Below are 126,021 nucleotides of genomic sequence, written 5' to 3'. Positions count from 1 at the left end.
GAGTGACTCAGCTACTCACAAGTCAACAGCGAGTGCAATTACTCACCTGGAGACATCCACAGCTTCCTCGGGAAAACTTTCAGGAAGCATCAAGATAGGGTTGGGGCCATTTTCCCTGACCTCACCACTTTCCTCAAAGTGTCCCAACAAATCTGCCGCAACAGCGACAGGTTTGGTTTCTCGACTCAGGAATACTACCTCCTAAAAGCGTTCATGCGCAAGGCGTAGAAGGAACTTACTTAAGTAACCCAGCCACCGGCAACTATCGTTAACACTGCCACCACCACACAACTACATGATGGCTTCAGCTATTAAGGTTGCTAGTCTGAACTGTAATAGCGCTCGCAGTGACAAGAGGTGGGACCAGACCTGCCGCTTTGTCAGGGAACACAAAACAGATGTGACTCTCCTCCAGGAAACTCACCTCGACGCCACTCTGGAGGCCCGATGCCAGCCTTTTCTAGGCGGCCGGGCCTTCTTCAGCCATGCCGAGGACAACCTCGCCGGTGAGGCGATTAGGCTCAGTTCGCGGTTTGCACCAGAGAATGTCTCCTTCAAAGAAATCGTCAAAGGTTACTTGATTTCTGTTGAATTCATCCTGAATAAATCCAGCCTCAGGTCTTTTAACGTTTACGCGCCGAGCAAGGCACCCGAGAGGAAGCTCTTCGGCGCGCTGCGGGACGCACTCACGACAGACGACATGGACGACGTGCTCACAGTCGTGGGGGGAGACTTCAACTGCATCCTCGAGCCAATTCTCAACCGTAACACCGCCGAACCTTACCCTGAATCCGCACGGCCATTAGCCGACCACGTGCGGAGACTGGATCTGCGTGACGTGTGGCAACTACAGCATCAAGCCCAGCGGCAGTACTCTTGGTGCCGCTACGGCTCTCAAGGCAGGATAAGCCTTGCCAGGCTCGACAAAATGTACGTCAACATCAGCAGCGTTAACCTGCTCATGGACAGTAAAATCGTACTCTCCAGGTTTTTTCCGATCAACACCTGGTCTCTGTGATGTTGTGAATTCCCAGAGAGGAGCAGAACAGCACCTACTGGAGACTCAACGTACAGATGCTTGATAACACCGACTTCAAAAAAACATTCAATGCCTTTTGGGCTCAGTGGCTGCCTGACAAAGGAAGCTTCAGCTCCCACCAGATATATTGGGACAAGACAAAGGCGCAGGTCAGGGCTCTCTGTCAGCAGTTCATGAGCCAGCACGCCGCCACCAAGAACAAGGTGGTACGCCAACTGCAGAACGAGCTGCGAGCACGAGAGGCAGAGCTGAGCTCATCCCATGGAACACAGCAGGGTGAGACGCTACTGGAGAAGCAGTGGCTTTTCAGGTCCATCACGGACGAGCAGGCACATCGTGCTTTTGCGTGCTAAAAGATGCAGCACTTGTCGCAGCTGGACTCTCCCTCTAAGTTTTTCTTCCGCTTAAACAAAGCACCGGCCAACACCACAAAAATTTCCAGTTTGCGAACCCCAGATGGACAAATAGCAACATCTGAGAGGGAGATCGCCAAGACCGCCAGGGATTTCGACTCACAACTTCACGCCGCCGTAACCATACATGACAGGGCTGTCCAGGAGCTACTGGACGGGGGCCCTACCTTAGGAGTCCCCGAGCGGGATTGTCTGGACAGCCCCGTCAGCCTGCAGGAGCTCCACACCGCTGTGAAAGGGCTCGCAGCTGGTAAAGCGCCGGGGATTGACGGCCTGCCGATTGAGTTTAATGCGGCCTTCTGGGATGAGCTTGGCCCTTCACTACTACAATTGTTGACGGAGAGCCTGCAGAAGGGTGAACTCCCACGGAGCTGCAGGAGAGCGGTGGTCTCCCTGCTACCCAAGAAGGGGGACCTGCGCCTCGTCGAGAATTGGCGACCCGTGTCCCTCTTGTTGCGCTGACTACAAAATCGTCTCCAAGGTGCTGGTAAACCATATCAAGACAGTGCTGGGTCCGCTGATCCTGCCGGAACAATCGTTTTGCATCCCCGGACGGTGCATATACGACAACATCGATACAGTCAGAGACATAATCTCCCTTGCAGAAGCGCACAACATGGACTAAAGCCTCTTCTTCTTGGATCAGGAGAAGGCCTTTGACACGAGTACTTAGACAAACTCCTAACGTCGCTCAGCTTCGACCATGCCTTCATCTCGCACGTTAAGCTCCTGTACAGGGACACATCCAGCCACTTAAAGATAAACCAGCGGCTCGGCGCCCCTTTCTCTGTGACGAGGGGGGTCAGACAGGGATGCCCCCTCTCGGGGCTGCTGTACAATTTGTCCATTGAGCCACTGCTACGCCACCTGAGACGAAATCTGTCTGGCCTCAAAGTCCCGGGACCTGAGAACGCGGTCGTCAAGCTCTCGGCTTACGTAGACGACATATGCGTCGTGCTCAATGACGCGCATGACGTCTCCGCGCTCTGCCAGGTGGTTGCAGTGTACGAGAGGGCCTCCTCCACCAGGGTCGACTGGGCCAAGTGCGAGGCCCTGTGTTTGGGGTCGCGAGGCGGCGTTCGCTCTGTGCTCCTCCTAGGACGAGTCCGTTGGGGGGACGACGGAGTCAAGTACCTGGGGGTTTACCTGGGAAAACCACACGTCGCTCTGAACAACTGGACCGAGCTGGCCGACACAATCGAGGCTAAATTACTGACATGGGCATGCCTCGTTCCGCAGGTGTCATTCAGGGGCCGAGTGCTCATCGCTAACACCCTGGCAGCCTCCGTGCTGTGGCACAAGACCAAGGCCCTCCAGCCTCCTGCTTGGCTACACACCAGAGTCAACTGCTCACTTGCGCACTTCGTCTGGCATGGGAAACAATGGCTCAGGCCGGTCATTCTCTGCCTGCCGGTGGGTGAGGGCGGCCAGGGTCTGGTGGACGTCGCCGCCAGGATCATGAGTTTCAGGCTCATGGCAGTCAGGCGGCTGCTGTACGACTGGGAGGAGCCTACCATGGAAGTCGCCAGCCCTCACCCTGCTGAGGAATGCAAGGGGGTGCCTGGGGTACGGAAAGGAGCTCTTCCTGATGGACCTGAGCCTGGTCGATGAGACGAGGCTGCCAGGTTATCACCAGAGCCTTTTGGACGCATGGCAAAGCTTCGAGTATAGCAGAACACGCGTGCCCTACGACCTCGCGCGGTTCCTGAATGAGCCCTTGTTCTTCAACGGCCTCTTCCAGGGGATCAGAGGAGAGAGGACCCTGACTCTACGCCTCACATCAGCAGGGCTGCGGACAGTCTTCCACCTCGTGCAGGCCCACCAGCCCAAGTGGAAGACCGCAGTTGAGATCGCAAGCACCGTGGGACTCCGCTCCATGCTCGCTTGGGAGAAGCTGCTGCGGAACGTGCTCAGCGCCATAAAGGATATGCGCCTGAAGCTGGAGGCGCCGGGGGATGGTGGCGGCCCACCCCCCCTTCCTTCTCCTTCCCGGAGGTGTGCTTCTCCTGCGCGCAGCCCCCTTGCCACAGCGACTCTCGCAAGCTACTGAAGCTCCTAGGCTGCAGGAACGTGCCCCTGAAGAGTGCCTTGAACACAGCGCTCTACACGTGCTGTGTCAAGGCGCTGCATTCCCGGGACCTGGCCGACCTACCGGACACAAAATGGAGAGACCATTTCTCTCCCCTCATTGCGGCAGCCCCTCAGTGGAAACAAATGTACAAGTCTCCTGTAGCCAAACGCTGCGGTGACCTCCAGTGGAGATTGGCACACTGCACGTTGCCATCGGCCGTGTGGCTCAGCCAAATCCCGCCAGTGGTAACAGACTTGTGCATTTCCTGCGGTGCCAGGGAGGATCTGCCCCACCAGTACTCACGCTGCCAGCGGCTGAAACCAATATTCCGCCTTTTGGGGGACATCTTCAGGAAACTGGGGGTGCCATTCTACAACAGCAGTTTCGTATATGGGGTGCCTTACCTGGCTAACAAGCGCCATGACCTCACCAACTTCACCTGTGCTCAGGCGACGATGGCGGTGTACAGAATGAGAAAAAAGATACTGAAAGGTGACACTGACGGCTGCTCTGTGCTTCCAGTGTTCAGGGGCCTGCTTAAGGCGCGGCTCAGTCTGGAGCACGCATACCACACACATGTTAGTGATGTGCACGTCTTCTTTGAACGCTGGGGAGCCGGAAAAGCCCTCTGTACCAGCGTGGACGGCACCCTCATGTTCAACTTTTGAAGCGCTCTCTCGTCACCATGGCGTGCGTAATGACCACCACCACCACGTGACTTTTCTTTCGTGTTGTGCGCGGTGCATTTAGCGCTACAGCGCGTGGATTTCATATGCTATTGCTGCTGGCGGCAATAAAGTTGTTTAAAAGTAAAAAGTCTCTCCTTCCAATATCTCCCTCTCACCATCCATTTCCCTCTACCTCTCTCTCACACACATGCGTGAAGGCTATGCGCAACACTTTGTAAGCAAGACCCCCCGCCCACATCGTATCCCAGGTGATGCGCATTGGAGAGACGTCGAATGGCATTCGACTTGAGAAATCAACGAAATTAATATAATCTAACTTGTACTACAGTACATCAGTGGTGCAGCAGAGGGCAGTCATCCTACGTCTACGCTCAAAGCCACCCCACAGCACCAACGCGCAGTGGGCCAGCGTGGTGAAGTATGGTCGAACGGAACGTGCGCCATATTAAGTAAATACAATTCAATTGTACGTGCTATAAAACTACGGTGATTATCTGGCGATGATGCTACTACATAGAGAATCATGTATGCATAGAGACCCATAGAGATGCATGTCGAATCATATATATATACATAGAGATGCATGGGGAATCAGAGACCCTTATAGATGCATGGAGAAAAACAGAGATAAATACAGACCCCCTATAGATGCATGGGGAATCACTGAACTAAACAATGTTTTATTGTAGATCTTTTACATTGAGCTATCGCAAATCATAGCAGCTAAACAAAATGGCTGATATCATCATCACATCGACATTTACAGCAGGAGCCAAATCAATCTAAACGCGTGATGTTGATGCTGAACGTGTAGGAGGAAAACCGGAGGACCCGGAGAAAAATTCACGCGACCACCACGGGGGAAGAGAGACGAAGGCTCCAAATAAAGAGCAGCAGGCATCGTCAGGCTCGGGATCGAACCACAAACTCCTGCATATCTGGAGAGGGAGATAACATCTCGCAGGGTCGGGATCGCACCCACGACCTCCTTCATACCTGGCGAGGTAGTTAACATCTCACAGGGTCGAGATCGAGCCCACGACCTCCTGCACACCAGGCGAGGTAGTTAACATTGCACAGCGTCGGGATCGAACCCACCACCTCATTCATACCAGGCGAGTTGCTTCTCCATCTCCTTGCCACCGTTGCGCCCAATTCAAATCACCGGATGGAGCGCGCGTGATTGCCTCCAGTCTCCCGCCAACATCTCCACGGTAACTGAACAGGATGCGCGATGACCTTCCCTCCCCCTCGCCTCTACCCTTCCATTCTAAGGGCGAACGCTCGTGTTGCGTTCGAAACGTGATTTATTTTATTTCTACCTACGTGAATTTACCAAAAGAACCAAAGAGTAAACATAGTTTATGTCAATGGATCACTATGCATCTATATCGGGCTCTATGGATATCTATGGTCTCTGTGTGTATCTATTGGTATCTGTGTCTCTTTGGGTCTCTAAGTGTATATATGGGTCTTTACGTGTATCTGTGGGTATCTGTATCTCTTTGGGTATATGTGTGTATCTTTGGGTCTCTGTGCATCTCTATGCATTTATAATATTTGGCTGCTATATATCTCGACGTGATGATAGACCACTTCATTGTACTTTTTTGTAACAGCCAGATCGCTTCTGTAAAAAAGCTATATAGCTCAACGGGCATTACCTGGTGAAAATTACAGTTGTTAAGTTTACAGTTGTTTAGTTTAGTGCAATAAACACTCATCAAGGAATTGTCTGAAAATATCTTAACATAAAATTTGAATGCAGAAGCCTCCTGAAAAGGAGTCGTACCACTCGGTGCGCCCTCTCCTGGATGAGTCGGTACGAGGTTATAATTTATTATTAGTGCCGAACACATTAATACTCTTGGGGCATATCACGGCCCCTCTGGAGGCTGCCTCTGTTCTAATTGCGCTAATTGTGCTCTGAAGATTTTTACTGGTTTTTCCTGGATGTTTCTGTTAGGAAACGTCACTTTAAGATGTTCTTTGTTATGAGTTGTTTGTTGCGGTTGCAGCCGAGTCAAGAGCCTCATGGCTCACAGGGCTATACCTAAAAAATGTAGCTGAAAAAAACTGAAATAAGCCGACAGAGCAGTCTCTCTGATCATCCTCGGGTGCCTTTATAACTCCCTCACCTGCCTCAGAAAGATTACGACAATTCGGATTCGGCATTTCAGTGTCCATTTTATTTAAACTAATGCGACGACGTTTCTGTTAGAAAAGGCTTTTAGAGATGGATTTCCATTTTATTCCTCCAGGATAATTCTCATTCTGATTCTAAACACGTTTCGATGCCCAGAGCCCTAACCCAGGATCTCGGTTGTTTCTCGTGTGATGCGTTGCTCCACTGTGTGTGTCTTTCTTCTGGCCGTGAACTTCACCGATATCACAGGGGTGGTTATCAATTAATCAAATTTACAGAGGTTTAAATTGCGCCAGTGCGTTTGTCTTCTTGCGTTTGCTTGCTTCACTTCTCTCTCTGTCACCCGAGGGGGACCCCAGCCGCTGCCCGCTTGTACTGCAGAGTTTGCGGTACATCTCACGGTTTGCTAATTGTTTGTTTACCCTTTTATCTGGCAACAAGACTGACACTTTTTTGTATACAAGGAGGCATGTTTGCATTGACCACAATACCTGCAGTCGGAAGGCGCACATCTGGGCGCGTCATCTGGTCCAACACTATGTGAGACTCGCCTCTAAAGAAAGCTGTCTCGGGTGTGGACCAATCCATTTCAAAGACAGTGTATACATTATTAGAGTTATGTTTTTTTGTTTGCATTCCGACTGTAGGTATTGTGGTCAATGCAAAAATGACTCCTTGTAAAAAAAAGGTGTCAGTTTTGTTGCCAGATCAAAGGGTAAAAACCCCATTATCATATTTTTCTATTGGCAAATGAGGTTCCAATGGTGTAAATATCTCACTGTTTATCACTCCCTCTTCAGCCACCAGGAGCTCAGGGAACATCTAGGCCAGTGGTTCTCATCCGGGGTTACCACGTAGCATTGTCCCGGGAGGGTATGTGAAGGTTACTTATATACGTGTCAAATTCTATCATATGTGAGAGTCATTGGTGAATAATCACGTATGTATCTGCCAATCTAAAATAACTACGCTAGCATTTAAATCGATATGGTAACCTAGAACGATTTAAAAATACCTTTCTAAACTCATCGATCATACACAATGCGGGTTTCCTCACAGTAATGGACCATTGGCTAAACTGGTGATGTTCATTCTTCGTAAAATGTATTTCTCAGAACCACGTTGGGTCAGGCAAGGGGGGTACAACTTTTCGGTTGAAACTAAGTTCAACAATTGGGGAAGGGTCACACAGTATTGTAGCAGCCAAATAAAAGGTTGAAAACCATTTACCTCTAGGCAACGTTGAAGAGTCACGACCAGTGCTCGCTTATTCATTCCCACTGACTCCCCAACACGATGGCACAATGAGTCCTAGATTACGACCCACTAACACTGCCGACCCCCCCCCCCCCCCGAGCTCCTCGTGTCTTAATGCACTGCCCCATCTGCCTTTGGCCCAATCACATACCTGTCAACCTCGTATCAGTACAGACCAATTCAGACGTTACAAAGTCCCATCACAAGACAGAAACACAAACAAATAGACAAAAATGCCAATATTGAAACGGCTGTATGCCATTTAGACCTGAAAACGCAATTTCCCTGTCCACGAATACATGGTAAACCGTATGCGTTGACAAGGTATGCAAAAGCATTAAAATAATGTATCATTTAAGTATGTCACAGATTCATTTTATCCTGTTACAGCACGTCTTTGTAGTTGCTGTTGCTGCCTCAAATTAATAAATAAAAATAAGAACATTCCTTTAATACCGTGCGAATATTTATCAAGCCGATGGGAGGATGGCGAGACAGTTGAATTTTCTGCCAAACGGCTAGAACGGTGGGCGGTAACTCCCGCATTGACCTCAATGTGGGGCACGAGATGGCCCCATTCAAACCTATGGGGAGCGCGAAACAGTCGGCTTTCCCGCGAAACGGCTTATAATGGTGGGCGCGCGCTCCCCATTTCAACCAATGGGGGCGCGAGACTCATCCTGGCCAACGGCTCTAACGGTCGGCGGCTAGGGGCGCGAGACAGTTCCCTGAAGACAACGGATTTTACGATGAATGCTGCTCATGTCGCGCGTACATACGAGTTATGCAAGTTCAACGTAGCCGCGCCTGCAACCTAGAACAGTGTGGTTCTTAATCTTTACTGCAGCATTGCACTGCTTTGATTCTCAATCGTAAATAAAAATGTACAATATTAGTAAATACAGATGGGGTTGATAAAACAAATTAGATGTTGTACTTACGCGCCCATGCCTAATGTGTGTTTTCATGATTTACCTTCGAAAAAAATCTGTCCATGTCTCGCTACCCCCAGAAAGGGCATCTCGCACCCCAGCGAGTGCGTGCACCGCAGGTTAAGAACAACGGCCCTAGAGGGTCGCGATTCAGCCCCTGGCTGAATGACTTAGCAGATGGTCACCTTCGCACATTTTCCGTCTCTCCACGTAACAAAACTAAACGATTTCTTAAACAACCTTCTGGGAGCGCCTACAGTAGTTAAGTAATTTGGTCGTTAAGCAAGTATAGGAAATTCACGCTAAAGGCTTTATTGATTGCAATTTCGAAAATTATCCCTTTTCACCCCAAAAAACATACTTTATAATATTTAAACAATAAATATGAATACATAAAGATACTAACAACATTATTTACACGGAATATGAAAATAAACACAGTTATTTGATGCATTGATTAATATTTACTGTACCTACAACAGCCTGTTGTTAATAGGGGAACATGTTGGGATCTATGGGGGCACTGCACTATTATAGACTATACCACTATAGAATACTATGCACTACACTATACACTACACATTGGGCTCTATAGAGGCCCGTCGTTAAATGATTCGTCGTTAACTAGGGTGGCTGTTAAGAGGGGCTTCTGCTGTATTTTCCTACAGAACTGAAGAATATGCGAAAACATTTCTTTAACCGATTTATAAATTCTTTATTCGCATTTACTTTTTACAAACTTCTAAATTCAACGTCAACGCCAGCAATTGTCAACACACATTCCGTCATCTCCAAGGTACATTTTGGGCAGAATTTCTGAAGAAAAAAATTGTCCTAGACGTTATGTAGTAGCGCTTTAGAGATTTCAATCCTTGGTTTGCGGGATTTCTAGGAGGCTATTCTTTACATTGGCCATCTACGGCCTATCCACTGATCGGCGAAATCATCATTAAGCTTAGCGTATGAACAGATAATGAAAAATGTGGTGGAGCTCGAAAAAACAAATGGTCAGCTTAGAATTAATGGCAAGATGGTTACGATATCTACAACACTCTTGGAGTGATTGTACTTTCAAAATAGTGACTTTTCAGACATCCTAAATTATCTACAATATATTCCTTTGAAGACTACGGTGTTGAACAAACCTGTTGAATTGCTTTTTATCATGGGATACCTTTGTTTTACAGAAACAAAGTATAATAAATAGGAATTAGGATGTTTTACCCTTTCTGGCAATAAAACACAAGTTGTGTTAAGATGGTCAAACACCAAATAGATACCCTTTGCAAGGAATAAAGTACTGTATTGACCACACAGTAATTGTGGTGAACATGCAAACAAGCATGCTCTGCTAATAATATATGCATCGTCTTACTGCCATAAAAGTTATCCCAATGATATAGCTGCTTACCCCGAGCTATAAATGTTCTGATAAGTGTGCAAATAAGCTCCTTGGACACATTCATTTTTGTACAAGTAGAGATTTATTTCTAACAATGTACTTAGAGTTCTATGTTACAAACCGCCACACTCCTAATTACTTTGGCTATCTTCAGAACCGCTGGATTGCACCAAGTGGGTTCTAAAACAGTCAGCCCCGCTGGTTTGCACCAAGTGGGTTCTCGAACAGTCAGACCCGGAGGGTTTCCACCTATTTGGTCACAGACATTTATCCCCGATGGTTTGCAACAAGTTGTTAACAAACAGGCAACCACGATGTTTCCTACTTAGTTGGTCACAAACAGTCAACCCCGATGGTTTCACCAAGTTGTTCACGAGCAGTCGGCCCCGATTGCGTCCACCTTGGTCGTCAATCAGTCCCCAAGAAAGTGCCCAGACTGCGCACCTCACTGCCCCTTATATACTCGCTCGGCCTCGCCCCTATCAGACAGTGTCCCTCCCCCACCACTCTACGACAACAAGTTGTGTCCTTTATTTAATAATGATTGCAGTGCCTTCCGGCCACCTGTTAACAATGATCTCAATCTTGATTTGAAGCTTTCGTGACTGCAGGAATCCATACTCTTTCGTTCTTTCGGTAAAGTCAGGTAGGTATAAAATACAAAAAATCACGACGTTTCGGGTGCAAAAAACAAGCGCCCGTCATCAGGTGGGAAAGCATGGTCTGCTGCTGAGGCAGATTGTTTTAAAAAGTTTTAAATGGGTGTAAGCCAAGGGTCATAAAGAAGTGGCCAAGTCTAGTGATGTTAATGTGGGAAATTAGCATGTAACTGTAAGATAGGAGAGTTGCCTCCTCGATGAGGGCACGGAAGTGAGAGATTAGCATGTTAATGTAAGAACGAAGAATGGTGCAATCCAAAGGCATCAGAGTGCAATCCAAAGGATATGTGAGCATGAGAGTGCAATCCTAAGGACATGTGAGCATGAGAGTGCAATCCAAAGGCATGAGAGTGCAATGCAAAGGACATGTGAGCATGAGAGATCTAAGAGAGATGCACCGAGAGAGAGAGAAAGACACACAGAGAGTCTGAAATAACAGCTGACATAGGCAGGTAGAATTGAAACATAACAGTCAGTTAAGACTTTACCTGGTTAATAACGTCCTTCCAATGATTTCTCAGTTTGTACCCATCTTCTCGGTTGAAGTTGTGTCTGTGTTTATATATATGGATGGCTTCATGAACAAATCTCTGAAGGTAGCCAGTAGGTTTGCAGAATTTCGTGTGAGCCCACAGCGTTAAAACAATGAGCAGCAACGGCAGAGGTATTGGTCCAACCGTGTTTCAGAACTGCCTTGTGTTCATGAACGCGGTCCGAGACATGTCATTTCGTTTCCCCAATGTAACTGCTGCCGCACCCACAACTCAGTTTGTAGACACCAGGATATTGCATTTCAGGAATCACATCCTTTACAGATGGGATTAAATCATGGATTTTGTGTTCTCTGTTGAAACGAACCTGGATCTTGTGTTTGTTTAAGATTTTGGAAATCTTTTTGGCAACCCCTATGTATGGTAAAGTGATGGTTTTGGTTGGATCCTCAGACGGTTGTCTCCGCATGATTGGGGAGACCGCTTTGCGGATTGGACGGTCCGAGTATCCGTTCATCCTGAGGGCTTGGTGTACGTGCTCCAACTCACTGGCTAGGTGGTGCTGGTTGGAGATGCAACGGGCCCTATGGTATAGTGTTTTGATGAGGGAATTCTTCTGGGCTGGATGGTGGTGGGAGTCAGGCTTTAGATCGGCATCCGTTTGGGTGGCTTTCCTTAGACCGAATGTCCTAATGAGCCATCAGGTCTCTTCTCGGTCAAACATCCAGGAATGGTAGCTTGCCATCCTTTTCCACTTACATGGTGAACTTTAACGAAATAACCAAAGAGTAATGCTCTCAACGCACGCCTTCCCGCACTGTCGCTGTACAGTCCCCTACACGTGCATTGTCTTTGTAGTGTTCGCCTTTTGGCGTTTTCTCTGGGCTGACACTGGTGGTGAGACTAGGCCATAAAGAAGGCTGCTGTCTCTGGCCAATCAGTTTCAAAGACAATGCCCACACAGTGAGGGAAAAAAGTATTTGATCCCCTGCTGATTTTGTACGTTTGCCCACTGACAAAGAATTGATCAGTCTATAATTTTAATGGTAGGTTTATTTGAACAGTGAGAGACAGAATAACAACAACAAAATCCAGAAAAATGCATATAAAAAATGTTATAAATTGATTTGCATTTTAATGAGGGAAATAAGTATTTGACCCCCTCTCAATCAGAAAAAATTCTGGCTCCTAGGTGTCTTTTATACAGGTAACGAGCTGAGATTAGGAGCACACTCTTAAAGGGAGTGCTCCTAATCTCAGCTTGTTACCTGTATCAAAGACACCTGTTCACATAAGCAATCAATCAATGAGATTCCAAACTCTCCACCATGGCCTTGACCAAAGAGCTATCCAAGCATGTCAGGGACAAGATTGTAGACCTATACTACAAGGCTGGAATCGACTACAAGACCATTGCCAAGCAGCTTGGTGAGAAGGTGACAACAGTTGGTGCGATTATTCGCAAATGGAAGAAACACAAAAGAACTGTCAATCTCCCTCGGCCTGGGGCTCCATGCAAGATCTCACCTCGTGGAGTTGCAATGATTATGAGCATGGTGAGGAATCAGCCCAGAACTACACGGGAGGATCTTGTCAATGATCTCAAAGTAGCTGGGACCATAGTCACCAAGAAAACAGTTGGTAACACACTACGCCGTGAAGGATTGAAATCCTGCAGCACCCGCAAGGTCCCTCTGCTCAAGAAAGCACATATACATGCCTGTCTGAAGTTTGCCAATGAACATCTGAATGATTCAGAGGACAACTGGGTGAAAGTGTTGTGGCCAGATGAGACCAAAATGGAGCTCTTTGGCATCAACTCAACTCGCCGTGTTTGGAGGAGGAGAAATGCTGCCTATGACCCCAACACCATCCCCACCGTCAAACATGGAGGTGGAAACATTATGCTTTGGGGGTGTTTTTCTGCTAAGGGGACAGGACAACTTCACCGCATCAAAGGGACGATGGACGGAGCCATGTACCGTCAAATCTTGGGTGAGAACCTCCTTCCCTCAGCCAGGGCATTGAAAATGGGTCGTGGATGGGTATTCCAGCATGACAATGACCCAAAACACACGGCCAAGGCAACAAAGGAGTGGCTCAAGAAGAAGCACATTAAGGTCCTGGAGTGGCCTAGCCAGTCTCCAGACCTTAATCCCATAGAAAATCTGTGGAGGGAGCTGAAGGTTCGAGTTGCCAAACGTCAGCCTCGAAACATTATTGACTTGGAGAAGATCTGCAAAGAGGAGTGGGACAAAATCCCTCCTGAGATGTGTGCAAACCTGGTGGCCAACTACAAGAAACGTCTGACCTCTGTGATTGCCAACAAGGGTTTTGCCACCAAGTACTAAGTCATGTTTTGCAGAGGGGTCAAATACTTATTTCCCTCATTAAAATGCAAATCAATTTATAAAATTTGTGACATGCGTTTTTCTGGATTTTGTTGTTGTTATTCTGTCTCTCACTGTTCAAATAAACCTACCATTAAAATGATAGACTGATTATTTCTTCGTCAATGGGCAAACGTTCAAAATCAGCAGGGGATCAAATACTTTTTTCCCTCACTGTATATAATAACCAGAGTGTTTGCATGTCCACCACAAGTACTGTGTGTGGTTAATGCAATGCTTGTTTCCTTGCAAAAGTATCTACTTCGTTTACACTATGAGATCTCTTTTACCAGTGGCAAAATATAATGGTAGGTTTTTACCCTTTTAACTGGTACAAAATTATCCTTATCAGAGTTTCTTCTTTTTGTTTGCTTTATTGACTACTTGTGTTGTGGTCATTGCAAACATGATGCCTTGAATAAAGGTGTCAGTTTTGTACCAGTTAAAAGGGTAAAAACCTACCATTACCATTATCTACTTCGTGTTTGAACATCTTTACACATCACATGTTGTTTTTCCACAAAGGGTAAAACAACCTATTTTTAATTGTCATACTTTTTTTTACTTTACCCAATCCTCAACGCTCATCTGAGAAGTAAATCACCTTCACCTCGACGTTGTAGACCAGCGGTTCTCACCCTCGTGTTGGTTGCTGTGTTAACCCCCTCCTTGTTGGATGTTGTCTCAACCGAGTCGTTAACTCCCCATTGCCTGGATACCGTCAAGCATGGTCCTGGGAAATAAATGTTACGAATATTGAACCTCGATATTTTAAACAAATTGTCCTTTTGGTATATGAGGTTGTAACCTAACTTGGCTAAGTAACTTCAAGCGAATTCTCAAAACAGATTCCAATGGTGCCGCTGTGCGTGTGATGGAATTATTTGTCCGGCTCGCTGCTTTACTCTAGGAAGCCCGCAGCATTGTTTGACGATTGATGAGTTTAGAGAGGTATCTTTGATATATCGTTCTGGGTCAGCGTACGGATTTACATTTTGATCGTAGTTATTTTAGACTGGCAGATTTGTCTCGGCCTCGCTGTGCGCTGCATTGCACCACTATCCGAGTAGATAACCTCGCATTCACTAAACCTTCAGAGCCAGGGTGAACATCCGACTCCAAACGTATTTAATGAATTGAACGAGGTAAAACTGATGGAAAAACACAGCACAAATACAGCATCTGTTAATACTTGGAAATATCAATACAATTGTAACGGGTTCCGGAGACACTTATAGAGATAACTTCTTTATTACAATCCAACACTCCAACAGTCCTGATACTCTGTTACAGCCTAGGTACACAGCCTAGGTGCACAGCCTAGACACACTACTCTGGCTACGCTCTGGAACTCGCCCTCACAAGGACGTAGAGCCAGGAGTTCCAAAGTCCCACCACTGGCCCTCACAGCGTCCCAGGGTCTTCACATGGCTGGTCTTGGGTCTTGGGTCTTGAGCTACAACTGGCCCTGATCGTCCAGGGAGCTCCCCTTTTATGCCTAGTCCCCAACGAGGGGTGGGGCCGTGTGCACCCCCAGATATCCCACAGAGCACACACAGCCCCCCCCCCCCCCCCGTTGGTGGCGCCAAGGGGCTTAAGCACCTGGGCCGCCCGGGAACCCAGCGCCTGGCGCCAAGAGGATTAAGCGTCTGGGCCGCCTGGGAACCCAGCGCCCGGCACCAAGGGGCCCAAGCTCCTGGGCCGCCCAGGGTCCCAGAGCCCCCCAGCAGCCCCTCCCCTCCCATGTCACTACACAATGAATGAACACTACAGCATCATAACATTGTCTTAGATAGATAACATGAAACTCAACAATAGAATAAGCTACTGTGTTAAATAAGGGCACATCGTGTAATCACCATACTGCAGCCTAAATGTACAGCACTACACATAACACTGAACTGTGAATGAGATATTTCGTCAACCTTGCTCTCAAGATCGCAATAAGGTTACATTGGTACAAGCCTGACTCGACTTATTAAATTACAAGTAACATCCACAATAAGGTAAGTGGCAGGCTTCGTTGTTAACTAGGCCTCATATTTATCATAACAATTTAATAGCATTATAAAGAAATTTACAGCATTATAACGGCCATTCTAACATAACATCATTCCCAGTATTATAAGAACATAAACGAACTTACAGACAATGCTTCTTAAAGTCCCACAATGAACAGTTGCACTTGTCTTCACTGAGACGTAATATGTGCCACCATTTTGTACTCTGTGTAATGGCCGATACCCTGCCGCATGGCTTAGAGGATTTCAAATCATAACTTCCTGGTCACGTGACCAAACTCAACAGGAAATTCCTGTGTACACACACCTTCACACCTGCCGTGAGGCAGAACAAAATTCATCATACACACAACGGGATTATTCACCAATGACTCTCACGTTATGATATCAATTCACACGCTTTTATAAATCACCTCACGTACGTGCACTCCGTGGGACATTGCCACGTGTATCACCCAGGGGTCCGCGTACCACCGGTTGAGAACCACTGCTGTAGGGTAGTGTAGTGTACAGTGTAGTGTATAGTGCAGTGTACAATGTAGTGTATAGTGTAGTGTATAGTGCAGTGTATAGTCGTGTAGTGTATGGTAGAGTAGAGCATAGTGTATCGTGCAGTGTACAGTGTAGTGTATAGTGGTCTATTGTAGAGTGGAGCATAGTGTATAGTGCAGTGTACAGTGTAATGTATAGTGTAGTGTATAGTGGTGTATTGCAGAGTAGAGCATAGTGTATAGTGCAGTGTATAGTAGTGTAGAGTGTAGTGTGTCATGTATTGTATAGTATAGTGTATAGTCTATAGTAGTGTATAGCGTAGTGTATAGTGTAGTATACAATGACTTTCATGTATAGTATAATTTCACACATTTATAAATCACGTCATGTGTACTCCCCAGTGGTCCCGAGGTTGAGAACCACCACTGCTGTAGTCGATACGAAACACGCATGGAGCGTGTCTCTAGCGCTGCATCGGTCTTTTGGGTTCGCTCTTCCACCAAGCTGCTTATGGATGATACCCTGATGCACAAATGGAACATTAAAAACCTCTCGGGCTGTAGTGGTGCGACTGTTGTCATCCAGAACGAGAGATCGTAGTACGAGGTGTAGCGACACAATGCCCCGATCCACAAATACGAAGCAGGAGATATCACAGCGATGATGATTCACTACTCCGCTACTCCTGATCACGGTTGTCTACTGCCTCGACCACCTGAATGTGACATTATAATTGTTGTCTCTGCCATCTACATCAGCCATATGACAAGAAGAACAGACTCATAGAGACCCACAGAAACTCAGAGACCCATAGAGACTCGTAGACCCATAGAGACTTAGAGACCCATAGAGCCTCACAGAGACTCAGCGACTCATAGAGACTCAAAGAGACTCAGAGCCACATAGAGACATACAGAGACTCAGAGACCCATAGCGACGGAGAGACTCAGATACCCATAGAGACTCACATAGACTCAGAGACCCATAGAGACTCAGATACCTATAGAGACTCACAGAGACTCAGAGATCCATAGAGACTCAGATACCTATAGAGACTCACATAGACTCAGAGACCCATAGAGACTCAGAGACCCATAGAGACTCAGATACCCATAGAGACTCACAGAGACTCAGAGACCATAGAAACTCACAGAGACTCAGAAACCCATAGAGACTCACAGAGACTCAGAGACCCATAGAGACTCACAGAGACTCAGAGACCCATAGCGACGGAGAGACTCAGATACCCATAAAGACTCATATAGACTCACAGACCCATAGAGACTCACAGAGACTCAAGACCCAGAGCCTCATGTAGACCCAGGTACAGAGAGACCCAAAGAGACCCATAGACACGCATAGACCCATAGACTAATAAAGACATCACAGCAATACACTCCCCTTGCTACTGATGACGGTTATTTGCTGGCTTGACCACCTGAAAGCGAAATTGTCGTCGTAATCTCTGCCATCGACAACAGCAGCCGTCCGGTAGACGATATGTTGCCACCCTGTGGCAAATGTCGAGACCCACCCACTCACTCTACGGTCACGAAGTATCACAATGTACTGTATATTTCAGTGCTTCACCTGTGTTACCACTGTACGTAGTATGTCAACAGTGACACAAAACTACAACTCACCTGGCCGCATTCCACGGTGACCATTTCCGCCAAGTAACATCCGTATATCGGCAGGCCAACAACGTGAATCGTTTCTTGACGTGAAATTTGATTATAATAGGCGCTTTCTGAAGACCCACGCACGATCACCGCCTACGATGTTCGCCAACGAGTGGTGAGAGAGACAGACAGACTCAAACACTCGTTCATACTCACCGACATACAGTCCCCAGTCTAACACACAGACATCCATACTCAAAAACCACACTTCTTACACAGCCGCTCTCAACCCCACACACACTCACCTACTCACTCACCCACTGTGAAATACACACACTCACCCACTCACTCGCCCACTCTCAAATACACACACTCCCCCACTCACTCAACCACTCTCAAATACACACACTCACCCACTCACTCACCCACCCCCAAATACACCCACTCACCCACTCACTCACCCACCCACAAATACTCACCCACTTTAAAATACAGACACACACTCACTCATATACCCCCAAATACACACACTCACCCACTCACTCACGCACCCCTAAATACACACACTCATCCACCCTCACATACACACACCCACCCCCAAATACACACAATCACCAACTTACTCACCCACTTTAAAATACAGACACCCACTCACTCAACTACCCCAAATACACACACTCACCCACTCACTCATCTACCCCACATACACACAAACACTCACTCACCCACCCCCAAATACACACACTCACCCACTCACTCACCCACCCTCACTTACACACACTCACCCACTCAATCTCTCACTCAAACAAACACGCACTGAATCCTACACACGCTCAAACACATACACACCGATCCACCCTCGTCCAGATCGAATCTCACGCACACACATTCATACTCACCCACACTCAATCACATCCGCACACACACAACACCCTCGCCCACCCAGTCTCACACAGACACTCAACATCTCACACACTCAAACACACCCCAGTCACGCAAATCCACACACACACACCGAACCGCTCTCTCATAATCCACACTGAACCTCTGTTACGTACTCGCACAGACGGTCAACACCGAGAGACGTGACGAGGAGCAGGAGAGCGTCATGACCCCGTGGACAGCGATGCCTCTTCTGCTTATACTTTTGGTGAGGGCCACCGCTCTTAACGGGCGCCACGGTGGCTAGGAGATGTTATCTACCTCGCCTCGTTTACAGGAGGTTTTGGGTTCGATCCCGACCTTGACAGTGCCTGCTGCTGTATATTTGTAGTTTGCGTGTCTCTCATCATCATCACCACGGTTGTTAGGAGATGTGAACTATCTCGCCTCGTATACAGGAGGTCGTGGTTTTGATCACGACCCTCACTACACCTTCTGTTGTATATTTGGAGTTTGTGTCTCTCTCTCTCCACCCGGGTGGTCGACTGGAATTTTCTCCAGGTTCTCTGTTTTTTCCTTTGCACATTTAGAATAAATAATCACACGTTTCGAGTATGTGGCTGCTGCTATACATTTGCACTCGATGATGATATCAGCCACTTAACCTAGCCACCGTAACTAAAGTATATGACGTGGCTTTGGAGACCGATGCGTGGCTGCCAATCTATCTGTCCCCCATTGGTTGCCCTTGCCGCTTGACTGTCTGAAGGCGTCTGCCTGTTTTAGACTTAAATTGTTTACAACGTTTACATAAACTGCGGTTAGATTGTTGTCCTTCCACCCAACCTCCGATTATTATGGTTTGCTACATACGATGCGAAAGACGTTCAATATGCATATATAGGTATAAAGCACGTATATAACAAACAAAACACTATGGTACCACAGTAACCCATGCCTTGTTATACACTCGACTAATTTGTTCGATAGATATATGCACCCACGACGGCAGCTTGGGGTGTCAAGATTGCTACGTGTTGCCTCCTAGCAGACCAGAGTGCCAAAGCAAACACACACACACACTGGCGCGTGTTACCTTGTGTAGACGAGTGGCAATGTTGGTTGGATATATAACACACTCTCGATTATCCGCTGTGCAGTTGATCTGATTTGCCGATTAACCACAAACCTGAGATTTTGCCGTGAATTAATAACTCATGGGGTTTTCCCTTAAGGCTTAATACAGGGTTAGATCGTGTAAATATATGTGTCGTTAAACCCACCACCACCCGACACAACCAACTTGTAAGGTTGGTCACGTAAATAGAACGGGCCAATTTGTTACTAGTGAAGTATTGGAAAATGACGGCAGGAAACTCCTTGACGGGAACACACTTCTTTTATTAAATCTTGACTTGTAACGATACAACGCGTGGCCTCTCTTCTTCACAATGCGGTCACCATACAACGGTACAACTCGTGACCTCTTCTCTCCGCCTTACGCTTTTCTTGACTCTCTTAGATTCTGTGCTGCTGGCTCTCTGTGCCTCGTGTAGACTCCGCGCCTCGGCTACACTCTTCTCTCGTCTCGTGTAGACTCCGCGCCTCGTGTAGACTTTGCATCTCTCTCTCTGGCTACACCGTATGCATACTCGGCTCGTGTAGACCTTTCTCTCTCTCTGGCTACACCGTATGCATACTCGGCTCGTGTAGACCTTTCTCTCTCTCTGGCTACACACTATACATCACTCAGCTCGCGTAGACCGTTCTCTCTCTCTGGCTACACACTATACATTACTCAGCTCGTGTAGACCGTTCTCTCTCTCTGGCTACACACTATACAGTACTCAGCTCGTGTAGACCGTTCTCTCTCTCTGGCTACACACTTATACCTTACTCTCCTCTACTCTCCATTACTCTCCATTACTCTCCTCTCCGGGCTCTATCTCTGCACCTTCGTCTTCATTCTTAGATGGTTCCACTTCTGCCCCCTGCTCCTCTGTGCATCACCTTATATACCTCTTCTTCCCGGGAGACGGAGCGGATGCGGACCTCAACGTCGGCACCGCTCCTCAGTTACCCAATCCCCACGCGCTATCTCTACGATCCGGTTCCGCTCAGCGCGTGTTTCCACTCCCCGACCAATCACACCGCGCTGCTACCCGATCACTCCCTCTGGGCGCGTCACCGGCACACAGCCAATCAGCAGCACTACCCCCACCCGCGCACTGACGCCTGCTCCTCCCCGTCAGCGCGCGTCACCACACACACACCCGTACATACGCGCTGGCACACGACGTATACACCCAGCGCGTATCACCACTACATCACCCCCTCCCACATAGCTTGCAGCCGGCCCGGCTGCTAACAACAACCAACCGCGACGATAAAACGACAACCAACAAAAAAAAACCCGTAACCCCCCGAGTGTGCCCCGTAACATAACAACAACAACAACAAGAATAACTATGTACAGATTGACAATGAACACGAAAAGTCAACAATAACACGATACGAGCAAATTCCAAAAAACGAACGCGCCCCACGTCCCTGCGACTACACGCAGTGACGAGGCGCTCCAACTGCCCCGACTCCTCACGAGGCAGGTCATGCAAAGTAGCACGACCTGGCGCGAGTCCGTCTGGCTGGTCCGTCGTATGGGGTGGGACACTGACGACCGTCCGGCGGTTCCGGCTGCTCCAGACGGCGCGGAACGGGCCTGAAAGGGCCGGCCCCGCCGCGGAGATCCGGCCGCCGGTGATCGGCAGCTGTCAGTTCCGAGACACCTGGGAGCAGATCAGGCGAAAATACGTGTGGATCAGGCAGAGACATTTCCCCCTCTGGGTCGCCGGTCACGTCACACGCCCGGCCATCACGACACAAGGGGAGGCCATATGGAGGCGAGAACGGTTTCAGTCGGGAGGGGTGAACGTACCAACGGCGCTTTCCCCACTTTATCTGAACGCACTGGGGCCGTGCAACGCGCACGACCTCCACGGGTCCCCTCCACGGTCTCAACAATTTAGGCGACGTAGCCAAGGGTGCCTGAGGGCAATGCAGCCAGGCCCTGTCACCTGGTTTCCATTCGTGCATGGACACCTTCCGTGCCCGCAACCGTTCATTAGCAATTTGGCGAGCCCGCGAATTAAGCCGTGCGGCCTCCCTCGCCTCTGTCAGCTTGTGAATATTAAACTTAATATGTTCTGCCAAATTAGAATTAGTTCGTGGAGCGGACAGGCCAAGTTGCGTTTCCATTGGCAGGTCAGCTTCCCGACCGTACATCAAATAGAATGGGGAAAACCCCGTAGCTGCATGGGGGGCCATTCTATACGCGGCAAGGACTCCCGGGACCTGCAGGTCCCAATCTACATGTGCCTCGCACACCTGCTGGCACAGCATGGAAGTCAAAGTTTTGTGGAGTCTCTCCACCAACCCGTCTGTCTGCGGGTGGTACGGGGAGGTACGCACCTTCTTGGTACCCAACAGATCGCACACCTCTTGCAACAATTTACTCGAAAAATTTTTACCTTGGTCGGTCAGCAGGCGTTCGGGAGCCCCCTTGTCCAGGACATAGCCCTGGACGAAGGCATCCGTCACAGCCGCTGCCGACTGGTTAGCGAGAGGCCACGCCATAGGCCATCGGGTAAAGTATTCGACCCCCACTAACAAATATTTATTCCCTCTCGGCGTGACTGGGAAGGGCCCCAAAATATCGAGTGCAACGAGCTCGTTGGTACGCGAGACCTGAATAGATTGCAGCGGTGGATTGGCTGCCACGGGCGGTGGTTTACGCCTGGCGCACTCAACGCACCCCTTCAGAATATGTACCACATCACTTTCCATTCCCGGCCAGTAATAGTCACGCTGAAGCAGGGCAAGCGTCTTGTTAACTCCCAAGTGCAAGAGGCGTTCGTGTGCCGCCAAGACAACCCTCCCCCTCACAGCGGAAGGCACCACGAGTGCGTTCCGCCAGGACAAACTGTCCCATCTCAATAACACGCCCTGCTCAAGTACATAGGAGCCGGTACGCTCCTGGTCCCCCTCGGGACCCCCAACCTTGCGGCGCAATGCTAGCAGCGAGCTGTCCGCCATCTGGAGGCGGCCCCATTCGCTGAGCGACAGCGAGAGCAGCGAGTCCCGACCCTGAGAGGCAGTGGAATCATCCACGATCGGTGCGCCCGCTGTCGCAGCCAGTGCCCCCATCTCCCCCGCAAGCGTCGGTTTACAGCGCGCCGATCCCGACAAACACGCGCATTCATCACAAGGCAACAACCGTGACAAGCAATCGGCATTTGTGTGTCGCAACCCCTTACGGTACGTAGTCGTAAACTGATAGTCCTGGAGGACTTCCAACCAACGCGACAACTGGCCCGAGGGCTGGGCGACCCTCAATGAATACTGTAGCGCCACGTGGTCCGTTCGGACTGTAAAGTGACGACCATAGAGATATGGCCTAAACTGCTGCACAAAAAAAACAATGGCAAGCAGCTCGCGACGGGTGACACAGTAGCGCTGCTCCGCCGGAGACAACACCCTACTACCGTAGGCGACAACTCTTTCGACACCCCCAACGACTTGGGATAGCACCCCCCCAATGCCCGTGTTGCTAGCATCCGTGTCCAGCAAAAAGGGACTGGCAAAATCGGGATAACACAAGGGTGGGGCACCCACCAAGGCGTCCCGGAGGGAGCGAAACGCGGCCTCCTCCTCCGGTCCCCATTTGAACTTCACTCCCTTCGCCGTTAGAGCGTGCAAGGGTTTTGCAATAGTGGCGAAGTGCTCAACGAACCGCCGATAATAAGAAGCAAACCCGATGAAACTACGCACGTCGGAAACGGACGTAGGTGTCGGCCACGAACCGACACAATCCGTCTTCGCGGGATCGGTGGAGATCCCCGAAGAATCGACAATGTGACCCAAGTATCTAACCGACCTACGAAGGAGGTGACATTTGGCCGGTTTAAATTTCAACTTAGCCGATCGCATTCGCAAGAACACCCCTCTCAATCGCCGGAGGTGTTCTTCAAACGTTTTACTGAAAACAATGACATCGTCCATATAAATCAAGCATGTATCCCACTGCAAGCCCGACAAAACCAGCTCCATAAGTCGCTGAAACGTCGCTGGAGAGGAGTGAAGTCCCATGGGTAACCGGTTAAACTGGAACAGCCCCCCTGGAGTCCGAAATGCTGTCTTAGGTTTCGACTCTTCGTCGAGCGGCAACTGCCAAAACCCCGATAACAAATCAAGAGTCGAAAAATATCGCGCACCAGACAATGCATCGAGGGACTCATCCATCCTGGGGAGCGGATACGCGTCAGCCACAGAGATCTTATTCAGGCGACGGAAATCAACGCAGAATCGCAGGGACCCGTCCTGCTTCTTAACCAGCACAATAGGCGCTCCCCACGGGCTAGAGGAGGGCGAAATAATATCGGCTTCTAGCATATCGTTAACAGCCGACTGAACATGTTCCTTCTCCACGGGACTCAGTCGGAAGGGATTTAGCCTGACCGGCGCCGCATCGCCCGTTTCAATGTGATGGTGCAACAAATCCGTGCACCCAATGTCATACTTATGTTTACTGAATACATCAGAGAATTCAATGAGCAACTCGCGCAGCGCACCCAACTGCGCCGCCGACAAATCGTCCGAGGCGGCACATAGCGAATGGACCCACTCAAGGTCTTCCTTTGGCTCAACGTTCCGCGCGGGGCTCGAGCCCACCTGCGCAACCAACCCATCATCCACAGGGACCTGCGCCGCGTGAGCCAGCACGGTGCCCTGCGGAATGACAGCTGGTCGCGACCCCGCGTTCAAAACCATCACAAACGGATCCCTGTCAGCCCGCACCAAAGTGTGAGCCACCGATAAATCAAGACCCCCGACAGCCTTGTTAGAAGGACCCAAAAGCATACTTTGTCCCGAAGCCTCCCTCACCCATGGTTTCCGCAACCGGAGGGGAATCAACATCTGTGAACCCGGGGGCACTTGCACTGTCTGCGTCACCACCGCTTGTATCGTAGCGCACGCCGTCCGAATGTCAGTAGGGCCCGTCAAAAATGAAATCCGGCGACCCGATGGCAGTTCAACGCATCGTTGATCGATAAGAATTTTAATAGGCATTTTAGCCAAAAAATCAGTGCCCAAAAGACACGGAACTGCCAAAGAAGACGAAACGAAAACGGGTCCCGACAATTTGATATCTCCAATGCAAATGGACGCCCTAACCTGACCGATAATGCCCAACGATCCCCCATTAGCGGCGTAAAATGGCACATCCACTGGAAGCAGCGGACGACATTGGACTGGAAGAATATTATAAATGAGGTCCGATATAATAGTTGCCGATGCCCCCGTGTCCACTAACACCCTAATCTCAACCCCATCAATAGATCCCGTAACAACGGACGAACCCGCCGAAGCAGCCACAATTCTATGCCCCAATTCCGCCCATTCAATGTCTCCCTGGTCCCGGCCGAACCCCCCTCGCCGAACCGAATCCCCGAACCTTAACCGGCCCTCCTCCGCCGCAACGCGGCGTCCCATGTGTGCCGAATAAACAGGCCGAGCGTGTGAGGTGCCGCGACTTGCCGGGGATTGTAGAGATGACTTGGGCTCTCGGTCGTCGTCCAGCCGAGCTCCCATGGCGCGCTGCCGCGGAGCGCGGCACCCGGACGCCACGTGGCCCCGGAGGCCGCAGTTATAGCACGTGACGAGGGTCGGAGTAGATCTTGGTTGCTCCGACTTTCGGCCCGATCGCAGAGGCGACCGGGCCCCCGGCCTCCAGTCCCCTGGTCGTCCCGTGGCGAACGCCTCCTCTCGTGGGCTGACGACTTGGGGTTCGGCGACCACCAAACCCGGGGCTGCAACGACAGCAGCGTTGCAACCAACGCCTTGCTTCCGTTGTAGGGCCTCGTGCGCTTGAATACTCGTGGCGACTCTCAAAGAAGAAATATCAATCTCGTCAGCTGTGTTGATAGGGACCCCCAGGTCCTGCGCCAACTTGAGCAGCTGCTCCAAAACCATCGCGTCTTGGCCCTCCTCGTCCATCCGAGGGAACGCAGCATCAGCAAGAGCCAGCAACGCCGTGCGATAGGCCAGCGCGGTCTCCGTGGCCGCTTTCCGTCTTGCGTAGAACTGATGGCGGCACGTAGAGAGAGGTCCGTAGACCCTGGCCAACAAACCCAGCGCATCCTTCAGCGTGGAGCGGTCCGACTTTCGTGCAGCCCTGAAGGCCGCGAGTGCATCGTCGTCCAGCATGGCGGGCAATGCCCGCAGCGCCGTAGCATCGGACCACGCTGACATCTCTTGATGCGCCAAAAACCTTCGCTGAAATTGGCCCCAGTCTCCGCCTTCCGCCTTGAAGGCTGACAACGTGGGCAGGCGCTGCTGAAAAATGAAGTCATCCGCCTCGTGGTTCCTCTCCGCCTCTCCGTCGGTGTGTAAGATGGCGGCTCCAGCAGCAGACGTAAAATGGCGGACCCCCTCGCGCGCTGATGACGTCGATGCGCGCGCTTGGGAACCCACCACCACGTGGCGCTCGCCGTTCCCGCCAAAAGTAGGCCCAGGCGCAATGGCGGGAATCCCCCATTCGTTTTGGCGGGAATCTGCGGGGCGACCTTGTAAAATGTCCCCCACCGTCCCCGCTCCTCCCGACGAGCTGATCTCCGCCAAGATGGACGCGGCGGCGAGCAGCAGCTCCGCCAGTCGGGAGTGCGCCTCACGAAGCCCGGCGTCGGTCCCCGGTCGCTCGGCCGGCGCCGTCGACGGATCCTGTAGCGTGGGCAAGTCCTCTTCCTCACCCCCCGCCACCAGCGGCCCCGAGTCGTCCAGGTTTTCCTCGCGGTCAATCCCGTGGGTCCTACGGGTCTTCCTTGTCTCCATGCTTGGAAGCCCGTTTCACTTCTGACGCCAGATGAAGTATTGGAAAATGACGGCAGGAAACTCCTTGACGGGAACACACTTCTTTTATTAAATCTTGACTTGTAACGATACAACGCGTGGCCTCTCTTCTTCACAATGCGGTCACCATACAACGGTACAACTCGTGACCTCTTCTCTCCGCCTTACGCTTCTCTTGACTCTCTTAGATTCTGTGCTGCTGGCTCTCTGTGCCTCGTGTAGACTCCGCGCCTCGACTACACTCTTCTCTCGTCTCGTGTAGACTCCGCGCCTCGTGTAGACTTTGCATCTCTCTCTCTGGCTACACCGTATGCATACTCGGCTCGTGTAGACCTTTCTCTCTCTCTGGCTACACCGTATGCATACTCGGCTCGTGTAGACCTTTCTCTCTCTCTGGCTACACACTATACATCACTCAGCTCGCGTAGACCGTTCTCTCTCTCTGGCTACACACTATACATTACTCAGCTCGTGTAGACCGTTCTCTCTCTCTGGCTACACACTATACAGTACTCAGCTCGTGTAGACCGTTCTCTCTCTCCGGCTACACACTTATACCTTACTCTCCTCTACTCTCCATTACTCTCCATTACTCTCCTCTCCGGGCTCTATCTCTGCACCTTCGTCTTCATTCTTAGATGGTTCCACTTCTGCCCCCTGCTCCTCTGTGCATCACCTTATATACCTCTTCTTCCCGGGAGACGGAGCGGATGCGGACCTCAACGTCGGCACCGCTCCTCAGTTACCCAATCCCCACGCGCTATCTCTACGATCCGGTTCCGCTCAGCGCGTGTTTCCACTCCCCGACCAATCACACCGCGCTGCTACCCGATCACTCCCTCTGGGCGCGTCACCGGCACACAGCCAATCAGCAGCACTACCCCCACCCGCGCACTGACGCCTGCTCCTCCCCGTCAGCGCGCGTCACCACACACACACCCGTACATACGCGCTGGCACACGACGTATACACCCAGCGCGTATCACCACTACACTAGTACGACACCACGGGTGTGTTGGAGAGCAAATCCAAAACATTTACAAACTCAGTACTAGTAATAGGTTTTTACCCTTTCAATTGGTACAAAAACTGACACCTTTATACAAGGCATCATGTTTGCAATAACCACAACACAAGCAGTCAAAATGCAAACAAAAAGAAACAACTCTGATGATGATAATATGCACTGTCCTTGAAGTTGATTGGTCCACACCCGAGACAGCTTTTCTTAGAGCCTAGTCTCCATTGGTGTTGGACCTGATGACGCCTTTTGGTGTTGGACCAGATGACGCCTTTTGGTTAGGAACCACTGGTGTAGTGTATAGTAGTGTGTGTGCTCCTAACCTGCCCTGATAATTATTTGGGCCACTGTGGGTCTTCATGGGTCTGGGTGTATGCGCGTCTGTCTGTATGTACGCACGTTTAACTTCTTTCACATAGTACGTAGCCAACCGTGCTAATGGGAGGTTCGTATATATTTTTTTAAAACAGTCGTAATCATCATCACAGAGGCTAACACAACAACATTGGTGTGGAAAACACGAGGTTATGAATGGCACGATACTCTGCCTCAAATTCTTAAGGAAACAGGCCTCATATCGCACATATCCATCTCACATCCGCCGTAACGCTCACTGGGTCGAAACCAGTCCAACCGACTTCTTTACACTTTACCACAAGCATGGGGTAAATGAGAATCTGGGTTTTCCCTAACCTTTATTTTTGTATCGCCGTCGACGGCGGTGTTATGTCCCTCCAGCGGTAAACGCATTCACCACCACGTTGCAGACGAACCGGGGTTCGATTTCCAGTGGCTGCCCCGATCGCGACTGCGTGTGTCACCAACCCTAATGTGTAATGGGCGTCCCGTGACGTCGTTCACAAGAGCAGGCCATTGTGTGCCAGCGTCACGGTCCGAATGTAGCCACAATTCGAAATTTACTTGCAAATGGAAGAAAAATAAAAATTCTGGTGACACTGAGACACGAGGACCACGATGCAGTTCTTCGGAAACTGCTGATGGTATTTTATTTGCGTAATGTGCACAAGGCGGAGTGATTTTACACGCTTTCTTTTAACTCACTCTGTCTGTTGTTGTCGTTGTTGTATCCTCAAATCTTGCAACTCAATTTTAACCCACTTCCCAATGTGGTATCGACTGCAAACTTGGTATACTTTTGTCATTCTGATGACAATACTCTATTCTATCATAAAAATACGTATTTTTAAACATTATTTTGTATATGTTATGTTTCGGCTTGGGTCTAATTGTCCACGCTCAACTGACGTTGGCTGTAATTGGCCACGGTCCCTTACGTTATGGCAAGCTTCGGGGCCACTTCCTGGAGTCGTGGAGTTCTGCCAATACTAGTACATTTCATAAAAGCATGTTTTAAAATGTTTTTAAAAAATATTACTTATTTGTACACGTTTCTGTATTATTGTTTGAAAGCCCTGGGTAAGTGTTGGGTGAGATGTGTATGTATATGTGTATGCTGGTCTTTCGCACCACCGTACGTAGCCAACCATGCTAATATGTGGGTCTCTATAGGTCTCTATAGGTGTCCCTATGGGTTAGGGTGTCTGTAAGTCTGTGTATGTACGTATGTGGAGCTTCTTTTGTACCATACGTAGCCAACCGTCCTAGCCTGTGGTTATTTGTGGGCGATGGAGGGTGGGCAGTGGTGGTGATATTGATGGACTGACTGATGCTGTTCAATCAGTTGAGAGCCCAATTCTATTAATTCAAGCCTTCGATTAATTGACGTCGTCCTTGTGTTTAACTAAGCCAGAGGACGTGAGACGAGTCCCTTTTGCGAATTGTTAGACTCGGTAGGACGGATATAATGTTTGTCTTCTCTCTCAACCCTGTGTGAAACCAACCCTCGCACTTGGTGAATAGCCAGTACAGTATGGCTGCTGCCGCAATAACAACACAATATTGCACAATACCTCAACTTCCTTATTGGAGCCAGTTAAAGTGATCACATTGCTGTCGCAGAGGCAACATTGGGGTTAGTGTGGATAGGGGTTAGTGAGAGGGGGGTAGTTCTGAGTGGATATGTAAACATTTCCTTGATGTGGCACGAATTTTCCAGAAATATTTTCACCTCGTTTATGTGGTGGAACAGTCAATTCCACGCTCGCTCTATGCAACAATGCCTGGCCACGCTCATAGGCACACCAAAAAAACCTCTAAAAATGTTCCCCTTGTTATGAGCACTTTAACAATGCAGTCGATCATGAATTATTCGGTGCGCTATTATCCAACATTACCTGGCGAAACCGCTCCCAATGAAAGTAACGAGTCCGGCTATCGGCACCGCGGGTGTGACAAAAAAACGTAGCTATGCTTTATTTCCGTGTAAAATAGTATATACACTACATTATACACTACATACAACTTAAACAATGAAAATACTGCACGTATGAACATTACCACATGCACCAGCTCCCGTAGGCAGTCGCCAGGAGTCACCGCGTCCGCGGGCGTCGTTGCTGGAACCTGTGTGGAGATCACTCGCTCGCCATTATTTCCATTGTCGTCGATATGTGTCGGGACCGCGTCGATGCCCTCGACGGTCGCACACATAACACGTCCGGGGAGGAGTGGCGGCTCCGTAGTGGGCCCCCTGCCCACTCCCTCTCCCCCCATTACGCCGCTGTCCACCCTCTGCTTCTAGTCGGGCTACCCTTCCAGATAGCCCTCCTACCGTGGCGCGTAGGTCCCCCTTCTCGGACCGGATGGTCTCAACGGAGGATTGCAGCTTGGTCATATTTCTATTCGCTTCCTCGCGTATATCTCCTATGCCGGTCTGTATCCCGGCTACCCACCCTGGGGTTGTCTCGCGGGGCCTCGGGGTTTCCCTTGCTCGTCCCTTTGTTGGGATGGCGAGCTCCTCCTCCTCTTCCTCGTCTGAGAGTAGGCTCGCCACGGCGCACTCCCGTCCCCGCCCTCGAAGCTGCGTGCGCTCACCGGAGAGCTTCTCGCATTTACGCGCGCGCTCGACAAGGGTGTTGCAGGGGAGGCGTGCACTGTCTACATTTGGCCGCCACCACGGGATGCGTGCCAAATATCGCTGGCCCTTCCCGGCGGCGAGGCCCTCAATTAATTTTGCCTCGTACTCCGGGTATGCGATCTGGGTCAGCGCGCGTAAGTCCTCGGTGTAATCTCGCAAATCCTCGCCGGGTTGGCGGCGGCGCACCTCTAAGGCCGCCTGCGCTTCCTCCTCATCATATGTGCCGAAGCGCAGTTTAAGCTGGCGCATTAATTCCCATCACTGAGTTTGTATGCTTGCGGGCAAAGCTTCCACAAAGTCGGCTGCCCGCCCATCCAAATGCATCTCCATCTGCTGCAACGCCTCCGCGTCTGTGCAGTCATTAACATTTTTAGCACCTCTGATGCTGCGGGCAAACGATTTCCATGACGGAATCCCCTTGCCCGTGAACGTGCATTTTATTTTAGCCTGGGTTGGGGCGCCTCTCTCCCTTGGAGGTGCGGGGGATCGTACCACCTCTGACAGCAAATTGTCGGGGTCGCTGGCCCCCGAGATCTCTCCCTGCTGTGTTCTGACTGCAGGGGTCCCACTGCTTCCCGACCCCTCGCTATTGTGCGGACCGCCGCTGCCGCCACTGGGCTCATCGCTCACGGGGCAGGGACTGTCGCCTGACGGTTCCCCTCCCTGGGTCGCCCCACCTCGGGTCCGCGAGAGAGGCATGGCTCGTCGCCGGCTCCCGTACGTCTGTTAACACGGCGTTGCCTCTCCTTCCATCAAACGCGACACCTCCCATCCCCCAGCCCCGCGCAGCACTCACACACTGTGAGCATACGTGCACACAGCACCGCGCGCGTTCCCACTCTCTCTCCTTCAATCAAACGCGACACCCCCCCTCACACAACCCCGCGCAGCACTCACACGCGGTGAGCGTACGTACACACAGCACCGCGCGCATTCACACTCTCGTCGAAACCACACGAGGCTACGATTAGTTATTAATGATTTATTATCGGCCGACTGCGATTCGCTTTTAAGTCAGTAAGGATCGACAAGGCAGGCCTACACTATCGCCCGAGGGTCTGTACCTGATTTATCTAGTTTGATGGACTCTAAGCAGTGTGGGTTTCCCTAGACTCAATCCCAACACATCTCTTCAGTTACTCACAGTTAGACGCTCCTGTCGGCTTGTCCTCGCAGCACGTCGACACGTCGCACGGACATTCGAGTGGCTGGACTCGGGAGTTGACGGCCCGGGAGCTGACTTGAGAAGAACCCCTCTATGCTTCCCTCACCCCTCTCTTTATCCTCCTCACCTCACAGGGGGTCCCGCTCCGCTGGCCAATTAAAGTGCTTCACCTGTCCCCTGGCTGGCTTCGGGCGGTTCGAATCTGGTTAGCGCGACGGATTACGTCGTCTCATCGATCAGTGGGCGCAGCCCCATTTTCCCGCTGTCCGTTTGTGGATTGCGGACCCCTGCCTGCCTTGTCATTACGTGTGTGTGGGGGTGCGTTTCAACCGTGGTGGCTGGACAGCCCTCGCCGTGACCATACAATCTCAACCCGGGGCACAGTGCCACGGTGCGAACCAGCATCGGGGGAGGTCGCCCAATTCCCTGGCCACAGGAAACCGTGAAGATTATCCCTATGAGGGCTTTCGGGTAAAAACCTGCCGGCCAGGAGACCTCCCCTCGGAGCTCTAGGTGGGAAAATGTGTGAGGGTGTGTTTATGTGGGGGGCGGTGAGGGGGAAGCGGGGTCGGCCCCTTCGCTTGGTGGTGGCGAGGTCGTAGATGGGGCGCCCGCTGAGCGGCTTCGCGGCGGCGGCATCACAAATACAGTAACGTTTTAAAGTAGGATGTTTATTTAATTAGCAGGTTTATATTAAGACGTTAAATTTCCCACACTAACAGCCACCTCGCTCGCTGAGCTCGACGTTGCTGCTCTGCGATCTTCCATTAACATGCTAATCTCTCACAGCAACATAGCCACCTCCGTGCCCTGAGTCGTGGAAGTCGCTCTCCGATCTTACATTAACATGCTAATCTCTCACAGTAACATAGCCATCTCCGCGCCCTCGTGGAGGCCGCTCTCCGATCTTACATTAACATGCTAATTTCTCACATTGACATCACTAGCCCTGCCCACTTCGTTTATGACCCTTGGGCTACACCCAAACAACGATGTTTCGATCGCAACACATCGAAACGTCGTTGTTTCTGTTTTATTTATTTTTTTATTTTTTTATTTTATCTATCTACGTGACTTTACTGAAATAACCAAAGAATATAAATGTAAAGCACTATAAAAATAGGCGCAATACCTGAAAATATAGCATCATGAAGAATGTGCAAATAAAAAATTATTTGGTGATTATTTGGCGTTTTTGAAAATCTGGCACCCCCTTTCTCCCCGAAGCCCCTGGATAATCGAAGATCTACCGTAGCTATTATTTTAACCTCTCACAAAGTGCTGGGTTGGGTCAACCTCTGATTTGGAATTGAACTTGCAAATTGGAAAATTGGTCCATCTAATGCCATCAGAATGTGACATTTTCCAACATACAAGGTGTGTGTGTCTGAAGACAATTCTCTGACCATTTTACCCGTGTTATTGAACACCAGGTATGGATTCGGGACAAAATACCAATGCGAACAAACGCGTCACAAAAACAACAGCGGCACAGCCTTTTTGAAAGCACCGGGACTGTCGCAGATACCAGAATCGCGACGTTTGGCGACGTCACCCTGAATCACTCCATTCTGTGTGAATTTTCTCTGCAGGTGTGTTGTGCACTGCAGGAGCAGTCTGCCGCCAAGGAGTGTGGAGATGGATTCTACAAAACACAAGAAGGAGTTTGCTGCCGGTTGTGCCCTGCAGGTAAAAGCAACACAAAGGCACGGAGACTCCCAACGACAAAGTGTAGTACCCGGGTGCTTCCTGTCCCCACCAAGTCACAGGCACTACTCCTGTAGAAAGGAACCCAACTGGGCCTTGCTTTTACTCCGTGACCTCATCATTTTCAGGATACAAAAAGTGATTCGATACTGAAGAAATTAGTTTTTAGTCAAGCAACTGTACTCTGAACAGAACTTAACACTGGATGATTGTCAGTGCAGAGCGCGTCTCTCTGAACCAACGTGTGGTCGCTGTGTGTTTGTAACAACTCCATTGCTTGCTTGCACTTCGTTGTCCTTCAGGGACGTTCAAGGTGAAGGACTGCATGGCTGATGGCAGGAAGGCTTTGTGTGACCTGTGCCCTAAGGACACTTTTAATGACAGAGTCAACCAGGAGGAGGAGTGCTCGTGGTGCAGCAGCTGTGGTTCAGGTAAGTGGCAGCACAGCAAGTAGGTTGCTGTCATATCTGCAATGTGTGTGACACTCATCTTTTATATGCATGATGGGTGTTCCTCTGGATACTCCCATTTTAACTGGCATGGAGAAAAGACAAAACTTGACGAGCAACTGACCAAAAGGTTATAAAAGAGAGACAAACCCACCTTGAACTAAATATTCCAATTGCCCAAATCATGATCTTGTCAAGAGACAACGAATGCCTGGGAACTCTCACACGCCACTGAAGATGACATCACCGAACCACATCTTAACTCCCATTAGTAGACTCCTTTATTCATGCCAGGGTTAGGCAATTGTATCCTAACAGACAAGTGGAAATTAAACTTGAAATGTGTAATTCTCAGAGCTCGAACTTTCCCAAATTAATTGAAAAATCTATTATAACACGATAGTTTTTTGGTGCCGCTACTTAACATCAACTCGGTATAATCACAGGCAGCTGAAATTCAGATTCAAATACAGGATATTACATGAATGTTGAAATTCGTTTGCACTATACATAGCCAACCATGCTCATCATAGATTGCACATTGTGTAGTGTATAATAATGTCTATGTTTGTTTAACGTTTTTTGCACCGATCGTAGCCAAACGTGCTATTCGGAGGTTGTGTATAGTGTAGTGTATAGTGTAGTGTATAGAGTAGTGTATAGTGTAGTATATAGTTGTGTGCATGTACGTATTCATAATATAGATTTTGGGGTTAGATCACGTGAATATAAACGTGTCGTTAAACCCGACCCCACCGAAACAGCCAATTCAAAAGGCTTGTCACGTAAACAAGACATACCAATTAGTTACGAGTTCAACACTGTGGTGTGTTGGAGAGTAATTCCACTACAACATTTTCAATTAGAGTAACGTGATGTTTCACCAGTAATTACAACCAGTATCATCAGGCAACAGTCAGAGTTGTGGAGAAATTCTCCTGTTTCGTTCTTAAATAGAGGGGAAAATGTGATGTCTTCACTTGTAAGCCAATCAGGTGTGAAGACCGGGGGAGGGGTTAATGTATGCATATCAACACATCTAATGCAATGGATAACCATTACCGGTTGGTTATTCATAGGGTAATCAACTTACATAGTGTACATGCACAATGCGCATGCGCAATGTATATAAATTATGCATGCACATTATGCATGTACACCATGCATGTGTAATGGGTTCTGGAGACACTTGTAGAGGCGACTCTTTATTATAACACACCACGCCAACAGTCCTGATACAGCCTAGGGACCCAGCCTACTTCTAGCGTGCCTGAACTGGCTACGCTCTCGGGTCCTCCGTCTATGATTTCCCTAGGGGAGGCTACCTGACCCGACCCAGCCAAGGTGCGGGTCCAGACCTCTGGCTTCCTCGGACCTCGCCCTTACAAGGGCGTTGGGCCGGGAGTCTCAGAGTCTCACCACTGGCCCGCACAGCATCCCGGCCCTTACAAGGACAGTGGGGCGAGTGGGTCCAGGGTCCTAAGCTGGCGGGTCTTGGTTCTTCGGTCGGCGACTGGCCCAGATCAGCTGGGGAGGTGCCCTTTTTTACCTCTTTGCCCATCGAGGGGTGGGGTTGCGTGGAATCCTGAGCCCCGAGCATTCCCCCCCCCCCCCCGTTGGAGCGCCGAGGGGCCTAGCTGTCTGGGATCCTGAGCCCCCAGCAGCCCCTCCCCTCTTTGGCTGGTACTGCAGCCCCTCCCCTGGCGGTACGAGGTACCCTTGCAGATGGGCCCCGTCTACCACTGCCGGTAAGTGCGGCCCATCTACGGTACTACACATGCACATCCTGCCATTTTTGAGTGCAAGAAATCGCAATATCTGTTATTGCTGCTCCCAGTGAATTATTTGTCTTTTGTCAAAGTGACACTTTTTTGCTGATTGCCTGTGTCGGGTGGTGGAGGGTTACGACACATTTATAAATACCGCGATCTAACCCAAAAACGTTGATTATGAATAATATTGGTCGCGAAAGCCTGCTACGTGTTAAACTGATTAAAATTGTATTATATAATTACAATAAACCCACTCCTCCGCCTCTGATCTCTACACCTGATGAGTTCACTGTGATGGCGTCATCTTGATCTATTTAAGAGCAGAAACAGGTGGTTTGCTTCACTATTCTGGCAAATCGCCCGATGATGCTGGTTGATGTAATTACCAGCGCCACGGCACGGTACTCAATTTGTAAATGTTGTGGATTTATTTGCCAACACACCGGTGGGCTGAAGTAGTAAACTACACTATCCACTACACTACACACTACTATACTAGAAACTAATTGGCGCGTTGTTTACATGACAATCCTTACTGGCTGTGTCGGGCAGTGGAGGGCTAAGATACATTTATACTTGCGCGATCTAACCAGAAAACCTTTATTATTAATACATGTTTAACTTCGTTCTCACCATACAAAACCAACTGTGCTAATTTGTGTGTCTCTGTGAGTCTGTATGGGTCTGGGTGTCTGTGGGTCTTTGTGCATGTATGTTTATTGAACTTTCGCACCATCTATAGCCAACCGTGCTAATCTGTGAGTCTCTGTGGGTCTGTATGGGTCTGGGTGTCTGTGGGTCTCTGTGTGTGTATGTTTGTTGAACTTTCGCACTGTACGTAGCCAACCATCTTCGTTGAGACTGATAAACTTTCTCATTGTAGGTGAGCAGGCAGTTGTTAACTGCTCCTTGGCACAGGACACGGTGTGTCGGTGCACGGAGGGGATGAAGAAGGACGGCGATTCGGGAATTTGCCTGCCTGAGGAGCCATGCCCATGTAAGCTGTTTTGTTTCTCTGCTGACAGAGACAGCCTGACAACTGAAACAGCTGAAGCTGTCTGCAGAAGAAGCACGAATTGAACATCAACCTTATGTCTATTGCAGGCTTCAGGGACTGCATGTATGGTCAAGCACAGCCACGTGTGATGTTATCATTTCACTACCCTGTGCAATACTGAACACCTAATATTTATTGTCCCTACACAGAAGTTTTAGGCAGGAGTCCCTTTGCATCCAAATCTGCACACTTGGTAGTAGTGCTTTTACTTCTCATTTCAGAGGTTTGTGGTTTCAGCCCAACGGATACCCTAGTTAATTTTACTGGTGCATTCAACAAAATTAAATGCGCCATCTGCTTCACGATGTATGATAGAGGTCTGGTAACCTTATTTTTAAATAGAAGGCCATGTGTTCTGGTATCACGGTTTAAATGTTAAAATTACCTGCAAAGTTCGTTCTTGGGGGAAGGCAAATAATCAAAAAAGATCGCCCCCAACTGTGAAACTGCTGCACATAATAATCTGTGAAAAAGCGCCTTCACGATATTGTTGTGCTAAACAAACTATAGAAATAATGCAAAGAGCAATGATTTTATGGTTTGATTTTGATTTGATAGAGGTTGTGTTAATGCAACTAACTGGATTCCCATGCATTGCAATACATCGAATAGACATGAAAAGTAGGCGTAGAGGGGACTGTTGTTGACAGCTTGTTGTTTTTTCTCCTTCATAAATTTTCAGACGCCACAAGAGTCGTGTTGGCAACAGTCCTCAGCATCGTCCTGACTGCGCTCCTGTTGCTCATAGTTTACTTAAAAATGAAACTGAACTGGTCGTCTTTTAAAAATATGTTTATGCGATCCGGTAAGTGGCAATGTTCCGTGCTTAGTCCAAAGATATCATTTTGGTATTGGGGATGAAATGATACATCTACCAAAATGTATTTTTACTCCCATTATACGTGAATTAAAATGTGCGGAGAAATCACGTCTCGGCACGAGCCGCCTCTGAATGCTCTCTGCAGACACCACTGCACATAATGATACAAATGAGCCGCATTCCTTTATAGAGCTTGGCTTCGGTGTCATTTGAAATTGTCCCTTGGAGAGTGTTGCTGCTGGTGACAGTCACCTCTGCCTGCCTCAACTCATCCAAAAATATTTCACACTCGAGTAAAGTCGTGTTGGACAGGACGCTCAATTGAAGTGTCGTCGTTACTTCTTGGGTGCTTACCGCTCATGTGACAAAGAGAGGAATTGGACAATTATCGAGGTCCCGAGGGGCATCGAGATAGGATTTGGACTGATTCAAAAACGACCGCAAAACTGTCTGTTTATGGTCTTGAGCCGCAGGTGATGACATTTTCATCTTGACAATGCAATTATGCATTTTTTAATTCCAGTTAAGGTCTATCCAATCTTAAACAATTTTTATTTTATTTATATAATGTAAATGCTCTCTTTCACTCTAATATCGCCATGTTTAGTATTCTGTGTCCAATTATAGAATAGTTTATCGTTTTGGACCTATAAGAAATTTATACAACCATATCAACTGTGCTATGAATTCATGATAAACTGATTCTATCGGATTTATTTCAGACACTACTCATACAAATAAGAAGCATGATGAAAATCTACCGCTTGTTTATAACGTGCAAAATGAACACAATGAGTCATATAGAGTTCAGGTAAACTCAACACACCATGGATGCATGATGACACTACTCTACATTGTTTCTGTGTGTAAGCGTGCATACCAGTACACTGAAAACTCCATCCCAGATCGACAGAAATAATTGTAACCGTGTCTTCTCCACACGCTACAGAGGACCAATGAGAGCAGCGAGACAATGCAACAGATACGAGAGAACAAAGATAATCTCAAGGCCTGAATCGGAGTGGATCCCTCGGCCTTCCTGGAGCATCTCAACGGCCTCAATTTGATTCCACGGCCTGTTCATCAAGCGGCCGTCGACAAGGGCGGAGAGGAGAGTGTGGAGCTCGTATTGGACCACTGCATCAGCCAGGGAGAGGCAGGCTGTGATAAACTGTGGGACGCCCTCTACTCTGTGAGGAAGCAATACGTGCAGCTGTGGAAGTGGATTCAGAAACACGGTACGACCCACGTAAACGCACCACAAAAAAACAACTACGGCTAAACAATTTTTATATTACCAGGTGCAAGGGCCCCCACTGAGCTATGTGTCTCTTTATTTGATAGCAGCTCAACGAAGTAGCTGAGATCATCACGTGGAAATGTATAGCCGCAGCCAAATACTCTAAACATGTGATGCTGATTCTACAGACTCACTCATAGAGACCCATACTTAGAGGCCTACAGAGATCCGGAGGCTAAAATAGAACCATAGAGACCCACAGAGACCCATACTCATCGAAACCCATTCTGAAACAAAACATTTTATTTTATTTTACCAGGTAAAGCCCAACTGAGCAATGTAGTAGCTCTCTTTCAGAATCGACCTGGCTATCACATGTGATAGATCAAGGAAGTGGCTTATCATCACGTGGAAGTGTATATAAGCAGTCAAATCCTCTTAATGTGGAGGGGGAAACCAGAGGATATGGAGAAAAATCCACACGACCACGGGGAGAGAGGCACCGCAAACTCCAAATATACAGCAGCAGGCATCAGGGTCGGGATCAAATCCACGACCTCCTGTATACAAGGCGAGGTAGTTAACATCTCGCCACCGCAGTTTCCCACCAGTATATTGATACTGAATGGATTTTATTAGAGTCAATGAGGGAAAAAATATGGATATGCATTGCTTTTGTAATGCTTTCTAACACGAGCTCGTCCTCGGGGGAAGTAATTAGCGACAATAACGCTACGTTTAAAGCCGCACAAGAATGACGCCCGCTGCGTGACTGAACAACAACACGTTACGCTTGAGAATGTTTGAGTACTGATATGAACTTAAATATGTTATATGTTGTGCCTTGATTCCAGAAGCACAATTGTAGCTGAATTAGATACAAAATTAAATCTTTGTTGAACGATACGTTTGAAATTCATTTGCACCTCTGTTGACTGCAGGCGAGGCATTGAGGGCCATTCGAGATAAGGAGTCGGATCTGAAGCTGTGGATTGCCAGAGACCCCAAGCATCTTCTGCTGCAGCTGATGAGCCGAGGACGAATCTCGAACGAGCTCTTCACTCAAGCCAAGGGCATCCGGGATGGCGCGGAGTGCGCGGAGCTGCTGCTCAAATACTTCATAGAGAGAGGGAACGACGACTGCCTCAAACTGCTGTTTGCTCTGCAAGCCGTGCAGGATCGTTATCCTGGAGTCAAGGAGTGGCTGGGAGGCCTTGGTAGCAAACAATCTTTGAGACACCTTCCACCTCTTTCATGTTAACCGGCCATCATCTCTTCCAGTGACATGTCTTGCCCAAGTGTAGCCGTTGTGAGCTCAGCTGTGATGAATCGCATGTATACGTTGTGCACTCTGCTAATTGCTGTGGGGAGCCAGGCGCATTTATTTAATTATTATAAGTGAAGGCAATGATGCACAGCAGCGTGTAGACTATTCAGGGTAGAGGGCACGCCTCCAATTCAGATTTGGGGTGGACTACGTGTTGCTGAGATTATACACTACATTTGCTCCATTGCAACATAAAAATGCAAAGTAAAATTAAAATTACATGAATGTAATATTAATGAATGTAATATTAATTAAGCGACTGACTGGAGCTCGGTTAATGTTAATTGACTGTTATTTGAGTGTTTGGTGGTGGTGATGAAGATGTTCACAATGAAGACTTTAATATTAAAGTTGATTTCAATATATAAAATACTTATCACAATTGGGTCTCGAGTATTAACACTGGTTCTCAATCCCATCAACAGAGGGACTGAGCTGAGGTGTTGTTGTGACGTGGAGCGTGATGAGGGGTGTTGGTGCATTGGGTTACGATCGCAGGCAACGCAAACGCCCCTCGGAAGAGACACTTTGAAATGTCGTTTCATAAACCTCTGGTGCTCATCTATTGTGGAGTCGCCCTCACTTCACAGGAAGACAGAAACACAACGCGGAGTCACAACTCATCATCGTTTCCGAACTTTATTATTGTTAGTTTAACACATAGTAGTCGTTTAGGGCATTCGCGACCAATATTTATCCACAATGGAGTTTTTTCTTTGGTGAGATTGCGTAAATATCAATGTGTCGTTAAACCCGTAGCTACAGGCTACGTGCTGCTTGGAGGTCTATTGTTAAGTGATACACGCCTATACAGATCACCATACCTGGATGGTGATTAGCTGTGAACAGCCAATAACTGGTATTGCGATTTTTGCACCCAAAAACGTCAGGATGTACATACAATAATAGATATCCGTAGTCATTTATGTGACTACACGAACCCCCCCCCCCCCGGTTCTCGCACCTGATTAGCTCACAAGTGATGACATCACAGTTATCCCTCCTCGATTTAATATAACTTCTCCACAACTCTTACGAATTGGCTTTGTCGGGTGGTGGCGGGTTGAACAACACACATTCATTTTTACGCGATCTAACCCAAAAACCTCTTATGGATAAAATATTCTAGAAGGCTAACATTATGTTCAGCTGTCCAACCTGCTCTCGTCCACTCCTGAAGGCTTATTCAGTGTGAACGGTGTCCCTTTTGTGGTGCCGCAGGCTTCCTCAGGAGACTCTCGAAGTGCCCCGTGGTTCTGAACAGCTACAGCGACGATTTCCTCCGGGACAAAATCCGCTTCCAGACGAGGGAGCTGCTAGCGGCACTGCGGGACGACCTGACGCCTCTGCTCTCCCAACTGCATATCAGGAACATACTCACCGACAACAGTGTGAGGGTATGTCGGCAAAGATAATCGTATTCACATTCATAATCATCATTTATCATCTCATAAATAGGTTTTTGGTATTCGGAGACCGAGGTCTCGAACTGTTATAGCCTCGCGTCAGTCTCTCTGCTGTCACCCCCTCGGTGTGGAACTTTCTGTCCCGTTGCACATCCTCAACATCAAATGCACTCTGATTTTTAAGCAACATCTAAAGGGTCAGGCTTTAGAGCAGCTGAGCTTGGCACCGTGCCTTTGAGATATTGACTTGTCTGCTAAATGTGGTGAGTTATAAATGTCATTGTTATTTGGCCAGTATATTGAATAATAATTTAATGTTAGAGTGCATTTTATTTTGCAGATGTAAAAAGGGATTAGAGTTCCACACCGAGGGGTGACAGCAGAGAACCAACGTGAGTCTGTTACAGTGTAGTGTATAGTGTAGTACATAGTAATGTAGTGTATAGTGGGGTGTATTGTATAGTAGTGCATAGTGTAGTGCTATAGTAGTGTATAGTAGTGTAGTGTATCGTGACGTCAGGCTGTAACAGTTCGAGACCTTTGGTGTCTGAAGAAGATTTGGAGCGACGATGCTGTGTAGAGTCCTACCATGAGCCTTCAGTGCAAGGCGAGAGTTGTGAGGCGAGGTGCAGTGGTGGGGAACCGGTGGTTAAGGGGTGATGACAAACGCAGGCGATTATTATAATTTGTCCTTGCTGGGGAAAGGGAGCCAATGAAGAGCACGGAGAGCAATGGCCGAGTCGAGTCGTGGGTTGGTGGACACCAAGGAAGACACGAGGAAGGTTGTTCTGTAACCTTGTAATTTGAAGACGTTGCTCGATGATGATTTGGATGGAACGACATTGCAGTAGTCGAGGTGAGGGCCGACCTATAACTGCAGGCGACGGTGTTGGCAATATTTATGGTAATGACTGGACGTGGGTGACGAAGAGTAGTTGACATGAATGTCCAGAGAAAAGGTGGAAGAATCCAGTGTGACAACGGTGAATTTGATGCGGTCCATAAGGGGAATGCTGGTGCCGGTGATCGTGATGTTGAGCGGAAATGAGGGTGACATGAGCCGCTGTCTGGTCCCAATGAGTGTGGCTTCAGATTTGGCTGCATTTAAAGAAAGATCATGCGACCAGAACCAGTGCTGCGAGGCTGTTGTGCACTCTGAGAGATTTTTAATTCATTGAGCATTAGTGGGATTCATTGGTGTATATAATACAATGTCATCAGCATAGGAGTGGTATTTATTTCCGAAACTATTAATAATTTGGCAGCATGGGGGGATGTGTAGACATCAAACAGTAGTGGCCCATGCACGGAGCCATGGGGTCCCTGCACGAGTCCTTTGTGATAGTGGATGTGGATTCACCTTTTTGAAGAGGTGGTTCTCTCTCAGCCACATAGGATGAGATTCATTTTAAGACTATTTCTCCAATTCCAAAGTCGGACTCAAGAAGACTGGTAAGCTGGTAAAATTAACAAATTCGAAAGGTGATCGAATGCCCAGACCAATGAGAGCCGCGATTGCAGCAGAGTCGACGATTAAATTGCAGTCTCCATGGAGTAAGTCGGACGGTCGGCAGATTGACAGGGACAGGCGTTTGGCGACAAGATAATCTGAGTCTTAATTTGAGCAAGAGTACGACTGTCACGAAAGCACTATGGATTGGCTTTCTAGGCTTTACAGAACATGTCCCATTTTGAGTCTACTGCAGAATTGGTTGACAGTGATAAATCAGAGTTATCAGCAATGAGTGCTATGTGTGTGTCTGATGTAATTCCTTTAGTGCTGGTTTTGTTTCCAACTTTTTAGGGGAATCCTGTGATCAATGTGGCCAGTATTCTGCAGGGGTAAGTCCCGAATAGCAAAATCAAATTTATCCAGAAGTGTTTGTTCATATTGGATCATCTTTACTCGAGTTATTGTAGCCACAGGCATTACAGATTGACGGAGCCAATTTTAAACTTTTGGTTGGGAGGCGTGAACAACAAATATGGGACCTTGTTGTACGTGTCTCACAATCACGCGCACCAAGTCAAACTTTTGTCATTAACGTTGCTTCACGGCTGAAACAACACAAACAGAGTGGTTCTGGAGTATTGTAGGCAAGTGGCTCTGAATAATCACCATCGCTATAGAAACGTCATTCCGCTATGAACGTCGCTTCTTGCGGTCATGTGTTCACCCGCAGGAAGTGAAAGAAATGCACGCTCGGCAAAGCAGCGAGAAGGCGACGCAGCACATGGTGGAGTTGGTGATGGCGAGGGGGCGACGCAGGGTCAAGCAATTCTGGGAGGCGCTGTGTGACCTCAGGGAAAGTTACCCAGACCTGGAGCACATCTTTGAGAAATTCTAATGGATGGAACCAGAAAGAGAGGAAGACCTAACAGAGAATGGCTTGACGACGACATCATAACGAGATTGGTGCCAGAAAGATGTGGCCACTACTTGAGCAGATTGACACTACAAGACAGAGAGAGGAAAGTGGAAACAACAAATCTTGATTTAAAGCTTTCGTGACGGCAGAAATTCATACTCTCTGGGTCTTTCGGTAAAGTCACGTAAATAGAATAATAATATTTTAATTTTATCTACGTGACGTTACCGAAAGACCCAGAGAGTATGGAAACAACAAATCATGAAATGTGGAGTGGACCACCTCCTACGACGGGGCTATCTGTCCATGGATCATGATGATGATGTATGAGTTGTGGTGCAGTGGTTATCGCACTACACTAACCATGGTGGCTAGGAGATGTTAACTCTTCCGCCTAGTATGCAGGCGGATGATGGTTCCATCCGGAACCTGACGATGCCTGCTGTTCTATATTTGTAGTTTCCCGTGTTGGATTTTTCTCCCAGTTCACGTTTATAATCAACGTCACGCATTATTTGGCTCCTGCTATAAATTTCCACGTGATAATATTAGCCTCTTCGTTGAGCTAACATTTGTGGTAGCCAGATTTCTTCTGAAAAAGAGCTACACAGCTCAGTGGGGCCTTACCTGGTAAAATAAAAATTAGTTTAGATTTTTTTTTATTGTTATCTACGATTGTTGCTGATAATTGTGAAGCAATGTGTTCAACTAAAAGTGAGATTTACCTTACATTATTTAGAGTGCCATGGCTATGGTACAATCGAGAAAGGTAATTATTTGCCACTAACAAACATTCATGACAGGAAATATTTTCTTCTGGAATATTTGTCTATGACCGTGCAGTGTTTGTGTGCATTGTGTTTGTTATTGTAACGTTCTGACCCTGTGCCCCTACTGGACATCTGGTGAGATGTTAACTACCTCGCCTTGTTTATAGGAGAACGTGGGTTTATTTCTGACCCTGACGATGCCTGCTGCTGTATATTTGGAGTTTGTGTGTCTCTCTCTCTCCATGGTGGTCGCGTTGATTTTTCTCCGGGTCCTCCGTTTTTAAGAAATAGTTTTATCTGTGAAAAGCAGCTGTATAGCACATCGGATTCCTTCTGCAGTATAAATATTCTAAATCTAGTCAGGTTATTGACAAGTCCTTTTCAATAACCAGCTGTTGCTGATACGTACAGCTAACTTGCGTTGTCGTATGCGGTACTGTACATTAATAAAATGTGATCACTTCCTATTGCCGGGTGCTCGTTATATCACCTCACACAATACAACGCAAATATCCCCCGTGTAGCCCATAACAGACTGTTGGGGCAAGTGTCTGTTAGTAATAGTGAGTAGCAGCACCTATGATGAAGGCTGTAATTTTGGCAAACGAGGGGTGGGTGGCCAGCACCCTACGCCCGACCGTCTTTGTCTCCCCAGTGGAGATGTTTACACACCCCACCAGGTACTCATTTGAGGCTGAGTCAACCTAGGGGAGGCCCAGGACCAGTTCAGATAACCGTCACTGGTGTTGGTGGCTGTGGATGGAGGAATCCAACTCTGGTCACCGGGTTCCTAGATACACACAGACACACACGAGGAGATGGTTTGTGACTCTGTCTCTCTACCCCCGTGTCTATCTGCGTTTCTCTAGTAACCCCCCTCTCTCCCCATCTCTCCCTCTTGTTCTCTCTCTCTCTCGCTGCATGCTGGGAAGAGGGTGTGTCTACCGGTGCTCATGGAGATTACATTACCTGGCAGTGAGGGCCTAGTTTCATGTATGCATCCTAGCCTCACCTGACATAGTTTTTTGCACTTTCCAGCGACCTATTCCAATCTCCGAGCACCATCGAGTGCTCATTTTCTATCCTCCACCTCTGTGAGTGCCTCCAACAACACATGGTCGTGCTGACTCCCACCTCTGCATCTCTTCTTCCTCTCAACACACTCGTTACTCGGCAAACCTGCGGCCTGCTCACAGCCATAGTTCCCACCACCGTTCCTCCCCCCTCTGTTACATACTTCCTATTCTTCTGCTTTACTGCAAACATTAAAATCGCTCGTCTTTCTCACTCTTCTCCTCTGCTCCTTTCTCGCCCTCTCCTTTCAGTACTGCTGCTTCCCTGCCCCCGCAGCACCCATCACGCCGCGGGATGCTCTTGACAACACCTTTTACTGCCCATGCTCTCTCCTGACGCCACCCTGTGCTCCCCCTACCCCACTATTTCTTTTCCATCCACCTCTTCTTGTCTTGTTCTCTCCTTTCATTTGTGCAGCTAACGTATATATTTAGGTAGTTTATTTATTAATAAAATGTATTTATTTATTTACAATTCCACACCACGCTACGCCGGAGTTTCCTCTCCTCAAATCCCCCAACATGGACTGTTCTGCTTCCCGCCACCTGAGAAAAAGGTGAACGACGTGATAAATGCCGCTGGATAGTGTGTGGGGAAGCGGAACGTCATCGCCGTGACTCCCATGAACCGCGGCTACGTGGTCCTCTTCACCAACGCACAGATGGTGGCGTGTGTCATCGCCACGGGGCTCACCTTCAGGGGGGAGATATTTGTGCAATGCACACCTCTCTCCTCCTCCGCGTGAGAAGTGCTCATCTCCAACGCCCCACCTTTCTTCAAAACTGCCGACCTACAACGAGACCTTGAGCGGTTCGGCAAAGTTGTGTCCCGCATCATTATGCTGCCGTTGCGCACACGGGACCCAGAAATGGCGCATGTCTTTTCGTTTAAGCGACAAACTTTTATAATTTTAAACGCTAACAACACAGAACTTAACGTGAACTTTAAGAACACGTCGGAAGGCTACGCCTACACCGTGTACGTGTCCACCACGTTGCCATGCTACTATGTGTGCGGTGGCTTCGGCCATGCCCGTGAAAATTGCACGGGCAAACCAAAAGGAAAAAAACGCACAGCCTGCAACAAACATCACGAAGCAGCAGCAGCAGCCGCCACAGCCTCAGCAGCGCAAGCAGAAGCAGCAGCTGCAGCAGCAGCTTGCGCAGCCGCAGCCCGAGCAGCAGCCACAGCAACCGCAGTCTCAGCAGCAGCCTCAGCAGCATCGGTAGCCAGCACTGCACGAGTGCCAGCTGTTGCAGCAGCAGGACGCTGACTCGGCGGCCGGTTGCGCAAAGCCGCCCACCGACGACGAGGATGGCGAGGGCTTCACCCTCGTCACCTCCCGCAAGCGCAGGGTAAAGCCTGCCCACGGTGGAGGAGGCCACGCGACCCCTAACCCTATGCGCATGGCCACCGCCGATCATGAGCCCGATCCAAAAGTCGCAGAGCAGGACGAGCAACGCCTCCCCGCGAGCGCCATCCCGGACGGCGTTGCGGGGGGTGAATATGAAGACATGCTCGATGGCGACTCGCCTGAGGACAGCACGGTGGAACAAGTGCCGCCAACATCCTCGCTGACACCGCCGCACGCTGCCTCAACATCCTCAGGGCAAGAGGAACCACCAGCCGGTGTGGCGCCTGACGGCGCCACACTGCAGGAAGGCGACGAAGGCCAGCTCACCTCACCTGAAGGGAGAGCAAAAGAACCTTCACTACCAGAGGGCAGCCACATTCTTCACCATTGGGCGCTGCCATCACCAAAGGCAAACGAGGTTTCTGCCGAGTCACAGTTTGACGAGCTGGAGGACTCGGACAATGAGGTGTCGGAGACTGAAGGAGAGGACAACGTGAGTGACTCAGCTACTCACAAGTCAACAGCGAGTGCAATTACTCACCTGGGGACATCCACAGCTTCCTCGGGAAAACTTTCAGGAAGCATCAAGATAGGGTTGGGGCCATTTTCCCTGACCTCACCACTTTCCTCAAAGTGTCCCAACAAATCTGCCGCAACAGCGACAGGTTTGGTTTCTCGACTCAGGAATACTACCTCCTAAAAGCGTTCATGCGCAAGGCGTAGAAGGAACTTACTTAAGTAACCCAGCCACCGGCAACTACCGTTAACACTGCCACCACCACACAACTACATGATGGCTTCAGCTATTAAGGTTGCTAGTCTGAACTGTAATAGCGCTCGCAGTGACAAGAGGTGGGACCAGATCTGCCGCTTTGTCAGGGAACACAAAACAGATGTGACTCTTCTCCAGGAAACTCACCTCGACGCCACTCTGGAGGCCCGATGCCAGCCTTTTCTAGGCGGCCGGGCCTTCTTCAGCCATGCCGAGGACAACCTCGCCAGCGAGGCGATTGTGCTCAGTTCGCGGTTTGCACCAGAGAATGTCTCCTTCAAAGAAATCGTCAAAGGTTACTTGATTTCTGTTGAATTCATCCTGAATAAATCCAGCCTCAGGTCTTTTAACGTTTACGCGCCGAGCAAGGCACCCGAGAGGAAGCTCTTCTTCGGCGCGCTGCGGGACGCACTCACGACAGACGACATGGACGACGTGCTCACCGTCGTGGGGGGAGACTTCAACTGCATCCTCGAGCCAGCTCTCAACCGTAACACCGCCGAACCTCACCCTGAATCCGCACGGCCATTAGCCGACCACGTGCGGAGACTGGATCTGCGTTACGTGTGGCAACTACAGCATCCAGCCCAGTGGCAGTACTCTTGGTGCCGCTACGGCTCTCAAGGCAGGATAAGCCTTGCCAGGCTCGACAAAATGTACGTCAACATCAGCAGCGTTAACCTGCTCATGGACAGTAAAATCGTACTCTCCAGGTTTTTCCGATCAACACCTGGTCTCTGTGCCGTTGTGAATTCCCAGAGAGGAGCAGAACAGCACCTACTGGAGACTCAACGTACAGATGCTTGATAACACTGACTTCAAAAAAACATTCAAGGCCTTTGGGCTCAGTGGCTGCCTGACAAAGGAAGCTTCAGCTCCCACCAGCTATATTGGGACAAGAGAAAGGCGCAGGTCAGGGCTCTCTGTCAGCAGTTCATGAGCCAGCACACCGCCGCCAAGAACAAGGTGGTACACCAACTGCAGAACGAGCTGCTAGCACGAGAGGCAGAGCTGAGCTCATCCCATGGCACACAGCAGGGTGAGACGTTACTGGAGAAGCAGTGGCTTTTCAGGTCCATCACGGACGAGCAGGCACATCGTGCTTTTGCGTGCTAAAAGATGCAGCACCTGTCGCAGCTGGACTCTCCCTCTAGATTTTTCTTCCGCTTAAACAAAGCACCGGCCAACACCACGAAAATGTCCAGTTTGCGAACCCCAGATGGACAAATAGCAACATCTGAGAGCGAGATCGCCAAGACCGCCAGGGATTTCGACTCACAACTTTTTGTCACTGAAACCATACATGACAGGGCTGTCCAGGAGCTACTGGATGGGGGCCCTACCTTAAGAGTCCCCAAGCGGGATCGTCTGGACAGCCCCGTCAGCCTGCAGGAGCTCCACACCGCTGTGAACGGGCTCACAGCTGGTAAAGCCCCGGAGATTGACGGCCTGCCGGTTGATTTTTATGCGGCCTTCTGGGATGAAGGCTGCCAGAATAGTCGTATTGCATCCCCGGATGGTCCATATACGACAACATCAATACATCAATACAGTCAGAGACATAATCTCCCTTGCAGAAGCGCACAACATGGACTAAGGCCTCTTCTTCTTGGATCAGGAGAAGGCCTTTGACACGAGTACTTAGACAAACTCCTAACGTCGCTCAGCTTCGACCAGGCCTTCATCTCGCATGCTAGGCTCCTGTACACGGGCACATCCAGCCTCTTGAAGATAAACCAGCGGCTCGGCGCCCCTTTCTCTGTGACGAGGGGGGTCAGACAGGGATGCCCCCTCTCGGGGTTGCTGTACAATCTGTCCATTGAGTCACTGCTACGCCACCTGAGACGAAATCTGTCTGGCCTCAAAGTCCCGGGACCTGAGAACGCGGTCGTCAAGCTCTCGGCTTACGTAGACGACATATGCGTCATGCTCAATGACGCGCATGACGTCTCCGCGCTCTGCCAGGCGGTTTCAGTGTATGAGAAGGCCTCCTCTGCCAGGGTCAACTGGGCCAAGTGCGAGGCCCTGTGTTTGGGGTCGCGAGGCGGCGTTCACTCTGTGCTCCTCCTAGGATGAGTTAGTTGGGGGGACGACGGAGTCAAGTACCTGGGGGTTTACCTGGGGAAACCACACGTCGCTGTGAACAACTGGACCGAGCTGGCCGACACAATCAAGGCTAAATTACTGACATGGGCATGCCTCGCTCCGCAGATGTCATTCAGGGGCCGAGTGCTCGTCGCTAATACCCTGGCAGCATCCGTGCTGTGGCACAAGACCAAGGCCCTCCAGCCTCCTGCTTGGCTACACACCACAGTCAACTGCTCACTCGCGCACTTCATCTGGCATGGGAAACACTGGCTCAGGCCGGGCGTTCTCTGCCTGCCGGTGGGCGAGGGCGGCCAGGGTCTGGTAGATGTCGCCACCAGGATCATGAGTTTCAGGCTCATTGCAGTCAGGCGGCTGCTGTACGACTGGGAGGAGCTACTCTGGAAGTCGTCAGCCCTCGCCCTGCTGAGGAATGCAGGGGGGTGCCTGGGGTATGGAAAGGAGCTCTTCCTGATGGACCTGAGCCTGGTCGACGACACGAGGCTGCCAGGTTATCACCAGAGCCTCTTGGACGCGTGGCAGAGCTTCGAGTAGAGCAGAACACGCGTGCCCTACGACCTCGCGCAGTTCCTGAATGAGCTCTTGTTCTTCAACGGCCTCTTCCAGGGGCTCAGAGGAGAGAGGACCCTGGCTCTACGCCTCACATCAGCAGGGCTGCGGATAGTCTACCACCTCGTGCAGGCCCACCAGCCCAAATGGAAGACCGCAGCTGAGATCGCCAGCACCGTGGAACTCCGCTCCATGCTCGCTGGGGAGAAGCTGCTGCGGGACGTGCTCAGCGCCATGAAGGAGATGCGCCTGAAGCTGGAGGCACCAGGGGATGGTGGCGGCCCTCCCCCCTTCCTTCTCCTTCCCGGAGGTGTGCTTCTCCTGCGCGCAGCCCCCTTACCACAGCGACTCTGGCAAGCTACTGAAGCTCCGAGGCTGCTGGAACGTGCCCCTGAAGAGTGCCCCGAACACAGCGCTCTAAACGTGCTGTGTCAAGGCGCTGCATTCCTGGGACCTGGCCGACCTACCGGACACAAAATGGAGAGACCATTTCTCTCCCCTCATTGCGGCAGCCCCTCAGTGGAAACAAATGTACAAGTCTCCCGTAGCCAAACGCTGCGGTAACCTCCAGTGGAGATTGCATTTCCTGTGGTACCAGATCTGCCCCACCAGTACATACGCTGCCAGCGGCTCAAACCAATGTTCTGCCTTTTGGGGCACATCTTCAGGAAACTGGGGGTGCCATTATAAAACAGCAGCTTCGTATATGGGGTGCCTTACCTGGTTAACAAGCGACATGACCTCGCCAACTTTACCTATGCTCAGGCGACGATGGCAGTGTGCAGAACAAGGAAAAAGATGCTGGAAGGTTACACTGACGGCTGCTCTGTGCTTCCAGTGTTCAGGGGCCTGCTTAAGGCACGGTTCCGGCTGGAGCACGCATACCACACACATGTCGGTGATGTGCACGTCTTCTTCGAATGCTGGGGAGCCGGAAAAGCCCTCTGTACCAGCGTGGACGGCACCCTCATGTTCACCTCGTCACCGTGGCGTGCGCTATGACCACTACCACCACCACGTGACTTTTCTTTCGTGTTGTGCGCGGTGACTTTTCAGACATCCTAAATTATCTACAATATATTCCCTTGAAGACTACGGTGTTGAACAAACCTGTTGAATTGCTTTTTATCATGGGATACCCTTTTTTACAGAAACAAAGTATTATAAATAAGAATTAGGATGTTTTACCCTTTTTGGCAATAAAACACACGTTGTGTTAAGATGGCAAACACCAAATAGATACCCTTTGCAAGGAATAAAGTACTGTATTGACCACACAGTAATTGTGGTGAACATGCAAACAAGCATGCTCTGCTAATAATATATGCATCGTCTTACTGCCATAAAAGTTATCCCAATGATATAGCTGCTTACCCCGAGCTATAAATGTTCTGATAAGTGTGCAAATAAGCTCCTTGGACACATCCATTTTTGAACAAGTAGAGATTTATTTCTAACAATGTACTTACAGTTCTATGTTACAACCGCCACACTCCTAATTACTTTGGCTATCTTCAGAACCGCTGGATTGCACCAAGTGGGTTCTCAAACAGTCAGCCCTGCTGGTTTGCACCAAGTGGGTTCTCGAACAGTGAGACCTGATGGTTTCCACCTATTTGGTCACAGACATTTATCCCCGATGGTTTTCAACAAGTTGTTAACAAACAGGCAACCACGATGTTTCCTACTTAGTTGGTCACAAACAGTCAACCCCGATGGTTTCACCAAGTTGTTCACGAGCAGTCGGCCCCGATTGCGTCCACCTTGGTCGTCAATCAGTCCCCAAGAAAGTGCCCAGACTGCGCAACTCACTGCCCCTTATATACTCGCTCGGCCTCGCCCCTATCAGTGTCCCTCCCCCACCACTCTACGACAACAAGTTGTGTCCTTTATTTAATAATGATTGCAGTGCCTTCCGGCCACCTGTTAACAATGATCTCAATCTTGATTTGAAGCTTTCGTGACTGCAGGAATCCATACTCTTTCGTTCTTTCGGTAAAGTCAGGTAGGTATAAAATACAAAAAATCACGACGTTTCGGGTGCAAAAAACAAGCGCCCGTCATCAGGTGGGAAAGCATGGTCTGCTGCTGAGGCAGATTGTTTTAAAAAGTTTGAAATGGGTGTAGGCCAACGGTCATAAAGAAGTAGCCAGGTCTAGTGATGTTAATGTGGGAAATTAGCAGAGGTGGGACAAAGTCATTGTTATGCAAGTCCAAGTCGAGTCGCAAGTCATCAAATTCATGACTCGAGTCTGACTCGAGTCCAAGTCACATGACTCGAGTCCACATCTCATAGGTGGGACAAAGTCATTGTTATGCAAGTCCAAGTCGAGTCGCAAGTCATCAAATTCATGACTCGAGTCTGACTCGAGTCCAAGTCACATGACTCGAGTCCACATCTCATAGGTGGGACAAAGTCATTGTTATGCAAGTCCAAGTCGAGTCGCAAGTCATCAAATTCATGACTCGAGTCTGACTCGAGTCCAAGTCACATGACTCGAGTCCACACCTCTGGTGTATAGTGTAATGTAGAGTAGTGTATTGTGTACTGTATAGCATAGTGTATGGTGTAGTATGCAATGACTTTCATGTATCATATAATTTCAAACATTTATAAATCACCTCACGTGTTCTCCCCAGAGGGTCCCCAGGTTGAGAACCACCACTGCTGTAATTGATACGGAACACGCAGGGTGCGTTTCTCTAGCGCTGTATCGGTCTCTTGGGTTTGCTCTTCCACCAAGCTGCTCATGGCCCACCCCTAAACCCGCATCATCGTCGCACCAGCACAAACCATGGCAGCAGCAGATGATTGTGCGGATGATACCTTAATGCACAAATGGAACATTAAAACACTCTCGGCCAGTAGTTGTGCGACTGTGGTCATCCATAACGAGAGATCGTAGTACGAGGTGTAGCGACGCAATGCCCTGATCCACAAATACTAAGCAGGAGACATCACAGCGATGACGATTCACAACTCCGCTACTCCTGATCACGGTTGTCTGCTTCCTCGACCACCTAAATGTCACATTATAATTGTTGTCTCTGCCATCTACATGATCCGTATGACAAGAAGAAGAGACTCATTGAGACCCATAGAGAATCATATATACATAGACACAGACAGAGACTCAGAGACCAATACAGACTCACAGAGACTCAGATACCCATAGAGATTCAGAGAATCCGAGGCCCATTGAGACTCACAGAGACACATATATTAATAGAGACTCAGAGACCCATAGAGACTCACAGAGACTCAGAGACCCATAGAGACTCACAGAGACTCATAGAAACTCAGATACCCATATAGATCCACAGAGACTCAGAGACCCATAGAGACTCACAGAAACACAGAGACCCATAGAGACTAAGAGAACTCAGAGACCCAGAGACTCACAGAGACCCATGAAGACTTACGGAAACTCAAGAGACCTATAGAGACCCACATAGAATCAGAGACCCATAGAAATTCAGAGACCCAGAGACCCATATAGATCAACAGATACTCATATTGATTCACACAGACTCCGAGACACATAGACTCACAAATTCTCAGAAACCCACTGACACTCAGAGACTCAGCTATCCATAGAGACTCACAGAGACTCAGAGACCAATGGAGACGCACAGAGACTCAGAGACTCATAGATGCTCACAGAGGCTCAAATATCCATAGAGATGCACAAAGACTCAGAGACTCACAGAGACTCAGAGACCCATAGAGACTCACAGAGACTCAGAGACCCATAGAGACTCACAGAGACTCATAGAAACTCAGAGACCCATAGAGATCCACAGAGACTCAGAGACCCATAGAGACTCAGAAACACAGAGACCCATAGAGACTAAGATAACTCAGAGACCCAGAGACTCACAGAGACCCATAAAGACTCACGGAAACTCAAGAGACCCAAAAGGACCCATATATAATCAGAGACCCAAAGAAATTCAGAGACTCAGAGACCCAAATAGATCCACAGATACTCATATTGATTCACACAGACTCCGAGACACATAGACTCACAAATACTCAGAAACCCACTGACACTCAGAGACTCAGCTATCCATAGAGACTCACAGAGACTCAGAGACCCATGGAGACTCACAGAGACTCAGATATCCATGGAAACTCACAGAAGTCCAGAGACCCATAGAAATTCAGAGGCTCAGAGACCCATATAGATCCACAGACACTCATATTGATTCACACAGACTCCGAGACACATAGAATCACATATACTCAGAGACCCACTGAGACTGAGACTCACATAGACCCAGAGAGACCCACAGAGACTCAGAGACCCATAGAGACTCACAGAGACTCAGTGACCCATAGAGACTCACGTAAATTCAGAGACCCATAGAGACTCACAGAGACTCAGAGACCCATAGAGACGCACAGAGACTCAGAGACCCATAGATGCTCACAAAGGCTCAAATATCCATATTGTTTCACACAGACTCCGAGACACATAAACTCACAGATACTCAGAGACCCACTGAGACTCAGAGACTCAGCTATCCATAGAGACTCACAGAGACTAAGAGACCCATGGAGACTCACAGAGACTCAGATATCGATAGAAACTCACAGAAATCCAGAGACCCATAGAAATTCAGAGACTCAGAAACCCATATAGATCCACAGATACTCATATTGATTCACACAGACTCAGTGACCCATAGAGACTCACAGAAATTCAGAGACCCATAGAAATTCAGAGACTCAGAGACCCATATAGATCCACAGATACTCATATTGATTCACACAGACTCCGAGACAGATAGACTCACAGATACTCAGATACCCACTGAGACCCAGAGACCCATTAGAGACTCACAGAAATTCAGAGACTCATAGAGACTCACAGAGACTCACTGACCCATAGAGACTCATATAGACTCACAGACCCATAGAGACTCACAGAGACTCAGAGACCCATAGAGACTCACAGAGACTCAGACCCTTAGAGACTCACAGAGACTCAAAAACCCATAGACACTCACAGAGACTCAGACACCCATAGAGACACAGAGACTCAGAAACCCATGTAAACCCGGGCACAGAGAGACTCAGAGATCTATGGACTCAAAGAGACCCAAAGACACGCATATACCCATAGACTAATAGAGACATCACAGCAATATACTCCTCTTGCTCCTGATCACGGTTATCTGCTGACTTGACCACTTGTATGCGAAATTGTCGTTGTAATCTCTGCCATCAACAACAGCAGCCGTACGGAAGAATATCTGTTGCCACCCTGTGGAAAATGTCGAGACCCACCCACTCACTCTACGGTCACTAAGCCTCACAATGTGTTGTGCCTTTCAGTGCCTCACCTTTGTCATCGCTGTATGTCGCATGTCAACAGTGACACGAAACTACAAATAACCTGGCCGCATTCCATGGTGACCAATTCTACGACATAACAAGAATGTTCTCCGTACTTTGGCAGGACAACGTGATTCGTTTCTTAGACGTAACATTCGTTCCAATCAGGCGCTTTGTGAAGACCCGCGAACGATCACAGCTGACGATGTTAGCCAAAGAGTGGTGAGAGAGACAGACAGACTCAGACACTCGTTCATACTCACCCACACACAGTCCCCAATCTCACACACACAGTCATTCTTACACAGACGCTCTCAAACGCACACACACTCACCCACTCACTCACCCACTGTGAATTACACACACTCACCCAATCACTCATCCAATCTCAAATACACACACTCATCCACTCACTCACTCATCCTCAAATACACATACTCACCCACTCACTCATCCACTCCCAAATACACACACTCACCTACTCACTCATCCACTCTCAAAAACACACATTCACCTACTCGCTCACCCACTCTCAAATACACACACTCACCCACTCACTCACCCACTCTCAAATACACACACTCACCCACTCACTCATCCACTCTCAAACACACACACTCACCCACTCATTCTCTCACGCAAACAAACCCACACTGAATCTTACACACGCTCAAACACATGCACACTCACCGATCCACACTCGTCCAGACTGAATCTAACACACACATTGATACTCACCCACCCATAATCACACCCGCACACACCCAGTCTCGCACAGACACTCAACATCTCACACTCAAACACACCCCACTCACACGAATCTACACACACACACAGATCCGCTCTGTCATCATCCACATCTACCTCTCTTACGTACTCGCACAGACGGTCAACACCGAGAGCCGTGACGAGGATCAGGAGAGCGTCATGACCCTGTGGACAGCGATGCGTCTTCTGCTTCTACTACTGGTAAGGATCACCGCTCGTAACCGGCGCCACGGTGGCTAGGATATGTTAATTATCTCGACAGTCGGAGAGAGACGGAGAAGCCGAGAGAGAGCGACAGTTGGAGTGAGACGGAGAATAGAGAGAGAGCGAGACAGGCGAAGCAGAGAGGAGAGTCGGGGAGAGAGACAGAGAGGGAGGGAACGGAGCGAGGCCAGCGGAGCGAGCGAGCAGAGAACGCGCTGAAGTCTTGGTTGTGGAATGTGAAGAGTTTTGTAATATAAAGTGACGACGGAAAAAAAAGAAGTTGTCTGCGTGAAGTTGAACACTACACATATTGGTACAAAGCACTATATAACAAACAAAACACTATGGTACCACAGTAACCCATGCCTTGTTATACACTCGACTAATTTGTTCGATAGATCTATGCACCCACGGCGGCAGCTTGAGGTGTCGAGATTGCTACGTGTTGCCTCCTGGCAGACCAGAGTACCAAGGCAAACACACACACACTGTCGCGTGTTACCTTGTGTAGACGAGTGGCTTGGATATACAGCACACTCTCGATTATCCGCTGTGCAGTTTATCTGATTTGCCGATTAACCACAAACCTGAGATTTTGACGTGAATTAATAACGCATGGGGGTTTCCCTTAAGGCTTAATACAGGGTTAGATCGCGTAAATATATAAATGTGTCGTTAAACCCACCACCACCCGATACAGCCAATTAGTAAGGTTAGTCACGTAAACAGAACGTGCCAATTCGTTACTAGTACGACACCACTGGTGTGTTGGAGAGCAAACCCAAAACATTTACAAACTCAGTACTCTTTATAGAGTGATGTAAAATGGCATACTTTTCAGTAGACTTATCTGTAGACTTATGAGACGTATCAGTAGACTCATTTGTAGCCTGGCACTTTCTAAAGTCATGAACAATGTTTTCTCTCTCTATCCTCATACCAAAATTTTGGTTAAGAAACGAGGGCGGGGGGAGCATTCTTGAACTGTCCACTCATCCGAAACTGTGTATGTTGGACTTATTTTACACCACCGTATGTAACCAACGGTGCTAATCTGTCAGTCTCTTTGGGTCTTTATGGGTGACTCTGTAGGTCTCTATGGTTCTGGGTGTCTGTGGGTCTCTTTGAATGTTGAACTTCTTTCGCACCGCCGTACGTAGCCAACCATCCTAGCCTGTGCTTATCTGTGGGTGGTGGAGGATGTATAGTGGTGGTGATGATATTGACGGACTGACTGATGCCATTCCATCAGTTGAGAGCCCAATTCTATTTATTCAACCCTTTGATTGACGTCATCCTTGTATTTAACCAAGCCAGATGACGTGAGAAGAGTCCCTTTTGCGAGTTCTTAGACTCGGTAGGACGGATAGAATAGATGTTTGTTTTTCTCTCTCAACCTTGTGTGAAAACCAACCCCCGCACTGGGTGAATAGCCAGTATGCTGCTGCAAAAAAAAAACACAATATTGCACAATACCTCAACTTCCTTATTGCAGCCTGTACATGTCATCACGATGCCGTCGCAGAGGTGACAATGGGATTAGTGTGGATTGGTTAGTGAGGTGGGGGTGGAGGTAGTTCTGAGTGGATATGTAAACATTGCCATGATGCGGCACGTTTTTTTCCTGAAATATTTTCACCTCGTTTTTGTGGAGGAACAGTCAATTCCACGCTCGCTCTCTCTATGCAACAATGACAGGCCACGCTCAGACCCACCAAAACAACCTCCCACAATGCCCCCCTTGTTATGAACACTTAAAACATGCAGTCGATCATCGATTATTCGGTGCGCGATTATCCAGCGGCTCACAAAAAATGTAATCATTTCTGCTATCCGTACTGCGTGTGTGAAAAAAACGTATCTACGCTTGATTTCCGTGTCATAGTATATACACTATATTATACACTACATACAACTTAAACAACGAAAATACTGCACGTATATACATTACCCCATGCAGAGTCTTCGAGATCGGTAGTGGCAAGTACAGTCCAGTAAATACAGTAACTTTTTAAAGTAGGATGTTTATTTCAGCCTTTTTGTATTTTTATTAATGCAAATTTATCATAGTAAACAAATGTAAAGCACCAAAAACATGCACAACACCTGAAAATATAGCGTCATGCAAGAATATGCAAATAAATAATGATTTGGTGATTATTCAGCGTTTTTGACAATTCGGCACCCCCTTCCATCCCAAAGCCACCGATTAATCGATGATCTACCGTAGTTTTTATTTTAACCTCTCGCAAAGTGCTAGTTTGGGTCCACCTCTGATTGGGAATTGAACTCGCAAATTGGAAAATGTGTCCATCAAAGGCCATCAGAATGTGCAATTTCCCAACATACAAGGTATGTGTGTTTGAAGACAATTATCTGACCAATTTACCCGAGTTAGTGAACACCAGGTATGGATTCGGGACAAAATACCAATACTCACAGACGCTTCATGAAAACAACAGCGGCACAGCCTTTCTGAAAGCACCGGGACTGTAGCAGCTACCAGAATCGCTACGTTGGTCGACGTCACCCTAAAACAGGACCCTGCGGGGTGGGCTGGTAGGAACGAATAACCAAAGAATATAAACATAATGTATTATTACACTTGTTTAGCCAGGAAAGCCCCACTGAGTCGAAAGGTTTTTCTAGGGTCCTGCCAAGTGTTTGCAGTAGGGGGCGATGTTGCTACACCTAATCGGACGATACGAAGGGAGAGTTTGAGGCCTAGTTCTAGGCTTTAGGCCGAGCTGTAGGCTTTAGGCCGCTGTGAGTTAATTTTTAATTTAAATGTTTTAATTATTTATGTAAAAGCTTTAAATGTAAATGTTTCTATTTAAAAACATCAGGGAATGTAACATTGTTAAACATTAACTCCCTTTCACACACGCGGGGGTACGATACGAAGGGAGAGTTTGAGGCCTAGTTCTAGGCTTTAGGCCTAGCTGTAGGCTTTAGGCCGCCGTGAGTTAATTTTTAATTTAAATGTTTTTATTATGTATGTAAAAGCTTTAAATTTAAGTTTTTCTATTTAAAAGCATCAGGGAATGTAACATTGTTAAACATTAACTCCCTTGCACACACGCGGGGGTACGATACGAAGGTAGAATTTGAGGCGTTGTTCGAGGCTTTAGGCCTAGCTGTAGGCTTTAGGCCACTGCGAGTTAAATTTTAATCTAAAAGTTTTAATTAAAAGCTATCTCAGGGAATTATAAGGGAATGTTACACTTGTTTAGCCAGGAAAGCGTCATTGAGTCTAAAGGTTTTTTTAGGGTCATGCCAAGTGTTTGCAGTATGGGGCGATGTTGCTACACGGACGGACGGACGATATAATCTATTATTTGGCTGGTTCACTTCGTTCTTACCAGTATCACTCCATTTTGTGTGGATCTTCTCTGCAGGTGTGTTGTGCACTGCAGGAGCCGTCTGTCACCAAGGAGTGTGAAGATGGATTCTACAAAACACCACGAGGAGTCTGCTGCGAGTTGTGCCCTGCAGGTAAAAGCAACACAGGCACGGAGACCCCCAATCCCTACACCTCTGTGGAACGACAAAGCGTGGTGACCGGGTGCTTGCTTTCCCCACCAAGTCACAGGCCCTACTCCTGTGGAAAGGAACCCAACTGGGCCTTGCGTTTACCCCGTGACCTCACCACTATCAGGATATAAAAAGTGATAGGATACTGAAGAAATTTGTTTTTAGTCGAGCTACTGTACTCTGAACAGAACTTAACACTGGTTTACTCTCAGTGCAGCCCACGTCTCTCTGAACCAACTTGTGGTCGCTGTGTGTTTCGAAAACGCCATTGCTTGCTCGCATTTTGTTGTCCTTCAGGGACGTTCAAGGTGAAGGACTGCATAGCTGATGGAAGGAGCGCTTTGTGTGACCTGTGCCCTAAGGGCACTTTTATGGACAGACACAACCAGGAGGGGATGTGCTCGTGGTGCAGCATCTGTGGTTCAGGTAAGTGGCAACACAGCAAGTAGGTTGCTGTCATATCTGCATTGTGTGTGATATTTATATATTGTATGCGGAACCGTGTTCCTCTGGATACTCCCATTTTTACCGGCATGAAGCAAAGAAAAAACTTGATAAGCAACTGACCAAAACATTCAAAAAAGAGACAATCCCACCTCAAACTAAATATTCAAATTGTCCAAATCATGATCTTGTCAAGAGGCAACGAATGCCTGGGAACTCTCACACGCCACCGAAGATGACATCACCGAACCACATCTTAACTCCCATTAGAAGGCTTATTTATTTATGCTAGGGTTAGTCAATTGTGTCCTTTTAACAGACAAGCGAAATGAAACTTGAAATGTGTAATTCTCAGAGCTCGAAATTTTCCGAAATTAATTAAAAAATCTATTGTAACACAATGGTTTTTGGTACAGCTACTTAACATCAACTCGGTGTAATCACAGGTAGCTGCAATTCAGATTAAAATCCAGGATATTGCATGAATGTTAATCTTCCTTTGCACTATACATAGCCAACCGTGTTATTCATAGATTGTGCACAGTGTAGTGTATAGTAGTGGTGTGTATGTATGTACTTTGCACTTCTTTTGCATCATTCGTAGCCAAACCTACTAATCGTAGGTTGTGTATAGTGTTGTTTATAGTGTAGTGTATAGTGTAGTATATCGTCGTGTGCATGTACGTGTCCATAATATAGATGTTTGCGTTATATCACGTGAATAATAATGTGCAGTAAACCGGCCACCACCCGACTCAGCTAATTCATAAGGCTTGTCACATAAGCAAAACATAACAATTAGTTACTAGTTCAGCACACTGGTTTGTTGGAGAGTAAACCCACTACAACAATTACAATTAGAGTACCATGATGTTTTGCCAGTAATTACAACCAGTAGCATCATGCAACAGCCAGAGTTACAGAGAAACCCTCCTGTGTCGGTCTTCGGTGGCGTGTAATGTCCTCACTTGTAAGCCAAAAAGGTGCGAAGATGGGGGGGGGGGGGTTAATGTATCGTATAAACTACGATGGATAACCCATTATCGGTTGGATTATTCATAGGGTTATCAACTTACATAATGTACATGCATGTGCAATGCATATACATTTTGCATGCACATTATGTATGTACACCACGTATGTACATCCTGACACTTTTGGGTCCAAGAAATCGTAATACCTGTTATTGATGCTCCCAGTTAATCTCCATTGACCTGTATAGGCATGCAGTTTAACAGTGCAGTGGTATTACTTGATTGTTCACCCCCAGGCAGCAGTGCGCCTGTAGCTATCAGGTTGGTTTCATTATTTTATCTCTCTCAATTTAAAAAAATCATCCAAATAGTTGTGGCCAGTAGTAACTAGTTTTGCACAGAACTTCAATAATTTCAACATCAATTGACTTTTCTTGTTAACATGCGTGTTCTGCCACTCCCGAAGTATTGAATATTCCTTTGGTGTTCTTTTTGTCTCATGCTAATTATTCGTCCCGTCTGACCAACATAACATTTGCCAGAGGAGCAATCAATCTGGTACACACTTTCTGTGGATAGCTTTGTTAATACATCTTTAGCACCTGATTTTCGTTTTCCAAAAATCTGGCTAGTTTATCAGTTACAAAGAAAACATACACGGACACCTATCTGAATGCAGTCACACCATCACCCCCCACAGCAATTCTCTCTCATCAAGAAACTCATACATCGGGCTAAAAAAGTATCAGATGGTGATAGTCTGAGTGGTCAGGTTGAACATATTAAAGAAGCAATGCAATTGAAAGGTTATAATGATGCACAAATCAACAGGGCACTGAATGCAAAAAAACAAACAAAATAGCACAAGCATGGAAACTGATCAAGCAATTCAAACTATTAAAATACTGTACATTATGGGAGTAACTGATAAACTAGACAATTATTTTGAAAAAGAAAACATTCTGAGAGAGATTTGGCATAATACAGCGACAAAATGTATCCCCTCGGGTACACAATTGATGTTAATGCCGTCTCCCAAATTGATCAAATATACGTATTACACATAGATCACGTAACCATAAATGTGTTGAAACCCTCCAACACCCAACACAGCCAGTAAAGTTTGTCACGTAAACAACGCACCAATTATTAACGACTTCATCCCACCAGTGTGTTGGAGAGTAAACCCACAATATTTACAACTTGAGTACTGTGACGTTTCGCTGCTAATTACATCAACCAGCATCATCAGGTTATTTGCCAGAATAGTGCAGCAATCCACCTGCTTCCAATCTTAAATAGGGCAAGATGATGTTATTGTAGTGGGTTCCAGGAGACTTGCGACTTAACTTGGAGGCAACACTTTATTTATAACAATGTAACACGGTACCCCTTTACCCCGCTCACGAAGGAGGTACAGCCTCTGGACTAACGTGCCCTATCACTCGGGGTAATCTAGAGCCCTCTGGCTAGGGGTGACCTAGGGGAGACTGACCGACCTGACCGAGCCAAAGTATGGGTCCTGACCACTTGTCCGCGCTCGGTCCCGGCTCTTACAAGGATGTCGGATTCCGGGGTCCCAGGGTCCTAGCCGAGCTGGTCTTCAGTCTTCGTACTCTTAGGTTTTTTCGGTAAAGTCACGTAGGTAAAAAAATAGAAATAATAATAGAAATAAAATAATAAATCACGACGTTTGGGAGGCAACACAAGTCTCCGTCATCAGGTGGGACCGTCACAGCTGCATTTACTGTATCAAGTGAGGCACAATTCCAAGAGACAAGCTCTTAAATACAAGTTAAGGGGGAGGGGAGGAGGGGCTTAACTGAATGTGGTAGCCAATGAATGGAACGTGTTGGGGGGGTGGGTGGGCGGGGCTAAAAGAGAACAATAGGTGCACTTAGGGTTGTAACCGGTGTAGGCGGACAATCCAAAAGGGGGAGCACTGTTAAATGCTGGGGATGTCAACACTCGGTAAAGCAGAATATTACCTGTCAAATAAGATGGTCCAAATATGTGTAGTTAAATATTTTTACATGGTTAATAACATCTTTACAATGATTACTCAGTTTGTACCCATCATCACGGTTGAAGTTATGTCTGTGTTTGTATATCTGGATGGCTTCGTGTACAAACCTTTGATGGTAGCCAGAAGGTTTGCAGAGCACCTTGGTCTCGGAAAAGACAATATCATGAGAGCCCACAGCGTTTTAGCAATGATCGGCAACGGCGGAAGACTCAATTTTTCCGTGTTTCAGATCTGACTTGTGCTCGCGGACACGATCAGAGACATGACGTTTCGTTTCCCCAATGTAACAATCACCACAGCTGCAACTCATTTTTTAGGTTCGCGAGTTCAGAGCGTTTGAACTCGCGAACCTAAAAAAGAGAGATGATATAGTCATCCTCTCGGCCGACAAGGGCAATGCTATGGTCATCACGGATAAAGACTCGTACAACAACAAAATCCTGGACCTACTCAATGATGGGAGTTATTCCAAAATTATAAGCGATCCTATTAACAGCATAACGACAACAACCAACAAGATCATCACGAGTTCGACTTCCCTAATCGAACCAACCAAACGTCCCTCGCTAAAACCCTCGGCTGCAAGACCTCCTAGATTCTATGGTCTTCCCAAGATCTATAAAGAAGACACCCCACTACGGCCCATCGTGTCCACGATCAACTCTCCTACCTACAAACCAGCCCGTTTTCTATCAGATACTCTGCTTCCCTTCACTGGCAAGACCTCTTCAGCAGTACTTAACTCAACCCAATTGGTCTCTATGCTCAAGGACATGATACAATCTCCTGACGATATCCTCGTCAGTTTTGATGTGGTATCTCTGTTTACCAAAGTCCCAGTGCCTGACACCCTAACAATGATTGAAGACTTGGTCCAACATGGATTAAATTCGGATGTACCTGCGCTGGTTAGGCATTGCCTCACCAACACTTATTTTACTTGGAATGGCACCTTCTACAAACAGAATGAGGGTACCCCTATGGGCTCCCTCTTGTCACCAGTGATAGCCAATGTGTTCATGGAAAAGTTTGAATCAGACGCCATCCAGACGTCCACCCTGCGTCCTTCCCTGTGGAAGAGGTATGTGGATGACACTTTCGTCATTTTGCCACATGGCCTCCCAACATTGAACCATTTCCTGGACCACATCAATTCCAGACACCCATCCATCAGATTCACCATGGAAGTGGAGAAAGACGGCAAACTACCATTCTTAGATGTTTTGTTTGAGAGGAGACCTGATGGATCCTTGGGATATTCTGTCTACAGGAAAGCCACCCACACAGATTCCTACTTGAAACTTGATTCCCACCACCACCCGTCTCAAAATAATTCTCTCATCAAAACACTATACCACAGAGCTCATGGCATTTCTGAATAACACCACCTGGCCAGTGAATTAAAACATGTACATCGGGCCCTCATGATGAACGGATACTCTGACCGCACTATCCGCCAAGCTGTTTCTCCCACCATACAGAAACAACCACTTGAAACTCCGATCAAAACTATCACGTTGCCATACATATGTAGTACCGTTGAGGATGCGTGGACACCCGAGTAGAGGCACACGTATTTATTTCACAACAGTCACTGGGGACATACAGTACTGGAGGGGGTATCGGCCCCCTCACCCGGATAGCTGGGAACACACGGCTAGCTACCCCTAGCCTGCCTCCTAATCCTCCAATTACTGGGCTAGGGGAGGCTGTCTGGCCCGACACTGGTCAGTCGGGCTACGGTACCCGGAGTCCCAGAGTCCTGGCTCTGGTTCACGGGACCACGCCGCTGGCTCGGTCCTGCGCGGCCCTGACAAGGGCGGCGTCCCAGGGGAGTCCAGGGCTCTAGCTAGGCAGTCTTCGGTCTTCAAGAGTTTACTTAAACATTCTGCCCCGAGCCCTCTGACACATCCCCCTTTATACTCCACCCCCGCTGAGGGGTGGGGCCCCGGGCTGCCTGGTGCGGACGTCGTTGAGAGCACCCCCCCCGTGTACTCACGTAGCCCCGCCCACTGTGTTTGTTTCCCATAAGCTGCCATGCATAACGGCTCTCTCTCTAACACTCCTACACATACAGCTCCTCCGTAACACCCCTACATCACCCCCCCTTGTACAGCTCGCAGCCGTCCCGGCTGCAACCTTGACAATAAAAGTTTATTCACCCCTCGATCCCCCAGCGTGTGCCTCATTTTTACAACAATAACGCAACGAGAAGAACAACAGGAAGGGAAAATAACCCGACGCACCCCACCCCCGAATAAATACGAAATCCGTACAACCAACGTATATACATTTTTTTCAGGAAACCCCCCAGCACACACACAACACAGAGCGAACACAACATTCGTACAATGCAATGTGCCAGGAGCACACCACCGACGCCGCACACAGTGAGCATAACATGTGAACGTACACAGGAAAAAAAATCTTTTTTTCCTTTTTTTTCCCCATTTTCACTCCGTGCGTCACAAGAGTCTGCGCATTTTTGCGCGCGTCCTCGCCGCAGGCCCGTCACACGGGATAACCCCGGCCGGCAGGCCGTCGGGTGGCAAGTGTCCATCTCCGAGTGAGTCTGTTGTTGACGTCGCAAGACCCTCAGCATCCCCCGTGGGGGTCGTCGGGCGTGAGCCCGTCACTCCCGGTGCACCTGGGGGCGGGACAGCCGGCAACGCGTCAGGCGAGAGCAGCGGAGACGAACTCTTTGAGTCGGTCGCCCCCCCACATGTTTGGCCACGCGCGTGTGTAGTGGGACCTCGCACCGCAACGAAGGGTTTGAGCCTGGAGGGGTGTACAAACCACCGGCGCTTCCCCCATTTAATGCGTACGCACTGAGGTCTCAGGACCTCAACCACCTCGACGGGGCCCCGCCACGGCCGCACCAGTTTTGAGGAGGTCGCGAGCGGTACCTGGGGACAGTGCAGCCATGCCCTGTTCCCCGGCTTCCACTGTAGCACATGCGCGCGACCCAGTCTGAGGCGCTCATTAGCCCTCTGCCGCATGTCAGAATTTTGCATGGCAGCATCCCGCGCCTCTGTCAATTTTTCCAGGTTAAATTGAACATGTTCGGCCAATTGAGTTTTTCCCTGTGGCGCTGGGATCTGCAGCTGGGCCCGAACAGGTGGGTCAGGTTCGCGGCCATACATAAGGAAGAAGGGGGAAAATCCCGTGGCAGCATGGGGGGCCAATCTGTATGCTGCCAGGACCCCCTGAATTTTCAAGTCCCAATCTGTCTGTGAGTCCGAAACCTGCTGTGACAACATCGACGTGATGGTACGATGCAACCGCTCGACCATCCCGTCGGTTTGTGGGTGATATGGAGAGGTCCGAATCTTTTTCGTGCCCAGGATCTCACAGACCTGTTGAAGCAATTTGCCAGAAAAATTTTTACCCTGGTCGGTCAGCAGCCGCTCGGGAGCACCTTTGTCAAGGACATATCCCTGGACAAAGGCCTCCACGATGGCTGCTGCCGACTGGTTGGCCAGGGGCCAGGCCATAGGCCAGCGCGTGAAGTACTCCACCCCGGTTAACAAATATCTATTTCCCCTGGGGGTGGCGGGGAACAGTCCCAGAATATCCAGCGCGACAAGTTCGTTCACTCGGGAGACCCTGATAGACTGCAGGGGCGGGTTCGACTCCCTAGCTGGTGGTTTCCGCTGCGCACACCTAGGGCACGACCCTAACAGATCCCCGACATCCCTTGTCATGCCCGGCCAAAAAAAATCAAGTTGGAGCAAGGCCAGGGTCTTTTGGGTTCCCAGGTGGAGGAGGCGCTCGTGAGCGGCCCACACCACCCTACCCCGTAACCCCGAAGGGACCACCAGCCGGTGTCGATGGGATTTCCTGTCCCAATGCATTAACAACCCACCGAGCATTTCCCATGCGTCGGCATCAACCCTCCCCCGCCCCCGGTCCCCGACGCGGCGGCGCAACGCATAGAGGGAGGTATCTTCCATCTGCAACCGCCCCCATTCCGTGGCAGGCAACCCCAACAGGGAATCAGATCCCTGTTGTGCGATGGAATTCGTCATTGACGCTGCGTGGTCAGCAGCCGCCAAGACCGGAACAGGCATTTCACCAGGATGCCTGCACCGACCCGACCCCAGGAGGCATGCACATTCGGGGTGGTTGGCATGCGCGACAGAGCGTCCGCGTTGGTGTGGCGAACGCCCTTACGGTACGTGGTCTCAAAATCAAAATCCTGGAGAACCTCCAGCCATCGAGACAATTGTCCCGATGGTTGTTGGACTCGCAGGGCGTACTGTAGCTCCGCATGGTCTGTACGGACGGTGAAACGCTGCCCGTACAGATATGGCCAGTACTGCTGGATGAAATAGACAATTGCCAGCAGTTCCCGACGGGTGACACAATATCGTTGCTCCGCTGGAGACAACACTCGACTACCGTACGCGACCACCCGTTCCACGCCCTCAACCACCTGGGAAAGCACGCCCCCAATACCTGTGTTGCTCGCGTCGGTATCGAGCACAAAGGGTTTTGAAAAATCGGGATAAACCAGGGGAGGGGCATTAACCAGAGCGTCCCGAAGGGAGCGGAACGCAGCCTCCTCCTCCTGTCCCCAATGGAAGCGGACCCCCTTTGACGTCAAAGCGTGCAGGGGCTTAGCAATGGTGGCAAAGTCCGCGACAAAGCGTCGGTAATATGACGCGAAACCAACGAAGCTCCTGACCTCTCCCACCGAGGTGGGAGTCGGCCAGGAGCTGATGCACTGCGTTTTGGCGGGATCGGTAGCAATACCCGAGCGTCCCACGATGTGCCCCAAATAACGTACCGATTCGCGCAATAAATGACACTTTTGGGGTTTAAATTTCAAATTAGCAGCCCGCATTTTGAGGAAAACGGCCCGCAACCTCTGGAGATGCTCGTCAAATGTTCTGCTAAAGACGATAACGTCATCCAAATAGATTAAACACGAATCCCACTGCAATCCAGCCAAAACCAATTCCATCAATCGCTGGAAAGTTGCCGGCGCCGAGTGTAATCCCATCGGCAACCGGTTAAATTGGAAGAGACCAAGTGGTGTACGGAATGCAGTTTTAGGCTTAGATTCATCGTCCAGAGAAAGCTGCCAGAATCCCGAAAGCAAATCCAATGTGGAGAAGAATCGCGCCCCCGCCAAGGCGTCCAGCGATTCGTCAATACGGGGAAGCGGGTATGCATCAGCAACGGAAATTTTGTTGAGGCGGCGAAAATCGATGCAAAACCGCAACGATCCATCCTGTTTCTTAACCAGAACGATCGGCGCTCCCCACGGGCTGGTAGAGGGAGAAATGATGTCGGCGGCTAACATGTCATCAACAGCCGATTTTACATGGTCCTTCTCGGTGGGACTCAGCCGGAAGGGATTTTGGCGTATGGGCGCGCTGTCACCCGTATCAATATGGTGACGCAGCAAATGGGTACAGCCTAAATCGAATTTGTTTTGACTGAACACGTCGGCAAATTCGCGCAGGAGTGTCCTAAGTTTTTGACGCTCTACATCCGACAGGTCCGTCGATCCCGCACAAAGCGCCTCAAGCCACCCTTCATCGGTGTCCGAATGTGGAAGCGGCAGAGTGGCAGTGCCAACGTGATTGGCGACAGGTTCCTCGCAGGGCACCGGCGTTGCGTGAGCAAGCACGGTCCCTTGAGGAATTACCACGGCCTGCGACCCCACATTCAGGACCGCTTTGAAAGGGTCCCCGTCCCCCCTTACGATGGTCTGGGCGGGAATTAAATGCGGCCCGCTAACCCCGGCCCTAGATGGCCCCAGCAGGACACCCTGGTCCCCAACACCCTTAGCGAAGGGCCTACGAAGTTTTAGGGGCACCAACATTTATGCCCCCGGCGGCACGCGAACCGTTTGAACGACAAACGCCGGTACCGTCGCGAATGCCGACCGAGCCGCAGTAGGGGAAGGCAAAAACGCCATCCGTCGTCCCGACGGGAGCTCAATGCAACCTTGATCAATCAAAATCCGAATTGGCATTTTGCCCAAGAAGTCCGTCCCCAGCAGGCACGGAACCGCCAGCGAGGAGGAAACAAAAATGGGGCCGTACAATTTAATATCACCGATCGAAATTTGTGCGCGAATCTGACCCATGATACCCAATGAGCCCCCGTTAGCAGTGTAGAATGGGACATTAACTGGTAGCAAAGGACGACTCTGGACGGGGAGAATGTTGTATATGAGTTCCGAAATGATAGTCGCCGACGCTCCTGTATCGACGAGGATACGCACTTCGACCCCGTCAATGTGCCCTACTACGGCCGACGACCCCGATGACGCCGCCACAACGCGGTGGGCCAACACGGACCACTGCCTGGGTTCGATTTGGGTCCCCATAGTGGTGCGTGTTGGCCCGACGGTGCGCAATGTTGGCCCCCCGTTCGTTGCGGTGTGCTTGTGTGTAACGGGTGTGTGCTTTGGCCAAACATGTGGGGTGCCGCGACTCGCCGGGTCATGTTGATGGAGCTTGGAAGGAGGAGGAGGGCCGGCGTCCCGGCGAGGCGTCGTCCCCCGCTGTCGAGGAGAGCGGCACCCCGAGGCGACGTGGCCCCGGATGCCGCAGTTATAGCAGCGCGGGAGCGCAGGCGGTGATGACGGACGGTCGGAGCGGCCCGACCCATCCCGGCCCGCCCGTACTCCCACCCTCTGCTGCTGTCGGAAGTCGGCGGCGTAGACCTCCTCCGTCGGGGGGGGTGACGGCAGCCACCGTACGCCCGGCCGCTGCCCTGCTGGCCTTCCGTCGCTGTGACAGGAGGTTAGCGTGGAGGAGCCGCGCCGCCTGGAGGGAACCCATCTCCGTGTCCTCCTGTGCGACGATGGCGATGTCCAGGTCGTCCGCCAGCAGAAGAATTTTCTCAGTGACCATCGTGTCCACGCCTTGGTCATCCATACGAGGGAAGGCCGTCTTTGCCAACGCCAGAAGGTTCGTACGGTAGGCGAGGGGCGACTCCTTTGCACCCCGCTGGCGATCGTAAAATCGCTGTCTGCATTCGGCCGAAGGTCCGTAGACCTCAGCCAGCAACTGCAGCGCCATCTGAAGAGTGGAGCGCTTGTCCCTCGGTGCCGACGTAAGAGCGGCGAGGGCGTCGCCGTCGAGAAGCGCCGGCAGCGCGCAGAGGGCTTCGGCGTCCGACCACCCCGCCATTTCTTGGTGCGCGAGGAAGCGCCGCTGGAACCCCCCCCAGTCGCCCTCCTCAGCTACAAACTCTTTCAGCGGGGGCAGCCTTTGGTGTAGCGCAGCGATCGCCGTGGAGGCCCGCGCTTTGCTGTCCCCGCAACTCGGCTGAGCGTCGGCACGAACGACAGATGGAATCGCCTGTTGCGCTGATGGTGACGCTCCGTCCGTTGGTGGTGACGCGGCAGCCCCTGCGAGGCCGATGTCGGACCCCAGGTTGAGGCTGGCCACGCCCTTGGCAGCTGCTGCGGCGATGGCGGGAGATTCAAAGTTGTAGTCAATAGAAATGGCGGGAAGGCGCAACGGTCGTCGGCCGTCCTCGCCCCGCGGCGGTCCAGCAGCCCCCAGCCGAGTGATGCTCTCGAGTGTGGCGGCAGCAGCATACAGCAGCTCCGCCAGCCTCGCGTGCGCCAGCCGAAGTCCGTCGGATGGCGACTCCCCTTCCTCCCGATGCCCCGGTAAGGATGCATTCGGCCCCGGCTGCTCGTTGCCTCCATCAGCCGTCTCTGGCACCGCACTTCCCGCGGTGTCCTCCGCCTCCTGCACCCCGGCCCGAGCTGTTCGGCGCGTGTCCATGTTCGTTGTTGTTCACTTCTGTCACCAGATGTAGTACCGTTGAGGACGCGTGGACACCCGAGTAGAGGCACACATATTTATTTCACAACAGTCACTGGGGACATACAGTACTGGAGGGGGTATCGGCCCCCTCACCCGGATAGCTGGGAACACACGGCTAGCTACCCCTAGCCTGCCTCCTAATCCTCCAATTACTGGGCTAGGGGAGGCTGTCTGGCCCGACACTGGTCAGTCGGGCTACGGTACCCGGAGTCCCAGAGTCCTGGCTCTGGTTCACGGGACCACGCCGCTGGCTCGGTCCTGCGCGGCCCTGACAAGGGCGGCGTCCCAGGGGAGTCCAGGGCTCTAGCTAGGCAGTCTTCGGTCTTCAAGAGTTTACTTAAACATTCTGCCCCGAGCCCTCTGACACATCCCCCTTTATACTCCACCCCCGCTGAGGGGTGGGGCCCCGGGCTGCCTGGTGCGGACGTCGTTGAGAGCACCCCCCCCGTGCACTTACGTAGCCCCGCGCACTGTGTTTGTTTCCCATAAGCTGCCATGCATAACGGCTCTCTCTCTAACACCCCTACACATACAGCTCCTCCGTAACACCCCTACACATAGCAGGCGTGACCAAAAAGATCTCCAAAATTCGAAACAAACATAAGATCCAAGTCCGATTCAGTACAGTACCTAAAATCCGTGATCTAATCCCATCTGTAAAATATGTCATTCCTGGCGTCTATAAACTGAGTTGCAGCTGTGGTGATTGTTACATTGGGGAAACGAAACGTCATGTCTCTGATTGTGTCCGCGAGCATAAGTCAGATCTGAAACACGGCAAAATTGAGTATTCCGCCGTTGCCGGTCATTGCTACAACACTGTGGGCTCTAATGATATTGTCTTTTCCGAGACCAAGGTGCTCTGCAAACCTTCTGGCTACCATCAAAGGTTGCACACAAAGCCATCCAGATATACAAACACAGACATAACTTCAACTGTGATGATGGGTACAAACTGAGTGATCATTGGAAAGATGTTATTAACCATGACAAAAAGATTTAACTACACATATTTGGACCATCTTATTTGACAGGTACTATTCCGCTTTACCGAGTGTTGACATCCCCAGCGTTTAACAGTGCTCCCCCTTTTGGATTGTCGGCCTACGCCGATTACAACCCCAAGTGCACCTATTGTTCTATTTTAGCCCCGCCCACCCCCCCAACACGTTCCATTCATTGACTACCACATTCAGATAAGCCCCTCCTCCCCTCCCCCTTAACTTGTATTTAAGAGCTTGTCTCTTGGAATTTTGCCTCACTTGATACAGTAAATTTAGCTGTGACGGTCCCACCTGATGACGGAGACTTGCGTTGCCTCCGAAACGTCGTGATTTATTATTTTATTTCTATTATTTCTATTTTTATTAATTATTTTCACCTACGTGACATTACCGAAAAAAACCTAAGAGTATGAATCCTTGCAGTCACGAAAGCTTCAAATCTAGAATCTTCAGTCTTCGTAGCACTGCCTCGAGTCGAGCTGAGAGCCGCCTTTTATACACGCCCCGGGGACTCTCCGCCCCCTGGTACCGCCCCTTTCTGGAACCTTCCAGGGAATCCTGGAAAGCCCCCCCAGCCCCTCACCTGGGGGTAGGGGAGAGGAACCCAGCCTCTCTATGGTTCGGCTCTCTCTCTATCCCCTTGTACAGGCTGGCACCCCCTACAGACCCTTGGCTGTAACTGCAGGTAAGTGCACATAGGCGGTGTGTGCATACGTATTTTCGACGCTACATTATCATTGTGAACCCATCAGGTGTAGAGATCAGAGGTGGACGAGGAGGTGTTTATTGTAATTATATAATAGATTATTAATGGATAAATTGTATTTAACGGGTTACCAAGACAATCTTGACTTTACCAAATTCATAAAATTGGTGTCCCATTAAGACCCGTAATAAGTACAATAGGCTCTGCCACAAATAATTGCAAAATGTGTAACAAAACAAGTACAGCCCCACATCGGAAGGACATCTTCATTCATAAGAAATTGAGAACATCTTGTGAAATTGATTAAAGATATTCAACTTAACCCTAATGATATTCTCGTAAGCTTCGATGTAATTTCTCCATTTACGAAGGTTCTGGTTAACGAGTCAATTATATTACTTGATACGCTAGTAAATAAAACAGGTTTACCAAAATATATTCCAAAGCTAGCTGACCATTGTCTAAACAATACTTATTTCGTATGTAGAGGTGATTTTTTTAAACAAAAAGAAGTCACAGCAATGGGCACTCCTTTGTCTCCTGATATTGTGAATCTGTACATGGAAAACTGTGAAGTAAGAGCACTTGTATCTTGTTCTAAAGATGAATTGCCTAACTTATCAACAGAAGGTGTGTATCGGATAAATTACTCAAGTGGCAGATGCTATATTGGACAGACGGGACGTAACATTAGCATAAACACTAAAAGAACACCAAATAAATATTAAATTCTCACAAACACAACTGTCGGCTAATTATTACTGGCCGAGACCAATTCGAGAATCTACTGGAATTGAGAGAAGTAAAACATATTTTCACCGCCGTAACAGCTACAAGCTTAGTGAGGCCTGGAAGCGTATTATTAAGTAATACATCATACATCTGTAGTCCTTATCGAGTAAACACATGCTGATTAACTGATAAAAATTGTATTATATAATTACAATAAACCCCCTCCTCCGCCTCTGACCTCTGCACCTGATGGGTTCACAGTGATGGTGTCATCTTGCTCTATTTAAGAGCAGAAACAGGTGGTTTACTTCACTATTCTGGAAAATCGTCCGATGATGCTGGTTGATGTAATTACCAGCGAAACGGCACCGTACTCAATTTGTAAATGTTGTGGATTTACTCGCCAACACACCGTTGGGCTGAAGTAGTAAACTACATTATCCACTACACTACACACTACTATACGAGTAACTAATTGGCGCGTTATTTACATGACAAACCTCACTGGCTGTGTCGGGCGGAGGAGGGTTAAGACACATTTATACTTGCGCGATCTAACCCGAAAACCTTTATTATTAATAAATGTTTAACTTCGTTCTCACCATACAGAACGAACTGTGCTAATTTGTGTGTCTCTGTGAGTCTGTATGGGTCTGGGTGTCTGTGGGTCTCTCTGCATGTATGTTTGTTGAACTTTTGCACTGTACGTAGCCAACCATCTTCGTTGAGACTGATAAACTTTCTCATTGTAGGTGAGCAGGCAGTTGTTAACTGCTCCGTGGCCCAGGACACCGTGTGTCGGTGCACGGAGGGGCTGAAGAGAGACGGCGATTCGGGAATTTGCCTGCCTGAGGAGCCACACCCAGGTAGTTGCGGGGTTGCAAAGCCACTCAAGTCAACCACAATAAGCTGTTTTGTTTCTCCGCTGAGCAGGAACAGTCTGACAACTGAAACAGCAGAAGCTGTCTGCAGAATAAGCATGAATTGAAACTCAACCTCATGTCTATTGCAAGCTTCAGGGACTGCATGCATGGTCAAGCACAGCCATGTGTGATGTTATCAGTTCACTACCCTGTGCAATACTGAGCATCAAATCTGTATTGTCCCTACATAGAAGTTTTAGGCTGAAGTCCCCTTGCCCCCAAATCTTACTTCTCATTTCATAGGTTAATTTTACTGGTGCATTCAACAAAATAAAATGTGCCATCTGCTTCACGGGGAATTATAGAGGTCTGGTAACCTTATTTGGAAATAGAAGGCCATGTGTTCTGGTATCGCGGTTTAAATGTGAAAATTACCTGCAAAGTTCGTTCTTGGGGGAAGGCGAATGATAAAAATATCGCCCCAACTGTGAAACTGCTGTAAATGATAATCTATGAAAAAGCGCCTTCACGATAAACAAACTATTAAAATAATGCAAAGAGCAATGATTTTATGGTTTGATAAAGGTTGTGTTAATGTAACGTACTGGATTCCCATGCATTGCAATGCATCATAGAGACCAGACAATTAGGCGAAGAGGGGACTGCTGTTGACAGCTTGTTGTTGTTTTTCTCCTTCATAAAATATTCAGACGCCACGTCAGTCGTGTTGGCAGCAGCCCTCATCTTCGTCCTGACTGCACTCGTGTTGCTCATAGTTTACTTCTACATGAAGCAGAAGGGGTTGACTTGTAAAAGGATGTTGAAGCGATCCGGTAAGTGGTAATGTTCCGTGCTTAATCCAAAGATCTCATCCTGGTATTCGGGATGAAATGATACATCTACCTAAATGTATTTTTACTCTCATTATATGTGAATTAAAATGTGCGGAGAAATCACGTCTCCGCACGAGCCGCCTCTGAATGCTCTCTGCAGACACCACTGCACAGAATTATGAAAATGAGCTGCATCCCTTTTGAGAGCTTGGCTATAGTGTCATTCTAAATGGTCCCTAGGAGAGTGTTGGTGACAGTCATCTCTGCCATGCCTCAACTCATCCAACAATATTTCAGACTCGCATGAAGTCGCGTTCGACAGGACGCTGAATTGAAGTGCCGTCGTTACTTCGTTGTGTGCTTCCCGCTGTTCTGACAAAGAGAGGAAGTGGACAATTATCGAGGTCCGGAGGGGCATCGCAATAGGATTTGGACGGAATCAAAAACGATCGTAAAACTGTCTGTTCCTGGTCTTTGGCCGCAGGTGATAACATTTTCATCTTGACAATTCAATTATGCAACTTTACATTCCAGTTAATGTCTGTCCAATCTTAAACAATATCAATAATTACTCTTCTTAAGGTAAAGTCACGTAGAAAGAAAATTAATCAAATAATAGAATACAACGTTTCGATTGCAACACAAGCAATCGTCATCAGGTAGAAAACAAACCTAGTGAACTTAAAAATACAATGCAATACAACACAGAGAGTCGGCTAACACGAGTCAGCACATTACCTGGTTGCTTTACGTTCTTACAAAGATGGCTAAAGTTGAGAGCGAGACAAAACACCGACACGGAGACACGCAGACAGACACACAAGCAGAGAGAGACAACACAGAGACACATAGAGTATAAATAATGTAAATATTCTTTTTGACTCTAATATCACCATGTTTAGTATTTTGTGTCCAATTATAAAATAGTTTTTCGTTTTGGACCTATAAGAAAATGATACAACCATATGAACTGTGCTATGAATCAGTGATAACCTAATTGTATCGGATTTTTTTCAGACACTCTTCCTACAAATTATGAGCATGATGAAAATATACCGCTTGTTCATATAATGCGAAATGAACACAATGTGCCATGTGGAGTTCAGGTAAACTGAACACAGCATGGTGGCATGATGACCCTACTCTACATTGTTTCATGGTGTAGGCATTTATACCAGTACAGTGAAGACTCTATCCCACAAACACAGAAATAATTGTAACCGTGTCTTCTCCACACACTACAGAGGAGCAATGATAGCAGCGATACAATGCAACTCATCCAAGAGAACAAAGAGAATCTCAAGGCCTGGATCGGAACGGATCCCTCGGCTTTCCTGGAGCATCTCAACGGCCTCAATTTGATTCCACGGCGTGTTCATAAAGCGGCTGTCGGCAAGGGCGGAGAGGAGAATGTGGAGCTCGTACTAGACCACTTCATCAGCCGTGGAGAGGCGGGCTGTGAGAAACTGTGGGACGCCCTCTACTCTGTGAGGAAGCAATACGTGCAACTGTGGAAGTGGATTCAGAAACACGGTACGACCCACGCAAACGAACCACAAAAAACAACTACGGCTAAACTATTTTTATATTACCAACTGTAAGGGCCCCCACTGAGCCATGTATCTCTTTATTAGAAGCGACCTGGCCATCATAAATGATAGCAGCTCAACGAAGTAGCGGTGACATCATCATCAACCTCACGTGCAAATGTATATCAGCAGCCAAGTACTCTAAGTACGTGATGTTGATTCTACAGACTCACTCATAGAGACCCATATTCAGAGGCTTACAGAGATCCAGAGTCCAATATAGAACCAAAGAGACCCATACTAAAACTAAACTATGTTTTTATTTTTCGATTTAAAGCTTTCGTGACTGCAGGGATTCATCTTCTTGGTTCTTTCGGTAAAGTCACGTAGAAGGGAAATGATAAAATAATAAAAATAAAACATAATAAAATACAATTCTCACGACGTTTCGGCCACAACGCAAGCAGCCGTCCTCAGGTGAAGAACAGGTCTGTCGGAAAGACAGCGTCTGAATGAGCACCACCCAGCTTGGCAGCGTACATTTAAGCTGGGTTGGAGGGGGAAGGGCGCCTTGACAAAGGAATTTGCATATCAAGAGGAATATAGCTTATTTATGGGAAATGCAGATATGGGATTAGTCACTACTTGTGGAATGCGTAGGAGGTGGGGGGGTTTCAAAGTCATATTATGCCCATGCATTATGTAGGATTAGCAGTATCAAAGGGAGGGAGTAGTGTTAGCAGTAATACAGGGAAGGAATTTTAATAGTAAGGAGCTACAGCAGCTAAACCACCACATAAAAAACTAAAATATAAACTACATCAGTATCATCAATATACTAAATATACTCTCCAATAAGCTGAGCTACTAACAGTAAGTCATGCATTACAATTCTATGTCGCAAAAAATGTAATATGCCTCCAGCAAAACTTTTTTTCTCTTACATCACACAGGTCTACCCCGTACTATATACTGCCATAGACAAACCCAACATTAAATTATATACTGCATTACTATAGACCACCCTATACCTTAGACTATACATTGTAATATTACACTATGTATTATTCTACCCACCCTACTGTATACCACACTGCTGTATATTCACTATACAATTACGATACTATATATTACCTTATACATTATATTAAACATTACACTTTTATACTATTTATTATTATACAATCTGCTATACACTATACCATTGACCGTCGCGTGAAAGGTACTAAGAGGAAGCAACGAAATATGTCAATGGGAGAGTGGTTCTAGGAGACTTGCAGCGGAGCAAAGACTCCATTCCCTGCAGAGAATAAAAGATATATAGTCAATGCCAGTGAGTGGACTGCGGTCTGAAAGTCACCGTAAACGTGAACACAATCAGTTAAGATCCGAAATGGTTTATTACGTCCTTCCAATGATTGCTGAGCCAGAATCCATCTTCTCGGTTGAAATTGTCTCTGTGTTTGTATATGTGGATCGCCTCATGAACGAATCTCTCATGGTAGCCAGATGGCTTGCAGAGAACCTCTGTCTTGGAGAAGTCAATGTCATGTGAGCCCACTGAATTGTAACAGTTATCTGCCACGGCTGAGGTGTTTGTCCTACCGTGTTTCAGGTCTGCTTTATGTTCACGGATGCGGTCTGAGACATGTCGTTTGGTTTCTCCAATGTAACTGCTACCACAGAGGCAACTTAGTTTGTAGACGCCAGGGTACTGTATGTCTGGAACCACATCTTTTACAGACGGGACTAGATCACGGATTTTATGTACTGTGTTGAAACGTACCTGGACCTTGTGTTTAATCAGGATTTTGGAGATCTCCAAAATAGCTCAACGAAGTGGCTTATTATCACGTGGAAGTGTATAGCAACAGCCACATCTTCTAAATGCATGGATGTAAATATGGAGCGGGAAACCAGAGGATCCAGATAAAAATCCACACGACCACGTGGAGAGAGACACCGCAAACTCCGAATATACAGCAGCAGGCATCAGGGTCGGAATTGAATCCACGACTTCCTGTATACTAGGCGAGGTAGTTAACATCTAGCCACCGCAGTTGCCCACCAGTATATTGATATTGAATGGATTTTATTAGAGTCAAGGAGGGATACATTTGGCATATGCATTGCTTTGTAATGCTTTCCAACGCGAGCTCGTCCTCGGGGGACGAAGTAATTAGCGAAAATAACGCTACGTTTAAAGCAGCACGGGAATGACGCCACGCTGCGCGTGACTGAACAATGTCACGTTACGTTTGAGAATGTTTGAGTACCGATGTGAACTTAATTATGTTATATCTTGTGGCTTGATTCCAGAAGCACAACTGTAGCTGAATATTATTTAAAATCAATGAAATGTGTTAAACAATACGTTTGAAATTCATTTGAACCTCTGTTGACTGCAGGCGAGGCATTGAGGGCCATTCGAGATAAGGAGTCGGATCTGAAGATGTGGATTGCCAGAGACGCCAAGAATCTTCTGCTGCAGCTGATGAACCGAGGACGAATCTCGAACGAGCTCTTCACTGAAGCCAAGGGCATTCGGGATGGCGCGGAGTGTGCGGAGCTGCTGCTCAAATACTTCATAGAGAGAGGAAACGACGACTGCCTCAAACTGCTGTTTGCTCTGCAATCCGTGCAGGACGAGTATCCAGGAGTCAAGGAGTGGCTGGAAGGCCTTGGTAGTAAACAATCTTTGAGACACCTTCCAACTCTTTCATGTTAACAGGCCATCATCTCTTCCAGTGACATGTCATGCCCAAGTGTAGCCGGTGTGAGCTCAGCTGTGATGAATCGCACGTATACGTTGTGCACTCTGCTACTTGCTGTGGAGAGCCAGGCGCATTTATTTAATTATTATAAGTGAAGGCAATGATGGTCAGAGATTGGATCCCCCATCCAAGCCTCACGTGCACAGCAGCGTGTAGACTATTCAGAGTAGAGGGCACGCCTCCAATTCAGATTTGGGGTGGACTACGTGCTGCTGAGATTATTCACTACATTAGCTCCATTGCAACATAAAAATGCAAAAGTAAAATTTATATTACATGAATGTAATATTAATGAATGTAACATTAATTAATCGACTGCCAGAAACTCGGTTAATGTTAATTGATTGTTGATTGGGTTTTTGGTGGTGATGAAGAAATTCACAATTAAGACTTTGATAGTAAAGTTGATTTAAATATGTAAAATACTCATCACAATTGGGTCTAGACTATTAACACTGGTGTTCAATCCCATCGACAGGGCGACTAAGCTGAGGTGTTGTTGTGACGTGGAGCGTGATGAGGGGTGGTGGTGCGTTGGGCCACGATCGCAGGCAACGCAAATGCCCCTCGGAAGAGACACTTTGACATGCCGTTTCATAAACCTCTAGTGCTCATCTGTTGTGGAGTCGCCCTTACTTCTCAGGAAGACAGAAACACAACGCGGAGTCACAACTCATCATCGTTTCCGAACTTTATTATTGTTAGTTTAACACATAGTAGTCGTATAGGGCATTCACGACCAATTTGTATCCACAATGGAGGATTTTTTGTGGTGAGATTGCGTAAATATCAATTTGTCATTAAGCCCGTAGCTACAGGCTTCGTGCTGCTTGGATGTCTATTGTTAAGTGATACATGTTCTTGGTTCTTTCGGTAAAGTCACGTAGAAGGGAAGTAATAAAATAATAAAAATAAAACATAATATGTTTTATTTTGTTTTATTTTTATTATTTTATTACTTCCCTTCTACGTGACTTTACCGAAAGAACCAAGAAGATGAATCCCTGCAGTCACGAAAGCTTTAAATCGAAAAAGTGATACATGCTTTAACTGCACGCTTATACAGATCACCATACCTGGATGGTGATTAGCTGTGAGCAGCCAATAACTGGTATTGCGATTTTTGCACCCAAAAACGTCAGGCTGTACATACATGGTGTGCATGCATACTGTGCATGCGTGATGTACATACATTATGTATGTTGATTAACTGTGCATCACCAAACCAATAATAGAAATCCGTGGTCATTTTCGTGAATACACAAACCCCCCCTGGTCCTCGCACCTGATTAACTCACAAGTGATGACATCACAGTTATCCCTCCTCGATTTAAGATAAAAAATAAAATTTCTTTACAACTCTTACTAATTGGCTTTGTCGCGTGTTGGTAGGTTGAACGATACATTCATTTTTACGCGATCTAACCCAAAAACCGTGCGAACGGTTTTATGGATAAAATATTCTAGAGGGCTAACATTATGTTCAGCTGTCCAAAAGCACTCCAACCTGCTCTCGTCCACTCCTTAAGGCTGAATCAGTGCGAACGTTGTCCCCTTTTGTGGTGCCGCAGGCTTCCTCAGGAGACTCTCCAAGAAATCCCCTGTGGATCTGAACAGCTACAGCGACTTTGTCCTCCGAGACAATATCCGCTTCCAGACGAGGGAGCTGCTCCTGGCGCTGCGCGACGACCTGACACCTCTTGTCTCCCAACTGCATATCAGGAACATACTCACCGACAACAGTGTGCTGGTATGTCTGCTAAGATCATTATAATCATATTCATAATCGTAATTTATCATCTCATAAATAGGTGTTTGGTATTCGGACACCGAGGTGTCGAACTTTTATAGCCTCGCGTCGGTCTCTCTGCTGTCACTACCTTGGTGGGGTGTGGAACTCTCTGTCCCGTTGCACATCCGCAACATCAAATGCACTCTGACTTTTAAGCAACATCTAAAGGCCTCTATCTTGGTTGGGTCAGGCTTTCGAGCAGCCGAGCATGGCACCGCGCTGTTGAGATGTTGACTTGTCTGCAAAATGTGGTGTGTTATAAATGTCAATATTATTATTATTTGAATAATAATTCATAGTCAGAGTGCATTTAATGTTGCGGATGTGCAAAGGGATTAGAGAATTCCACACCGAGGAGGTGACAGCAGAAAATGAACGTGAGGCTGCAGCAGTGTAGTGTTTCGTGTAGTGTATAGTAGTGGAGCGCATAGTGGATTGGATAGCGTAGTGCAGAGTACTGTAGTGTATAGTGGAGTGCATATTACTTCATAGTGTAGTGCTATAGTAGTGTATAGTGCCGTGTATAGTGTAGTGTATAGTAGTGTAGTGCATAGTGTAGTGTATAGTAGTGTGTATCATGACGTGAGGCTGTAACAGTTCGAGACCTTTGGTGTCTGAAGAAGATTTGGATCGACGATGCTGTGTAGGGTTTTACCATGAGCATTCAGTGCAAGGCGAGAGTAGTGAGGCGAGGTGTGGTGATGGGGAACTGGTGATGACGGGGCGATGACAAATGCAGGCGATTTTATAATTTGTCCTTGCTGGGGAAAGGGAGCCAATGAAGAGCAGTCGAGTCGTGGGTTGGTGGATACCAAGCACGACACGAGGAAGGTTGTTCTGAAACCGTTGTAATTTGAAGACATTGCTTGATGATGACTTCGAGGGAACGACATTGTAGTAGTCAAGGTGAGGGCCGATCTAGACTGCAGGCGACGGTGTTGGCAATATTTATGGTCATGATTGGTCGTGAGTGGCGAAGAGTAGTTGACGTGAATGTCTAGAGACAAGGTGGAAGAAATCGGATTGACACCAGTGATTTGATGTGGTCCATAAGGGGAATGCTGGTGCCGGTGATCGTGATTTTGAGCGGAAGAGAGGGTGATATTCATTTGAGGACTAATCCTCTGATTGCAAAGTCGGACTCAAGAAGACTGGTAAGCTGTAGGTGATTAACAGAATTGACAGCTGATGAAATGTCCAGACCAATGGGAGCCGGGTTTTCAGCAGAGTAGACGATTGAAAGAATGTCGTGGAAGACTATAGCAAATGCAGTCTCCGTGGAGTAAGTCAGACAGTCGGCAGATTGAAAGGGACAGGCGTTTGGGGTTAGAGGTAATGTGAGTCTTAATATGAGCAGAGTAAGACTGTCACTAAATCCCTATGGATATGCTTTCTAGGCTTTATTGAACATTTTCAATTTTGAGTTTACAGCGAAATTAGTTGACAGTGATAGATCAGAGTTATCAGCAATTAGTGATATGTGTGTTTCTGATGTAATTCCTTTAAGTGCTGGTTTTGTCTCCAACTTTTGGGGGGGAATCCTGTGATCAATGTGGCCAGTATTCTGTACGGGTAAGTCCCGTACTGTCTATTGAAGTGTTTGTTCGTATTGGATCATCTTTACTCGAGATATTGTAGCCAGGGGCGTTACAGATTGTCGGAGCCAATACATTGACATTTTAAGCCTTTGGTTGGGAGGAGTGAACTACAATTATTGGGCCGTGTTGTACGTGGCACACAATCACACACACAAAGTCACACATTGTCATTAAAGTTGCTTCACGACTGAAACAACACAAACACAGAGGGGTTCTGGAGTATTTTAGGCATGTGGCTATGAATAACCGCCATCACTATAGAAACGTCATTCCGCTCTGAACTTTACGTCTTGCGCTCGTGTCTTCCCCCGCAGGCCCTAAAAGAAATGCAAGCTCGGCAAGGCAGCGAGAAGGCGATGCAGCACATATTAGAGCTGGTGATGGCGAGGGGACGACGCAGGGTCAAGCAATTCTGGGAGGTGCTCTGGAACCTCAGGGAAAGTTACCCAAACCTGGAAAACATATTTGAGAAATTCTAATAGATGAAACCAGAAAGAGAGGAAAAATAATATCTTGCTACTCCGGTGATCCTCGCAGTGGCTTTTGGCTAAGCATCGAACAAAGATGGTGGTCACCGCATCATCGCGCGGTGCTTTAAGAGGTGCTTCTGCGGCCATCTGGAATGTTCTCTTTCTTCCAATATTAGGAAGCCACTTGGAGCTATGACACTTTTAAATCGTCATCTAGATTGACAAACTAATTTCTTTAGAACGTGTTGTGTTTAGTTTGTTGTCCTTCCCCCGCACTGATTAGCACGGTTGGCTACGTAAGGTGGGAAAGCAGTTAACATTTTAAATACTTGCATTTAATTCTCTATGTCTAATCTTGATTTGAGGCTTTCATGACTGCAGGAATCCATACTCTTTGGTTCTTTCGGTAGAGTCACGTAGTTAGAAATAAAATAAAATATTTCTCACTACGTGACTTTCTTCTTCTTGGTTCTTTCGGTAAAGTCACGTAGAAGGGAAATAATAAAATAATAAAACATAATTAAATAAAATTCTCACGACGTTTCGGCCACAACGCAAGCAGCCGTCCTCAGGTGAAGAACAGTGCTGTCGGAAAGACAGCGTCCGAATGAACACCACCAAGCTTGGCAGCGTATATTTAAGTTGGGTTAGAGGAGAGCACCTTGACAAAGGAATTTACGTGACTTTACCGAAAGAACCAAAAAGTATGGTTTCTCTATCTTCTTTTCTTTTATTTCTAATATATAAAAGTCTCCGCGCGCTCGCTCTTGCGGGGGATTTGGCTCTCGGACGGTGGAGTTTAAGACCGAAATAATTTTCCAGCCGGCACGCCCTAAGCTCCGTGGTGGGAATAGGCTATTCCGTTTTCCCATCCCTAAACTTTAAAGTAGTTTAATTAACACAATTGTGCCGTTTCTATTATTAATCATTTACTTATTGCGCGACATCGACCGTACCAACTGACGCCAATTGCGTGGGGGGGTTGGCGGACCCTGCCAAGTGATGCGCCTTGGCTCCATCTCACGGGGACATTTCCTTTTACGCGTTTAAAGTCAACACATTGGCACATAACGCTGTGGATATTTCTTCACAGTGTCACGTCCTCTTCGCCCCCCTCCCCCCAACACGATGTGTCCAGTTTATACTACAGACTCCCTAGATAATAATATTTTAATGCTTACATAACATTATTCTTGCACGGGCGGGGGATGCTGGGGGGGGGGGGGATAGCGGCCCAGCCCCTAGCCTGCCAACGTGCCAACTCTGCCGCCTCGCCAATGTAGGCCAGGAGGGGGGCTACGCATGGCACAAGGCCTCAACGCGCCTTTGGTAAGTACAAATGTCCAAGCTTCTTACACTAACAAATCGTCCAATTTTTCTATTATTAAACACATTTAGTTGACAAACATTACTATAATAATGTTTGTGTGCAGATAACAACTCACGTTGATTCACTTACTATTATCAAACAAATACGTTGGGAGATATTACAATAATAATGTTTGTGTGCACAAAACTTTATTTTTAGCTTGCTAAATTTTCCCTTTTTCTGCTGCGCTTTTATGACGCTGCGACGGTCTGCCAGTCTGTGATGTAGCCATGTACGTCCATGTGTATGTGTGTCAGTCCATATGTGTGTGTATTAGTCCACATGTGTATGTACGTCTATACATGTGTGTGTCACTCGATGTGTGTGTGTAAGTCAATGCGTTTGTGTCAGTCCATATGTGTGTTCATAATCAACGTTTTTGGATTTAGATCGCGTTATTTATAAATGTGTCGTAGCCGTCCACCATTATGAATAATATTGGTCGCGAAAGCCTGCGTGTTAAACCATATGTGTGTGTTCATCCATGTCTGTGTATCTCAAGTAGATGTCTGTGTGTCACATGTGTATGTGTGTAGGGCTGTGTGTGTCAGTCTATCTATGTGCGTCTAAGTCCATGTGTGTGTGTCTTAGTCCATATGTGTGTGAGTAAGTACATATGTGTGTTTACGTCATTGTGTGTTGGAGTCCACTTATGTCTGTGAGTCGCTGTATGTGTGTACGTCGATATGTGTGTGTGTAACTCCATGTGTGTATATCTCAAGTGGATGTCTATGTGTGACAGTCTGTATGTGTGTCTACGGCAATGTGTGTGTCACTCTATGCATATATGTGTGTGATTCGCTGTATGTGTGTACGTCCATATGTGTGTGTCACTCCATGTGTGTGTATGTCAAGTGGATGTCTATGTGTGTGTCAGCCCATATGTGTGTGTGTGTAAGTCAATGTGTTTGTATGTGTCTGAGTCCATGTGCGTGTGTGTTAGTTGCTGTGTGTGCATGCCTCCATGTTAGTCAGTGTAAGTCCATTTCTTTGCGTTTCTGTAGGCCCATGTGTGCGTCTTAGCCCATGTGTGCGTCTTAGCCCATGTGTGTGCTTTATTGACCTGCTCAAGGCCTATGATACCATCAGTAGGCCTGGCCTCTGGGCTGTTCTTCGTGCTTTCCGAGACCCTCACCCACTGCTCACCATCCTTAAGGACCTTAATGATGGTGAGCGGCCCCGCATCAAACTACGTGGCTGTGCATGTGAGTCGATGGGTTTCTATGTGTGTGGCTCCATGTCTGTCTGTAAGTCCATGTGTGTGTCTGTCTTTCTCAAACGGACAACGCCCCATGTGTGTGTACACGTACAAGTGTTTGTATGTGTGTCAGTCCATTTGTGTGCATATCAGTCGCTGTGTGTGTGTAAGTCCACATGTGTGTGCAAGTCCATACGTGTGTGTTTCACTCGATGTGTGTGTGTCTAAGTGAATGCGTGTGTGTGAGTCGATGTGTGTGCATGGCTCCATCTGAGTGTGTAAGTCAATGTGCGTTTGTGTGTCTATGTGTGTCAGCCGATGTGTGTGTGTTGATCCATGTGTGTGTATCTAAAAGTAGATGTCTGTGTGTCACAGTCCATATGTCTATGTGTGTGGAGGGCAATGTGTGTGTCAGTCTATGTATATGTGTGTAAAGTCCATGTGTGTGTCTTAGTCGATGTGTGTGTGTAAGTACATGTGTGTTTACGTCATTGTGTGTGTGAGTTCACGTATGTCTGTGTGTGAGTTGATGTGTGTGTGTAAGTCGCTGTATGTGTGTACGTCGATATATGTGTGTGTAACTCCATGTGTGTGTATCTAAAGTGCATGTCCATGCGTGTGTGAGTCCATATGTGTATGTGTGTAAGTCCATGTGTTTGTGTGTGTGAGTCGATATGTCTGTGTGTGTCAGTACATGGCAGTCTGTGTTAGTTGCTTTGTGTGCATGGCTCCATGTAGTCAGTGTAAGTCCATTTCTTTGCGTGTCTGTAGGTCCATGTGTGCGTGTGAGTGAATGTATGTGCTTTATTGACCTGCTCAAGGCCGATGATACCATCAGTAGGCCTGGCCTCTGGGTTGTTTTTCATGCTTTCGGAGTCCCTCAAACTTTGCTCATGATCCTTAAGGACCTTCATGATGGTGAGCGGCCCCGCGTCAAACTACGTGGCCATCAGTCAGAGCCATTCCCTCTATACCTTGGGGTGTGACAGGGATGTCCTCTGGCTCCACATTATTTAACATATCTTTTGAGCACGTAGTTTGTCAAGCCTTCAATGGCTGTACCCGAGGAATTACCATATGGTACAGATACAATGGGAGGCTGATCGATGCCCGGGTGCGGTCAAGGGATGCCTCCCTATTGCTCAACCACGTCATGTATGCCGATGATCTGCTAATTGCTGCTCACTCGGAGGAGGAGTTCGAGGTGCTGCTGCTGAACCTGGAGCTTGCCACCAAGAGGTGGGGCTGATGGTAAGGCCCCACCAAAACTAAGCACCTGCCTGGGTATTTTGTACCATCGGATACTCCACCCCCACATCTTCCAATTGTTGATGGGGCAGTTGTGGAGACAGTGGAGAGTTTCCCATACCTTGCCAGTGTGCTAATGACCGGCTCCCGTTTAACAGCAGAGGTCTCACTCCGAAACAGTCGAGCCACATTATATTTTCATTGATTGCGTAACACTGTGTGGAAGCTACCTGGTCTATCACTCCGCACGAAGCTTCAGGTCTTCTCGGCCATGATCATTCCCTCCCTTCTCTACGCTTGCGCCCCCCTAATGGAACATCTTCGCCGGTTAGAAACATTTAGGATGGCCTTGCCTACGATCCATCCTGGATTTTAACCAGGCTGCATTGTGTGAGGAGCTCACAAATCCTTTAAAGATGTGGACAAAAGTCCCATCGGTGAGTACCTCTGCCAGGTAAGGCTGGGTTGCCTGAGCCATGTAGCCTAAATGGTCAGACACCGCATGCCTAAGCATCTTTTGTTTGGCCGGATCGAGGGGGCTAAACGGCCTGGCATGGGCTAGAGAAGACATGGAGTGATGTGGTACAGGAGGACATGGAGCTGAGTCGACTTGCCGATGACTGGAACCAGCCGTGTCAAGATCGGCCTCTGTGGAGGAGCCTCCTGAAGGACGCTACTGGGCAGTTGGAGGCAGTCGCCCTCCAACAACAATGGAGGGCGGAGGAGCGACGCTCACAACAACGAGCGGAGCGCCGGGTGGCTAAAGCACAGCAAGTTGCCACAGTAGAGGGCACAGGTAGTGCATCAGCCAGTCGTCTCAGTCAGACGACCTGTGCCATCTGGGTCTACCCCGTGACCTCCTGCCAGCGGGCGTTCGACACTACGTGGCCTCAAGGTGCACATAGCCTGGTACAAGCGTTGTGGTGACGTCACCACCACTTACTGGCGAATGGCGGTTGTTGTTCTTCAGTCTATGTATGTATGTGTGTAACTATGTGTGTGTGTCAGTCGATTTGTGTGTGTAACTACATATGTGTGTCTGCCTTTTTCGGCCGGGCAACGCCGGGTACTCACCGCTAGTGTCTGATAAGACTGGTGGTACATTTCAGTAGTGTTCCCACCTCCACTCGGAGGTTGATGGTCGGTGTCTGCACAAATGCGATGTCTGTTAGCGATGGAGCTGTTGAAAACCGCTCAGCCAACTTATGTCGCGTCATGCTGATCATTGTGCAATTAGTAAATACGTGAAGGAGCGTTCTCTTAATAAGCACCTGTCAGCCAGAGACCACACATCATGGATCTATTAGAGACCCATTATTATTGTCAAACTGTATTGAATACTTGTGAAATTTTACATTCACTTTTCACTTTCAGTTATGAAACGCAAAATAAAGATTTATTGTTCCAAAGTATGGTGTCGTGTTGCTCATGTTATCTTCGTTAAAACAAATACCTTTATACGAATATGAAAACCATGTTTTTTCATGTAAGCATGTATTGCTAAAGAAGGGTTACTGCATATATCTGTAGGACTCGTACTCTCGTTGTCTTTCTCGTCTCGTTTATTCACGTGTCGAGTTCACACCTCATCGCTCCGTATCTCTCCGTTCGCTCCGATGCACAACCCGCCATTAACACTCCATGTCTCCCCGTTCCTACCGTACACTGTATTCTCTCTATCCACTGCTACCGTACACTGTGTTCTCTCTATCCACTGCTACCGTACACTGTGTTCTCTCTATCCACTGCTACCGTACACTGTTTTTTCTATCCACTGCTACCGTACATTGTGTTCTCTCTATCCTTATCGTATCTATCCCTGCTCACTGCTGCTCCGTCTCTGTCCCGGGCACCAACCACTCCAGCTCCAATCCCAACCAAGACTCCCGTCTCTCCGTTACGCTGTGCCCTTTATCCCCGCACCAATCAGTCCCAATCAATGATCTCATCCCCCGCTTTGCTACTCGCCCCCAGGCCCCCAGCCTCACGTGACCATGTTATTGCCGCCAGGCCGGCGCCGGTCATTAGCCACTCACCCTCCTGACCAATCACCGGCCTGCATCCTCAGTCACCCCTAACACCTGTCGCGTCTCTGAACGACCCCCCCTTAATGCCACGACAACAACAACTGTGTCCTCAGATGCTCCCACTGTACACTGCTCGCTTGCCTAGCAACAGAACGCGTGGCGCGTGATATTTCAAGTCCTACATATCTAAGCTGGACCGAAAGAGTTGACCAGCGTTAAAGTAACAAAAAAGTTGCAAATAGAAAAACAATCCTGATAACGAAGCAGGCAGTGATGTGAAGGAAACTGACACTATTTAGAAATCATAGGTATTAGCATGGACAAGAATATGATGTTTTAAAGTGTTGTTGTTTGGAAAAATGGAAGGAACCGGAAAAAGAAAAAAATCACACAGAATGGCTTGACAACGACATCATAACGAGATTGGTGTAGAAAAATGTGGCGACTACTTGAGCATATTGGCACTACAAGACAGAGAGAGGCAAGTTGAAACAACAAATGACGAAATGTGCAGTGGACACCTACGAGACATCCTCCCCACGCATCGTGACGATGCTGAAAAGAATACTAAAATGTCTCAGTTTCAACTCCTGTTAACCTACAAAGCTCCGAACCACCTTGCCCCAACATACAACACCAGACACGCGGTGCACCCATGTTCCATTAAGACCTCGAAGATCTGGGGATGAAGATCTTCGCTGCGTTCCCAAGTCGAGGCTTCGGTCGATGGGCGACTGAGATTTCCCCCATGGGCGCTGCAGTGGCGAGATGTTAACTCCCTTGCCTGGTATGCGGGAAGTTCGTGGGTTTGATCCATACCCTGACGCCTGTTGTATATTTGGAGAATGCATGTCCCTCTCCCCGTGATGGCGTGCATCTTTGTCGGGGCCCTCTGGCTTTTCCCTGCGCTTAGGAGTATTTGGCTTCCATAAATGACAATTATCAAGGCCAAAAATGAGGGTCTCGTCTGCCATCAATGAACGAACAACACGTTGGCGGGCGAAAACACGTCGCTTGGAACTAAACGGGGATAGGTAGGTGGCTGCGTGGTAAAATCAGGATAGCTGAAATCCTCGTTTATTACCTCAATAGTGTAGTCTATTTCCTATTCAGGCACCTCACCAACTCGTGTAGTTAAAGACGAACGCACATCCGGAATGGTCTATTAACGATACAGCTCCTCAATAATATTGATGAGAAAATGAACCCAAACAGCCACAACGCTTGGCCTTACTCCGACTCAGGCCAAAGCTCAGCCCCTTTTAACATGACGAGCAAATGTTAGTTGTCTACAGCAGTGTATAATGTGGTGTATAGCGTCGTGTATAATAGTGCAGTTTGTAGTAGTGTTGTGTACAGTAGTGTTTTGTAGTGTAGTATAGAGTAGTGTATAATGGTGTAGTGTACAATAGCGTGTATTTATGTTTAACTTATTTCGCACCATACTTAGTGTATATAGTGTCGTACATAGTGCAGTGTATAGTAGTGTAGTACATAGTATTGTGTAAAGTGTAGTGTATAGTAGTTTAGTGTATATAGTAGTGTAGTGCATAGCAGTGTAGTGTAGTGCAGAGGTGTGGACTCGAGTCATGTGACTTGGACTCGAGTCAGACTCGAGTCATGAATTTGATGACTTGCGACTCGACTTGGACTTGCATAACAATGACTTTGTCCCACCTATGAGATGTGGACTCGAGTCATGTGACTTGGACTCGAGTCAGACTCGAGTCATGAATTTGATGACTTGCGACTCGACTTGGACTTGCATAACAATGACTTTGTCCCACCTCTGGTGTAGTGCATAATAGTGTAGTGTATAGTGTAGTGCATAGTAGTCTGTATATTGAAATGCTTTCCTGCTGTACTAAGCCAACCGTGCTTATCGGAGGTGTGAAAACCTAAACAGCCCAAAATAGGTTTCCCGAGACAGCAAAAACGAGACAGTGAAATCACTGTTTATGATGGTCTCCTGCTGGTAGGGTTCATCCACAGCTGCGACACCTGCTTCGAGTGGCCATAGGTCACTATTTTTGGCACCAGCTGTCAGCATTGCCACCGTGAAGCAACGACTGCTCCTTAAAACAATCTTACAGTGACCACGCAAAAACATAAACCTATGTGGCTGTGCCTACGATGAAGAGTTGAAGAATTAAAGATGCTACTCAAATGAGAAAGACTCACACTTCGTATCTACTTACACAGTAACTCAAACTGGGCATTGCCCCAAGAACCAGAACGCAACAGACGGTGGATGGGCAGGAAGCCGCGTGTGTGGGGAGGTGCTGGGACCGCCCACTTTGCCCCAAGGGGCGTGGCATGGTCGGTCCGTCCCCCCTGCGGCCCATTACATGGAAGGGATAACATTCAAAATGTTTAAAATGTGAAAATATGAAAAAGTATTCGTGAGTGTCTGGGTTTTGTGCCACCACACAACAATTAAGCAGATACACTATCGTTCAGTGCAAATGTATTGCAAGCATAGCCTTCAAAGTTCTTTATCCAGTTACATTTTGGACGTAAAATGTGTTTACAGTGGCGGCCAAAGTGCGACACTTATATAGTTGAGGGAGATTGTACTGTGGCGGGCAAAGTGCGACACTCATACATTTAAGGATTTATTTTTATTTTCATTTGAGAGATTTGTCTCAGCTTTTTGCGGTTTCCGTATTCTTGATTTAAATTTACACTTCAACCTTTCTTGGGCACGAATGCGCGTGACCTTGTTACCAGTTAATATGAAGGTTTTAACTTAAGCACAAATTTTTTTTTTTGAAACAGTCATCACACTGCAAACATCCCCTGCATGCGTAAAGAGTGAACATTCCTCTACATAGCAAATCATATTAAGTCACATTTGGTAATCAGTCCCTCCAGAAAAACGCGATTGTTGTGGGCAAAAATCGTTGATTATGCGGCACGTTTTCTTAAAAAATGCGATGGAATATGCGGGATATTTATGCAATTTTATGCGATTAAATTGCGGGAACTTGCAAAAATTGCGGGAACTTGCAAAAATTACGGGAACTTGCAAAAACTGCGGTTTGATGAAAAAGAGAAAAAAAAGTGATTCCCCCAACACCCTATTCACTAGGCTACTACTTTAATGTAAAGAGTCATTTCTTATTGCTTCCTATGATAAGCAAGCATACTACATCACAGAAAGTGCTGGGAATATTTAAGTTCTCATCTTGTTTTATTTCAGACCTTAACAAACAGATGGCTCAAACTTACAAAACATTGAGTCGAACAAGTTCTGTAGCTTTACAAAATGAATATGCTACAACTTCTGTAAAAATGAATAAATAAAATATTTAAAAATAAAATGTGTGCTTCCTGTTTTACAGAGGTAGCTATACAAAACAGACATCTGTTAAAATAAGTGTTTTCAGTGCACAGTAACGTAAGCAATACAGTAACAGTACAGTCTTACAGTAATGTAAATTGACATACTACTAACAAAAAAGTGCAATCTTACAACTGTAAAGTTGCATAAACTCTTCATCATTGTTTCATTGGCATCGCGGGGTTTGCAGCTTTTCAATGATGTCGCGTAATGAGTGACGTCACTTCATAACGTTCCCATGGCAACAGGGGAAATGGCTGCGCTTGTGTGAAGTAAACGCAACATTTTTCAACTTTCTGCTAAGATATATGTGACTTTTTGCAACGAAAAAGCGGGGATTATGAAATCATGCAAGCCCGCATATTTTGCGCGCGGAAATCTGCAATTTATGCGGCGAAAGTGCGGCGTATTTGAAAAAATGCGCCCCCCGCATAAATATGCGGACTTTGGCTGATTTTGCGTGGAATCTTGCGATCGCATAATCGCGTTTTTCTGGAGGGACTGGGTAATGGCGCCATCAAGTGGTGCTATGTCACAGATGCAGACGCCGTTCCTCCACTAGGGGGCGTTGGGGCGCCGCCCCCACCAATCAGCTGGTGATGAGAAACAATTTTTCTCATGAAAAGAATAGATTTCTCAAGAAAACTTTGTCTTTTAATTTTGTAAAAATGTAATGATTCTTTCAACGTTAATTTCCGAATTAGGATAACATTTTAATTTGTTCATATTAGAAACCACTGCGACACCACGGTCTGATTTTTGCATCGGGAAGGTCTCTGGGCCGGCTGTGTAGGCATCCGAGTGAGAGATTCCCCTTCATTCATTGCGATCACCTTCGCATTTTAGCCACGCCGTTTGAGCCCCATTCAGGGCGGTGAAAAAGGTCCCCATGGCTGTAATGACGATGTCACAACGCACGGTTGCATTGTGCAAATGTAGCAGTTTACGGTCTACATGTAGGTGGGTGTACGATTGTATGCGGCTGTTATTGTACAGTATGCAGTGTCTTGGTTGCATTGGCTAATTTGTTGAGGCGTGTCAGCTGATCTTGAATTGTTCTTTAGGCTTTTGACAGTGTCAAAAGGCTTGTGAGGTTTGGACTTGGGGGTCATGGGGACAGCATTTGAGTGTTTTTTTTGTTTCATATTGTTTATAAATGCCTACCGTTGTTAGATAAGACAGTTATGTCACTTTCATGGGAAGGCCAATAACATGACGAGGTTTTTCATAATTAGAACACCAGATTTTCCGAGGTCACTCACAACAGCCGCAGCTAGTGAAAATGTCACGAGCCACCACTGCAAATATGGTTATCGTCTGCCATTAGGGGGGCAATGCTGCTATGTTCGCTTTGTATTATCTATACTTCAATGTTAACCTGACTAGGCTATCGGCGTTGCGTTGTGAAACGAAGTATCCTCTTCGGATGTTTCACAAAGCAGTATTTAATATATATTGTGATGTTTAAAATAATAAAACACATATTCAATGAGAATATTCACGTAAAATGTTGGAAAAATGTGAATGTAATTCAGTGTAAATGTAATAAAATGTGTGCTTAAGTGTAATTTAGGAATATGAGTGTTTTTATTGAATTCTGATTGTTGTGCATTCAATTAAAAACATGTCACGATTGATAATGTGTCTGATTAAGAAGCGATTATGCATAAAGTTATCACTAGTTATTATCATTTGCTCTCTCGTTGTCTAGGTGTATGTATTATGAATCGTGATAATATAAATGATTGTTGCTTATCATTTACTGATTCTCGCTTCATTAATTATGAGTAATTATGTCAGGTCGTGGGATCTAGATCTCTCTGTAGAATACAGTTCTCACAACTGAGACAATGAAACATGAGTTTGGACAGAAGCACTCGGAATCCTGCTTGATCTAAGCAACTTTCATATCAACTTACTCTAAAATCCAAATACAGTTGTCATCACTTGTCAGAAATGGTCAAATCTGACGATCACGTGATTAAAATAGAACAATAGGAAAATACCTCAAAATGGCAATATTTGTACGAAATGCGTGTTAAAAAAAGATAATGCATATGAAATGGTTAGAAAGCATCAACAATCGGATCTGTCGATCACGCGATAGCAAGAAAACATCCCGTCTAATGTCTCATGGTAACGCGACAATAGACAGCTCGTTTGTTGTGGTGTGTGATGCATTCAAGCTGAGATTCTTCTTCTCTCACAACCTGTACAAGGTTCAGTTAAACATGGTGAGTGAGTGTAAAGTTAATGTCCCATCTTCTTTTTCCCTGAAAAATACCTCCAGTCCTACAACGAAGCGTAGAACGACAGGCTTCGTCGACAGCTGGAGAGCGCTCAAGGCTTTTGGTTCAGCACACTGCAAGTCAGCCGTTAGCTGCTGCGCACGCGGTGTTATTTGCACGCCAGGCTCGATCTGCAGCTGGAACATGCTGCGATCACGCTGACCCAGCACACTGCCTGTCAGCAACCTTGGAAGTGGCTTGGTTCGCGAGCACCTTCGGTCGCTCACTCTTGAGAGATCCCCCACCGTGCAGCATCCTGCACGTGTCCACACTCACTCTCCTGGCCTCTCCACAATCTCATACAATGGCAGTCAATTGGGCTCAACCAACAGAACTTATCCAGTCTATAGCTTGGACAATATTTCATGGGCACTCAATATTGGTGGAAAACTCGTCTAAAATTAACTTCTCACATATATTAGCATACTTTGTTGTTGTGCGGGGGCGCCGCAGGCATCCCCGCACAACCACAGCCTGCAGCGTCCACGAACAACCACAGCCTGCGGCCGGCCCGAACAACCACAGCCTACAGCATCCCCGATCACAGCGTTCGGCGGTCCCCAACAGACTGGTCAAGTAAATCCTTACGATCTACTCGCACAGCGTGCGGTGGGCCTTCATCCAGCAGTGGATTTAAGCACCAAAAAAACTCCAGTACTAATGTAATGGACAGACAACGGCTCTGCCTCAGGGCAGCAGCGGACCGACCATGGCTCTGCCTCAGGGCAGCAGTGGAGAGAGCGCGTCTGGCTCCCTAACGGCAGCAGTGGAGATAGCGCGGCTCTCTCTCAAGCCAGCAGTGGAGATCAGGGGGGTCCCTCAGGGCAGCAGTGGACGGAGCACGGCTCTGTCTCACTCGCACTCACCCGTCTCCTCACTGGCACTCACCCGTCTCCTCACTCCCACTCACCCGTCTCCCTTGGGGCAGCAGCGGCCCGAGCACGGCTCTGCCTCAGGGCAGCATCGGGGGGCGTACATGTTTGGGAGGGGCTCAGCTCTGGTTGGCTGGTTGCTCACAGTCAAGTGATGCACTTAAAACAATTCGTGCCGCGTTAATCACAGGCACAGAATGAAATAAATAATGACAGATCTGGGCTTTTATTTTTTATGAAAATTACTTCGCACATCTCTTAGCGTATCACATCTATTAGCTTTGTGCAGTACAATTTATCGAAGTCCTTGACTCTGCAAGTGACTAAAAATATTAAGAAAACGTAAAATAAAACTGCCAGCGATACTTAAGAGTCTGCCTTAGCAAGACATCAAATACTCTTTGCCTCTGCAAAGCTCATTCTTAGCCAAATTACGGGTGCTATCCCCGGAGTCTGCCTTAACAGGAGTGATGAATATCATTTTTGTATACTGTTACATAGAATTTCTAGCTTATTTAATTAATTCCCAAAGACACATCGAAAGCCCAAAGCTTCTCGCGGTATCAATGATCTCGAGCATTCATCCGGTCAGTCTTAGTCAACGTTTTGTTCTGGTTCCGCAGACATCCTGGCACCTGAGGTCATAACGCCTATCATACTCCCTTTCTTCGGAGGCTTGTTCGTTTTGTTTGTTTCTCAATCCGCTTGTCCTGGTGAGGATTGTGGCGGCACTACTACACTTTCCACTAAAATATACACTACTACACTATATTCTACTACGTTATACACTACACTACTATACACAAACTCTAGCTCTTCCTGGTGAACTCCCAGGCGTTTCCAGGCCAGCTGAGCGACATAGTCACGCCAGTGTGTCCTGTGCCGGCCCCAGGGTCTTCACTCAGTGGGACCTGCTGCCCGGTAGAGTTCGAGGGGGGAGTCTACCAGGGGGCATCCTTTCCAGGTACAAAAACCGCCTCAACTAGCTCCTCTAGATCTGAGGCTCTCCCGGATTACTGAGCTCTTCAACCCATCACAGAGAGTGAGCCCAGCAACCCTACGGAGAAACCTCATTTCGGCCCCTTGTACCCGCGATCTCATTCTTTCGGTCATTACCCAAAGCTCATGACCATAGGTGAAGGTGGGAATGTAGAGCTACCTGTAAACCGCGAGCGTCACTACCATAGAACAGTACAACGCCTGCATCACTGCGGACGCCGCACCGAGCCACCGCTGGATCTCCCATTTCCAAAAGAGACCCCTTGGTACTTAAACTCCTCTACTAAGGGCAGCTATTCCTCCCTCGCTTGGAGAGCACATTCCACCATCCCCCCGGAAGTGAGCCATGACCTCAGGTTTGTAGGTGCTGATCCTCATCCCAGCCGCTTCACACTCGGCATCAAACCGTTCAAGTGCATGCTGAAGATCACAGACTGACGAGGCAAAGAGGACAACGTCATCTAAAAAAACAGCAGCAACACCACCTCCATGCCCCCAAACCAGATACTCTCCATACATCGTGTGCGCCTTGATATCCTGTCCATGAAAATCTCAAACAGGAGTGGAGACAGGACGCACCCTTGGCGGAGTCCAACACCCACAGTGAACAACAAGAATAAGGAAACCGCTCTCACTCTGGGAATAGAGAGACCGGATAGTGCACAAAAGTGGGACAGGTGCATTATGCTCCCGCAGCACCTCCCACAAGACATTGTGGGGAACACCGTCATATGCTTCACCCAAGTCTACAAAACAGAGGTAGATCAGAGAAGCATACTCCCATGATCCCTCAAATATCTTTGGGAGGGAAAATAACTGGTCTATTGTTCCATGACCATGACGGAATCCACATTTTTCCTCCTGAAACTGAGGATCGACCACCGGGCGGAGCCTCCATTCCAGCACTCTGGCACAAGCTTTACCTGCAATGTTGTGGAGTATGATTCCTCTGTAGTGAGAACACACACTCTGGTCCCCTTTTTTAAAATGGGAACCACGACTCCAGTTTTGCAATCCAGAGGTACTGTACCTGCCTTCCATGCAACATTGAAGAGGCATGTTAACCACAACACTCCTCCACTGTCCAGCGCTTTCAACAACTTTTGGTGAATCTTGTCCAATATACTCTTAGGTTTTTTCGGTAAAGTCACGTAAGTAAAAAATAATAAAAATAAAATAGTAATAAATGAAAATAAATCAAATCACGACGTTTCGGAGGCAATTAAAGTACTTTAACGTTTACGGATGGGAAAACGGAATAGCCTATTCCCACCGCGGGGCTTAGGACGTGCCGCCTGGCAACTTTTTTTCTACGTGAAGGCCACCGTCCGAGAGCCAAATCCACCGCAAGCGCGAGCGCGCGGAGACTTTTATATATAAGAAGAAAGAAAGAGGAGGGGGAGGAGCTAAGGAGGACGGGCGCAGGATGGGGGGGGGGGGGGTGGAGCCAGGTGAATCTTGTCCACCCCAGCAGCTTTGCTGATGTGAAGGTCCTCAGCAGCCGTGCGGGATCCGACCATATCAACTGTTTCCAGGACTGCCTCCTGAGAGGATGGCATGTCCACCAGGTTGAGGAGCTCCTCAAAGTGTTCCTTCCACTCTAAACTATCTCCTTAGTTGAGTTTAATGTGTCACCCCCCCTTACTGAAAACAGCCTGGGGCACGTTCCATTGACTCATCCTAAGGCGTCGGATGGTTTCCCAGGACATCTTTGAGGCTGCCCGATAGTCCCTCTCCATGGCCTCTCCAATCTTGTCTCATGCCCGGGCTTTCGCATTAATGACTCCTGCAGCTGCTGCCCTCTTGGCAAGCCGGTACTTGTCAATCGAGGCGGGAAAACTTTTTCTGAGCATAGTTCAGAAAGCCTCCTTCTTCAATGTGACAGCTTTCCTCACTGCTGGTATCCACCAGCGGGTCCTAGGGTTGCCGCCATGACAGGCATCAAGTTCCTTCAGGCCACAGTTTTCACAGCTGTATCCACAATCGATGTCCTGAATATTGTGCACTCGGACTCAATGTCCACGACCTTTCTGGGAGTGAAGGATACGTTTTCCCGGAGGTGGAAGTTTAAATCTAAGTGCACTGGATCTTCTGCCAGACGTTCCTAGAAAACCCGCACTATTCGTTTGGGCCTTCCACGTCCATCTGGTTATTGCTGCAAGTGTCGGATCCATCTAACCACCAAGTTGTGATCTGTGGACAGCTCTGCCCCCCTCTTCACCTGAGTGTCCAGAACATACTGCCTGAGGTCCGATGATACAACTAAAAAGTTATTAATTGACCTTTGGCCAGAGGTGCTCTCATTAATAGCGTTGTGTTCAAATATTGTGTTTGTTATTGACATATCGTGACTAGCGCAGAATTCCAACAACATCTCACGATTCGGGGTCAGATCAAGTGGGGGGGGGGGGGGGTATTCCTCCCAATCGCACCTCTCCAGGTATCTCCATCGTTTCCCACTTGAACATTGAAATCGCCCAGTAACACTATGGAGTCGGTAGGTGCCACTCTGTCGAGCACTGCACCCACCGTCTTCAAGAAGGCCAAATACTCTGGAACTGCTGCTTAGTGAATGAGCAGAGACAACAAAGGGGTTTTTCTGGTATTGGGGATATAACGATATATCTTCTAAAACTCATCGTTATGATCATGATACGTGATTATAACGTGCGTGTATAAATCATGGCAAGGTGCTCATTCTTTGTGTTCTTACCACTGTGGGCACGTCGGTGGCTAGGAGATGTAAACTTACCTCGCCTGGTACGCAGTAGGTCGTGGGTTCGCTCCCGACCCATACCCCTGCTGTATATTTGGTGTCTGTCTCTCTCTCCCCGTGGAGGTCGCATGGATTTTTCTCTGGGTCCTCCGGTTTTTTTCCTCCACACTTGGAATCAATGCCACGTGTTTAGGGTATTTGGCTGCTATAAATGTCCACGTGATAAGACACTTTGTTGAGCTCTAATTTGTTATCGCTTTTGAAAAAGAGCTACCATCTAGCTCAGTGTGCCCTCATCTGGGAAAAACATGTTTTTAGTTTCTTACCACTCTCCTGACAATATGAACAAATCTCAATGTTTCTATTTAGCAGATTATCTCTAACTTCCAAACCTAGATATTTTAATGCAGTGGACTCTCGATTATCCATGCTAATGACAGCGAGGATGGCAGCGGATTATCCAAAAATATACATTTTACGCACATCTCTTTCCCAAAAACCACTCATACAGGTATAAATTAGTCGTTTTTAAAGCACATCTGACGATTTTGATTGTTACTCTTTGAATTTAGAAGGAATACTAATGATTGACCGATCGATGTGCGTGCTCAGTAATAACACTTTCCTGCTCCTGCGCATAAGACCCACTAACTGGACTGCAGAGTCACGTCAATAAAAATAAATCAAACTCTGTCCACTGTTTTTAAAGATCTGCCACTGCTGTAGTGTCGAGGCGATCACGTAAATTTCGGATGAACCAGGGCACGTATTTATTTGGTTTAAGAACGCGATTTGTAATTAACGGAGGTATGCGCACCACTTGGCCATGTCAATGCACCCAAAATTACGACTCTTATCATTAAGCGAGCCTGCGTGGTCAGGGCTAAAAAAGACACTACCAACTCCCTCTCATAAACTTATCACTATAAACCACGCATGTGACCTTTGCAGGGAACCCGCAGTAAGAAAAAACACGAAGAGAAAACTTCCCACTGTCACCAAGCAATTGCCTAGTCTCTTCGTTTAGCATTGAATCCGGCTGTGATTTAACTGTTAAGAGCGAGATTTGTAAAAAAGAAACACCTTTGGAGGTGACAATGTAGACAAGATGCTTGCGAACTCAGGCTTCTGACAAGAGTGGGTCGAGAAGCGTGACAAGAGGGTGAGGAGACAGGAGAGATATAGTGGGGAATATAGAGAAACAAGACAGATGTGGATTTTTCCTTCCACATTTAGAATCAACATCACGCGTTTAGATTTACGTGTCTGCTCTACAATTCTACTTGATAAGCCACTTCGTTGAGCTGCTATCATTTGTGATAGCCAGGTTGCTCTTGAAAAAGAGTTACACAGCTCAGTGGGGCCTTAACCCGGTGAAATAAAAAAATATAATTTAAAAGTAGTTAAGAGAAAAATAATATTACGGAGCCGTCATAGGAGGTGAGAGGTGAGAAAGAAGTCGAAAGTCTGAGGGCGAGGAGTGAGGAGCGATGAACTTCATGACCAAGCGGAGGAGCTCACCTGGGCTGGCGCTGAGAGGAACACTCCTACTGATGGTGAGGATCACCACTTATAGTTTCATTCACTCGTTCATTCATTTGTAATGTTAAGGGCTATAACCTTCATAGGGGAAGCATTACTTGAGGATGAATCATTTTTCCATATCCAGCAGTTGATGTTCTCTCTCTGGAGTGTTCTTTCCTTTGGCAGCCATTCCGTCGTTAAATCTCGACCACCCGGCCATCATTCCTTCACTTTATGATGTGTCTTTTCCAAGCTCAGTTACTTTTATAAACAGTCAAGATAATGTTGTAACCTTTCTATGTTCTCTAATCCACATGTTCCCCTTTCTGTCTCTCAACGAAATTCCAAGCGTGCATATTTCCATGGTTTTACGTGCACGTTTCAGTTTTTGCTAAAAATTTTCCATCAATGTCAACGTTTCTTAATGAGATTGAATTTCGTCTTTTAACCAGGAGACAGCCCATTGTTATTCACTATCTTTGTCTCAAGTGGCATGACACAGTAATTATTACGAGTAAAGCAAAGATGATTTATTATTTAAGTAATCGATTACTCATTTTATCACTCAATCAATCAGATAACACAAAACCAGTTGTGAGGAAGATGAAAAAATCTAACCTCTTTCCACATGTGTTGCTGGACGGGAGGTGATGGGCAGGGCTTTGTGACGCCATTGGCATCATGAGCCTTCAGGGATACAGGACGTGAGGGTGGCTGCCATTTTTGAAGGGGTCTAAGTTATTGACCACCAAACAGCAGTCTTTTAAGATTGTTTGGCCAATTCATCAATTGAATAGAATAAATCGTCCCGAACTCACCTTAACAAAATCACTTTTTTGTGTCGACCATTGCGCCTATAAGTGGTGGCAGAGAGCAAGGTGCAGATACCGGGTTATGATCCCACTTGCTGTAACGACCACCCAGTGTTACAGTGAGGGAAACAAGTATTTGATCCCCTGCTGATTTTGTACGTTTGCCCACTGACAAAGAAATGATTAGTCTATAATTTTAATGGTAGGTTTATTTGAACAGTGAGAGACAGAATAACAACAACAAAATCCAGAAAAACGCATGTAAAAAATGTTATAAATTGATTGGCATTTTAATGAGGGAAATAAGTATTTGGCCCCCTCTCAATCAGAAAGATTTCTGGCTCCCAGGTGTCTTTTATACAGGTAACGAGCCGAGATTAGGAGCACACTCTTAAAGGGAGTGCTCCTAATCTCAGACCAACTGTAACGACCACCCAGTGTCATGTCCTCATGCATGGCGGGTGTTCTCTGGGTGCCCTTTTTTCCTCCCCAAACGATGCCGTGCACTCGCTATTTCAAGTGAAATTGACAAACATCCCAATGGTGCGTGAACCACTTGAAAAAAAGTTAGTTGATTCTTAGTCACGCTGTTATGGGCATACCGGTAGATGAATTACATTGTAGCTGTGCGTGACTTCAAATAATATTGCGTGTGTAAGAATGACTAAAGATTATAGGGAAAAAAGGGGTGAATCAGGTTGCCTTCGTTAATGTACAGTGCATTCGTAAACATGAGCCAGGTTTACAGCTTCGGTATCAGTCTGTCTTTTGCCGTTGCAGTCAAAGGTACAGAGTTTATTGTCCTCATTATATATATGACCTCTCGTGAAATGTAGTCAAGTTAATGTTTAAACCAGGTGACAACTCAAGAGAACAGAGTTATCTTATTTGCAAGAGTAACCTGATATTGTGGTGTAGACAATGGACAATATGTATATGCAGTAGTCCCTCAGTTTACGTTTTTAATCCTTTACACGAAAACTACTGCTTACCGAGATAACTGCTAAATTAATATAGAAATTACACGTTAAAAGCATGAAACCATTCTAAGATGATCGGAAGTGAACCTTAAAAACGTCCTGCTTCGTTTTAAGCGAATTACTTTCCTATTCCTTGTTTCCTTTTGCGAATTCACTTTCGAGGCCATTGCTATCGCAACGAATTCACTTATGAGTTGAAAAATAAGTAAAAAGCACTGAGTATGCAAGAGAGCTGTTCTCATTCCCTCAAGACCCACCTCTTCTCCCTAGTCCATCATTCCCTCCATCCCTAGGTACCCACCGTAATTCCTGAACCCAGTATCCTCCCTCCTCCATACTTCATCCCTATTCACCGTATCACGTTTAGCAACCCTCGTTGTGCAACTCATAACCCTTATGAATCGCCTTGGATAAAGGCGTTTAATATAATGATAAGATACGATAAACAATTCCACTCGAGGTCTAAAGGCTTATAAACAGGCATCGCTGATTGGCTGAGGCATGCCCAGTCCCACTTACGAGCGCTCGGATTTGCCGAAATTCGTGACCGCGTGTATAATATAAAACAGGGGTCCCCAACCCCTGCCCGTGCACCGGTACCGGTCCGTGGCCTGTTAGGAACCGGGCCGCACAGCAGGAGGTGAGAGCGGTGATTCCTCGCGTCGCCCGCCATTATTTTATTAACCACTTCCGTCTGCGCCTCTTGGTAAGCCCACAAGCTAACCATAGCCAAAATGAGTAAAAAACAAACGTCACTGGAAGCATCTTGCAGGAAACCGGTCCCTGGTGCCTATAAAGGTTAGGGACCGCTAATATAAAACATACCGTTAATCAACGACGTTAACGTGAGTCAAAACCATAGGGTCCTATGGGAGGTTTAACATTAACTGAAAAACTGTTAACTGATGTCACTGTTAATCGAGGCACTACTGTATATTAAAAATACAGAACACTGGGAAGACAATGAAAGTCGCCTTATTGTGAATGTGATGAAGTGCGATCTCTGAATCACGTAACTCACCACTGTCCATTAAAGCCTTACAGAGGAGGCACTGACTTAATACATAAATCAACTTTGGATGCCATCGAATGGATCACCTTCTCAACATGAAGTTTAAATATTTTGTCATTGGCTTTGCACTTGCCATAAGAAAGAAATACCGGGAAGTTGACTGCTATTATCCCAACGAGTCTCACCACCACCATGGGAATGTGAAATTAGCACCAAGGGCTCAGGGCCACAGTTGAGATGAACGCCGCTCTATGCTTGTTCGAGCAGAGACACTGACGTTTGCTACTGTGTAGGTTTATACCAGGGTTGCTCAAATCTGAAAATTATGACGTGTAAAGATGTGTCTTGCATGTGTAATGCGGGCGAAAGCGACCTCCCGGATGTGACGTCACGAGGAGGCGGAGCCAGGTGACGTGGGTGAAAGGTAGGGGGTCCTTAAGCGCGTAAACCGGAAGGGGAAGTCAGTCGGGGTGTGAATGGAAAGGTGTGGGGCCACGCGGGCGTACGAGCCGAGGGGGCACCGTCAGAAGCGGGAGCCAACCCTGGGAACAGTAGGGAGCTACTGGGAGGTGTAAAGCTGCAGATAGAGATAGGCAGTGAGGCTGTGTGTGAGGAGCAGCGGGGTGGCTGCCAGGAGTCGCAGGAGCGACGAGAAGGCGAGACAGCACGAGGCCGTGAGAGCTGCAGCAGGAACAGCCAAGGGAGCTGTGTGAGAGTACAGCAGCGGAGCTGCTGTGGGGCTGCAAGAGCGACAAGAACAGCAGCGGGGCTGCTGATGTGGACTGGAGTGACATCGGAACCAGCACAGAGAATAAGAGAGACAGCCGTGTGGGAACGCAGTACGGACCGAATAAAGGACACTGAGCCAGAGAACGTGGTCAAGTCCTTTATTACACTGGGGTCAGAAGTGAAACGGCATGTCTAAGCAAGTAAGGAAGAAAATTCCCCCGGCGCCAGCATCGGCTTCTTCGTCCGACGACGACGAATTCCCTCCGACCACGGATTTTGCTGGGGTGGTGGAGGAGAGCCCTGCTGAGGCGAGCACGGGGACGGGCGTGGAAGATGTCGGCGCGATGGCGGGTCCGTCAACAACATCGGACGCTGAGCAAAGATGGCAACAGGTGGCAGAACAACTGGAGACACTCAAGGACGTCCTGGCGCATCTGTGTCACCTCGTTACGCCAAGGACGACGATGGAACGAGAAGGTGCTCCACGGGCCGCCACGTTGCCTGCCCTGCCGCCGCCATTGGCCACGCGGCAAGAAGACGCCATCTTGCGCGCTCCGCGGCGCCAAACCGCCATCTTGGCCACGCCGCGGGCCGACGCCATTTTGAATTTACCTCCACAACAACCATCATTGGAAGACGGCGTGAAGAGGAGTCGGAGTCGCCACCTTACTACAGTTAAGGAATTCTCTATCGGGGGCGATTGGAGCGCTTTCGCCTGCCGATTTTTGGCGGCGGTTCGTTCAGCAAGATGGACCGATGCGGAGGCCTTGGAAGTGTTGCCGACTCTACTGGACGACGAATCTGTGCGATTTTTCCGTTCCATAACGGCCGATAAGAAGAAGACGTTATGTGGAGTTTTTGAGGAAATGGCCGACGCCTATGAGCCACCTGACGACGCGCATCGGCGATTCGCTCAACGACAACGAGCACCCGAAGAATCGCCTGTGGCGTTCAGGGGTGCGGTGTTGGAGCTGGCCATGGCAGCATATCCTGACACGCCACAGGATCTGCTCGAGCCCCTCATATTGGGAAAAATGCTGGAGCTGTCTCGGGATCTGGGGATCCCCATGCCTGTGTGTGGGCATGAGAAGCTCACGTCCCGGGCGGCAGCAAAGTGTCTGGATGCGCAGTTTAATCTCCGTCGCTGGAAGCAAGTGGCGGCATGGACGGGTGGGGCCGTCAAGGAAGGAGGCGCGATGGGGTGGGACCCCACAAGGGCGATCTATGTGCCGGATGAGCGGGGTCCACAGGAGCTGACGGCTGCCTCCTCTCCATGGCCGGGACGCGGAAGGCCGGGGCCGCGCGCTACGCCATCGGGACGGGGCCGCCGGGACGCAGGACCTGCGCTTCGGCGCAACGAGGCCGATTGCTTCCGCTGCGGCCGTAGGGGCCATTACGCCAAAGATTGCTGGGCCCGCTTCCCGGGTCCGCCGCAGCAGGAGTCCACAACACCGGACAAGCCGACCAAGGAACCTCCGAAACAGGCATGTCGGCACGCACCAGACACTCGGCAAGGCTTTACACCTCACCCACCACCTGTGTTGCGCGATCCTATTGTTGTTGTTAAAGAACGGCCATCGACGGGGCCTTGTCATTCAGTTACGCAGTGGCGCAAATTGGCACGGAGAGTTGTCGCGGCCGCTACGGGTTCGTCCACTGTACCGGGGTCCATACAAGGTGTGGACGTGCGCATTTTGGTCGACTCGGGAGCGTCTGCGACTATTATATCGGATGTCATTTTCCATCTGTTGGGCATTCCGCCGGGGGCTGTGCGTCCGGTTTATGGGTCTTGCGTCGCTGCAAACGGGGGTAGTATGGGGATTGTGGGCCAGGTGGATGCTAAGATATCTATAGGGGATGTGTCGGCTTCGGGCGTTGTGTTAATATCGAGATCTTTGGCGGTTCCTTGCTTACTAGGCACGGATTTTTTGGCTAAGATGCCCATTTTGATTAAAATCAATGAGAATTGTATTGAATTACCGGGGGGCCGTCGAATCTCGTTTCTGCCGTCGCCCTGGGGGCGACCTGCTTCAGCCGTACAGGTGCAGGCGCTGTCCGTCGCATCTGTGGACATCCCACCTGGTTCACAGATGCTTATACCCTTGCGGTATCGGAAGCCCCTGCCCGATCGGCTAGGAGCATTAGGGGTCTTGTTGTCACCATCCGCCACGATAACAACGGGATTGGCGTTAGTTGGGGCACAGACCATCGTCCGGCCGGATCAATTACCGGTTTTACAGGTGCTTAATGCGGGGGTGGAAAACATCCGTGTTCCGGCCGGTACGGTTGTGGCACATGCCACTACGGCGTTTGCGACGCACGATTGTCCGCATCGCCGAGGAGTGGTCGCTGGTGTTTCCGAGCCAAGGGGTTCGGATAATCGTTGGATCGCTACCTTATGTGACGAAAATTCTTCCCTGTCCGTGGGGCAACGTGATGCGCTGCGTAAATTGTTGCTGACGTATTCGGATGTATTCAGCTCCGACGATTTGGATTTGGGACGCACATCGTTGCTTTCCCATCACATTGAGACGGGCGACGCTGCCCCTATTCGGTTAAATTCGCATCGGATGAGTCCAGCGGAGCGAGAACACGTTCGGGGGGCGGTGGAAGACATGTTGGCTGCGGACATTATATCGCCATCTAACAGCCCATGGGGCGCTCCTGTGGTCTTGGTTAAGAAAAAGGATGGCAACTTGAGATTTTGTGTCGATTTCCGGAAATTGAATAAGATATCGGTGGCAGATGCGTACCCCCTGCCGCGTATGGACGACTCCCTTGACGCATTGTCGGGGGCTAAGTTCTTTTCCACACTGGACCTCTCTTCGGGATTTTCGCAGCTTCCCCTTGACGAGTCCTCACGGGAGAAAACCGCATTCCGTACGCCGCAGGGGTTATTTCAATTCAACTGCCTCCCGATGGGATTGAATGCGGCCCCTGCTACGTTTCAAAGATTGATGGAGCTCGTTTTGACGGGGTTGCAGTGGGAGACGTGTCTTATATATTTGGACGATATTATTGTGTTCAGCCGCACATTTGAGGAACATTTAACGCGGCTGGAGACAGTGTTCACGAGGATGCGCTCTGCCAATTTGAAATTCAAACCAAAGAAATGCCACCTACTGCAACGGTCCGTCCGTTATTTGGGGCACATTGTGAGTGCCGAGGGGGTGTCCACAGATCCGGAAAAGACGGCGTGTGTCCGGGATTGGCCGACTCCGGCCTCTGTGGGGGATGTTCGACGGTTTTTGGGATTTGCCTCGTATTACCGAAGATTTGTGCCGGGGTTTGCGACGATTGCGAGACCCTTGCATCTCCTTACGGGTAAAGGACAGAAATTTGTTTGGGGAGAGCCGGAAGAGGCGGCCTTTCGGAGTCTGCGCGATCTATTGGCTACGGCCCCGACATTGGATTATCCCGATTTTGATCGCCCTTTCATTCTCGATACGGACGCGAGTGACACAGGTATTGGGGTGGTATTATCACAATCTAAAGGGGGCGTAGAGCGCGTCGTGGCGTATGGTAGCCGAGTCTTGTCGCCTGCGGAAACACGCTACTGTGTCACTCGTAGAGAACTTTTGGCGGTTGTTTTTTTCCTACGGCAATTTCGACCGTACCTTTACGGTCGTTCTTTTATTGTGCGTACGGATCATGCGGCCTTGCAATATGCACTTAAAATGGACCAGCCATCGGGACAGTGGGCACGTTGGTTGGACACGCTGCAGGAGTTTTCCTTCCAAATTCAACATCGGAAGGGAGTGCGCCATGCGAACGCTGACGCACTTTCCAGATTACCAGGGCGCGCCCCTTGTAAATGTGCGTCGGGGACGCATAGGTGTTCGCCGATTCTCAACCCCCCTCAGCCGCTCACGTTGGCCGTCGGGAAGTCGGATACTCCGATGGAACCGGGACCGACTGATGGGGTTTTGAATCTGCCGCGGTCTGTCTGGATTCGGGAACAGATGATGGACGAGTCGTTGTTGTCCATGCAGAAGCGGTCTATGAGGGACAAGGGGAGTCCGAGTTCGGCTGTGGGGCCGCGAACCGCTCTCCGAGATGGTCTGCTTATGTGGCAAGAAAGGTTCCAGGAAAGCTGGCGTGTGGTGGTACCAACGTCCTTGCGATTTGAGTTGATTAGAACTCTCCATTGTGACACACTATTGCATTTAGGGGTGCAGAAGACCTTGTTGACGTTACAACGTCATTATTTTTGGCACGGCATGGCGACAGATGTCGTAGGGCACGTGCGCGCGTGCCCTGAATGCGCCCGGCGTAAGCCGCCTAAACATCCTTACGTGCCGCCTCTCCAGTCGATTCAGGTGTCTCGAGTCAATGAATTGGTGGCACTGGACATATTGGGACCCTTCCCACCATCGGCGAGGGGAAATAAATATTTGCTGGTAGGGGTCGAGTATCTCTCCCGTTGGCCGATGGCCTGGCCGTTGCCCGATCAGTCGGCCGCGGCCATCACCGACGCCTTTTTGTTTGGGTACATTATGGACAAGGGGGCGCCGGAGAGACTCCTCACGGACCAGGGCCGAAATTTCTCTTCTAAATTATTGGCTGAAGTGTGCGCAGGCCTTGGGACTAAGAAGATACGGACATCTCCATACCATCCGCAGACGGATGGTATGGTTGAGCGGCTGAACAGGACATTGTCTGCCATGCTTAGCCATACTGTGAGTGAACAGCAATCGGATTGGGATCTGCACATCCCCGGAGTGCTTTCGGCGTACAGGATGACGCCCCATGCGGCTACAGGGTATTCGCCGTTTTACCTTATGTATGGTCGGGAAAACGTGCCTCCGGTGGATGTGCAATTGGGTACTGGAGTGAAGGGACCTCGTAAACCACTCCCTGAATACATTCAGGACACGGTTCGCCGGGTTACGGAGGCGCGGGAAAACGCCCGCGTGGCTACGGCCAAAGCCCAGGCCCGGAACGAGCGGTATGCTCGGCGGTCTGAGGGGGAGTGCCCCTGGAAGGTGGGAGACCTGGCCTGGCTCCATTGCCCGCAGGTGCGGCCGGGGACCTCTCCTAAATTGCACAAACCTTGGCATGGTCCTGTGCGCCTCATTGAGGTTCCTAATCCACAGTCGGCGCTCGTTCAGTTTGGTTCTCGCCGTTGGTTTGTTCATACGTCGCGGTTGAAACCATATGTTGCTCCCCTACGTGATGCGTCATCTCCCAATGTTGCCTTGCCGGGGTCTGTTGCTGCTGACTCTGACTCTTCCCCGCCTGCGTCCATTGATCTTGCTGGAGCGCCTGTCGTACCTGTTCCAGACAGGCCGACCGTGACACCGCGGGGGAGGAGTGGGCCTGCTCGGAGGGCGCCTGCCAAGGCTGCGGGACCTTCAAGCCCGGCGACCCTTCCGACCCCGCTGCAGGCGCATTCGCCGAATATGACCAAAACTGATTCGTCAGGGACACGAGATGTCGGTGGACTTCCAATCGCAGCAGGGGAATTACCCCCTGTCATTTCTCGTGTTCCATCGCGTCCCCGTTCTACAAGTGGGCCGCCGACCGTCCGGGACAGGCCGGCGACCCGCACTCGTTCCAAATCGCTTACGTTTCGTTGATTGTATGTTGTTATTGTTCTTGTTCTTGCCGTCGTATTTATCGCATGCTTTCGTACGTTCGTCGATGTTACTTGTGTGTTGTTCTTGTTGTTATATTGCATGCTTAGTGTCCTTTAAGGGGGAAGGTCGGTTCACCACATTATGCTTTGGTGTTGTTCAGCCGAGGTCGGCTGGGTTTTTTCTATGGGGGAGGGTGGTGTAATGCGGGCGAAAGCGACCTCCCGGATGTGACGTCACGAGGAGGCGGAGCCAGGTGACGTGGGTGAAAGGTAGGGGGTCCTTAAGCGCGTAAACCGGAAGGGGAAGTCAGTCGGGGTGTGAATGGAAAGGTGTGGGGCCACGCGGGCGTACGAGCCGAGGGGGCACCGTCAGAAGCGGGAGCCAACCCTGGGAACAGTAGGGAGCTACTGGGAGGTGTAAAGCTGCAGATAGAGATAGGCAGTGAGGCTGTGTGTGAGGAGCAGCGGGGTGGCTGCCAGGAGTCGCAGGAGCGACGAGAAGGCGAGACAGCACGAGGCCGTGAGAGCTGCAGCAGGAACAGCCAAGGGAGCTGTGTGAGAGTACAGCAGCGGAGCTGCTGTGGGGCTGCAAGAGCGACAAGAACAGCAGCGGGGCTGCTGATGTGGACTGGAGTGACATCGGAACCAGCACAGAGAGAATAAGAGAGACAGCCGTGTGGGAACGCAGTACGGACCGAATAAAGGACACTGAGCCAGAGAACGTGGTCAAGTCCTTTATTACACATGTACAAAATGTCAGCCCTGTTCAGACCACCATCTCAATGCACACGATTGTGTGTTGCTCAACCTATTTGTTTCATGGCCTATGATAATTTTGTCTGTTGCAATGAGTTTCATCGTCCATGATACAGTTTTTTTTGGGTTAGATCGTGGAAATATAATTGCGTCGTTAAACCTGCCACCACCCGACACAGCCAATTAGTAATGTTTATCACGTAAACAAAATATGCCAATTCGTTACCAGTACAGCACACCGGTGTGTTGGAGAGCAAATCCACAACATTTACAATCTCACTATGACGTTTATCCAGTAATTACAAAGAGCATCATTAGGCGGACAGCCTAATTGGCTGTGTTGGGTGTTGGCGGGTTTAATGACGCATATATGTACGCAATCTAACCCAAAAAAAACCCTGTATTATTGATGATATTGGTCGTGAAAGCCTCCTACGTATAAAACTGAGTTTCATCGTCGTTTATTGATTTGAATTATTGCTGCCTTCACGCAAGTTATGGGTCCGATAGTGTAAAAGTACAACTCCTCTCCATATTTGAGGCTCCCGGAGGCAGATGGCAACAGCATATATGACTGTGCTGTACTGACGATTCCTAATGTGGATGAATTCGGTCTAGAATTGTCTGTTTCATTGCTGTTTGTTGTTGGGGTGACCACATTTTCTCGACTCTGTGAGTTGGCATTTAAAAAAAACACAACGGCCACGCATTCAGTTATTTTGAGCTGTTGATCTGGATTATGGTGAGAAGTCTTTGTTCATAAAATGCTGCACACGTTTGTCTGTTGTAAATCTACTCGTGTTTGCTTATTACATTACAGTTGTTCTGCTGTGCCTCCAGGCACATTCCGTTTTCTGAGTTTCTCATTCACAGGCAGTTATTAAATTGGTGGTTTCACTTAGTACATTCTTCATCTGTTGTATGATGGTTAAAGCTTATGATGTGAGGCCTAGTTTTTCAATCCACTCAATGGCCTCTTGAGATGCTTAGTGGAGAAATGAAACAACTCCCACAACAGATATTAGAGTTCAAGTTGATACGTTCCATGGTCTGGGAGTCATCTCTCAATTGTGAAGAAAGGCAGCCGCCATCGCCTGTGCTCTGTGCGAGTTCAGTTATTTGTTATTTACCGCCTTCGAGGGGAGGTCTACGCCAGATACCTGTGCTGCTGGATCAGTGATGAAGGTGTTGTTGGTTCTTTATGTCGCATGCGTGTCCACGATTCCATCCGCCTGGATAATGGGTTGGTGCCAGCTGCACCAATTGTTGCTGCCGATTTACACATTTTCCAGCGTGAGTTTTAAGCTCGTTACAAATGCTTCATGGTAACAACAGGGATAGGTTTTCTAAAACCACCAGCACTGTCGCAGCCACAAAGTCACGACCTTTACCCTAATCACTCCATTCTGTGTGGACCTTCTCTTCAGGTGTGTTGTGCACTGCAGGAGCCGTCTGCCGCCAAGGAGTGTGGAGATGGATTCTACAAAATACCACGAGGAGTCTGCTGCCGGTTGTGCCCTGCAGGTAAAAGCAACACACAAACACAGAGACCCCCAATCCCTACACCTCTGTGGAACGACAAAGCGTGGTGACCGGGTGCTTCCTGTCCCCACCAAGTCACAGGCCCTACTCCTGTGGAAAGGAACCCAACTGGGGCCAGCTTTTTCCCCGTGACCTCATCCACTATCAGGCTACAAAAAGTGATTCGATACTGAAGAAATTTGTTTTCTGTCAAGCTACTGTATTCTGAACAGAACTTAACACTGGTTGAATGCAGTGCAGCCCGCGTCTCTCTGAACCAACTTGTGGTCGCTGTGTGTTTGTAAAACGCCATTGCTCGCTCGCATTTCGTTGTCCTTCAGGGACGTTCAAGGTGAAGGACTGCATATCTGACGGAAGGAAGGCAATGTGTGATCTGTGCTCTAAGGGCACTTATATGGACAGAGACAACCAGGAGGAGAAGTGCTCATGGTGCAGCAGCTGTGGTTCAGGTAAGTGGCAGCACAGCAAGTAGGATGTTGTCATATCTGCAATGTGCGTGATATTTATCTCATGTGTGCATGACGGGTGTTCCTTTGGATACTCCCATTTTAACTGGCATGAAGCAAAGACAAAACTTGATAAGCAACTGACCAAAACTTTTTTAAAGAGAGACAACCCCACCTCAAACTAAATATTCCAATTGTCCAAATCATGATCTTGTCAAGAGACAACAAATGCCTGGGAACTCTCACACGCCACAGAAAATGACATCACAGAACCACATTTTAATTCCAATTTGTAGGCCCCTTTATTCATACTATGGTTGGGCAATTGTGTCCTTCTGACAGACAGGTGGCATTCAAACTTAAATGCAATTTTCAAAATGAATTGGTGCAGCTACTTAACATCAACTCGGTATAATCACAGGCAGCTGAAATCCAGATTAAAATCCAGGATATTGTACGATTTTTTTGCAACATACGTAGCCAACTGTGCTACTCTTAGGTTGTGTATAGTGTATTGTATAGTGTAGTATATATGTAATAGGTTCAACTGAGTCTGAGACGTAGACTTGGAGGCAACACATTTATTCAGTTCCAACACACGGGGTAACTTTCCCCTTAACAGAATAACAACCTGTGGTGTTGACCACCAGGCTAACTACACTAGTTACTACACTACACTAGTTACTACACTACACTAGTTACTACGTAGCTAGTGTAGTTAACCTGGTGGTGACCACCAGGCTAACTACACTAGTTACTACACTACACTAGTTACTACATAGGTAGTGTAGTTAACCTGGTGGTGACCACCAGGCTAACTACACTAGTTACTACACTACACTAGTTACTACGTAGCTAGTGTAGTTAACCCGGTGGTAACCACTAGGTTAACTACACTAGTTACAACGTAACTGCTAATTTGGACCGGGACCAACAGCTTCGGCCCGGGTCTACGTGTTCGAGACTCGTTGAATGGAGAAGGTAGACGAATATTTCTTCCAGGACGAACAACAATCACGGTCCCTCTCGGGTCCCGGCTTATATTCTCTGTGGTTTGGCCGGCTCCGCCCTTGGCCACGTCCACTTTCCAGAATCCTCGGGAAGGATCTGGGTCCCAATCACGTGACCATCCCTAGCCCCATCTTGGGACCCCTTTGTAGACTTAACTGGTCACGTGTCCTTTCGGGTCAACCAGAGTGCCATGGTCTTGAATAACCTCATCCTTTGGCCGGCACCCACACACCCTGTCCTGTAGGGTCGGCACTGCACGCCAAGCGTGGCACCATCGAGCGCTATCATTCAGCGCTCACCGGGCCCCTCTAGGGCCAGTACTACACCCACGATGTCGCTACACTGCACACCATGCACTGCACCCAGCATGTCGACATCCAGCGATGACATAATTGTGTGCGTGTACGTATCCATAATATCGAATTTTGGGTTACATCACGTGAATATAAATGTCTCGTTAAACCTGCCACCACCCGACACAGCCAATTTATAAGGCTTGTCACGTTAAGAAAACATACCAATTCGTTAATAGTTTAGCACACTGGTGAGTTGGAGAGTAAACCTATTACAACATTTACAATTAGAGTACCGTGACGTTTTGCTAGTAATTACAACCAGTGTAGCATCAGTCAACATCCAGAGTTACGGAGAAATCTTCGTGTTTTGGTCTTAAATAGAGGGGACAATGTAATGTCTTCACTTGTGAGCCAATCAGGTGCGAACAACAGAGGGGGGTTAATGTATGCATATCAACTACAATGGATAACATCATGGGACCTCCTTTGCCAGTATTAAATTATTATAATAGGGTTTTCCCATTTATGGCAATAAAACAGGTGTTAAGATGTTAAAACACAAAACTGAAACCTTTGCAAGAAATCATGTCTGCATTAACCACATATACTTGTGGTGAACATGCAAACAAAAAGACATAATAATAAGTTGTGTAAAACTAATTGGAGAATCTATTGAAATTGAGATAAATACAATTAATTTTAACTTCTCTGACAGACTTAATGTGGCCTGGAAGCGTATTATTAAGTAATACATCTTACAACTGTATTCCTTACAAAGCAAACACATGCTAATCAACTGGGATTAGCAATCTAATCTATTGTCATATAATTACAATAACCCCCCCCCCCTCATCCACCTCTGATCTTTACAACACACCAGTGGGCTGAAGTTGTAAACTAATTGGCGCGTTGTTTATGTGACAAACCTTACTGGTTATGTCGGGTGGTGGAGGGTTATGACACATTTTAACTTCTTTCACACCGTACGTAGCCAATCGTGCTAATCTGTGGGTTTCTGTGGGTCTGTATTGATCTGGATTTGTGTGGGTCTCTGTGTGTGTATGTTTGTTGAACTTTAGCACCGTCAACTTTCTCATTGCAGGCGAGGAGGTGGCTGTAAAATGCTCCGTGGCCCAGGACACGGTGTGTCGGTGCATGGAGAGCCTCAAGAGAGATGTCGATTCGGGATTTTGTCTGTCTGAGGAGCCAAACTTAGGTAATAGTAGTGTAGTGAGTCCAACTGAGTCGCAGACGTTGGTCCTTTTAGAGGCAACACATTTATTGTAACACCATAACACAAAGGGGTAACGGCCCCTTTACCCAATATAGCCTAGGGTGGTGACCACCCAGCCAACTACGCTATACAGAGGGGTTACTGCTAAGAAGGGTCGGACTCTCACTCGGGTCTCCGACAACATGGTTGCCTCGTACGAGGGAGATCTTTCAGTTTGAGATGTAGAGCTTCCCGCTTGTAGGTGTTGAGCTTCCAGCTTGTAGAATGCAGTGACCCCCGGCCCCTCTTAGGGACCTGCCTTATATCCCCCTACGGTCGGGGCTGCTACGCCCTCGGCCCCGCCCGCCTTCTCCAGCATTCTCGTTCCCTCTCGATCCCTTTCAAGAGCTCTCCCCGGACACGTGATCACCCACTACCCCCCCCCCCCACCTGGGGCCCCCTGTGTGGACTCTCTGGATCACGTGTCTACAGAGTCAACTAGAGTGCCATGGCCCGGGGCAACCCTGCCCCTGGGCTGACACTCACCCACTTCCCCTCACCCACTTCCCCTCGTGGGATCCCCCACCACAAGCTTGCGTGGTGCCCTCACTATTCCAGTGCTCACCAAGCCCCGCTAGGGCTGGTATTACACACAGCCACCCACACGGTACTGTCCATGTTGTAGAAACATCGAATGGCGCGGCCCTTCTAGGCAGGCACTATACAGTGACATCTCTGATGTCCACTACAGTAGGATTACGAAGCCGCTCAAGTCAACCACAACAGCAGATTTTTTTTTCTCAGCTGACAGTGGGAGCAAGAGACAGCCTGACAACTCAAACAGCAGAAGCTGTCTGCAATAGAAGCACGAATTGAAATTCAAGCTAATGTCTATTGCAGGCTTCAGGGACTGCATGTATGGTCAAGCCAGCCATGTGTAATGTTATCAGTTTAATACCCTGTGCAATACTGAACACCTAATATTTATTGTCTCTACACAAAAGTTTTAGGCTGGAGTCCCCTTGCCTCCAAATCTGCACACTGGGTAGTAGCACGTTTCAGAGGTTTGTGGTTTAAGCCCAACGGCTACCATAGTTGATTCTGCTGGTGCATTCAACAAAATAAAATTCACCATCTGCTTCATGGTGAATGATAGAGGTCTGGTAACCTTATTTGGAAATAGAAGGCCATGTGTTCTGGTATCGCGGTTCAAATGTGAAAATTACCTGCAAAGTTCGTTATTGGGGGAAGGCAAATTATCAAAAAATATCGCCAACAGCTGTCCTACTGCTGCAAATGATAAGCTGTGAAAAAACGCCTTTACGATATTGTTGTGCTAAACAAACTATAGAAATAATGCAAAGAGCAATTATTTTATGGTTTGATAGAGGTCTGGATTCCCATGCATTGCAATGCATCATAGAGACCAGGCAATTAGGCGAAGAGGGGACTGCTGTTGACAGCTTGTTAGTTTTTCTCCTTCATAAAATTTCAGACACCACAGTAGTCGTGTTGGTAACAATCTTCGGCTTCGTCCTGACTGCACTCCTGTTGTACGTATTTTACTTAAACATGAAACTGAAGGGGTCGACTTTTTAGAAAAAACTGTAGAAATTATGCAAAGAGCAATGATTTTATGGTTTTATTTTGCTAGAGGTTGCGTTAATACAACGTACTGTATTCGTATACATTGCAACGTATCACATAGACCTGACAAGTAGGCGGAGAGAGGACTGCTGTTGACAGCTTCTTGTTGTTTTTCTCCTTCATAAAATATTCAGACGCCACGTCAGTCGTGTTGGCAGCAGTCCTCATCTTCTTCGTCCTGACTGCACTCGTGTTTCTCATAGTTTACTTCAAAATGAAGCAAAGGGGGTTGACTTTTAAAAGGATGTTGAAGCGATCCGGTAAGTGGTAATGTTCCGTGCTTAATCCAAAGATCTCATCCTTGTATTGGGGATGAAATGATACATCTTCCAAAATAGATTTTTACTCCCATTATACGTGAATTAAAATGTCAAATCAAATCAAATCTCGGCACAAGCCGCCTCTGAATGCTCTCTGCAGACACCACTGCACAGAATGATAGAAATGAGTCGCATTCAATTTGAGAGCTTGGCTTCGGTGTCATTTTAAATTGTCCCTAGGAGAGTGTTGGTGACAGTCATCTCTGCCATGCCTCAACTCATCCAACAATATTTCACACTCGCGTAAAGTTGTGTTGGATAGGACGCTCAATTGAAGTGTTATTCCTTAGTTGTGTGCTTACCGCTCTTCTGACAAAGAGAGGAAGTGGACAATTATCGAGGTCCCGAGGGGCATCGCGATAGGATTTGGACTGATTCAAAAACGATCATAAAACTGTTTGTTCATGGTCTTTGGCCGCAGGTGATGACATTTTCATCTTGACAATGCAATTATGCAACTTTACATTCCAGTTAATGTATGTTCAATCTTAAACAATATAAATAATTATCTTTGGTCCTTTTGGTAAAGTCACGTAGAAAGAAAATGAATCATATAATAGAATACGACGTTTCGATTGCAACACAAGCAATCGTCATCAGGTAGAAAACAAACCTAGTGAACTTAGAAATACAAAGCAATACAACACAGAGAGTCGGCTAACACAACAGTCAACACCCTACCTGGTTGATTATGTTCTTCCAAAGATTGCAAAATTTGAGAGCGAGACAAAACACAGACACGGAGACACAGACAGACACACAAGCAGAGGGAGACAACACAGAGACACATAGAGAGAGACACACAACATAGACACACAGAGTATAAATAATGTAAATGTTCTTTATGACTCTAATATCAGCGTGTTTAGTATTCTGTGTCCAATTATAAAATAGTTTTTCGTTTTGGACCTATAAAAAAAATGATACAACCATATCAACTGTGCTATGAATCAGTGATAACCTAATTGTATCGGATTTTTTTCAGACACTCCTACAAATTATGAGCATGATGAAAATCTATCGCTTGTTCATATAATGCGAAATGAACACAAGGTGCCATTTGGAGTTCAGGTAAACTCAACACAGCATGGTGGCATGATGACCCTACTCTACATTGTTTCATTGTGTAGGCGTACATACCAGTACAGTGAAGACTCTATCCCACAAACACAGAAATAATTGTAACCGTGTCTTCTCCACACGCTACAGAGGAGCAATGATAGCAGCGATACAATGCAACTCATCCAAGAGAACAAAGAGAATCTCAAGACCTGGATGGGAACGGATCCCTCGGCTTTCCTGGAGCATCTCAACGGCCTCAATTTGATACCACGGCGTGTTCATCAAGCGGCTGTTGACAAGGGCGGAGAGGAGAGTGTGGAGCTCGTATTGGACCACTGCATCAGCCAGGGAGAGTCGGGCTGTGAGAAACTGTGGGACGCCCTCTACTCTGTGAGGAAGCAATACGTACAGCTGTGGATGTGGATTCAGAAACACGGTACGACCCACGTAAACGCACCACAAAAAAACTACGACTAAACAATTTTTATATTACCAGGTGCAAGGGCCCCCACTGAGCTATGTGTCTCTTTATTTGATAGCAGCTCAACGAAGTATCTGAGATCATCATCACGTGGAAAGGTATAGCCGCAGCCAAATACTCTAAACATGTGATGCTGATTCTACAGCCTCACTCATTGAGACCCATACTCAGAGGCCTACAGAGATCCGGAGGCCAAAATAGAACCATAGAGACCCACAGAGACCCATACTCATCGAAACCCATTCTAAAACGAAACTATTTTTTTTTATTTTACCAGGTAAAGCCCAACTGAGCAATGTAGTAGCGGCTTTCACATGTGATAGATGAAGGAAGTGGCTTATCATCACGTGGAAGTGTATATAAACAATCAAATCCTCTTAATGTGGAGGGGGGAACCAGAGGATATGGAGAAAAATCCACACGACCACGTGGAGAGAGACACCGCAAACTCAAAATATACAGCAGAATGCATCAGGGTCGGGATCAAATCCACGACCTCCTGTATACAAGGCGAGGTAGTTAACATCTAGCCACCGTAGTTTCCCACCAGTATATTGATACTGAATGGATTTTATTAGAGTCAAGGAGGGAAAAAATATGGATATGCATTGCTTTTGTAATGCTTTCTAACACGAGCTCGTCCTCGGGGGGAAGTAATTAGCGACAATAACGCTCCGTTTAAAGCCGCCATGCTGCGTGACTGAACAACAACACGTTACGTGTGAACTTACATATGTTATTTGTTGTGCCTTGATTCTAGAAGCACAACTGTAGCTGAATAGTATTTAAAATCAATGAAATGTGTTCAACGATACGTTTGAAATTCATATGAACCTCTGTTGACTGCAGGCGAGGCATTGAGGGCCATTCGAGATAAGGAGTCGGATCTGAAGCTGTGGATTGCCAGAGACCCCAAGCATCTTCTGCTGCTGCTGATGAGCCGAGGACGAATCTCGAACGAGCTCTTCACTCAAGCCAAGGGCATCCGGGATGGCGCGGAGTGCGCGGAGCTGCTGCTCAAATACTTCATAGAGAGAGGGAACGACGACTGCCTCAAACTGCTGTTTGCTCTGCAAGCCGTGCAGGATCGTTATCCTGGAGTCAAGGAGTGGCTGGAAGGCCTTGGTAGTAAACAAGCTTTGAGACACCTTCCACCTTTCATGTTAACCGGCCATCATCTCTTCCAGTGACATCTCTTGCCCAAGTGTAGCCGTTGTGAGCTCAGCTGTGATGAATCGCACGTATACGTTGTGCACTCTGCTAATTGCTGTGGAGAGCCAGGCGCATTTATTTAATTATTATAAGTGAAGGCAATGATGCACAGCAGCGTGTAGACTATTCAGAGTAGAGGGCACGCCTCCAATTCAGATTTGGGGTGGACTACGTGCTGCTGAGATTATACACTACATTAGCTCTATTGCGACATAAAAATGCAAAAGTAAAATGAATATTACATGAATGTAATATTAATTAATGTAATATTAATTAATCGACTGACAGGAACTCGGTTAATGTTAATTGACTGTTGATTGGGTTTTTGGTGGTGATGAAGAAATTCACAATTAAGACTTTAATATTAAAGTTGATTTAAATATGTAAAATACGCATCACAATTGGGTCTAGAATATTAACACTGGTGCTCAATCCCATCAACAGAGGGATTGCGCTGAGGTGTTGTTGTGACGTGGAGCAGTGGTGGTGGTGCGTTGGGTCACGATCGCAGGCAACGCAAATGCCCCTCGGAAGAGACACTTTGAAATGCCATTTCATAAACCTCTGGTGCTCATCTATTGTGGAGTCGCCCTTATTTATCAGGAGTACAGAAACACAACGCGGAGTCACAACTCATCATCGTTTCCGAACTTTATTATTGTTAGTTTAACACATAGTAGTCGTATAGGGCATTCGCGACCAATATTTATCCACAATGGAGATTTTTTTTGGGTGAGATTGCGTAAATATCAATGTTTCGTTAAGCCAGTAGCTACAGGCTTCGTGCTGCTTGGAGGTCTATTGTTAAGTTACACACGCCTATACAGATCACCATACCTGGATGGTGATTAGCTGTGAGCAGCCAATAACTGGTATTGCGATTTTTGCACCAAAAAACGTCAGGATGTACATACAATAATAGATATCCGTGGTCATATATGTGACTACACGAACCCCCCCCCCCCCCCCGGTTCTCGCACCTGATTAGCTCACAAGTGATGACATCACAGTTATCCCTCCTCGATTTAAGATACAAATATAATTTCTCCACAACTCTTACGAATTGGCTTTGTCGGGTGGTGGCGGGTTGAACAACACACATTAGTTTTTACGCGATCTAACCCAAAAACCTCTTATGGATAAAATATTCTAGAGGGCTAACATTATGTTCAGCTGTCCAACCTGCTCTCGTCCACTCCTGAAGGCTTATTCAGTGTGAACGGTGTCCCTTGTGTGGTGCCGCAGGCTTCCTCAGGAGACTCTCCACGTGCCCCGTGGATCTGAACAGCTACAGCGAAAATTTCCTCCGGGACAAAATCCGCTTCCAGACGAGGAAGCTGCTCCTGGCACTGCGGGACGACCTGATGCCTCTGGTCTCCCAATTGCATATCAGGAACATACTCACCGACAACAGTGTGAGGGTATGTCGGCAAAGATAATCGTATTCACATTCATAATCATCATTTATCATCTCATAAATAGGTTTTTGGTATTCGGAGACCGAGGTCTCGAACTGTTATAGCCTCGCGTCGTTCTCTCTGCTATCACCCCCTCGGTGTGGAACTCTCTGTCCCGTTGCACATCCTCAACATCAAATGCACTCTGATTTTTAAGCAACATCTAAAGGGTCAGGCTTTAGAGCAGCTGAGCTTGGCACCGTGCCTTTGAGATATTGACTTGTCATTGTTATTTGGCCAGTATATTGAATAATAATTTAATGTTAGAGTGCATTTTATTTTGCAGATGTAAAAAGGGATTAGAGTTCCACACCGAGGGGTGACAGCAGAGAACCAACGTGAGTCTGTTACAGTGTAGTGTATAGTGTAGTACATAGTAATGTAGTGTATAGTGGGGTGTATTGTATAGTAGTGCATAGTGTAGTGCTATAGTAGTGTATAGTAGTGTAGTGTATCGTGACGTCAGGCTGTAACAGTTCGAGACCTTTGGTGTCTGAAGAAGATTTGGAGCGACGATCCTGTGTAGAGTCCTACCATGAGCATTCAGTGCAAGGCGAGAGTTGTGAGGCGAGGTGCAGTGGTAGGGAACCGGTGGTTAAGGGGTGATGACAAACGCAGGCGATTATTATAATTTGTCCTTGCTGGGGAAAGGGAGCCAATGAAGAGCACGGAGAGCAATGGCCGAGTCGAGTCGTGGGTTGGTGGACACCAAGGAAGACACGAGGAAGGTTCTGGAACCCTTGTAATTTGAGGACGTTGCTCGATGATTTGGATGGAACGACATTGCAGTAGTCGAGGTGAGGGCCGACCTATAACTGCAGGCGACGGTGTTGGCAATATTTATGGTAATGACTGGACGTGGGTGATGAAAAGTAGTTGACATAAATGTCCAGAGAAAAGGTGGAAGAATCCAGTGTGACAACGGTGAATTTGATGCAGTCCATAAGGGGAATGCTGGTGCCGGTGATCGTGATGTTGAGCGGAAAAGAGGGTGACATGAGCCGCTGTCTAGTCCCAATGAGTGTGGCTTCAGATTTGGCTGCATTTAAAGAAAGATCATGCGACCAGAACCAGCGCTGCGAGGCTGTTGTGCACTCTGAGAGATTTTCAATTCCTTGAGCATTAGTGGGATTCATTGGTGTTTATAATACAATGTCATCAGCATAGGAGTGGTATTTATTTCCGAAACTATTAATAATTTGGCAGCATGGGGGGATGTGTAGACATCAAACAGTAGTAGCCCATGCACGGAGCCCTGGGGTCCCTGCACGAGTCCTTTGTGATAGTGGATGTGTATTCACCTTTTTGAAGAGGTGGTTCTCTCTCGGCCACATAGGATGAGATTAATTTTAAGACTATTTCTCCAATTCCAAAGTCGGACTCAAGAAGACTGGCAAGCTGGTAAAATTAACAAAATCGAAAGGTGATCGAATGCCCAGACCAATGAGAGCCGCGATTGCAGCAGAGTCGACGATAAAATTTCAGTCTCCATGGAGTAAGTCGGACGGTCGCCAGATTGACAGGGACAGGCGTTTGGCGACGAGGTAATCTGAGTCTTAATTTGAGCAAGAGTACTACTGTCACGAAAGCACTATGAATAGGCTTTCTAGGCTTTACAGAACATGTCCCATTTTGAGTCTACTGCAGAATTGGTTGACAGTGATAAATCAGAGTTATCAGCAATGAGTGCTATGCGTGTGTCTGATGTAATTCCTTTTAGTGCTGGTTTTGTTTCCAACTTTTAGGGGAATCCTGTGATCAATGTGGCCAGTATTCTGCAGGGGTAAGTCCCGAATAGCAAAATCAAATTTATCCAGAAGTGTTTGTTCATATTGGATCATCTTTACTCGAGTTATTGTAGCCACAGGCATTACAGATTGACGGAGCCAATTTTAAACTTTTGGTTGGGAGGCGTGAACAACAAATATGGGACCTTGCTGTCCGTGTCTCACAATCACGCGCACCAAGTCAAACTTTTGTCATTAACGTTGCTTCACGGCTGAAACAACACAAACAGAGTGGTTCTGGAGTATTGTAGGCAAGTGGCTCTGAAGAATCACCATCGCTATAGAAACGTAATTCCGCTATGAACGTCGCTTCTTGCGGTCATGTGTTCACCCGCAGGAAGTGAAAGAAATGCACGCTCGGCAAGGCAGCAAGAAGGCGACGCAGCACATGGTGGAGTTGGTGATGGCGAGGGGGCGACGCAGGGTCAAGCAATTCTGGGAGGCGCTGTGGGACCTCAGGGAAAGTTACCCAGACCTGAAGGACATCTTTGAGAAATTCTAATGGTTGGAACCAGAAAGAGAGGAAGACCTAACAGAGAATGGCTTGACGACGATATCATAACGAGATTGATGCCAGAAAGATGTGGCCACTACTTGAGCAGATTGACACTACAAGACAGAGAGAGGAACATTGGAAACAGCAAATCTTGATTTCAAGCTTTCGTGACGGCAGAAATTCATACTCTCTGGGTCTTTCGGTAAAGTCACGTAAATAGAATAATATTTTTATTCTATCTACGTGACTTTACCGAAAGACCCGGAGAAATATAATAATAATATTTTCATTCCATCTACTTGACTTTACCGAAAGACCCAGAGAGTATGAATTTCTGCCGTCACGAAATAGAATAATAATATTTTTATTATATCTACGTGACTTTACCGAAAGACCCAGAGAGTATGAATTTCTGCCGTCACGAAATAGAATACTAATATTTTTATTCCATCTACGTGACTTTACCGAAAGACCCAGAGAGTATGAATTTCTGCCGTCACGAAATAAAATAATAATACTTTTATTCTATCTACGTGACTTTACCGAAAGACCCAGAGAGTATGGAAACAACAAATCATGAAATGTGCAGAGGACCACCTCCTACGACGGGGCTATCTGTCCATGGATCATGATGATGATGTATGAGTTGTGGTGCAGTGGTTATCGCACTGCACTAACCATGGTGGCTAGGATATGTTAACTCTTCCGCCTAGTATGCAGGAGGATGATGGTTCCATCCGGACCCTGACGATGCCTGCTGTTCTATATTTGTAGTTTCCCGTGTTGGATTTTTATCCCAGTTCACGTTTATAATCAACGTCACGCATTATTTGGCTCCTGCTATAAATTTCCACGTGATAATATTAGCCTCTTCGTTGAGCTAACATTTGTGGTAGCCAGATTTCTTCTGAAAAAGAGCTACACAGCTCAGTGGGGCCTTACCTGGTAAAATAAAAATTTGTTTAGTATTTTTTTGTCGTTATATATGATTGTTTGCTTATAACTGTGAAGTAATGTGTTCAACTAAAAGTGAGATTTACCTTACATTATTTAGAGTGCCATGGCTATGGTACAATCGAGAAAGGTAATTATTTGCCACTAACAAACATTCATGACAGGAAATATTTTCTTCTGGAATATTGGTCGATGACCGTGCAGTGTTTGTGTGCATTGTGTTTGTTATTGTAACGTTTTGACCCTGTGCCCCTACTGGACATCTGGTGAGATGTTAACTACCTCGCCTTGTATATAGGAGATCGTGGCTTTATTCCTGACCCTGACGACGCCTGCTGCTGTATATTTGGAGTTTGTGTGTCTCTCTCTCTCCATGGTGGTCGCGTGGATTTTTTTCCGGGTCCTCCGTTTTTAATAAATAGTAGTTTTATCTGTGAAAAAAACAGCTGTAGAGCTCATCAGATTCCTTTTGATTTATAAATATTGTTAATCGAGTCAGGTTATTGACAAGTCCTTTGCAATAACCAGATGTTGCTGATACATACAGCTAACTTGTGTTGTCTTATGCGGTACTGTACATTAATACAATGTGATCACTTTCTATAACCGGGTGCTCATTATATATCATCTCACACAATACAACACAAAGACCCCCCCCCCCCCCGTGTAGCCCGTAAACGTCAACAACACGGCACTTAACGTGAACTTTAAGTACACATCGGAAGGCTACACCGTGTACTTGTCTAACCGCGTTGCCACGCTGCTACGTGTGCGGTGGCTTCAGCCATGCCCGTGCAAATTGCACGGGCAAACCAAAAGAAAAAACTCGCAGCCTGCAACAAACGACACGCAGCAGCAGCAACAGCGCCAACAGCAGCAGCCGCAGCC

The 126,021-nt window shown here is 47.8% G+C and overlaps 3 protein-coding genes across 10 annotated transcripts; all 3 read left to right on the top strand.

Moving 5' to 3' along the window:
* The first annotated feature begins 17,544 nt into the window (after positions 1 to 17,544).
* LOC144733026 (uncharacterized) lies at positions 17,545 to 44,977 on the top strand. 7 transcript variants are annotated; one of them, XR_013588300.1, is made up of 9 exons: positions 17,545 to 17,799; positions 18,691 to 18,774; positions 33,188 to 33,284; positions 33,605 to 33,733; positions 36,407 to 36,520; positions 37,263 to 37,385; positions 38,123 to 38,211; positions 38,350 to 38,638; positions 39,582 to 39,670. XR_013588300.1 is itself a non-coding variant. In XM_078614748.1 (9 exons), the coding sequence occupies exons 7-9, from the start codon at positions 39,668 to 39,670 to the stop codon at positions 43,719 to 43,721; spliced, it is 531 nt and encodes a 176-aa protein (XP_078470874.1). In that variant the 5' UTR covers positions 17,567 to 17,799; positions 33,188 to 33,284; positions 33,605 to 36,520; positions 37,263 to 37,385; positions 38,123 to 38,211; positions 38,350 to 38,638; positions 39,582 to 39,667; the 3' UTR covers positions 43,722 to 44,977. The 7 variants fall into 7 exon arrangements, 4 of the variants coding, with proteins under 4 accessions (XP_078470874.1, XP_078470873.1, XP_078470876.1 ...); XM_078614748.1 differs by lacking the exon at positions 18,691 to 18,774 and adding exons at positions 41,189 to 41,364; positions 43,557 to 44,977 and having other exon boundaries at positions 17,567 to 17,799; positions 33,605 to 36,520; positions 39,582 to 39,857; XM_078614747.1 differs by lacking the exon at positions 17,545 to 17,799 and adding exons at positions 41,189 to 41,364; positions 43,557 to 44,977 and having other exon boundaries at positions 17,823 to 18,774; positions 33,605 to 36,520; positions 39,582 to 39,857.
* A 10,867-nt stretch (positions 44,978 to 55,844) lies between these two features.
* LOC144733019 (uncharacterized) lies at positions 55,845 to 88,982 on the top strand. 2 transcript variants are annotated; one of them, XM_078614734.1, is made up of 11 exons: positions 55,845 to 55,930; positions 56,594 to 56,677; positions 60,079 to 60,175; positions 60,512 to 60,640; positions 74,652 to 74,765; positions 75,473 to 75,595; positions 76,613 to 76,701; positions 76,840 to 77,128; positions 79,533 to 79,808; positions 81,470 to 81,648; positions 83,603 to 88,982. In XM_078614734.1, exons 2-11 carry the CDS (start codon positions 56,636 to 56,638, stop codon positions 83,765 to 83,767), a joined length of 1,503 nt encoding a protein of 500 aa, XP_078470860.1. In that variant the 5' UTR covers positions 55,845 to 55,930; positions 56,594 to 56,635; the 3' UTR covers positions 83,768 to 88,982. The 2 variants fall into 2 exon arrangements, with proteins under 2 accessions (XP_078470860.1, XP_078470859.1); XM_078614733.1 differs by lacking the exon at positions 55,845 to 55,930 and having other exon boundaries at positions 55,943 to 56,677.
* An 11,767-nt stretch (positions 88,983 to 100,749) lies between these two features.
* Positions 100,750 to 125,578, top strand: LOC144733021 (uncharacterized). Its single transcript, XM_078614739.1, has 10 exons — positions 100,750 to 101,374; positions 112,637 to 112,733; positions 113,072 to 113,200; positions 115,607 to 115,720; positions 117,499 to 117,624; positions 118,670 to 118,755; positions 118,894 to 119,182; positions 120,077 to 120,352; positions 121,685 to 121,860; positions 124,021 to 125,578. The coding sequence occupies exons 1-10, from the start codon at positions 101,309 to 101,311 to the stop codon at positions 124,183 to 124,185; spliced, it is 1,524 nt and encodes a 507-aa protein (XP_078470865.1). The 5' UTR covers positions 100,750 to 101,308; the 3' UTR covers positions 124,186 to 125,578.
* Positions 125,579 to 126,021: the final 443 nt, after the last annotated feature.

Source organism: Lampetra planeri, chromosome 45 (assembly GCF_965212315.1).
Source record: "Lampetra planeri chromosome 45, kcLamPlan1.2.h2, whole genome shotgun sequence".
In the NCBI taxonomy this organism is placed as follows: domain Eukaryota; kingdom Metazoa; phylum Chordata; class Hyperoartia; order Petromyzontiformes; family Petromyzontidae; genus Lampetra; species Lampetra planeri.
The sequence above is the reverse complement of the archived record's forward strand: the minus strand, read 5'-3'. Positions and strand labels throughout refer to the sequence as shown.

Bases quoted from the DNA above. Each gene is read 5' to 3' on its own strand.
- LOC144733026 (XM_078614748.1), top strand. From the start codon at position 39,668: ATGAGCCGAGGACGAATCTCGAACGAGCTCTTCACTCAAGCCAAGGGC. The intron at 39,858-41,188 runs GTAGCAAACAAT...GTGGTGCCGCAG, and splicing joins GGAGTGGCTGGGAGGCCTTG to GCTTCCTCAGGAGACTCTCG. The intron at 41,365-43,556 runs GTATGTCGGCAA...GTTCACCCGCAG, and splicing joins TCACCGACAACAGTGTGAGG to GAAGTGAAAGAAATGCACGC.
- LOC144733021 (XM_078614739.1), top strand. From the start codon at position 101,309: ATGAACTTCATGACCAAGCGGAGGAGCTCACCTGGGCTGGCGCTGAGA. The intron at 101,375-112,636 runs GTGAGGATCACC...CCTTCTCTTCAG, and splicing joins GAGGAACACTCCTACTGATG to GTGTGTTGTGCACTGCAGGA. The intron at 118,756-118,893 runs GTAAACTCAACA...CACACGCTACAG, and splicing joins AGGTGCCATTTGGAGTTCAG to AGGAGCAATGATAGCAGCGA.
- LOC144733019 (XM_078614733.1), top strand. From the start codon at position 56,387: ATGCACACTCACCGATCCACACTCGTCCAGACTGAATCTAACACACAC. The intron at 74,766-75,472 runs GTAGTTGCGGGG...TAAAATATTCAG, and splicing joins GCCTGAGGAGCCACACCCAG to ACGCCACGTCAGTCGTGTTG. The intron at 77,129-79,532 runs GTACGACCCACG...TGTTGACTGCAG, and splicing joins GAAGTGGATTCAGAAACACG to GCGAGGCATTGAGGGCCATT.